This window comes from Salmo salar, chromosome 27 (assembly GCF_965601325.2).
Source record: "Salmo salar chromosome 27, fSalSal1, whole genome shotgun sequence".
NCBI classification, from domain to species: Eukaryota; Metazoa; Chordata; class Actinopteri; order Salmoniformes; family Salmonidae; genus Salmo; species Salmo salar.
In genome coordinates, this window is record NC_138317.1 from 6,548,226 (window position 1) to 6,681,598 (window position 133,373).

At 41.7% G+C, this 133,373-nt stretch overlaps 2 protein-coding genes across 4 annotated transcripts; both read left to right on the top strand.

Annotated features, from left to right (window-relative positions):
* The first annotated feature begins 18,950 nt into the window (after positions 1 to 18,950).
* LOC106588242 (putative ATP-dependent RNA helicase ddx6) lies at positions 18,951 to 96,198 on the top strand. Its single transcript, XM_014177060.3, has 14 exons — positions 18,951 to 19,365; positions 20,323 to 21,283; positions 21,465 to 21,528; positions 21,644 to 21,748; positions 22,142 to 22,271; positions 25,392 to 25,538; positions 29,770 to 29,864; positions 30,193 to 30,315; positions 38,581 to 38,709; positions 71,065 to 71,181; positions 84,113 to 84,176; positions 86,518 to 86,619; positions 86,761 to 86,988; positions 87,349 to 96,198. Exons 2-13 carry the CDS (start codon positions 21,096 to 21,098, stop codon positions 86,973 to 86,975), a joined length of 1,479 nt encoding a protein of 492 aa, XP_014032535.1. The 5' UTR covers positions 18,951 to 19,365; positions 20,323 to 21,095; the 3' UTR covers positions 86,976 to 86,988; positions 87,349 to 96,198.
* A 1,020-nt stretch (positions 96,199 to 97,218) lies between these two features.
* On the top strand, positions 97,219 to 109,517 carry tomm40l (translocase of outer mitochondrial membrane 40 homolog, like). Of its 3 annotated transcripts, none has more exons than XM_045709792.1 (10): positions 97,219 to 97,328; positions 98,239 to 98,432; positions 101,709 to 101,776; positions 102,520 to 102,612; positions 103,113 to 103,214; positions 103,424 to 103,529; positions 103,630 to 103,752; positions 106,205 to 106,281; positions 106,375 to 106,477; positions 108,096 to 109,517. In XM_045709792.1, the coding sequence occupies exons 1-10, from the start codon at positions 97,234 to 97,236 to the stop codon at positions 108,233 to 108,235; spliced, it is 1,101 nt and encodes a 366-aa protein (XP_045565748.1). In that variant the 5' UTR covers positions 97,219 to 97,233; the 3' UTR covers positions 108,236 to 109,517. The 3 variants fall into 3 exon arrangements, with proteins under 3 accessions (XP_045565748.1, XP_014032536.2, XP_045565749.1); XM_014177061.2 differs by having other exon boundaries at positions 97,281 to 97,416; XM_045709793.2 differs by lacking the exon at positions 97,219 to 97,328 and adding an exon at positions 97,423 to 97,571.
* The last annotated feature ends 23,856 nt before the right edge of the window (positions 109,518 to 133,373 follow it).

Below are 133,373 nucleotides of genomic sequence, written 5' to 3' on the forward strand. Positions count from 1 at the left end.
TTGTTATATGTGTCGAACTGCTGTGCTTTATCTTGGCCAGGTCGCAATTGTAAATGAGAACTTGTTCTCAACTTGCCTACCTGGTTAAATATAGGTGAAATAAATAAAATACAAAAATATGAGATAGTAAGTCATAATATGAGATAATAAGTCATGAGATATGTACGTCATAATTATAAGACAGTAAGCCATTATTATGAGATCCGTTTAGGTGATCAGTATCACATGAATCCAATGTGCACCTTGCATTAGGCCATCCTCAACTTTCAAGGATAACCTTATGTATATCCTATTGTCAGTCACACAGTGTGTGTCAGAGAGCGAGAGAGAGAGTTTGTGGTGATATCGTTCCATATTAATGGATTGGAGAGTTGTTGATGTGAGCTTGTGGCTGTCTGATGTATTCATTAATTCAATTCAATCCACTAAAGGGGAGATATGGGATTGGTACATCAATTTTTGGAGTTTTAAATTATAAATACAGTTGAAGTCGGAAGTTTACATACACTTAGGTTGGAGTCATTAAAACTCGTTTTTCAACCACTCCACAAATTTCTTGTTAACAAACTATAGTTTTGGCAAGTCGGTTAGAACATCTACTTTGTGCATGACACAAGTCATTTTTCCAATAATTGTATACAGACAGATTATTTCACTTAGAATTGCAAATGAGAACTTGTTCTCAACTTGCCTACCTGGTTAAATAAAGGTGAAATAAAATCAAAAATAAAACAATTCACTGTATCACAATTCCAGTGGATTATCACAATCAATCCCAGAACAACAGCAAAGGACCTTGTGAAGATGCTGGAGGAAACAGGTACAAAAGTATCTATATCCACAGTAAAACGAGTCCTATATAGACATAACCTGAAAGGCCACTCAGCAAAGAAGAAGCCACTGCTCCAAAACCGCCATAAAAAAGCCAGACTACGGTTTGCAAATGCACATGGGGACAAAGATCGTACTTTTTGGAGAAATATCTTCTGGTCTGATGAAACAAAAATAGAACTGTTTGGCCATAATGACCATCGTTATGTTTGGAGGAAAAAGGGGGAGGCTTGCAAGCCGACGAACACCATCCCAACCGTGAAGCACGGGGGTGGCAGCATGATGTTGTGGGGGTGCTTTGCTGCGGTAGGGACTGGTGCACTTCACAGAATAGATGGCATCATGAGGTGGGAAAATTATGTGGATATATTGAAGCAACATCTCAATACATCAGTCAGGAAGTTAAAGCTTGATCACAAATGGGTCTTCCAAATGGACAATGACCCCAAGCATACCTCCAAAGTTGTGGCAAAATGGCTTAAGGACAACAAAGTCAAGGTATTGGAGTGGCCATCACAAAGTCCTGACCTCAATCCTATAGAAATTTTGTGGGCAGATCTGAAAAACAAGAAGGCCTACAAACCTGACTCAGTTACACCAGCTCTGTCAGAAGGAATGGGTCATAATTCACCCAACAAATTGTGGGAGGTTTATGGAAGGCTACCCAAAACGTTTGACCCAAGTTAAACATATAAAAGGCAATGCTACCAAATACTCTCCTCTTGTAAGCTCTCCTCTTGTCCTCTCTTGTCCTCTCTTCTCTCCAGCCCTCTCTCTTCCTCTCCTCTGGTCCTATATTCTCCTCTCCTCTCCAGTCATTTCTTCTCCTCTCATCTCCCCTGTTCTCCAGTCATCTCTTCTCCTTTCCTCTGTTCTCCTCTCCTATCCTCTCATCTCCTCTCCAGGCAATGACATGTGCTTTGACTTGCCATTCTTAAAACAAAGGATCCAAAGGCCTTTTTTATCTTAACGTTGACACCGATAAAAGACTGGCATATTCCTTCAAGGTCCAGTCTGTCCAGTTTCTTCTAGTGCACGTGCCACATGGCCACATTATTCAGCCTTGTTTGACTCATTGATGATCTAAGCCATGTCATAAGCCTCCTCAAGGCACTAAAACTCCTTTCAGCCTCTACAGAGGAGGCAGGGACGACCAGCAGAAGCCTTACTAAAGCTTCCACCTGACTGAAGAGACCTCTCACATCTGGCAACATCTCCCGAATAATGCTAGCAACATCTGAGCTCGTTTGATATGTGTAATTAGTCCCAAACATGGCCAGCTGCACCTGCAGAAGTCTTGAATTCAATTCAGGATACTCATCTACCACCTTGTCCATGTCTCTGCGTAGCAGCACATTTTCAAGCTGCTGCAGGTTGTGGAATCCAGCTTGATCAAACCTCTCTATGAATTGAGTATTCACTGTGTCCAAGGCATTGTAGAATTGGGCTCTGTACAAAGACTGGGCATCCGGATGGATGAGGGCTGCAGCCTGACCCGACGGGAGTTGGCCTGCAGGGATGCCACCATCACTTTTGACCAACTCGTGGATCTGTCCATCCGGTTGGATAACCTGCTGGTCACCCGCGGACGTCCAGAGAGGACTCTGTCGGTTCCATCTTCCAGCACCCCCGCTCTGGTGCCCATGGAGCTGGGAGGGGCTGCGCTTAGGCTGGAGGAGGGGCCTTCACGTGCACCATCTGTGGCCACAGAGGGCACACTGCCTGTTGGTGCCGGGTTGGTCCCCCTGGGAGTCGAGGCAGCAGGCAGGGCACTCTGGCGTCACCCCAGGTGAGTCTGCACCACTCTCATCCAGAGTCCTCTGTTGTCCACCTGTTTGTACCTGTTTGTTTTCCTGAGTTTTCCCCACATTCCCAGCATAAGGCGCACGTCGATTCAGGCGTGGCTGTGAATTTCATCGACAGAGCGTTCGCCCTTAGTTTAGGGATCCCCATTATTCCTGTGGTTAGACCTTTCTCGGTACATGCTCTGGATAGTCGACCATTAGGGTCCGGGCTAATCAGGGAAGCCACCATTTCCCTGGCCATGGTGACGCACGGGGGTCACGAGGAGAGAATCAGTCTCTTTCTCATTGACTCTCCTGCGTTTCCCTTGGTTGTAGGCCTTCCCTGGTTAGCTCGTCATGACCCCACCATTTCCTGGCAACAGAGGGCTCTCACGGGGTGGTCGCGAGAGTGCTCGGGGAGGTGTGTAGGGGTTTCCGTTGCTGCTACCACGGTGGAAAGTCCAGGCCAGGTCTCCACCGTGCGCATCCCCTTCTATAAAATTAAGGCGACCCCATTAACGGGGGGATAGTGCGATAAATCTCCTGGTAGACGCTGCACTTCCCAGGAGTCACGTGTATCCCCTGTCGCAAGCGGATACGGCGGCTGTGGAGACATATGTCTCTGAATCCCTGAGTCAGGGGTACATTCGGTTCTCCACTTCACCCGCCTGCACGAGTTTCTTTTTTGTGAAGAAGAAGGAGGGAGGTCTGCGCCCGTGCATTAACTATCAAGGTCTCAATCAAATCACGGTGTGGTATAGTTACCCGCTACCTCTCATCGCCGCTTTTGGGCACCTAAGAGCTCTGTTTACCTCGGCTCCCGTGCTGGCCCATCCGGATCCCTCTTTGGCGTTCATAGTGGAGGTGGACGCGTCCGAGGCTGGGATAGGAGCCGTGCCCTCTCAGCGCTCGGTTACGCCACCAAAGCTCCGCCCCTGTGCTTTCTTTTCGAAGAAGCTCTGCCCGGCGGAGCGAAACTATGATGTGGGGGACCGGGAGCTGATGGCTGTTGTCAAGGCTCTGAAGGCGTGGAGACATTGGCTGGAGGGGGCTAAACACCATTTTCTCATCTGGACTGACCACCGCAATCTGGAGTAGATCCAGGCAGCGAGGAGACTGAACCCTCGCCAGGCAAGGTGGGCCATGTTCTTTACCCATTTTGTTTTCACCCTGTCCTACAGACCAGGTTCCCAGAACGCTAAGGCAGACGCACTGTCCCGGATGTATGACACAGAGGAGCAGTCCATGGATCACACTCCCATACATCTGTTCTCTTGCCTGGTGGCACCGGTGGTGTTGGAGCTGTGAACATCTGCCAATGAACATCTGAATGACTCAGAGGACAACTGGTGAAAGTGTTGTGGTCAGATGAGACCAAAATGAAGCTCTTTGAGATCAACTCAACTCGCCGTGTTTGGAGGAGGAGGAATGCTGCCTATGATCCCAAGAACACCATCTCCACCGTCAAACATGGAGGTGGAAACATTATGCTTTGGGGGTGTTTTTCTGCTAAGGGGACAGGACAACTTCACCGCATCAAAGGGACGATGGATGGGGCCATGTACCATCAAATCTTGGGTGAGAACCTCCTTCCCTCAGCCAGGGCATTGAAAATGGGTTGTGGATGGGTATTCCAGCATGACAATGACCCAAAACACACGGCCAAGGCAACAAAGGAGTGGCTCAAGAAGAAGCACATTAAGGTCCTGGAGTGGCCTAGCCAGTCTCCAGACCTTAATTCCATACAAAATCTGTGGAGGGAGCTGAAGGTTCGAGTTGCCAAATGTCAGCCTCGAAACCTTAATGACTTGGAGAAGATCTGCAAAGAGGAGTAGGACAAAATCCCTCCTGAGATGTGTGCAAACCTGGTGGCCAACTACAAGAAACGTCTGACCTCTGTGATTGCCAACAAGGGTTTTGCCACCAAGTACTAAGTCATGTTTTGCAGAGGGGTCGAATACTTATTTCCCTCATTAAAATGCAAATAAAAAAATAAACATTTTTGACATGCATTTTTCTGGATTATTTTGTTGTTATTCTGTTTCTCACTGTTCAAATAAACCTACTATTAAAATTATAGACTGATCATTTCTTTGTCAGTGGGCAAACGTACAAAATCAGCAGGGGATCAAATACTTTTTTCCCCCACTGTATATATTATAATTACGGCCCTGCTTTTAAATACAACAAAACAAACAGAGTAAAGAAGCTTCTGAACTGAGGGTTGAACAGGTCCACATTCGCACGACGATCAGAACACACTTTTGCGCAGGTGATGATGGCTATTTAATAGGGAATTAAAGGGGAAGCAGCAGGAGAAGCACTGAGACGGTTCAGACAAATTCAAGGCAGTCACAACTGTCAAGTCATTATTAACAAAGAGCAACAAGCCATGATGAAAATGTGACTCTCCCCTAGGAGAGCTGTGTTCGAATAATCATTCTAATCGCACTAACCATACTATTTGTGATGTGAATTGAGTATATAGCATGCTTATGGGCAGTGGTGACTCGTCATTCAGGGCAGGTGAGCCCCACGTTTTTTGCCCCAAAAATAATAACAAATAAAAAATATATATTTAGGGGGGGGCTTGCCTGTTTTGAGTGTTATTTTGGCGTTAATACGTGTCACATATCAGTTTGCAAACAATATAAAAAATATATATCAATCATTCAGTTAATAAAGCTGCATACACACATGGTCTCTTTTTTGTTTTCTTGAGTAAGGCAGCCCCAAAATGCAGGTGTTTCAGCCAAGCTCAGTGCTTTCTGTGGTGGTGGGGCGAGCCAGCAGAAAATAGGAGCATTGCGCCATAATTGGCTAGGTGTTCTGTCACTCATGGGGACAGTACGTCATCGCCAAGTTTAAGTCCTTTGTAAGGGTAGACATTCAAAATGTCAGCCTTTTGGGTCCTGCCATAGAGTTATATTACAAGTGCTCTTCCAAGAAGGCTCAAGGACATTGGCCACTGATAAAATGCCGTCAAATCACGTTATATGTACTGTCGCTTTGATTGGACTGATCAAGTCAACATCTTACTTTCAAAGTCTTAGCTAGCAGTCATCATCATGAATCAAGTCGACAATATACTTGCAAATCCTTTTAAATCCTTGTCATATGAAGAGAAATAATAGATTAAACGTATCGGTGCTCATTAGCCTGCTATTCAATGGAGTGGCAGTGTTTTTTTTCTCCGAGTTCCCACCATAAATCCAGAGAATGCCAGACGTTGATGACAAAGTTTGATGACAAAATGTACCCACAAAGGACTGCCACGCCAAAAATGTATTGTATGCTGCCGCATAAATGATGTAATATGCCAGGGAGATATGTATACTGTAGCTAAGAAAGTGTATGTTGTGTAGTAAGCTGTTAGTAGCCCATGTGACTCACCCTAATAATTTTGTCTATTTTCACCAACGTGGTATTGTAAACACATCGTTCGTGGCCGGTGTGTGCTTGTTTGCCAACTTTTTTTGTACAGCTTTGACAGTGCCACTGATAGAAGTAATGGCGCTTGGCTTGCATGTGCAAATTCAGCACACACAACATTCTATTATAGAATTGTATTATTTGAAGTGTCAAATTTAAAGCTTATTTAACGCGTCAAATAGTGTTATATGTGCTGAACAAATAGTTATATTGACTACGTCAGTCGTCGCTCGCTCATTCTTCTCCGCTTGTCGTCCCTTTATGCCATAGTTTTGTACATCTCAATTGTCAGTAGAAGCCACATTTTTTTAAGCAAGTCAGCCATTGCAGCTGTTTTTTTTAAAAGGCAGTACATTTATTTAACTAGGCAAGTCAGTTAAGAACACTTTTTTTTTACAATGACAGCCTAGGAACAGTGGGTTAACTGCCTTATTCAGCGGCAGAACAACAGATTTTTAACCTTGTCAGCTCAGGGATTCAATCTAGCAACCTTACGGTTACTGGCCCAACACTCTAACCACTAGGCTACCTGCCACCCCAAATATCCCTTACACAGCCTGTTGCCAGCAGCACAGTTACAGTCACCAACGCTCTACATAACATGAAAACTGCCTAACCAGCTCTGCTAGGGCAAGTAAAATGGTCAGAGTGAGGTGTTCTCTCAGTCTCATTTATGTCTGAAAGTAGCTAGCCAACGTTAGGCAGTTAGCTTGGGTGCTTGACTGCCGAACCCTACTCCTCGGTCAGAGCATCCAGTGTGCGCTCTGAACACTCCAAATTTATGAACAGACAATCTGACAACGCTCTGGATTTCTGGATTTACGAATGCTCAGAGCACAGTCTGGCATTCCAGATTGAATTTACAAACACAACCAAAATCGTAAAATGTTTAGCTAGTCATTTGTTATGCTAACAAGCTAGTAAGAGGTTGCATAGCAACAGCATCAACTTCCGGTAGACAGGCAAAGCTCTAGTACGCTCAACTGAAACGATACCATTGGTTTACAGTATACTAAAATGAACTAATAGTATATAGTATGTAGTATATACTCATTAATAATGTAGTATATAGTATGTTAAAGACTTAAACATCTCTCAGACAAAATAAATCTATTGGTATCTTCCTCATTCCTATGTCCCTGGAGGCAAAGAGGCTTTTTAGAGGTGTGTCAATATAAGCCCCAAAATATGCCAATTATAATTGTTTACATTGCCAACATGTCCTATACAGAATTGCTGAAACTCTAAACTTAGCTTTCATAAGTAATGTTTTGATTTTTGTACACCATCATTGTAACATAAGGTGAGCAGATTTAAGAAATGAAAACCAGGGACATTTCCAGTTCGGCGGTCAATTTATCATTAAAATATCTAATGTTATTATCTATGAAATAAAAAAGGGGGACAATTCCGGATTAATGTATTTAGTCTAACAGGCTCACTGTGATAGAGAAAACAACTATATTACAGAAACACTACAGACAAGACAGAACTGTCCCATCTGAACAGCCATTCAGTGGTCCTGGTAGTCTGGGTAGAATAAGAGCAGAAGAGAACATGAGCAAAATTGAAAAAACAGAGACAATAGTATATGTGAAATACTTAACAACATAAAGAAATAAGATGATGATGAGATTGGTAACTACATAATATACTTATACCAACCTAATCTGTATATTTCTCAGAAGAATGTATTTTCTTCAGGATTTCTCTGTCTTTGGCCAGCTTCTCCGTGAACTCCTGGCAGGGGAGGTTGAAGTTTGTCTTCACAATAAGCATGGCCTTGATGGTAGGAACAGTGAACCTATTTCTTGCTGCTGTCCATATATCATTCAATTGGGAGAACACTCTCTCGACTGGTGCATTACTTCCAGGTAAGCACATGACAACAGACGCTAATCTAGCCAGGTTAGTGTGTGGGATGTCGTTCTCTTTGAAGTGGGTAACCACCGTGCTCCATCTCTGACTGAGCGGTGTCTCAGATGTTTTCCATTCTTCAAGCGATCCCCCTTTAGGAACTCTAACCAATACACATTTTAGTGCTGTTTTATTTCTTCATTCGGTGCTGCGACTCTTGCTGTATTTTTTTTTTTTTTTTTTTATGTTTAATGTTTAATGACCATCAACGCATCCTTATTGATGGTCACATTGGGGCATATTTCCTGCAGTGTGCCTGCTGCCTTCTGGATCTCTTCACGCTGAGGTTTCCTTTTCAAAAGGAGACAATGTAAATCTTTTAGATTATCTGTGTGCTTTCCCCATGCTTGCAAGTAGTTCGCAGCCGTAGAGAAGAAAGATTGGGATGTTTTGAGAAAGCCCTCTTTAGTTATTGCTCCATTTTCCTCTAGCTCTCTCAGAAGTCCTCTGACCAAAACTGGAATGAAGTTGTCATCACGTCTTGCAGTCAATTTTGACTCAATGTTTCTCAGAATTGCAGCTGACTCCACAGCACAGCGGTCCTGGACTTCAAGCATCTTGATCATGTCACTGAATACAATCAAGTTTCCATGGACAAAGGCCAGCCAAAGTTCAGTCAGTGGATCTTCGAACATTGTTCGCAGGACAACAGGGCATTTGTCTTCAGAAAGAAAAAAGGATTTCAATGGCACATACATTTCGCTGGACAGCCAGCAAACATTGCTGTGTCCTAAAATGTTATTGTACTCCTGGCCAACAAACTTTCAAAAGCTCTTCAGTCTTTCTACTCTGATGGTGAAAATATCCAAAGATCAAGGGGAATCATAACCAAAGCTGTTCTGGCTGTGTTATGAATGATGTGGCTAGGACAACCTAAGCCGATCACCTCCCGCTGCAGAGCATTTTTAACTTTGGTATGGACATTGACTCTCCCCAGCCTATTCAGTCCTCCAAAGTTGGTATTTGTTGTCGGCAGAGAATGCCACGACTTTGTTTTCCTGGTTACATTTTTGGATGACCACCAGGAACTCAGCTGCAATTTCCTCTGCTGTTTCTCCTTTCAATTCAACAAAATCAAGCAGTTTTGTTTCCACAGATGTGTTGCCATCATATATCTTACAATATCTGACTACTATTGGCAGCAGCTTTATATGTCCATGATTGGACGTATCAATGGACAGGGACACAAATTCAACCTGGTCTAGGTCCTGTGTTACCAAAGTAGATGCCCATGGTGCTAACACGTTACTCACTATGGCTTCACATTTTGTCCTAGCACATGTAAACTTTGGCTCATAAAGCTTCTGTGTCAGTTGTGCTGTGCAGTCCATAGATCAGTAACTATGATTGTGTCACATAGTGTGGTATGCAAAGACACTCTCCTGCACAGCTAAGTCATATTCTTCTTGGGAAGGCTCTACCTTCTTGAAGAATGTGGTGACAGAGGGGATACCAACACGGGCAATCAGAGAGGCTTTATGCTTTTTCGTCTGTTGATGTTCTACCACTGCCGTTCTTCCCCAGCTGCCAATTGAAAAAGAGGAATTACAAAGGGTGCAGTTAACCATTCTATTGTCTTGACCTGAGCATATAAATGGAAATTCTCTCATCATGTTGTCATTAAAATGGCATTTCCGTTTCTTGGAAAGAGCCATTGTACCTCCTCTGTCTGCTCTTCTTCACTCTTCTTACTCTCTTAACTTGTTCTTCTCCTCCAATCTTTCTCCTCCTCTTTTCTTCACTCGTCTTCCTGCTCTTTCTTCCTTCCTTCTCTTTACCTTTCCACCTCAGTCTTCCACACTATCCTCGCTTCTACTGTAAGAGATGTGTAACTGGCTGCAGGGAAGTCAGGCGCAGGAGAGCAAAACTGGGTAACAACCGGTGCTGCTCAATGAAGCAACACAAACTGCACACAGAACAACAAAATACGGATTGAAAATAACCGTGGCAAACCAGTCTGAAGTGCCAATACACTTACAACAAACAATTCCACACACAGACATGGGGGGGTACAGAGCGTTATATGCATGTCAAGTAATGAGGGGATGTAAACCAGGTGTGCGGGAAAACAAGACAAAACAAATGGAAAATGAAAGGTGGATCGGCGATGGCTAGAGGACCGGTGGCGTTGACCGCCGAATGCCGCCCGAACAAGGCGGCAGAAGTCGTGACAGTACCCCCCCCTTGACGCGTGGCTCCAGCAGCATGCCGACACCGGCCATGTGGACGACCCGGAGGGCGAGGTGCAGGGTGATCTTGATGGAGACGGTGGAACTCCCGCAGCATTGAAGGGTCCAACACGTCCTCCACCGGAACCCAGCATCTCTTCTCCGGACCGTACCCATCCTACTCCACAAGGTACTGAAGGCCCTCCCGCCAGATTCCTCGAATCCAGTATGGAGCGAACGGGGTACGCCGTGGCCCCCTCGATGTCCAGAGGGGGCGGAGGAACCTCCCGCACGTCAGACTCCTGGAGCGGACCAGCCACCACTGGCCTGAGGAGAGACATATGGAACGAGGGGTTAATACGGTAATCGGGGGGAGCTGTAACCTGTAACACACCTCGTTCAGTCTCGTTAGGACTTTAAACGGCCCCACAATCCGCGGACCCAGCTTCCGACAGGGCAGGCAGAGGGGCAAGTTTCGGGTCGAGTGCCAGACCCGGTCCTCACTGCGGTGACGGTCTGCGCTGGCTTTCTGGCGCAGCACAGCGTGCTGAAGGTGAACATGGGCTGCGTCCCATGTCTCCTCCGCGCGCCGGAACCAGTCGTCCTCTGCAGGAGCCTCGGTCTGACTCTGGTGCCAAGGAGCCAGAACCGGCTGATACCCCCGCACTGGAAAGGGGAGAGGTTAGTAGAGGAGTGGCGAAGCGAGTTCTGGGCCATCTCTGCCCAGGGCACGAACGCCGCCCACTCCCACAGCCGGTCCTGGCAATAAGACCGCAGAAACCTACCCACATCCTGGTTAACTCTCTCCACCTGCCCGTTACTCTCAGGGTGAAAACCTGAGGTAAGGCTGATCGAGACCCCCAGACGCTCCATGAATGCTCTCCAGACCCTCGACGTGAACTGGGGACCTCGGTCAGACACTATATCCTCAGGCACCCCGTAGTGCTGGAAGACGTGAGTGAACAAGGCCTCCGCAGTCTGTAGGGTCGTAGGGAGACCGGGCAAAGGAAGGAGACGGCAGGACTTGGAGAAACGGTCCACAACGACCAGGATTGTGGTGTTACCCTGTGAGGGGGGAGATCTGTGAGAAAATCTATCGACAGGTGAGACCATGGCCATTGTGGAATGGGTAAGGGGTGTAACTTACCTCTGTGCAGGTGCCTAGGAGCCTTACACTGAGTGCACACCGAGCAGGGGGAAACATAAACCCTCACGTCCTTGGCCAAGGTGGGCTACCAGTACTTCCCACTCAAACAGCGCACTGTCCGACCAATACTGGATGACCAGAGGAGGGTGACGTGTGAGCCCAATAGATCAGCCGGTCACGGACAGCAGACGGAACGTACAGACGCCCAGCGGGACACTGGAGGGGAGCGGGCTCTGCAAATAACTCCCATACTACCGGTGCCACCAGGCAGGAGGCCGGGAGTATGGGGGTGGGATCCATGGGCCGCTCCTCTGTGTTATACAGCTGGGACAGTGCGTCTGCCTTGACATTCTGGGAACCTGGTCTGTATGAAAGGGTGAAAACAAAACGGGCCTTGACAACAGCCAACAGCTCCCAGTCCCCCACATCATAGTTTCGCTCCACCGGGCTGAGCTTCTTCGAGAAGAAGGCACAGGGGCGGAGCTTCATTGGCGTACCCGAGCGCTGAGAGAGCACGGCTCCTATCCCAGCCAGGGCTCTCACAGGGTGGTTGCGAGAGTGCTCGGGGAGGTGTTTAGGGGTTTCCGTTGGTGCTACTATGGTGGAAGGTCCAGATCAGGTCTCCACTGTACGCATTCCCCCCGAATATTCCGATTTGGCTCTCGCCTTCTCCAAAAAGAAGGTGAGCAAACTGCAGCGATAGTGGTTGATCAGGGCCCTGTCGTTCCATCCCGCGCCGGCGGCCAGGGTCCGAAAGTCCATCGCGAACTCCTCGGCGCTCCTCGTCCTCTGCCTCAGATGGAAGAGACGTTCACCCGCCGCTCTACCCTCTGGCGGGAGGTCGAAGACTGAAATCCTGGAAATGGTCCAGCGCTACATCTCCTTCTCCCCACACGGCGTTGGCCCACTCCAGGGCTTCTCCGAGAGGCACGAGACGAGGGCGGACACCCTCTCTCATGACCCGAAGGAGCCAGGTGGATGGTTGCCAGGTATAGATCCAGCTGCAGCGTGCAGCCGTTCCATCGTACTCCCGGGGAAGGGCGAGACGAATCCCACTGGGACCGGGTGCAGGGGGGCGAGTAGTGGAGACCCCAGTTGTGCTGGTGGGGGAATGTAAACCAGGTGTGCGGGAAAACAAGACAAAAGAAATGGAAAATGAAAGGTGGATCGGCGATGGCTAGAAGACCGGTGAGGTCGACCGCTGAACGCCGCCCGAACAAGGAGAGGAACCAACTTCGGCAGGAGTCGTGACAGCTTCACGCTTTTTACTCCCTTAATTTTTCCTTCTCCGTCTTCTCCAATCTTTAATAATAAATAGTACACTACTAGATAAAATACTTTGGTTAACAGATTCCCATTGCTTGCCTCATTTTTGTATTTTATCTCAAAAACATTGTTTAGAATAAGAAATTGGCAGGCTCTGTAATCATATCTTTACCTTTCCTCCTCTCTTTCTTTCACTCTTCTTCCTATCCAGTCTTCCTCCTCTCCATTCTCTAACAGAAAACATGATGCTAATTTTATCCATGAAATTTCAAAATATATTTTAAAACTAATTATTATAATGCCAAACCATTAAAATTGTAATCTTCAAATAAATATTCTCATAATTAATTGTGTATTAATATTTTCAAAAGAGCCCGTCCACTGCATGTTAATGTTTTTTTAACTTACAGTCGTGGCCAAAAGTTTTGAGAATGACACAAATATACATTTTCAATAAGTCTGCTGCCTCAGTTTGTATGATGATAATTTGCATATACTCAAGAATGTTATGAAGAGTGATCGGATTAATTGCAATTATTTGCAAACTCCTTCTTTGCCATGCAAATGAAAAGAATCCCCCAAAAACATTTCCACTGCATTTCAGCCCTGCCACAAAAGGACCAGCCGACATCATGTCAGTAAAAAAAAAAGAAAAAAATGTGATTCTCTCGTCAATACAGGTGTGAGTGTTGACGAGGACAAGGCTGGAGATCACTCTGTCATGCTGATTGAGTTCGAATAACAGACTGGAAGCTTCAAAAGGAGGGTGGTGCTTGGAATCATTTTTCTTCCTCTGTCAATCATGGTTACCTGCAAGGAAACACGTGGCGTCATCATTGCTTTGCACAAAAAGGGCTTCACAGGCAAGGATATTGCTGCCAGTAAGATTGCACCTAAATCAACCATTTATCGGATCATCAAGAACTTCAAGGAGAGTGGTTCAATTATTGTGAAGAAGGCTTCAGGGCGCCCAAAAAAGTCCAACAAGTGCCAGGACCGTCTCCTAAAGTTGATTCAGCTGTGGGATCGGGGCATCACCAGTACAGAGCTTGCTCAGGAATGGCAGCAGGCAGGTGTGAGTGCATCTGCATGCACAGTGAGGCAAACACTTTTGGAGGATGGCCTGGTGTCAAGAAGGGCAGCAAAGAATCCACTTCTCTCCAAGAAAAACATCAGGGACAGACTGATATTCTGCAAAAGGTACAGGGATTGGACTGCTGAGGACTGGGGTAAAGTCATTTTCTCTGATGAATCCCCTTTCCGATTGTTTGGGGCATTCGGAAAAAAAAACTTGTCCGGAGAAGACAAGGTGAGTACCACCATCAGTCCTGTGTCATGCCAACAGTAAAGCATCCTGAGACCATTCATGTTTGGGGTTGCTTCTCAGCCAAGGGAGTGGTCTCACTCACAATTTTGCCTAAGAACACAGCCATGAATAAAGAATGGTACCAACACATCCTCCGAGAGCAACTTCTCCCAACCATCCAGGAACAGTTTGGTGACGAACAATGCCTTTTCCAGCATGATGGAGCACCTTGTCATAAGGCAAAAGTGATAACTAAGTGACTTGGGGAACAAAACATCAATATTTTGGGTCCATGGCCAGGAAACTTTCCAGACCTTAATCCCATTAATTATTGCTGGTTTTTGGATAGACTACTAATGCCATGTTTTAGTCCGCTGGTGAAAGCGAGTCATGCTCATTGGTCTATATCGGGCTGTGAGGGACGCAGTGGGACATTTGCAGTAGTCTGAATAGTTGAATCGGAAACAATCTTTGATAATATCTGATTACTGTTGCTGGGTTTTATAGTTTAGGTAACACCAGTGAATTTGAGCAGGAAGTTAATGTATTCTAACATTATAATCTGTTTCCATTACGTGGAACAGTGTCCGGTCATTAAAGTGGATTGCAGTTAGTTTTGATTATTACACTGATGAGGCAACACCAACTTTTTGAAGTTTCTAGGTTTGTTAAACAAAAGGTTTATATTTTTACTAAATGAATGCAACAGGCTGAAATTATTAGATTACCGGAAAGGGTTTATGGGTTTGTTTATTGTTTATTTTATACGGTGTCGTTTCAACTTAATGGAACACTGTATTATCTGATGTGTCTTGAGTTGTATTCTTTCTTCCAAGACTGATGGAAGTCCACTACAGAATGTATGTTAAGGGAGACGTAGGAGACCACGTCTCAAACAACTTTTTAATAGATGCCTAGGATCAAATATCACTGATTCCTTACTCTGAGAAATTGACTACATTTGTGACAGAAAAAAGTATTACATTTCGAGGGGTAACAGGAACAATCTAATGTGAAACAGCTATTAAATATGTCGTTGGACATTGGTCTAGTAACGATACCAGGATAATTTTACATGGTTATGGAAAAGAGAGACCAGTCATATAATATGATATGGTAGTGAATTGTTAGACTCAGTGGCGAGATACAGTTGAAGTCGGGAAGTTTACATACACCTTAGCCAAATACATTTAAACTCTGTTTTTCACAATTCCTGACATTTAATCCCAGTAAAAATTCCCTGTCTTAGGGTAGTTAGGATCACCACTTTATTTTAAGAATGTGAAATGTCAGAATAACAGTAGAGAGAATGATTTATGTCAGCTTTTAATTCTTTCATCACATCCCCAGTGGGCCAGAAGTTTACATACACTCAATTAGTATTTGGTAGCATTGCCTTTAAATTGTTTAACTTGGGTCAAACGTTTTGGGTAGCCTTCCACAAGCTTCCCACAACAAGTTGGGTGAATTTTGGCCCATTCCTCCTGACAGAGCTGGTGTAACTGAGACAGGTTTGTAGGCCTCCTTGCTCGCACACGCTTTTTCAGTTCTGCCCACAAATGTTCTATAGGATTGAGGTCAGGGCTTTGTGATGGCCACTCCAGTATCTTGACTTGGTTGTCCTTAAGCCATTTTGTCATAACTTTGGAAGAATGCTTGGGGTCATTGTCCATTCGGAAGACCCATTTGCGACCAAGCTTTAACTTCCTGACTGATGTCTTGAGATGTTGTTTCAGTATATCAACATTCTTTTCCTGCCTCATGATGCCATCTATTTTGTGAAGTGCACCAGTCCCTCCTGCTGCAAAGCACCCCCACAACAGGATGCTGCCACCCCCGTGCTTCACGGTTGAGAGGGTGTTCTTCAGCTTGCAAGCTTCCCCCTTTTTCCTCCAAACATAATGACGGTCATTATGGCCAAACAGTTCTATTTTTGTTTCGTCAGACCAGAAGATATTTCTCCAAAAAGTATGATCTTTGTCCCCATGTGCAGATACAAACCGTAGTCTGGCTTTTTTATGGAGGTTTTGGAGCAGTGGCATCTTCTTTGCTGAGCGGCCTTTCAGGTTATGTCGATATAGGACTCGTTTTACTGTGGATATAGATACTTTGTACCTGTTTCCTCCAGCATCTTCACAAGGTCCTTTGCTGTTGTTCTGTGATTGATTTGCATTTTTCGCACCAAAGTACGTTCATCTCTAGGAGACATAACGCGTCTCCTTCCTGAGCGGTGTGACGGCTGCGTGGTCCCATGGTGTTTATACTTGCGTACTATTGTTTGTACAGATGAACGTGGTACCTTCAGGCATTTGGAAATCGTTCCCAAGGATGCACCAGACTTGTGGAGGTCTACAACTTTTTTTCTGAGGTCTTGGCTGATTTCTTTAGATTTTCCCATGATGTCAAGCAAAGAGGCACTGAGTTTGAAGGTAGGCCTTGAAATACATCCACAGGTACACCTCCAATTGACTCAAATGATGTCAATTAGCCTATCAGGAGCTTCTAAAGCCATGACATCATTTTCTTGAATTTTCCAAGCTGTTTAAAGGCACAGTCAACTTAGTTTATGTAAACTTCTGACCCACAGGAATTGTGATACAGTGAATTATAAGTGAAATAATCTGTCTGTAAACAATTGTTGTAAAAATGACTTGTGTCACGCACAAAGTAGATGTCTTAACTGACTTGCCAAAACTAGAGTTTGTTAACAAGAAATTTGTGGAGTGGTTGAAAAACGAGTTTTAATGACTCCAACCTAAGTGTATGTAAACTTCGACTTCAACTGTACATGTTGCCGTGTCAAAGGGTAGCGCATGCTAAATTAAGCACACATAACGTTGGGGTATATTAAAACAAACGATTTGAGGGAGTACAGTGGTCTTATTATTATTGTGTTTTGTTTGTAGTTTAAAACCTTTGGCTTGCTGATTATGATATTAGTATATTGAATGCTAAAGAAATGTACAGTTTCTGTAACAATCGTCGTATTGAGTGGACCAAAATGCAGCGGGTATGTGAATGCTCATCTTCTTATATATTAAGAGGATACAAAACACAAACAAAACATCGACGAAAAACAGTCCTGTAAGGTACTATGACTATACATGGAAACAACCACACACAAAACACAAGCTGAAAACCCCTACTTAAATATGGTCTCCAATTAGAGGCAACGAAGAACAGCTGCCTCCAATTGAAGGCCAAACCAAAACCCTGAACATAGAAATAGAACTAGAAATACAAACATAGAAATACATGACATAGAACAGTACCCAAAAATCCCAACAACACAAAACAAACACACCCCTGCCACGTCCTGACCATACTACAATAACAAAATGACCCCTTTACTGGTCAGGACTTGACAGTTTCTTTTCCTGTAGAATGGGGTATTCATTTGTTCTCTCTTTGGGAGAGCAGTGAGTGAAATTCTGCAGTGTAGTTAGTGTAAAGGTATCCAGATTAGGCCATAAACTACCAAATTAAATAAGGCCTGGACATTTTTGTTTGTTTTTGCCATATTGTTTGCAGGCACCCACACACAACACACTTGTTATGAATATTTGTATGTGTTTTTTAAATACTATGTCTGATTTATTGTGACTGTTCTATTTCATTTGGTTTAGTGGGTTTCCCATTTGTCAAGGTATCCTAAAGGGTACACACACACACACACACACACACACACACACACACACACACACACACACACACACACACACACACACACACACACACACACACACACACACACACACACACACACACACACACACACACACACAGAATTAATCTCCCACAAAACCCAGGTGGAAAAACCCCTACTTAAGTATGATCTCCAATTAGAGACAACAAGGACCAGCTGCCTGTAATTGGAGATCATACCAAACAAAACCAACATAGAAATGCAAAACTAGAAAATGAACATAGAAATAGAAAACATAGAAAAACACCCCCTGTCACGCCCTGACATACTCTACCATAGAAAATAACATCTTACTATGGTCAGGACGTTACACATGGTAGGAGTTGTGGTGGGGTTCAGGTGAGACATTGAAATTGGGACATTGTCATGGGCCATACACTTTGAACTGTGAAGCTATCTGAAGAAGAAAAATGAAGAAATGCCAGAAGATTACCGGGAAAGGGAGGGGGTTGGTCAATAGTGCCCGTAATTGATTTAGACTGAAATTGTTAGTTGGGGTATCAGGTTGATTGAGGAGGTTTACACACTGCTACATTTATAGTAATTTAGGCTAATAATGCATTGAGATAGTGATCTGTATTTATAACCCTGATGAGATAGTTAATTGGGTTAATTATAAGGTGAATATATTGTATGTTAATATAAATGTACATTCGCCCAGTGTTGATGTGTGTTACGTTGAGGGTGTTTATTTTGAGTGATAGATCCAATGTGAATCACTGAGCAATGTCATTCTACATTTTGGTAGGATAATTCGTTGGGTTTTAATTATGATTTGGAAGCTGAATGATTTTTAAGACTGACTGATTGATTTGAGTAAGTTTTAGTATGCTAATCGGAACAATTCATGTTTTATGAATTGATTGTTTTGATTGTTATTATGCTAATAGGGACATGGGTAAAGAAGTTGTGCACTATCAATGCAGTGCAGATGTAGAAGCATGGTGAGCTGTACTGCAGGGATGTAAGTCGTAGAAAATTGAGGTTGTGGTGGCAGCTGCAGAGAATTATTTGGGTGTGCGAGTCTTGGCATCAGAAGAGTTACAGGGTGTGTTAAGTGGTGATGTTCCATCCTTTCAGGTTATTGGCATGAGGTAGGACTAAATAGATTTAAATAGTGGAATAAGGTGGTGTTATTTTTATATTATTTTTTATTTTATTTTACGTTAAAAAAAAATTGTGTGTGAGTGTAGTGTTAGATGGTAGGGTATTTGTTTCTTTATTTTTCAAGCAAAGTACAAGGGTGTTGTACTCCAGTCTAGTAGGTGGCGGTAACGCAACATATTGGATGCCAACTGCCGTTAAACCTCATATAAGAAGAAGAAGAAGAAGAAGAAGAAGAAGATCAACAAGAACAACAACAACAACAACAGGGTAGGAGAGCCCTGGGATAGAGTCATGTCTTAAGTAGGATGTCGGAAATCGTGGCGAGTAGTGCGGATGTCAGATCATCTGATGACATGGAGTGGGAGGATGAGGTTCAAGGACCGGAATGAATGTAGAAGCAATGTGAAGGTTAAGTGCTGTAATTGGTGGTGTTAGGGATTTATTTGGTTTAGAATGTTATTTTCCTGGTAGTACATAATTGGGCAGATCATGATTGATCGACATTCCAGCACAGTAGGTGGCGGCATGCACTTTAAACGTTTGTTTGTGGACCGCCATGATATCATAGAAGAAGAAGGCGACGATGAAGAAGAGACCATGTTGAATTAGCGTTTTATTTGGAGTGAATTTAATCTAATAGTAACATAAGTAATTGATTTGCCGCAAACATTTATGATATATAACATCAAAGTAAGAGGAAGGTGAGTGCTTCGTGGAGTTATATTCAATTTGCATTATACAGATTTGATAAAGTCGACGTTAGCTTGTCAGCTAGATAATTTAGCCAGCCAGCTAACATTCAGACATGGAAAACGACAACCCAATGCACAAGCCATCCAAGTTAACTAATCTGACTAGCTAGTTTATAATAACCCTTTTCATCAGTGATGTAACGATACCTAGATAGCTTACTAAATGAGTATTTAAATTATTCAGATAGCTAGCTAACGTAACTTACTAGCCGACTTGCATGTTTATGTCAAAGCTATAAGTGGCTAACGTCATTAGATAGCTAGTAATATAAGTTAACTGGCTTACTAAATATCTTCCTCTCGAGTTGGCAAGATGAATGGCCTTTTGTAGCATCAAATCGCTATTAGTTAGGTTTGAATCACTTTTTGCAGTTGGCACAATTGAGGTAAGTTAGCTAACAACTGACTGAAAACATTAGCTGGCTTTTTACCTTTATTTGGCCGATAAGGACATCCGTGTTGTTAGTTAATGTTAGCTAGCTAAAGACAGTGGCGTGTTTGTTGTCCATATATTTGCAATTAACTTTCATTTAAGTTCAGGTGCTTCTAGCTAACGTTTGCTAATTTCCTCAAAGTAACTTCAAACTGTGAACGTGATTACGACTATAAAGTAACTGAGTCCCACATTGTTGACATTATAGCCTAACGTTACTCTCCTGTTGCCTGGTCTCATACTGCATGCGCTTGTTGGAATATACTACAGACTGATCCACCAAGCCAACACTTGAAAAGCAATTTAACCTTGTGCCTGTTAGCCAAGTACATTTTTGACATGATGTAGTTGGGGATTTGAATAGAACATTTGGGCATCTATTCTACATTGTATTATATGGTTTTAAAGCAAGACTAGGGCTTATGTAGTATTCACTCTGACTTCTAAAATCAAATTCTCCTTCTTCCTGTCAGGTGGCACAGGTTTGAGTTGCTGCATATGAAATGAGCTGAATACACCCCCACTCTCACACACACAGCTACACACTTTGACAGAAGAGCTGAGAGAGGGGGGAGACTCACCTGGAGCAGAGGGGACAGACTGAAAGGAGCCCAAGGGGAGCTTAAAGCTGCGTTGCTTTTGGACTACAGTTACCCTTGTTTGATTTTCAACATCAGGAAACTACTTCAACACGTGGATGGACATATACAGACAGAGTGGAAAACAAATGTTGAACAATAAGGACCATATTATTTTGAAGAAATATTTGTACAAAGGACATCGATGTTGAGCAATTCAAATGGACTTGACGCAAAACAAGGAAATAAAAACATATAAATGTAACGTTTGAACAAAGATTATATTACAGATGCTATTCCCCCGCTTCAAATTGTCTTAGCAATTCTATTGCAGGAATTAAACGCCTTGATTCTTGTTCAAATATGTTCTATATTGTGTGCAGGTGCAGTATATTTATGCATTTGAATGCATATATCTCTTCATTTGGGAGAGCTCTTGTATAAATACTATTTTTTTTCACACGGCAGTAAACTCTGTTGAAGGGGACCGAACTGCACGTATATGTAAAAACTACAAATAGACTTCTGTTGAAAAAGCTTTAGACAAAAAACTAGATATTTGTTAATGCTTTATTAGACTCATCTACTTTTGAAGAGGCTTTTTAAGGGGGCAAAAAAACAGGGGTAGAAAATATTAATATTTTGAGAATAAAAACAAGAAAGCGAAAATGGCAGCTGCCAGAACAGAGAACCTTGGTCCTGTCGTCATGGGACTGAACAAGCAGAACGGGCAGCTTAGGGGGCCGCCTAAACTGGCTTCTCCCCAATCAGGACCCCTCGTCCTGGGCTCTCTGTCAGACGAGGCCACAGGTGCATCCCAGAAAGCGGGTGCTGCCCAGGAGGGAACTGGGATTAGGTACACATTTCTCTCTCACACCCCTGTTTCACCCAGTGACTGAAACAATTGTGTTCTGCTCATATAGTTTATTATACCTTCATACCAGGTTTTAGAAGTGATGACCCAGTAGATTTTGTTTTAGAAATCAGTAGTGACTGTGTGCAAGTGTTCTTTTAATTGCTCTCTTCTGCTCTGTCAGGTTTGGAGATGACTGGAAAAAGAGCCTACAGCTCCCTCCCAAAGACACCAGGGTCAGAACCTCTGTAAGTCATGGTACATTGCAGCATGCTTTTTCAAGAGCTCAAATGGATTTTCCTGGTGTCATTTTAATCAAGTCTGTTACTTCTGTTGTCTAACCTCTTTCTCGCTGTCTCCCAGGATGTAACGTCCACTAAGGGGAATGAGTTTGAGGACTACTGTCTGAAACGGGAGCTCCTGATGGGCATCTTTGAGATGGGCTGGGAGAAGCCCTCCCCTATCCAGGTACGACACTCACTGGGAGCGGAGCATCTCTGCCCAAAGATCACCTGTTGAAACTGGGGGATTCCCTTGCTGTAAATTGGCTCCTGATTCTGATGCCTATAACCTATAAAGATGCTCCAGAACTTTAGTATAATTTCAATCAGTAGTTTTGAAAGTGGTGCTCGAGCCAAAATGGGTCCCTTTTTTTTTTGTGTTTACTATGTCATCCATTTCGTGTGATATGTTACCTCCCAAAAAAATGTGTACAATATGTTGCAAATTTGTTGAGCTTAAGATCCCGGACTGCGTCTGAGTTATAACTGAAGTCTTTGGACTTAGCTTTTGTAGTTTGTCATAGTTATAGTTAGATCTTTTTTGATAAAATTCCATAAAACCAGAGTTTGTCACTTTCAGGAGGAGAGCATTCCCATAGCCCTGTCAGGACGAGACATCCTGGCCCGAGCCAAGAATGGAACAGGGAAGAGTGGGGCCTACCTCATCCCCATGCTGGAGAGAATAGACCTGAAGAAGGACTATATACAGGGTGAGTCAAGGCTCTTCACATTACTCTTTCTCTCCTTTTATACTCGACTGGTCTCTACTACAACAATAGGAAACGTTTGTAATGGTCTTATGTCATTCACAGTGCTTTATTAAAGTGTTTATTAAAAAGTGACTACTGAAAAGGTATTCAAGTTATGTTTCATCTAATATGTTTAAGCAGGAATGCGTGATTCAAGATATTTTGATGTAGAACCTAATCCAATTATTGTCATGCATTTTGGGTTGACAATTAGGCTATTGTTACATTTTACTGTTAAAATATAGATGAATTTGTGTGCACTAATTATAGGCATGTTTTATTTGGGTCCAATTCACCACATGAGTAAGTGTAAACTCAAAACACATTAGCTAGATAGCTAACTTAATATAATACCTGGTAGTATAATAATATAATATACTGGTAGTAGCCATATTAAGCTTAACAGTACATTTTAATGTCCTAAAAATAACTTTGCAGTCGTAGCCTACTACCCAATCAGGCCCATGCTCTCGTAATGGCCAATGTGCATTTCGCACACACCATATCCCAAAGCTATATCAAATATCTTGGTGGTAAAATAGTTATTATAGAGCTAAAAATTGAGAGTTGAAAAATAAAAAATATACCTACAGAAATCGGAAAACCTCCTCTCTTCAACTGTTACAAGTATATTTTCCTGCAATTGTAGTTTTAAATGTTATACAATCAAAATGTATTTTTTTCCCCTAGAGCAAAGTGGGAGAGGTAGGGAGAGTGGGTTGATCATCACAGCAGCGGGCCCCAGGGAAACAGGCAGAGCGTCAGGGCAGACACTGTCATTACAGGAATCATGAGCATAATGCACTTACTGCTTGACCTGTTTGAAAGAGGTGACCTTGTAGAATGGGCAGCTCTCACCGACCAATAAGACATTTACAGTAACTGTCTAGTGAACCTAACTTCAAAAGTTCGTATTCTGTTAAGTCATACCCAGATAGTGTTGTTGACTCATCCTGTATTCATATTTGTGGCCAAAGCATACATTGGAGAGAAACAAATACTTATACAAGTTTGAGGAGATTTTATTTTTTATTAAACAGACAGTTTCAAAAATGCTTGCTATTTCTTCATGGAGTATCATGGCTCCCAAGTGGCTCAGCGGTCTAAGACACTGCATCTCAGTGCTAGAGGCAGGTTCGATTCCAGGCTGAACTGCCCGTGATTGGGAGTACCATAGAGTGGCGCACAATTGGCCCAGTGTCGTCCGGGGTAGGCCGTCATTGTAAATGATCATTTGTTCTTAACTGACTTGCCTAGTTAAATAAAATAAATAAATGTCATACTCCTGAGGAGGATGAGCTGGCCAATCAGCAGGATACTTGTATTATTACTTTTTTATGACTTGGGGTATGATCAAATCAAATTTATTTATATAGGCCTTCTTACATCAGCTGATATCTCAAAGTGCTGTACAGAAACCCAGCCTAAAACCCCAAACAGCAAGCAATGCAGGTGTAGAAACACGGTGGCTAGGAAAAACTCCCTAGAAAGGCCAAAACCTAGGAAGAAACCTAGAGAGGAACCAGGCTATGAGGGGTGGCCAGTCCTCTTCTGGCTGTGCCGGGTGGAGATTATAACAGCACATGGCCTAGATGTTCAAATGTTCATAAATGACCAGCATGGTCAAATAATAATAATCACAGTAGTTGTCGAGGGTGCAACTGACACAAGAGTAAGTGTCAGTTGGATTTTCATAGCCGATCTTTGAGAGTATCTCTACCGCTCCTGCTGTCTCTAGAGAGTTGAAAACAGCAGGTCTGGGACAGGTCGCACGTCCGGTGAATAGGTCAGGGTTCCAGCAGGTCTGGGACCATTCCAACACAGAAAATATTCTTTTCAACATACCTAATTACCATTGTAAGTAATTCTAGGTCATATTTCAATGAAATATGGGAGCACTGGACACAATGTTCCCTCAAAAGAATTTCAGCACTGAGCAAATTTCAGGTCTGCTGAGTGCAAACTTGTAACATTGCGAAAATTCTGTTCAACTTCAGCACGTGTTTACTGTGAACATTGAGGCTGGCCAAGTAGGCTACTTTGTGTTTTTGATCATAATTTAGGCCTACCAGAATGGTCTACCATCAAAAACAATGGAGAAAATGCATCCCATAACATTTTAACATGGAAATAACTGTTCTATCATTCAGCCTACATTAGCAGCAAATGTGTGGTGTTCAATGTTGGCCTACATTCTATGAGACTTTGGTTAAAAAAAATAAAAAATGCCACGGCTTGACATTAACCTGTTTTTCCACTTGTCCTTCAGACAATGTGACTGAAAATGTTGTTTGATTCAGGAAACCACTTTACAAAATGAAATGCATTATTTTTCCCATACCATTATTACAGAGAATCAGACAAATTATGCTACCATCTGCCTATTGGCTACTTACCTTATTCAAGCCTGTCTGAAAATACAGCACTGCCCCTTTAAGACAAAAAAGCTCTTTACCTGCCTCACTTTTCAAAGATGTCTAGAAATGTACATGTTTTGTGCTCTTGTAGGAAGCCATCACTCCCCTATTGTTGACTACAAATATCTGTAACTGGGCTAATAACTAACTAATAGATAATATTAACAAAATGTGTACACGTGGCCACATCTCAAAACAAGCACATCCATTCACGACTGCTCATGCTGTAAACAGTTCAAGGTAAATGGCAGAGATCCATATATGGCAATGGTCTATTTGCATATAGGCCTAGTGCAGCTCTGATGGTTATACCGCACCGGTCTGTGTAGAGTACAGCCTGAGTCTGTCAATGCAATAAAATCATACTCCGATGCGTTCTGCCTACATCAAAATGTCTTGCCTAGTTAGTTTTGCATGTTTGGTATTGCATAGTTCATTTTGTTTTGGTATGTTGATAGTGTTAATGGGGAAAAGTCTAGAAAGTTGAGTGAAGTTCAGTCTGGTGCTTAGAGGGAACATTGACTGGACAGTTTAACTCACACAGTCAAGTCAAAGGGTTGCAGAATGTGACTAAATGGTCGCTGTCTGAAGCCATACTCCTACTACTCTGTCAAACCACATTGTCTTACACTTGACCTATCTATACCTCTCCCCCTCTCCCAAGCCATTGTGATGGTGCCCACTCGTGAGCTGGCCCTGCAGGTTAGCCAGATCAGTATCCAGATCAGTAAGCACCTGGGCGGCGTGAAGGTCATGGCCACCACGGGCGGCACCAACCTGCGAGATGACATCATGCGCCTGGACGAGACTGGTAATTACCCAACAGCAGCATCACATTCAGTTACTAATGCCAACAATGGAACCTTGCGATAAATACAGTGCATTTGGAAAGTATTCAGACCCCTTGACATTTTCCACGTTTTGTTACGTTACAGCGTTAATCTACACACAGTACTCCACAATGACAAAGCCAAAATAGGTTTTTAGAAATGTTTGTGTGTGTGTGTGTATACTACCTTTCAAAAGTTGAGGTCACTTAGAAATGTCCTTGTTTTTGAAAGAGAAGTAAAAAAAATCCATTAAAATAACATTAAATTGATCAGAAGTACAGTGTAGACACTTAATGTTGTAAATGACTAATGTAAATTGAAACAATTTTTTTTTGTTTTTTTTTTAATATATATTTTTTTTAATGGAATATCTAAACTCAGCAAAAAAAGAAAAGTCATTTCTGTCAACTGTGTTTATTTTCAGCAAACTTAACATGTGTAAATATTTGTATGAACTTAAGATTCAACAACTGAGACAAAGACTGAACAAGTTCCACAGACGTGTGACTAACAAATGGAATAATGTTGTTCTGAATAATGTGGGGTCAAAATCAAAAGTAACAGCCAGTATCTTAGTGTGGCCACCAGCTGCATTAAGTACTGCAGTGCATCTCCTCCTCATGGACTGCACCAGATTTGCCAGGTCTTGCTGTGAGATGTTGCCCCACTCTTCCACCAAGGCACCTGCAAGTTCCCGGACATTTCTGGGGGCAATGGCCCTAGCCCTCACCCTCCGACGATGCAATGACGACAAGCTCAGTCCGATGATGCTGTGACACACCGCCCCAGACCATGACGGACCCTCCACCTCCAAATCGATCCCGCTCCAGAGTACAGGCCTTGGTGTAGTGCTCATTCCTTCGACGATAAACGCAAATCTGACCATCACCCCTGGTGAGACAAAACCGCGACTCGTCAGTGAAGAGCACTTTTTGCCAGTCCTGTCTGGTCCGGCGACGGTGGGTTTGTGCCAATAGGCGACGTTGTTGCCGGTGATGTCTGGACCAGCCTTACAACAGGCCAGCAAGCCATCAGTCCAGCCTCTCTCAGCCTATTGCGGACAGTCTGAGTACTGATGGACGGATTGTGCGTTCCTGGTGTAACTCGGGCAGTTGTTGTTGCCATCCTGTACCTGTCTCGCAAGTGTGATGTTCGGATGTACCGATCCTGTACAGGTGTTACACGTGGTCTGCCACTGCAAGGATGATCAGCTGTCCATCCTGTCTCCCTGTAGCGCTGTCTTAGGCGTCTCATAGTACGGACCTTGTCATTTTTTGCCCTGGCCACATCTGCAGTCCTCATGCCTCCTTGCAGCATGGCTAAGGCACGTTCACGCAGATGAGCAGGGACCCTGGGCATCTTTCTTTTGGTGTTATTCAGAGTCAGTAGAAAGGCCTCTTTAGTGTCCTAAGTTCATAACTGAACACAGGAGTGGTGGTTGCCAATGTAGATATTCCATTAAAAATCACCCTTTTCCAGCTACTATAGTCCTTTACAACATTAACAATGTCTACACTGTATTTCTGATCAATTTGCTATTATTTTAATGGACAAAAAATTTGCTTTTCTTTAAAAAAAAACAAGGACATTTCTAAGTGACCCCAAACAATTGAACAGTTGTTTGTGTAAGATAAGTGTTCAGACCCTTTGCTATGAGGCTAAAAATTGAGCTCACGTGCATCCTCTTTCCATTGATCATCCTTGATGTTTCTACCACTTGATAGGAGTCCACCTGTGGTAAAATCATTTTATTGGACATTATTTGAAAAGACACACACCTGTCTATAGAAGGTCCCACAGTTGACCGTGCATGTCAGCAAAAACTTATCCATAAGGTTGAAGGAATTATCCGTAGAGCTCCGAGGCATTGATCTGGGTAAAGGTACCAAAACATTTTGAATGGAGCATAGTACAGAGATCCTTGCTGAAAAGCTGCTCCAGAGCACTCAGGGCCTCGGACTGGGGCGAAGGTTCACCTTCCAACAGGACAACGACCCTAAGCACAAAGCCAAGACAACGCACGAGTGCCTTCGGGACAAGTCTCAATGTCCTTGAGTGGCCCAGCCAGAGCCCGTACTTGGACCAGATCGAACATCTCTGGAGAGACCTAAAAATAGCTGTGCAGCGACGTTCCTTTTCCAACCTAACAGAGCTTGAGAGGATTTGCAGAGAAAAATGGGAGAAATTCCCCAAATACAGGTGTGCTAAGCTTGTAGCATCATACCCAAGAAGACTCAACGCTGTAATCGCTGGCAAAGGTGCTTCAACAAAGTACTGAGTAAAAGGTCTGAATACTTATGTAAATGGAATATTTCATTATTTTAATTTTTTTTATACATTTGCAAACATTTCTTCACCTGTTTTTGCTTTGTCATTATGGGATATTGTGTAGAGGTTGATTGGGGGGGGAAATGGAATCAATTTTAGAATAAGGCTGTAACACAATTTGGGAAAAGTGTCTGAGTACTTACGAATGCGCTGTGTGTACAGTTGAAATCGGAAGTTAACATGCACTTAGGTTGGAGTCATTAAATCTAGTTTTTCAACCACTCCACAAATTTCTTGTTAACAAACTATAGTTTTGGCAAGTCGGTTAGGACATCTTCTTTGTGCATGACACAAGTAATTTTTCCAACAATTGTTTACCGACAGATTATTACTTATAATTCACTGTATCACAATTCCAGTGGGTCAGAAGTTTACATACACTAAGTTGGCTGTGCCTTTTAAACAGCTTGGAAAATTCCAGAAAATAATGTCATGGCTTCAGAAGCTTGGAGGTGTACCTGTGGAGGTATTTCAAGGCCTACCTACAAACTCAGTGCCTCTTTGCTTGATATCATGGGAAAATCAAAAGAAATCAGCCAAGACCTCAAATCTTTTTTTTACACCTCCACAAGTCTGGTTCATCCTTGGGAGCAATTTCCAAATGCCTGAAGGTACCACGTTCATCTGTACAAACAATAGTACGCAAGTATAAACACCATGGGACCACGCAGCCGTCATACCGCTCAGGAAGGAGACGCTTTCTGTCTCCTCGAGATGAACGTACTTTGGTGCGAAAAGTGCAAATCAATCCCAGAACAACAGCAAAGGACTTTGTGTAGATGCTGGAGGAAACGGGTAACAAAGTATCTAGATCCACAGTAAAACAAGTCCTATATCAACATAACCTGAAAGGTCGCTCAGCAAGGAAGAAGCCACTGCTCCAAAGCCTCCATTTAAAAAAGCCAGACTACGGTTTGCAACTACATGGGGACAAAGATCGTACTTTTTGGAGAAATGTCCTCTGGTCGGATGAATCAAAAATAGAACTGTTTGGCCATAATGACCATCATTATGTTTGATGGAAAAATGGGACCCTTGAAGGAAAAAGGGGGAGGCTTGCAAGCTGAAGAACACCATCCCAACCGTGAAGCACAGGGGTGGCAGCATCATGTTGTGGGGGTGCTTTGTTGCAGGAGGGACTGGTGTACTTCACAAAATAGCATCATGAGGAGGAAAATGATGTGGACATATTGAAGTAACATCTCAAGACATCAGTCAGGAAGTTAAAGCTTCGTCGTAAATGAGTCTTCCAAAGTTGTGGCTTAAGGACAACAAAGTCAAGGTATTGGAGTGGCCATCATAAAGCCCTGACATCAATCCTATAGAGAATCTGTGTGCAGAACTGAAACAGCATGTGCAAGCAAGGAGGCCTACAAACCTGACTCAGTTACACCAGCTCTGTCAGGAGGAATGGGCCAAAATTCACCCAACTTATTGTGGGAAACTTGTGGAAGGCTCCCCAAAATGTTTGACCCATGTTAAACAATTTGAAGGCAATGCTACCAAATACAAATTGAATGTATGTAAACTTCTGACCCACTGGGAATGTGATGAAAGAAATAAAAGTTGAAAGAAATAATTCTCTACTATTATGCTGACATTTCACATTCCTAAAATAAAGTGGTGATCCTAACTGACCTAAGAAGGGGAATTTTTACTAGGATTAAATGTCAGGAATTGTGAAAAATGTATTTAAACTTCCAACTTCAACTGTATATAGCGTAGGTGCGTATTTGAATGATTTATTTGATTCTCATTTTTGCTCGTCTTCATCAAGGGTGTGAATCATTTCGGACCACACTGTACACTACAAACAATTCACAAAACCTCAAGGCTGTACACAATGCCACATCTGTAATGGTGGTGTTTCTGATTCTTTCTCAGTGCATGTGGTCATAGCCACACCCGGCAGGATCCTAGACTTGATAAAGAAGGGCGTGGCCAAAGTGGATAGAGTCCAAATGATGGTGATGGATGAGGTTAGTGTGTAAATACATGTGGTACTTGAGTCCATCAACCCCTGACTGTAATCAACTACTGTAGATGACTCTAGCGAATCAGTCCTCTTGATCTATTTTGTTACGAGCCACTCACTATTCTTCATCAGGGCCTTCAAATCTCGTCTGGTTCATCAACCTACCAAAGAGGTTAAAGGCGCTACATGTAGCATTTCCCCGGCAACCAGCACCAAATGTCAATTTCATACCAGTAGTAGCAAATTTAATAGAAATACACGATTAAAACACTTTTTTTTTTGAGTATTGTGTGACTCTGCTAATGCTCCATTTGAATGTTTTCTCTTCTCAGGCGGACAAGCTGCTGTCTCAGGACTTTGTAGTGCTTATCGAGGATATCATCAGCTTCCTGGCCAAGGGCCGTCAGATCCTACTCTACTCTGCCACCTTCCCCATCAGCGTGCAGAAGTTCATGGTGAGTAGTGCCACATGTTGGCAGCCATGTGGTATCACCAACAGGCCGTTCTGTTCTGCTATTCCGTAACGATAAAATATACGTTATTGTCCATTTGCATGAAAAATGCTGCTATTCTTGCTGAACAGTGTTACCCTTGATCTCCTTCCGGAGAGCAGCAGCTCAAAACATTGGGCAAGATTGTGTGTGGGGTCATCTGATGCGCTTGGCCTTCTCCCTTGCCCATTTATCAGAGGCCCTGAAGCTCCCTGCACTGCAGCCCACAGAACTTCGACCCCAGGTTCACAGTCTGCTTGAGGTTACCCTTATTAGCCACTGACAGCCCACCGTACCAGGCCAGGAAACTGAAAGTCAGCACACTCTCTAAATGGCAGGTGTAGTACATTAAACACAAACATAAATGCCAAATCCATTCGAAGAGTTAGTCAGTCACATTTGTTTTTTTTTTGTCCTCCAGCCACTCTAAAATAACACCAAGAAAAAGGATGATTCTTTAAAGTTCCTAAAACAATAAATGTATTACTAGTAAGAAGTAGTATATTGTTTAATTTAATTTATTGTGACCCGAGTCTTTAAATCAAAATATGACAGATGAGACAAATGTTCACCTGCCCCTTTAAATACGGGAGGTTCGCGATTCAAGTCATGTTTGTGCCTGTGAGATTGATCCTGACAAGTAGAAGCGTTGTCATCTCTTCCCCAGCAGTTGAAACTCAAGCATAGAAAACAACCTAGCTTGTGAACAAAATAGTGCTTTGATTTAATTTACCAGTTATGAAACAAAATGGTGGAAATACTTTAAACTGCTACTGTAGCATTTACAGTACCAGTCAAAAGTTTGGACACCTACTCAGTTTCTTTATTTTTTACTATTTTCTGCATTGTGAATAATAGTGAAGACATAACAACTATGAAATAACACACATGGAATCATGTAGTAACCAAAAAAGTGTTAACTTGTTATCGATAGGGGGCAGTATTTTCACGTCCGAAAAAATAAATAAAATAAATAAAAAGGTACCCGATTTAATCTAATTATTACTCCTGCCCAGAAACTAGAATATGCATATAATTATTAGCTTTGGATAGAAAACACTCCAAAGTTTCTAAAACTGTTTGAATGGTGTCTGTGAGTATAACAGAACTCATTTGGCAGGCAAAAACCTGAGAAGATTCCAAACAGGAAGTGCCCTATGACCATTTCTTGGCCTTCTACACTCTCTTTATTGAAAACTGAGGATCTCTGCTGTAACGTGACACTTCCTACGGCTCCCATAGGCTCTCAGAAGGCGCCAGAACGTTGAATGATGACTTTGCAGGCCATGGCTGAAAAACAGGAGCGCATTTGGATAGTGGTCGATCTGAGAACAATGAGACTGGGGGCGCGTGCACGAGACGACTCCATGTTTTTATTTTTTCGTCTTTGAACGAAAACAGGGTTTCCCGGTCGGAATATTATCGCTTTTTTACGAGAAAAATCGCATAAAAATTGATTTTAAACAGCGTTTGACATGCTTCGAAGTACGGTAATGGAATATTTTGAAATGTTTTGTCACGAAACGCGCCGGGCGCTTCACCCTTCTTTACCCTTCGGATAGTGTCTTGAACGCACGGACAAAACGCCGCTATTTGGATATAACTATGGATTATTTGGAACCAAACCAACATTTGTTATTGAAGTAGAAGTCCTGGGAGTGCATTCTGATGAAGAACAGCAAAGGTAATCCAATTTTTCTTATAGTAAATCTGAGTTTGGTGAGTACCAAACTTGGTGGGTGTCAAAATAGCTAGCCATGATGGCCAGGCTATCTACTCAGAATATTGCAAAATGTGCTTTCACCGAAAAGCTATTTTAAAAATCGGACATAGCGATTGCATAAAGGAGTTCTGTATCTATAATTCTTAAAATAATTATTTTTTGTGAACGTTTATCGTGAGTAATTTAGTAAATTCACCGGCAGTGTTCGGTGGGAATGCTAGTCACATGCTAGTCACATGCTAATGTAAAAAGCTGGTTTTTGATATAAATATGAACTTGATTGAACAAAACATGCATGTATTGTATAACATAATGTCCTAGGGTTGTCATCTGATGAAGATCATCAAAGGTTAGTGCTGCATTTAGCTGTGGTTTGGGTTTTTGTGACATTATATGCTAGCTTGAAAACTGGGTGTCTGATTATTTCTGGCTGGGTACTCTGCTGACATAATCTAATGTTTTGCTTTCGTTGTAAAGCCTTTTTGAAATCGGACAATGTGGTTAGATAAAGGAGAGTCTTGTCTTTAAAATGGTGTTAAATAGTCTTCACGCGCGCCCCCGTCTCATTGTTCTCTGATCGACCACTTACCAAATGCGCTACTGTTTTTCAGCCATGGCCTGCAAAGTCATCATTCAACGTTCTGCCACCTTCTGAGAGCCTATGGGAGCCGTAGGAAGTGTCACGTTACAGCAGAGATCCTCAGTTTTCAATAAAGAGAGTGTAGAAGGCCAAGAAATGGTCATAGGGCACTTCCTGTTTGGAATCTTCTCAGGTTTTTGCCTGCCAAATGAGTTCTGTTATACTCACAGACACCATTCAAACAGTTTTAGAAACTTTAGGGTGTTTTCTATCCAAATCAAACAATTATATGCATATTCTAGTTTCTGGGCAGGAGTAATAACCAGATTAAATCGGGTACGTTTTTTATCCGGCCGTGCAAATACTGCCCCCTACCCTAGAGAGGTTAACTTCTGACTTCAACTGTATCTCCCGCTAATTCCACGATCTACCCGCAGGTGGCGGGTGTTAATTTCAGGACCTGGTTTCAGTTCACATTTAAATAAATTCATTAGGTCATAATCTATGGACTAAACATGACTGGGAATACAGATATGCATCTGTTGGTCACAAATACTTTTAAGATTTTTTTTTTATGTAGGGGCGTGGATCAGAACCAATGGCTGTGCAAAATTGCAGGACATTGGCGTGAACTGGAACACTCTGTCATACACGTCGATCCAGAGCATCCCAAACATACTCAATGGGTGACATGTCTGGTGAGTATGCTGGCCATGGAAGAACTGGGACATTTTCAGTTTACAGCCATACAAGCCATGTACACAATTCCTGGAAGTCTGACTTGTGACATGCGCAAACATGAGGTGATGGTGGCGGATGAATGGCACAATGGGCCTCAGGATCCCGTCACGGTATCTCTGCGTTAAAATTGCCATCGATAAAATGCAATTGTGTTTGTTGTCCGTAGCTTATGCCTGCCCATACCATAACCCCACCGCCACCATGGGGCACTCTGTTCACAACGTTGACACCAGCAAACTGCTCACCCACACAACACCATACATGCTATCTGCCAACCGCCATGTACAATTGATACCGGGACTTATCTGTGAAGAGCACACTACTCCAGCTGCCAGTGGTCATCGAAGGTGAACATTTGCCCTCTGAAGTTGGTTAAGATTCCGAACTGCAGTCAGGTCAAGACCCTGGTGAGGACAACGAGCATGCAGTTGAGCTTCCCTGAGATCGTTTCTGACAGTTTGTCCAGAAATTCTTTGGTTGTGCAAACACACAGTTTCATCAACTGAGATCAGCCACCCAGACAGAGTACCTTGCAAGTAAAGAAGCCAGATGTGGAGGTCCTGGGCTGGTGTGGTTGCACATAGTCAGAGGTTGTGAGGCCGGTTGGACGTACTGCGACATTCTCTAAAATGACGTTTGAGTCGCTTATGGTAGAGAAATTAACATTCAATTCTCTGGCCACAGCTTTTTTGGACTTTCTTGCAGTCATCCTGCCAAGTGCACGCTCCCTTAACTTGAGACATCTGTGACATGGTGTTGTGTGACAACTGTACATTGTAGAGTGGCCTTTTATTGTACCCAGCACAAGGTGCACCTATGGAATGCTCATGCTGTTTAATCAGCTTCTTGATATGCCACACCTGTCAGGTGGATTGATTTATCTTGGCAATGGAGAAATGCTCACTAACAGGATTGTAAACAAATTTGTGAACAACATTTGAATGAAATAAGCTGTTGGTGCATATGGAACATTTCTGGTATCTAATTTCAGCTTCTGAAATGTATATATTTTTTTACCTTTTATTTAACTAGGCAAGTCAGTTAAGAACAAATTGTTATTTACAATGACTGCCTACACTGGCCAAACCCGGACGACGCTGGGTCAATTGTGCGCCGCCCTATGGGACTCCCAATCACGGCCGGTTGTGATACAGCCTGGAATCGAACCAGGGTGGGTAGTGACTCCTCTACCATTGAGATGCAGTGCCTTACCCCGCTGTGCCACTCGAGAGCCCAAAACATGGGACCAACACTTGACATGTTGCGTTTTATATTTTTGTTCAGTGTACATTTACATACATTTACATTTTAGCAGACGCTCTTATCCAGAGCGACTTACAGTAGTGAATACATACATTTCATTTTTTTTTTTTTGTACTGGCCCCCCGTGGGAATCGAACCCACAACCCTGGCGTTGCACATACCATGCTCGCATTGCAAACACCACGCTCTACCAATTGAGCCACAGGGAGTTGGAGAGTATTGTGGTGTTGACATTCAGTTATTGGTATTCTTTTATTGATGTTCTGAGTGTTTGCATTAAGAGTGTGTTGTCCATGTAGTCCAACGTCAGGACTGCATCCTCCACTGTTCTTCCTGTATGCAAACTGCATTGGGCCAAGAGCTCCATCCACATGAGACCTGAAACTTGAATATCAAGCGCTCAAGGCACTTCACAACGACTGACTTTGACACCACAGGATGATAGTCATTCAGCTCTGCTGGATTGTTCATTGGAACTGGTCGGATTTCAGGTCTTCCAATGAGGGAACCATGTGTTCTGAGAAGGCGCTGTTAACACTAGAACCGGCATAGGCCAACAGCCACTGTTAGATTTTGTAAAAAAAAATAGATACAAACATTTTAGGAAAAGTTTGTTTATTTTACACTACTCATTTGTCAGAATTTTTAAATCACAAACATAAGTGTTTAGAGCCTTTTTACCTTTAAAAAAAATAAAAGTTGCTTTTTTTTGAAAACCTATTCCCAACTTAACCTGCCAAAACAATGTGCTGTAGGATGTTGGTACCCAGCCAGGCGCTAATATGTCTCTCTCTTCACTGAATGAATGATGAATGGGCAACAATTGTGTACCTTACTTCACAATTGAACTTTGACTATGCAGGTTGATGCCATTGTCATTTACGTTTTACTTTGTAAAAATAAGCTATTACAGAATGTTTTATTTACTGTAAACAAAAACATGTTAGGTGTTGCAGTAGGCTTTTAGAATAATGCAAAACATATCCTTGACTATACAATTTTGTGAGTTGGAAACAAATGATGCCATTCAACCTGCAAAGCTGGCCCATCAACTACACCTAAACTCATTTCACACTCGAGTTAGACAAGATTGACAATTTAATCTGACAATATTAGGCCTATCAGTTGTCAAATTGTACATGAAGAGATGGGCGCAGCTTGTAATTTACAGATGCAGTGAAAGGAGTATCACTTCAGAGTCATATGCAGGTAAAATATTTTGACTTCTATATAATGAGTCGGAGGATCGGATATTGAGCTTGAAATCGACGTTGCTGATGAAGTGTTCATCTGACTCTGATGTTGACTTCGAGCCTCCACCTCTGATGCCTGAGCTTTGCTGCAGAAAAACCAGAACAGAGCCATATAAGGTCTATATACGGTCCCACAGTTGACAGTGCATGTCAGTTCAAAAACCAAGCCATGAGGTCGAAAAAAATGTCCGTAGAGCTCCGAGACAGGATTGTGTCAAGGCACAGATCTGGGGAAAGGTACCAAAACATTTCTGCAGCATTAAAGGTCCCCAAGAACACAGTGGCCTCCATCATTCTTAAATGGAAGAAGTTTGGAACCACCAAGACTCTTCCTAGAACTGGCCGCCTGGCCAAACTGAGCAATCGGGAGAGAAGGGCCTTGGTCAGGCAGGTGACCATGAACCTTATGGTCACTCTGGCATAGCTCCAGAGTTCCTCTCTGGAGATGGCAGAACCTTCCAGAAGGACAACTTTAGCATTCCAGCAATCAGGCCTTCATGGTAGTGGCCAGATGGAAGCCACTCCCCATTTTAAAAGGCACATGACAGCCTGCTTGGAGTTTGCCAAAAGGCACCTAAAGGACTCAGACCATGAGAAACAAGATTTTCTGGTCTGATGAAACTGAGATTAAACTCCTTGGTCTGAATGCCAGAAGTCACGTCTGGAGGAATCCAGGCACTGCTCATCACATGGCCAATACCGTCACTACGGTTAAGCACGGTGGTGGCATCATGCTGTGGGGATGCTTTTCAGCGGCAGGGACTGGGAAACTAGTCCGGATCGAGTTAAAGATGAACAGAGAAAAGCACAGAGGTGAAAACCTGCTCCAGACTGGGGCAATGGTTCACCTTCCAACAGGACAATGACCCTATGTACATAGCCAAAACAACGCAGGAGTGGCTTTGTGACAAGTCTCAATGTCCTTGAGTGACCCGGACTTGAACCCGATCGAACATCTCTGGAGAGACCTGAAAATAGCTGTGCAGCGACGCTCCCCATCCAACCTAACAGAGCTTGAGAAGATCTGCGGGGAAGAATGGGAGAAGCTCCCCAAATATAGGTGTGCCAAGCTTGTATTGTCCTACCCAATTAGACTCGGCTGTATTCACTGCCAAAGTTGCTTCAACAAAATGAATACTTAATTAAATGTAATTTCAGTTTTAATACATTTGCAAAAAATTCTTGTCCTGTTTTTGTTTGATTATGTGGTATTGTGTGTAGATTGATAGAATAAAACACAAATTAATACATTTTAAAATAAGGCTGTAACGTAGCACAATGTGGGGGGAAAAAATCAAGGGGTCTGAATACTTTCCGAATGCGCTGTATGGGGTGGACTTTTTCCGAGAGACCATGCCACTCAAACGCTTCAGAGAGATTCTGCCACACCTGCGGCAGCTGCTCACGAAATGAGGCCCGTGAAAACTGCAGTGCAACAGATTTTGTTTGTGGGACTTGCTCACACAGCCACGAAGCGGTGTGCTGACTGTGGGCCAGAAGCATAAAGAGAAGACATCGTTTCATGCTAAATGCATGCATATAAGGACACAAGACAGTTTCCAATACAATCAACAAATCATTGTTTTGTCATGAATATATTTCCACAAATGTATTTATGCAATTCATCCTTTACAATTGTTCATGCACTGGGGGTTTCGTTTAGGAATACGGCAAATCATTTCAACCGTGCATCTGGCTGGTTATATTATTAATCTTTTTAGTTTCAACTTTGTCGAAAGAAGCTATAACTGGACTTTTTATTAATTACTATAACTAATTACTACAAATAAAGTTGGTCAAATGGATTGCACTAATGTTTTCATTGCAAGGGAAATGAAAAATCAGCTATAGGCCTATGTTTTGTCAAGGATATGTTTTGCATAATTATACAATCTAAACAAATACATTACATTTTTGTTTATTTCCTCATTTATTCATGCAATTTATCCTTGACAATAGTTTACGCACTATTTATCAAGCGTTGGTGTTCATGTTTGCGCACCTTGCGAGTTGATATGTGTCTGATATATATGCTGAAGGGGACACATGGCAACGTTCTCTAGCAAGTACTTAAAGGCTGGAAGACCACGCGGTTGTAGTGTTAAAGAGAGCCCAGAAGATGTCTGCCAGCTCGTCTACGCATTCCTTCAGTAGCTGTCCTTTTGATTTTTGTCTGCTCCGGGTCGCTTTATTGGATATGATTCTCTTGAAGACTCGTCTCACCACCACCTCGGCGGTTTGCTCCATCCAAAGCCTGGTTGTTCCCTCAGGCTTTCTGTTACAGTGGAGAAGTCGTGATTATCAAAACGACAGTAAAAAGTTTTGAGTTCATTGACAAACTATTCCTCGTCCTTTTGTTTTTCCCTTGGGTTTTCTTCTTGACTTGCCCAATAAGGTTTGCCAGGCCTGCCTGAGATTCCCTGTGTGGAACATATTTTCCACTCTCTTTTTGTAGTTGTCCTTAGCTTGGGCTATGTGGTGTTTTACTGTCCGTTTCATCTTAAGTTGCTGCAAGGGTCTAGCCGTGTGTGTGCGCCCATGCACACGTGTAGTTATCCTAGCATTGATTTACTCAGGCACTTCAATAACCTTCTCTCCTCCTTTTTTCTCTTTTCTTGTCCCCCTTTCTGTCATCATTCTCTCCTCCCTTTCTGTTCCTTCTCCACCAGGCCAAGCACCTGCAGAAGCCCTATGAGATCAACCTGATGGAGGAGCTGACTCTGAAGGGCATCACCCAGTACTACGCCTACGTCACTGAGAGACAAAAAGTCCACTGTCTCAACACGCTCTTCTCGCGGGTAAGCCTTGAAAACGTTGAACACATACACACTCTTTTTTTATTTTTTATGTGAATGTACATGTAGTCTGGTATGTGGGCACAGATTAGTGTACCACAAAGCCTTTACAGGCAGCCTTTATTACCATCGGTAGTAATGAGTTCGACAAACATCTAAGGCCGTGGCTGCAGATCCGGACTTTTCCCATACCTTTTTTCCCCAGGACTAAAGGTCCCGAAGCTTCTGCATGTGTTCGGATCACATGCATTTTCTTTACCTCTACTTTACCCACACATTTTATGGTCTCCTTCACATTTCTCACTGTCAATCGTGAATGATAATTCTTCAAGTTTAACCAGTGAAAAGTCGTAGCATCTACATACCAACTAGGGCTGTAATGGTGACCGTATTACTGCCACGCCAGTGGACACGAGTCATGACCACAGTCAAATCCCATGTGACCCGTTTAGTCACGGTAACTAGGCTTCTCCAAAACTGCGCTCTCATGCCACTGATGGTCCTTAGTAGCCTACCGAACTTGCTATAACTGCCAGTCGCTAATGGCTTGTATGCAGCGCTCTATTGTCCATATAATCACTGAGACAATCAATTGCAATCCAAAGTCAAAGAAAACACTTAATGAGTGCTCATGTTGCGCAACATTTCTATAGGCTAGGCCTGCTATATTTATTTCTCAAATGTCCTAATATTAAGTGCTTTGCTTTATCACAGGGGTAGCCTACCTGCCTGGCATGAAAGTTACCCGTAGGAAAAGCATCCTTGATTCGCTATTTAAGTCCATATGGATGACGTGCTATTGTTCACCTGCCCCTGTTCCACCAGGTGCCTGATAATGGTCCATTCTAAATCAAAACTAATTTCACAGTTGTGGCCAAAAGTTTTGAGAAGGACACAAATATTAATTTTCAAAGTTTGCTGCTTCAGTGTCTTTAGATATTTTTGTCAGATGTTACTATGGAATATTGAAGTTTAATTACAAGCATTTCATAAGTGTCAAAGGCTTTTATTGACAATTACATGAAGTTGAAGCAAAGAGTCAATATCTGCAGTGTTGACCCTTCTTTTTCAAGACCTCTGCAATCTGCCCTGGCATGCTGTCAATTAACTTCTGGGCCACATCCTGACTGATGGCAGCCCATTCTTGCATAATCAATGCTTGGAGTTTGTCAGAATTAATGAGTTTTTGTTTGACCACCCACCTCTTGAGGATTGACCACAAGTTATCAATGGGATTAAGGTCTGGAGTTTCCTGGCCATGGACCCAAAATATCGATGTTTTGTTCCCTGAGCCACTTAGTTATCACTTTTTCCTTATGGTAAGGTGCTCCATCATGCTGGAAAAGGCATTGTTTGTCACCAAACTGTTCCTGGATGGTTGGGAGAAGTTGCTCTCGGAGGATGTGTTGGTACCGTTCTTTATTCATGGTTGTGTTCTTAGGCAAAATTGTGAGTGAGCCCACTCCTTTGGCTGAGAAGCAACCCCACGCATGAATGGTCTCAGGATGCTTTACTGTTGGCATGACACAGGACTGATGGTAGCGCTCACCTTGTCTTCTCCGGACAAGCTTTTTTCCGAATGCCCCAAACAATCGGAAAGGGGATTCATCAGAGAAAATGACTTTACCCCAGTCCTCAGGAGTCCAATCCCTGTACCTTTTGCAGAATATCAGTCTGTCCCTGATGTTTTTCTTGGAGAGAAGTGGCTTCTTTGCTGCCCTTCTTGACACCAGGCCATCCTCCAAAAGTCTTCGCCTCACTGTGTGCAGATGCACTCACACCTGCCTGCTGCCATTCCTGAGCACGCTCTGTACTGGTGGTTCCCCGATCCCGCAGCTGAATCAACTTTAGGAGACGGTCCTGGCGCTTGCTGGACTTTCTTGGGCGCCCTGAAGCCGCCTTCACAACAATGGAACCACTCTCCTTGAAGTTCTTGATGATCCGATAAATGGTTGATTTAGGTGCAATCTTACTGGCAGCAATATCCTTGTCTGTGAAGCCCTTTTTATGCAAAGCAATGATGACGGCACGTGTTTTCTTGCAGGTAACCATGGTTGACAGAGGAAGAACAATGATCCCAAGCACCACCCTCCTTTTGAAGCTTCCAGTCTGTTATTCGAACTCAATCAGCATGACAGAGTGAACACTCAAACCTGTGTTAACGAGAGAATCACTGACATGTCAGCTGGTCCTTTTGTGGCAGGGCTGAAATGCAGTGGAAATGTTTTTGGGCGATTCAGTTCATTTGCATGGCAAAGAGGGACTTTGCTATTAATTGCAATTCATCTGATCACTCTTCATAACATTATGGAGTATATGCAAATTGCCATCATACAAACTGAGGCAGCAGACTTTGATAATTCATATTTGTGTCATTCTCAACTTTTGGCCACGACGGTATATTTAAAGACAAGATTAAATTGACAATAGTGTGATGGGTGACAATGTTATCACTAGTGAATTATTTAATTTCATTTGTGAATGATTCCCAGTGTGCAGCCTCCTATGGCAAGAAACGGCACATACCTTTTTTTTTTTTTTTTACTTTTTCAAATCATAGTCGCACACATCATATAGCCTAGCCCATAGGCCTGTATGTTTTAATAAGGTTTATATCGCAACTAGAGTGGCAAAATGACTCCAAACAGCCTATAGATCTAGGACCCCTGGAACACGGTTGGAGAGCACATAGTGAAACTCAAACCTACTGACGACACAACTACTGACCACGTCCATAATGTAGGGCCCAAAGAACCTGCAACACTACTACTGACTAAAATTACTAAACCACTATTGATAACGACCACAAATATAACTATTGATAACGAGCACTGCTGACCAGAACTACACGACTACTGACCACATCTACTGATCCACACCGCTACTGAGCACAACCTCACAACTACTGAGCACAACCACACACCTACTGACCACCACACAACTACTGAACCACACAACTAATGACCACAACCACACAACTGACCACAGCTACTGAACACACAATCACTCAACTACTGACCACAATTACTACGGACCGACAACCACGCAACTACTGAACCAAAATCACTCAACTAATTGACCACAACCACACAACTACTGAATAAAACGAATGACTACAAGCACACAAGTACTGAACTACACAACTGCTGACCACTACTGACCAAAAATACTGACCACAAGACTACAACACTACTGACCACAGAACTATTGACCACAACTAACTGCTGACCACAACTAACTGCTGACCACAACTAACTGCTGACCACAACTAACTGCTGACCACAACTATTGACCACATAACTGCTGACCACTTAAATCAAATCAAATGTATTTATATAGCCCTTCTTACATCAGCTGATATCTCAAAGTGCTGTACAGAAACCCAGCCTAAAACCACAAACAGCAAGTAATGCAGGTGTAGAAGCACGGTGGCTAGGAAAAACTCCCTAGAAAGGCCAAAACCTAGGAAGAAACCTAGTGGAACCAGGCTATGAGGGGGGTGGCCAGTCCTCTTCTGGCTGTGCCGGGTGGAGATTATAACAGAACATGGCCAAGATGTTCAAATGTTCATAAATGACCAGCATGGTATAATAATAATAATAATAATAATAATAATAATAATAATAATAATCACAGTAGTTGTCGAGGGTGCAACAAGTCAGCACCTCAAGAGTAAATGTCAGTTGGCTTTTCATAGCTGCTCATTGAGAGTATCTCTACCGCTCCTGCTGTCTCTAGAGAGTTGAAAACAGCAGGTCTGGGACGGGTAGCACGTCCAGTGAACAGGTTAGGGTTCCATAGCCGCAGGCAGAACAGTTAAAACTGGAGCAGCAGCATGGCCAGGTGGACTGGGGACAGCAAGGAGTCATCATGCCAGGTTGTCCTGAGGCATGGTCCTAGGGCTCAGGTCCTCTGAGAGAGAGAGAGAAAGAAAGAGCGAATTAGAGAGAGCACAACTAATTGACCGCACAACTGCTGACCACAACTAATTGACCGCACAACTGCTGACCACAACTAATTGACCGCACAACTGCTGACCACAACTAATTGACCGCACAACTGCTGACCACAACTAATTGACCGCACAACTGCTGACCACAACTAATTGACCGCACAACTAATTGACCGCACAACTAATTGACCGCACAACTAATTGACCACACAACTAATTGACCGCACAACTAATTGACCACACAACTGCTGACCGCACAACTAATTGACCACACAACTGCTGACCGCACAACTAATTGACCACACAACTGCTGACCACACAACTGCTGACCACAACTAATTGACCACAAGAACACAACTACTGACCACAACTATTAACCACACAACTGGTGATACCACAGCTGAGCAGCTTACCGATCGGTGTAGCTGTACACAGCCCATCTGTAAATAGCCCATCCAACTACCTACCTCATCCCATATTGTTTTTATTTACTTTTTTGCTCTTTTGCACACCAGTATTTCTACTTGCATATCATCATCATCTGCACATCTATCACTCCAGTGTTCATTTTCTAAATTGTAATTACTTTGCTACTATGGCCAGTTTATTGCCTTGCCTTACTCCATTTGCACACACTGTATATAGATTTTTGTATTGTGTTATTGACTGTACTTTTGTTTATCCCATGTGTAATTCTGTTTTTTTTCTCGCGCTGCTTTGCTTTATCTTGGCCAGGTCGCAATTGTAAATGAGAACTTGTTCTCAACTGGCCTACCTGGTTAAATAAAGGTGAAATTAAAAATACATTAAAAAAAGCTCCTGACGCCACAGCTCCTGACCAACACAGCTCCTGACCATAACCACAACTACTGAACACACAATTACTGACCACGTCCATGCTGTAGGGCTAAAGAATCTGCAACACAATCACACAACTACTGATCACTACTAACTAAAGCTACTAAACCACAACAAAAATACTGACCACAGCTAATAACCAAATAACTACCAAAACTACTGAATACAACTACTGACCTTAACCACACATCTACTGACCAGAACCACACAACTACTGAAATGTACAACTACTAACCACACAACTACTGAAACGCACAACTATGACACGACTACTGACCACAACCACCCAACTACTGACCACAACTACTGACCACAATTACTGACCACAACTACTGAAACGCACAACTACGACACAACCACTAACCACAATTACTGACCACAACTACCGAATGACCCAATTACTGAACTCCACAACTACTGACCACAAATAATGACCCACAGAACTACTGACCATAACACAACTGACTACCATTACTGACCACAACCACACAACTCCTGAACCACAATCACACAAATAGTTGAACACATTTTTTATATAACCTTTATTTAACTAGGCAGGTCAGTTAAGAACAAATTCTTATTTACAATGATGGTCTAGGAACAGTGGGTTAGTTGCCTTGTTCAGGGGCAGAACGATAGATTTTTGTCAGCTTGGGGATTCGATCTAGCAACCTTTCGGTTACTGGCCCAACACTCTAACCATTAGGCTACCTACCGCCCCATGCACACAACTGCTGACCACTACTGACTTCAACTACTGAACACAACCCCACAGTTACTGAACACAGCTACTGACCACAACCACACAGCTACTGACCACAACCACACAGCTACTGACCACAACCACACAACTGCTGGCCCACGCGCGCAACTACTGACCCACAACTAATGAACCACACAACTACTGACCACGTCCATGCTGTAGTAGCGTTTGCTCTCATTAAATGTGAAGACTGTTATATTATCAGATCAATTCTCTGTGTAACTATTCCGTGATTAAATGAATCACGGAATAGTAATTAACCTCTTGGGGCTAGGTGGGACGCTAGCGTGCCACCCGTGGTGCACTCCATCAACAGCAGGTGCATTTCAAGAGCGGCAAATTTGAATCCAAATAAATGTCAAAATTCAAATTTTTCAAAAATACAACTATGTTACACCATTTGAAAGATAAACATCTCCTTAATCTAACCACGTTTTACGATTTCAAAAAGGTTTTACGGCGAAAGCATAAATTTAGAGTATGTTAGGACAGTACATTTACAAGAGTTGTGTGTAATGTTTTGTCAAGTCAAAGACAGGGTCACCAAAACCATAAAACCAGCTAAAATGATACACTAACCTTTTACAATCTCCATCAGATGACACTCCTAGGACATTATGTTAGACAATGCATGCATTTTTAGTTCTATCAAGTTCATATTTATATACAAAAACAGCGTTTTACTATGGCATTGATGTTGAGGAAATCGTTTCCCTCCAATAACCGGCAGTCAAGTCAGCGTCACAAATTAAATAATTAAAATTAGAAAACATTGGTAAAATATTATATTGTCATTTAAAGAATTATAGATTTACATCTTTTGAACGCAATCAACTTGCCAGAGTTAAAAATAACCTTACTGGGAAATCACACTTTGCAATAATCTGAGCACTGTGCCCAGAAAAATACGCGTTGCGATACAGACTAGACGTCATGTTGGGGAGATCTAAAATCGAAAATACTATGTAAATAATCCATTACCTTTGATTCTCTTCATCAGATGTCACTTCCAGGTATCACAGGTCCATAACGAATGTAGTTTTGTTCAAAAAAGCTCATCATTTATGTCCAAAAATCTCCGTCTCGTTAGCACATGATGTAAGCCAGCCGGACTTCTCGTCATGAACGAGGGGAAAAAATATATTTCCGTTCGTTCAAACATGTCAAACGTTGTATAGCATAAATCATTAGGGCCTTTTTTAACCAGAACATGAATAATATTCAAGGTGGACGAATGCATAGCCTTTTATAACGTATTGGAACGAGGGTACCCAACATGAAGTAGCGCGCCAGGTGTCTAATGGGACATCACCGTTCCATGGCTCTTGTTCGGTCAGATCTCCCTCCAGAAGACTCAAAACACTTTGTAAAGGCTGGTGACATCTAGTGGAAGCAATAGGAAGTGCCAAAATATTCCTAAACCCCTGTGTTTTTCAATGGGATAGGTTTAAACTCAATACAACACATCAGGTATCCACTTCCTGTCAGAAAATGTCTCAGGGTTTTGCCTGCCAAATGAGTTCTGTTATACTCAGACACCATTCAAACAGTTTTGGAAACTTTAGAGTGTTTTCTATCCATATATAATAAGTATATGCATATTCTAGTTACTGGGTAGGATTAGTAACCAGATTAAATCGGGTACATTTTTTTTATCCAGACGTGCAAATGCTGCCCCCTAGACCCAACAGGTTAACTAGGAAGTCGGGGCACCACAGGAAAATGTTTATAGAGTTGCAATTTCCCGACTATAACTATTTTATCTTATCAGTTAGTCTATTAATGTATTATTACCTCATCAGTCTCATTCCTGAACGTCGCAAACCCTTGGATATCTACACAAACCCTAACATAAATCATGAATCAGCGATAAACCAATTTGTATAATTATTTACTAACTAACTAATCAAATCACAGAATTACATAAACACACACACAGTAGGCCATACATTGACTAACATGATACAAAGAAAAAGTCCCTAGTGGACGAAACTGAAATGACGTCTTGGTAGACAAAGTAAAGGGGTGGGGACCGATAAGAAAGAGCGGGAGAACAGAATGAACCCACTACATACATACAGTTGAATACGTTCATCGTAAATATGGAAATTTAGCACCCTAACAACCGCTCATTTGGATTTTAGAAATCCAATGTACAGTACATATTTTATGAGTGTGTCCCTCTGTGATCGCCGGTCCGTCTGCTGGATAGATTGTCGACAGAAAGTCTCTGGTTTGTCCACCAGAGATTAAAGTCTTTTGTAGTTGTAGCTTGTTATAATGTATACATCAGAGTACCATTCGGAAATGTTCTTGAGAATGGATCTTTCCGAGTACCATTGTTCTTAGATCAAATGCGTTTACCAGACTAAAGTATTTAAACAGCTGCAGCCTGAATAATTGGTCTTTAGTTTGTAGATGTCTTAACTATTTCAGTGTGGGGATGATCTCCACGTTCTCTGGTCTTGTCCTTTTGGTAGAGTTGCCAACCATTTCAACATGTAGCGACAGCTTCCATGTTTTCTGGTCTAATGTAAATTTAGCTGGAAGTGGTTTTTATACTGGAGTAGAAAAGGGGGCGTTCCATGATGCTGATGTAAATGTCTGTGCTCACGGGGTGTGGTCACTGACTAGTTAAACTTTATATGAAAAAACATTTTCTCATTGAGAAGGCTAACATCACGTTTCATCTTCTCACAAATAGTTTCATATTTAATCATATACGTTCCACAATATTTAGATGTAAATCTGATAACTGAGAAATATACACATTCAGAGAAACAGTTATGATGTTCTGCTGTGGTAGTTACATTACAAATTAGTAAGGAATTTGACATGATTGTTTAAGTACCCACTGACAATTTCAACTGGTTACATTATTCAACCTTTTTGAGGTTACCATACTGCAAAGTATTTCTCTGTGGTAACTAAGGGATTCTCAACTTTCATTTTGGCAGAGTGGGGAAAGGAGTTTCGGTATTTACGACCGTCATAAACCTGTGGCGGGAGAGAGAGGGGGCTATGATCCTCACCCAAAAGGGGCACATCATAACAATACTGTAAGGCCAAAAGAATCTGCAACACACACAACTACTGACACAAATGAATAAACCACAAATACTGACCACTGCTACTGAGCACTACTACCGAGCACAACCACACATCTACTGAACCACAGACCTACTTACAAACCCTACTGAACCACAGACCTACTTACAAACCCTACTGAACCACAGACCTACTTACAAACCCTACTGACCACAACACTACTTACCAACTCAACTACTGACCATAACCACACAACTACTGAACACACAATATGCCGCCAGTGGTCTCTTCACAGTCCAGAACAGACTATGGGAGGCGCACAGTACTACATAGAGCCATGACTACATGGAACTCTATTCCACATCAAGTAACTCATGCAAGCAGTAAAATGTGATTTAAAAACGGATAAAACACCTTATGGAACAGCGGGGACTGTGAAGAGAAGCATGCATACACACACAATAACATATTGTGAAATCAATCAATCAAATGTATTTATAAAGCCCTTCTCACATCAGCTGATGTCACAAAGGGCTGTACAGAAACCCAGCCTAAAACCCCAAACAGCAAGCAATGCAGGTGTAGAAGCATGGTGGCTAGGAAAAACTCCCTAGAAAGGCCAGAACCTAGGAGGAAACCTAGAGAGGAACCAGACTGAGGGGTGGCCAGTCCTCTTCTGGCTGTGCCAGGTGGAGATTATAACAGAACGTGGCCAAGATATTCAAATGTTCATAGATGACCAGCAGGGTCAAATAAAATCTGTTGTGAATGTATTGTAATGTTTTTAAAATTCTATAACTGCCTTAATTTAGCTGGACCACAGGAAGACTAGCTGCTGCCTTACAAATACACAACTACTGACCACGTCCATACTGTAGGGCCTAAAGAACCTGCAACACAACTACTGACCACAACTAATAACCACACACCTACTAACCACAAACTACTGTCCACAACCACAAAAATACTGACCACAACTACTGACTACCAGTACCAACCACATCCAGAGTACTGACCACAACTACTATACTACAATCACACAACTAATTGACCACATCACCACAACTACTGACTACCAGTAAAAATCAAATCAAATGTTATTTGTCACGTACACATGGTTAGCAGATGTTAATGCGAGTGTAGCAAAATGCTTGTGCTTCTAGTTCCGACAATGCAGTAATATCGAACGAGTAATCTAACCTAACAATTTCACAACAATTACCTTATACACACAAGTGTAAAGGAATGAATAAGAATATGTACATAAAAAAAATATATATGAACGAGTGATGGTATAGAACGGCATAGGCAAGATGCAGTGGATGGTATAGAGTACAGTATATACATATGAGATGAGTAATGTAGGATATGTAAACATTATATAAAGTGGCATTGTTTAAAGTGGCTAGTGATGCATTACATCAAGATGGCTAGATGGTGTAGAGTACAGTATATACATATGAGATGAGTAATGTAGGGTATGTAAACATTATATGAAGTGGCATTGTTTAAAGTGGCTAGTGATACAGTGGCTAGTGATGCTAGTGATAGAAGCTGTTTTATAAGCTGCGCCTTCTTCACCACGCTGTCTGTGTGGTTGGACCATTTCAGTTTGTCCGTGATGTGTACGCCGAGGAACTTAACTTTCTACCCTCTCCACTACTGTCCCGTCGATGTGGATAGGGGGCTGCTCCCTCTGCTGTTTCCTGAAGTCCACGATCATCCCCTTTTTGTTTTGTTGATGTTGAGTGTGAGGTTATTTTCCTGACACCACACTCCGAGGGCCCTTACCTCCTCCCTGTAGGCCGTCTCGTTGTTGTTGGTAATCAAGCCTACCACTGTAGTGTCATCTGCAAACTTGATTGAGTTAGAGGCGTGCATGGCCACGCAGTCATGGGTGAACAGGGAGTACAGGAGGGGGCTGAGAATGCACCCTTGCCCCCAGTGTTGAGGATCAGCGGGGTGGAGATGTTGTTACCTACCCTCACCACCTGGGGACGGCCCATCAGGAAGTCTAGGATCCAGTTGCACAGGGCGGGGTCGAGACCCAGGGTCAATCTTGAAGCGTGGAATCCGATTGGTCGGACCAGCGTTGAACAGACCTGAGTGCGGGAGCTTCCTGTTTTAGTTTCTGTCTATAGGCTGGAAGCAACAAAATGGAGTCGTGGTCAGCTTTTCCGAAAGGAGGGCGGGGGAGGGCCTTATATGCGTCTCGGAAGTTAGAGTAGCAATGATCTAGGGTTTTGCCAGCCCTGGTAGCGCAATCAATATGCTGATAGAATTTAGGGAGCCTTGTTTTCAGATTAGCCTTGTTAAAATTCCCAGCTACAATAAATGCAGCCTCAGGATATGTGGTTTCCAGTTTACATAGAGTGAAATGAAGTTCGTTCAGGGCCATCTGTGTCTGCTTGGGGGGATGTATGCGGCTGTGATTATAATCGAAGAGAATTCTCTAGGTAGATAATGCGGTCAGCATTTGATTGTGAGGAATTCTATGTCAGGTGAACAGAAGGACTTGAGTTCCTGTATGTTGTTATGATCACACCACGTCTCGTTAATCATAAGGCATACACCCCCGCCCTTCTTCTTACCAGAAAGATGCTTGTTTCTGTCGGCGCGATGCGTGAAGAAACCGGCTGGCTATACCGACTCCGATAGCGTGTCTCGAGTGAGCCATGTTTCCGTGAAACAAAGAACGTTAGTCTTTGATGTCTCTCTGGAAGGCTACGTTCTCAAGAGACTGGACATTGCGCACCGCTCCCGAGCATACTACTCGCCAATGTGCCCGTCTACAGAACCTGACCAGAAGACCGCTCCGTCTGCCCCTTCTACGGCGTCGTTGTTTTGGGTCATCGGCTGGCTGGGATCTGATCCATTGTCCTGGGTGGTGGGAAAAACAGAGGATCCGCTTCGGGAAAGTCGTATTCCTGGTCGTAATGTTGGTGAGTTGACGTTGCTCTTATATCCAACAGTTCCTCCCGACTGTATGTAATAAAACCTAATATTACCTGGGGTAACAAAGTAAGAAATAACACGTAAAAAAACGAAATACTGCCTAGTTTCCTGGGAACGCGAAGCGGCCATCTCTGTCGGCGCCGGAAGTTACCAACCAGAGTACTGACCACAACTACTATACTACAATCACACAACTAATTGACCACATGCACACACCTGCTGACCACCACAACTAACCGCAACCACACAACTGCTGACCACCACAACCACACAACTACTGACCACCACTACTAACCACAACCACACAGCTGCTGACCACCACTACTAACCACACAGATGCTGACCACCACTACTAACCACAACCACACAACTGCTGACCACGGCTGGCTGACCGCACCCACAGCTGACCACACCCACGGCTGGCCGACCAGCTGCTGCTGACCACCACTGCCAACCACACAGCTGCTGACCACTCTTAACCACAACCACACAGCTGCTGACCACCGCTACTAACCACAACCACACAGCTGCTTGCCACCGCTACTAACCACACAACTGCTGACCACCGCTACTAACCACAACCACACAACTGCTGACCACTACTAACCACACAACTGCTGACCACCACTACTAACCACACAGCTGCTGACCACCACTACTAACCACAACCACACAGCTACTGACTACAAGACACAAGTACTGACATGCCCATACTGTAGGGCCCAAATAACCTGCTACACAATTACTGAACTCTACTGACAAACTACTAAACCACAAACTACTGTTCGCAACCACAAAAATACTGAGCACAACCGCACCACGGCTGACCGCACCACGGCTGACCACCACAACCACACAGCTGCTGACCACCACAACCACACAGCTGCTGACCACCGCTACTAACCACACAACTGCTGACCACCGCTACTAACCACACAACTGCTGACATGTCCATACTGTAGGGCCCAAATAACCTGCTATACAACTACTGAACTCTACTGACAAATACTAAACCACAAACTACTGTTCGCAACCACAAAAATACTGAGCAAAACCGCACCCACGGCTGGCTGACCGCACCCACGGCTGGCTGACCGCACCCACAGCTGACCACACCCACGGCTGGCCGACCAGCTGCTGCTGACCACCACTGCCAACCACACAGCTGCTGACCACTCTTAACCACAACCACACAGCTGCTGACCACCGCTACTAACCACAACCACACAGCTGCTTGCCACCGCTACTAACCATACAACTGCTGGCCACCACTACTAACCACAACCACAGAGCTGCTGACCACCGCTACTAACCACAGAGCTGCTGACCACCGCTACTAACCACAACACAAGTACTGACATGTCCATACTGTAGGGCCCAAATAACCTGTTGCACAACTACTGAACTCTACTGACAAATACTAAACCACAAACTACTGTTCGCAACCACAAAATACTGTTCGCAACCACAAAAATACTGAGCAAAACCGCACCCACGGCTGACCGCACCCACGGCCGGCTGACCGCACCCACGGCCGGCTGACCGCACCCACGGCCGGCTGACCGCACCCACGGCCGGCCGACCGCACCCACGGCCGGCCGGCCGACCAGCTGCTGCTGACCACCACTGCTAACCACACAGCTGCTGCTGACCACCACTGCTAACCACACAGCTGCTGCTGACCACTGCTAACACACAGCTGCTGCTGACCACCACTGCTAACCACACAGCTGCTGCTGACCACCACTGCTAACCACACAGCTGCTGCTGACCACCACTGCTAACCACACAGCTGCTGCTGACCACCACTGCTAACCACACAGCTGCTGCTGACCACCACTGCTAACCACACAGCTGCTGCTGACCACACAGCTGCTGCTGACCACCACTGCTAACCACACAGCTGCTGCTGACCACCACTGCTAACCACAACCACACAGCTGCTGAACACCACTGCTAACCACAACACAAGTACTGAACCACTTAACCAGATATCTACTGAACCACACAACTGACCACAAGACACAAGTACTGACATGTCCATACTGTTGGGCCCAAATAACCTGCTACACAACTACTGAATTCTACTGACAAATACTAAACCACAAACTACTGTTCGCAACCACAAAAATACTGAGCAAAACCGCACCCACGGCTGACCGCACCCACGGCTGGCCGACCGCACCCACGGCTGGCCGCGGCTGACCAAAACTGTTGACCACAAGCACGCAACTGCCGAGCCACAACTAATTAACCACACAACTATTGACCACAACTATTGACAACAACCTCACAACTACTGACCACAGCTAATTAACCACACCACTATTGACCACAACTACTGACTACAACTATTGAACCACAGCTGCTGACCACAACTACCACGTCCATACTGTAGGGCCCGGCCCATCAAGGATATCTCCCTCGATCCTGACTAGTCCCTGCCGCTGAGTAAAATCCCCACAGCATGCTGCTGCCACCACCATTCCTCACCATAGGAATGGTGCCATGTTACCTCCAGACGTGATGCTTGACATTCAGGCCAAATAGTTTAATCTTGGTTCCATCAGACCAGAGAATCTTGTTTCTCGTGGTCAGAGTCCTTTAGGTGCCTTTTGGCAAACTCCAAGTGGGCTGTTGTGCCTTTTACTGAGGAGTATCTTCCCTCTGGCCATTCTACCATAAAGGCCTGATTGGTGGAGTGCTACAGAGATGGTTGTCCTTCTGGAAGGTTTTCCCATCTCCACAGAGGAACTCTGGAGCTCTGTCAGAGTGACCATCGGGTTCTTGGTCACCTCCCTGACCATGGCCCTTCTCTCCCGATTTGCTTAGTTTGGCCGTGCGGCCAGCTCTAGGAAGATTCTTGGTGGTTCCAAACTTGTTGCATTTAAGAATGATGGAGGCCACTGTGTTCTTGGGGACCTTGAATGCTGCAGAATTGTTTCTGTGCCTTGACACAGTCTCATCTCAGAGCTCTTCGGACAATTCCTTCGACCGCAAGGCTTGTTTTTTGCTCTGACATGCACTGTCAACTGTGGGACCCTATATAGACAGGTGTGTGTGTGCTTTTCCACATGTCCAATCATTTGAATTTACCACAGGTGGACTCCAAGTTGTCTCAACTTCTCAAGGATGATAATTGGAAACAGGATGCACCTGAGTTCAATTTAGTCTCATAGCAAAGGGTCTGAATACTTATGTAAATAAGGTATTTACATTTTTATAAATTAGCAAAAATGTCTAAACCTGTTTTCGCTTTGTCATTATGGGGTATTGTGTGTTGATTTGAGTTTTTGTTATTTGATCCGTTTTAGAATAAGGCTGTAACGTAACAATGTGGGAAAAGTCAAGGGGTCTGAATACTTTCCGACTGCACTGTATTTATGAAATAAGGGGTTAAATACATGTCAAAATTGTAATCGTTTTCTGATCTTACATTCCTCAGATATAGGACAGACACTACTGATCTTTTATTCCTCAGATATAGGACAGACACTACTGATCTTATATTCCTCAGATATAGGACAGACACTACTGATCTTATATTCCTCAGATATAGGACAGACACTACTGATCTTATATTCCTCAGATATAGGACAGACACTATAGAACAAACTTCCTTCAGATTTTTTTGGTGGGACTGTTTATTCATGTATGAAGCTGTTATTCAATGTGTTTTTATGGGCTAATAGCAGTAAGGCCAAAATCACTGTTTAAAGAAAATATATACATGCATACATACAGTACCAGTCTAAAGTTTGTACACCTACTCATTCAAGGGTTTTTCTTTATTTTTAGATTTTCTACATTGTGGAATAATAGTGAAGACATCAAAACTATGAAATAACACACATGGAATCATGTAGTAACCAAGAAAGTGTTAAACAAATCAAAATATATTTTCGATTTGAGATTATTTTGCCTTGACAGCTTTTCACACTCTTGGCATTCTTTCAACCAGCTTCATGAGGTAGTTACCTGGAATGCATTTCAATTAACAGATGTGCCTTGTTAAAAGTAGATTTTTGGAATTGCATTCCTCCTTAATGCGTTAGGTAGGGGTGGTATACAGAGGGTAGCCCTATTTGGTAAAAGACCAAGTCCATATTCTGGCAAGAACAGCTCAAATAAGCAAAGAGAAATTAACTTATTCTCTGCAGCAGAGGTAACTCTGGGTCATCCTTTTCTTGTGGTGGCCCTCATAAGAGCCAGTTTCATCATAGCGCTTAATGGTTTTTGCGACTGCACTTGAAGAAACTTTCGAAGTTCTTGAAATTTTCCGATTGACTGACCTTCATGTCTTAAAGTAATGATGGACTATATGGACTTGGTCTTTTACCAAATAGGGCTACCCTCTGTATACCACCCCTACCTTGTCACAACACAACTGATCAGAGCAAACGCATTAAGTAGGAAATAAATTTGACAAATTAACTTTTAACAAGGCACACCTGTTCATTGAAATGCATTCCAGGTGACTACCTCATGAAGCTGGTTGAGAGAATGCCAAGTGTGTACAAAGCTGTCAAGGCAAAGGGTGGCTACTTTGAAGAATCTCAAATAAAAAATACATTTTGATTGAACACTTTTTTGGGGGTTTCTACATAATTCTTTGCGTGTTATTTCATAGTTTTGATGTATTCACTATTATTCTACAATGTATAAAAAAAATCTAGAAAAACCCTTGAATGAGTAGTTGTGTCCAAACTTTTGACTGGTACTGTATATGTTTTCTTACCTTAACACTAGAACTGCCTTTCAGTATATAAGTACCCGCTAGAGAATGTCCAACTTAATCAATCCACAAGGTGCGCAAACATAAGCACCAACACTTAGATATCTATCGAGTGCCTAAACTATTGTAAAGGATTAATTGCAGAAAGATATTTGTGACAAAGAAAAATCAAGGATATGTTTTCTATAATTCTGTATATCCAATATTCTATTTTCTTTTCTGTTTACAATAAAACATTGTAGTCCATTTCATCAACTTTATTTGTAGATTCCATTAATTATAGTCATAGTAATTAAAAAAGCGCTGTTACAGCTTCTTTTGACAGAGTAGAAATGAAAAATGTAATAATATAAATAGCAAGGTGCTTAGGTGAAATGATTTGCCGTTTTCCTTAACAAAAGCATCAGTGCATGAACAATTGTAAAGGAATTGCGTAAAGAAATATTTGTCGAAATATATTTGACAAGATAAAAACAGTAATTTGTTGATTGTATCAGACACTGTATTGTGCCCAAATACCCATGCCTTTACGCATGAAACAATTTTGTCTTCTCTTTACGCTTCGGAGCTTTGTGTGAGCAATCCCCACAAACAAATGGCTTGCACTGCACACAGTTTTCATTGGCGGAGCCTCAAAGTCAATATCAGAATCAGATGACGACTCTTCATCAGCATCGTCGATTTCAAGCTCAATATCCGATTGTCCAACTCAACTAAATTCTGCAACATGTGCAATGCTGTCAGTGAGTCCATTCATTTTTGTTATTTTGGGTATTTTATTAGGAACTCTTTAGCTGTTGCAAAAGAAGCAGCTACTCTTCCTGGGGTCCACACAATACATGACATAATACAGAACATTAATAGATGAACAGCTTAAGGACAGAACTACATAATAAAAAAATAAAAAAAGGCACACTTAGCCTACATATCAATGCATACACACAAGCTAAGTCAAATAGGGGAGAGGGAGTTTTGCCGTGAGGTGTTGCTTTATCTGTTTTAAACCTTTTTTTTTTCATCTTTTTTTTTTAACCAGGTTTGCTGTTTATTTGCACAATATGAGATGGAACGGAGTTCCATGCAATAATGGCTCTATATAATACTGTACACTTTCTTGAATTTGTTCTGGATTTGGGGACTGAAAAGACCCCTGGTGGTGTGTGTGTGTGTGTGTGTGTGTGTGTGTGTGTGTGTGTGTGTGTGTGTGTGTGTGTGTGTGTGTGTGTGTGTGTGTGTGTGTGTGTGTGTGTGTGTGTGTGTGTGTGTGTGTCAGAGCTGTGTAAGTTGACTATGCAAACAATTTGGGAGTTTCAACACAATGTTTCTTATAAAAAGAAGTGACGCAGTCAGTCTCTCCTCAACTCTTAGCTAAAAGAGACCGGCATGCATAGTATTTATATCAGCCCTCTGATTACAATGAAGAGCAAGACCTGCCGCTCTGTTCTGGGCCAGCTGCAGCTTAACTAGGTCTTTCCTTGCAGCACTGGACCACACGACTGGACAATAATCAAGATTAGACAAAACTAGAGCCTGCAGAACTTGCTTTTTGGAGTGTGGTGTTAAACAGAGCATCGCTTTATTACGGACAGACCTCTCCCCATCTTTACAACCGTTGAGTCTATATGTTTTGACCATGACAGTTTACAATCTAAGGTAACGTTAAGTAATTTATTCTCTTGAACTTGTTCAACAGCCACACCATTCATTACCAGATTCAGCTGAGGTCTACAACTTAGGGAATGATTTGTACCAAATACAATGCGCTTAGTTCTAGAGATGTTCAGGACCAGTTTATTCCTGGCCACCCATTCCAAAACAGACTGCAACTCTTTAAGGGTTTCAGTGACTTCATTTTCTGTGGTTGCTGATGTTTTTGGTTGAATCATCAGCATACATGGACACATGTTTTGTTTAATGCTAGTGGCAGATCATTGGTAAAAATAGAAAACGGTAGAGGGCCTAGAGAGCTGCCCTGCAATACAGCACACTTTACATGTTTGACATTAGAGAAGCTTCCATTAAAGAAAAACCTTTTTTATTAGATTGCCATATCGTGGATTCAGAGCTGAGGTTGAAAAGCCATAACAGATACAGTTGAAGTCAGAAGTTGACATACACTTAGGTTGGAGTCAATAAAACTTGTTTTTCATTCACTCCATGTATTTCTTGTTAACAAAGTATAGTTTTGGCAAGTCGGTTAGGACATCTACTTTGTGCATGACACAAGTCATATTTCCAACAATTGTTTACAGACAGATTATTTCACTTATAATTCAATGTATCACAATTCCAGTGAGTCAGAAGTTTACATACACTAAGTTGACTGTGCCTTTTAAACAGCTTGAAAAATTCCAGAAAAGGATGTCATGGCTTTAGAAGCTTCTGATAGGCTAATTGACATAATTTGAGTCAATTGGAGGTGTACCTGTGGATGTATTTCAAGGCCTACCTTCAAACACAGTGCCTCATGGGAAAATCAAAAGAAATCAGCCAAGACCTCAGAAAACAATTGTACACCTCCGTAAGTCTGGTTCATTCTTGGGAGCAATTTCCAAACGCCTGAAGGTACCACGTTCATCTGTACAAGTAATAGTACGCAAGTATAAACACCATGGGACCACGCAGCCGTCATACCGCTCAGGAAGGAGACGAGTTCTGTCTCCTAGAGATGAACGTACTTTGGTGCGAAAAGTGCAAATCAATCCCAGAACAACAGCAATGGACCTTGTGAAGATGCTGGAGGAAACCGGTACAAAAGTATCTATATCCACAGTAAAACAAGTCCTATATCGACATAACCTGAAAGGCCACTCAGCAAGGAAGAAGCCACTGCTCCAAAACCGCGATAAAAAAGCCAGACTACGGTTTGCAACTGCACATGGGGACAAAGATTGCATTTTTTTGAGAAATGTCCTCTGGTCTGATGAAACAAAAATAGAACTGTTTGGCCATAGTGACCATCATTATGCTTGGAGGAAAAAGGGGAGGCTTGCAAGCTGAAGAACACTATCCCAACCTTGAAGCACGGGGGTGGCAGCATCATGTGGTGGGGGTGCTTTGCTGTAGTAGGGACCTGTGCACTTCACAAAATAGATGGCATCATGAGGTAGGAAAATTATGTGGATATATTGAGCAACATCTCAAGACATCAGTCAGGAAGTTAAAGCTTGGTCGAAAAATGGGTATTCCAAATGGACAATGACCCCAAGCATACTTCCAATGTTGTAGCAAAATGGCTTAAGGACAACAAAGTCAAGGTATTGGAGTGGCCATCACAAAGCCCTGACCTCAATCCTGTAGAAAATGTGTGGGCTGAACTGAAACGGCGTGTGCAAGCAAGGAGGCCTACAAACCTGGCTCAGTATCACCAGCTCTGTCAGGAGGAATGGGCCAAAATTCACCCAACTTATTGTGGGAAGGTTGTAGAAGGCTACCCAAAACGTTTGACCCAAGTAAATTGAAAGGCAATGCTACCAGTACTAATTCAGTGTATGTAATCTTCTGACCCACTGGGAATGTGATGAAAGAAATAAAAGCTGAAATAAATCATTCTCTACTATTTTTCTGACATTTCACATTCTTAAAATAAAGTGGTGATCCTAACTGACCTAAGACGGCACATTTTTACTAGGATTAAATGTGAGGAATTGTGAAAAACGGAGGTTAAATGTATTTGGCTAAGGTGTATGTAAACTGTATTTTATTTCAACAAACGCTTATGGTCAATAATATCAAGGGCTGCACTGAAATCTAACAGTATAGCTCCCACAATCTTCTCATCAATTTCTTTCAACCAATCGTCATGCATTTGTGTCAGTGCAGTACATGTTGAGTGCCCTTCTTTTTTATGATGTCTTATATACTATTTTAGGCACTGCTGTTAGAATTTTGGCTTTCCTGCATATAGCCACTATATTGTGAAAACTGCACATATTGTGAACAATGTTTACGAATACAGCTTTAGCACAAAGTTCTACAGTATCTGTAAACATGTTGATGGTCTTGTTTCTGAAGTGTTTGTAAACACTGGTTACAGTAAAAAGCATCCTGTTGAGCGGACATCTTGATGAAAACCAGTCAATATTCAGGTCCCCAAGAAAGTAGACCTCTCTGTTTGCATCACATATGCTGTGAAGCATTTCACACACATTATTTAGATACTGACTGTTACCACTTGGTGGCGTATAGCAACTCCCCAAAAGAAAAGTCTTTAGATGTGCCACGTAAACCTTCAACCACAACACTTCAATAACACTTGATATAAGATCTTCTCTAAGCATTACAGGAATATGGCTCTGTTTATATATATATATATATATATATATACACACACACATAAGCATTTGTCTTCTATAGATGTTACAGCAGTAGCAATACAAGGATATATCATCAAATGAGTCACAGAAATGGCTAATATATGTATGTTGTCTGATGTTAGCTAGTTATTGATTTCATGAACCTTATTTCTAAGGCTACTTGTATTAATATGGGCTATTTTCAGCCCTTTCCTGGGTAGCTTATCAGAGATAGACATAATACTGAAAAGAGCAAACAAAGCAAGAGAAAAAAATATTAATTCAACAGTCCATTAATCATTTGGTGTGTGTGTGTGTGTGTGTGTGTGTGTGTGCTGCGGGGTTGAAGCTACAAACCCATAGGCTTTCCTCTCATCCCCTCCAGGCTACTGGGAGGGAGGGAGGGTGGACAATGAGCCTTGTTGTCAGGAACTTGACCACTATCAGCCTGGTCATGTCACCTGGGCCGGTGGTGGGTTTTCCAGTCCTGGTGGCGTGGTCCACCTCAATCTTCCTGTGGTCCATCTTCAATTTATCAGAGATCATTTTCCTCACTTTGTCCTCAGACTCTGTCTAGGTCTCGCGGAGATTCTGCAATTCCGTCCACAACCATGTTGTTCCGCCTTGATTGTCCATCGTTTTTATCATTGATTTCACACACAGGACTGATGTCCTCTCTCAATGACTTACAGATTCCTGTCATCTTGCCGTTCTCCTGTTTCAACTCATCAAGCTGACCCTGGGAGAACTGCAAACTGTTCTTCAGGTCCTGGACCTCTCTGGTCAGGTTGTCCATTCTTTTATTAGTTGATTCCACCGGTATTTTGACAAAACACTTGAAGCTATTTTCTTGTTTTAACCTCTATGGGCAAGCGTCCCACCTACTCAACAGCCAGTGTAATCCCGTGGCGCGATATTCAAATACCTTAGAAATGCTATTACTTCAATTTCTCAAACATATGACTATTTTACAGCATTTTAAAGACAAGACTCTCGTTAATCTAACCACACTGTCCGATTTCAAAAAGGCTTTACAACGAAAGCAAAACATTAGATTATGTCAGCAGAGTACCCAGCCAGAAATAATCAGACACCCATTTTTCAAGCTAGCATATAATGTCAAATAAACCCAAACCACAGCTAAATGCAGCACTAACCTTTGATGATCTTCATCAGATGACAATCTTAGGACATTATGTTATACAATACATGCATGTCAGTTCAATCAAGTTCATATTTATATCAAAAACCAGCTTTTTACATTAGCAGGTGACTAGCATGTGACTAGCATTCCCACCGAACACTTCCGGTGAATTTACTAAATTACTCACGATAAACGTTCACAAAAAACATAACAATTATTTTAAGAATTATAGATACAGAACTCCTCTATGCACTCGATATGTCCGATTTTAAAATAGCTTTTCGGTGAAAGCACATTTTGCAACATTCTAAGTAGATAGCCCGGCATCACAGGGCTAGCTATTTAGACACCCAGCAAGTTTAGCATTCACCAAAGTCAGATTTACTATAAGAAAAATGTTATTACCTTTGCTGTCTTCGTCAGAATGCACTCCCAGGACTTCTACTTCAATAACAAATGTTGGTTTGGTCCCAAATAATCCTTTGTTATATCCACATAGCAGCGTTTTGTTCGTGCGTTCAAGACACTATCCGAAAGGGTAAATAAGGGTTACGAGCATGGCGCAATTCGTGACAAAAAAATTCTAAATATTCCATTACCCTACTTCGAAGCATGTCAACCGCTGTTTAAAATCAATTTTTATGCCACTTTTCTCATAAAAAAGCGATAATATTCCGACCGGCAAAGCCTGTTTACATTCAACGAGAGAGAAAGTAAAAGCATGCTATCCCCTCATGCACGAGCCTCAGTCTAAAGGCCCTCTGATAGAGCACTTGCCAAATGCGCTAGTGTGTTTCAGCCTGGGCCTTGAATTACGTCATTCAGCTTTTTCCCGGGTTCTGAGAGCCTATGGGAGCCGTAGGAAGTGTCACGTTACAGCAAAGATCCTCAGTCTTCAATAAAAAGAGCCAAGATGAACAACAACTTGTCAGACAGGCCACTTCCTGGTCAGAATCTTCTCAGGTTTTTGCCTGCCATATGAGTTCTGTTATACTCACAGACACCATTCAAACAGTTTTAGAGACTTTAGGGTGTTTTCTATCCAAAGCCAATAATTATATGCATATTCTAGTTACTGGGCAGGAGTAGTAACCAGATTAAATCGGGTACGTTTTTTTATCCGGCCGTGTAAATACTGCCCCCTATCCCCAACAGGTTAACAACTACTTGTAGAAGTATTTTTGTTCGTTTAAAAATGACCTTCAGGTGTGATAGACACCACTGTTCTCAACGGTACTCCCGCCGGCTTTGGTCTTTGTCATGGTAGCTAGCAACGTAGGTTACGCTGTTACTCCTCGCCGTTCCAGACAGGGCAGGTCACAGGGAAGATTGAAACAACAACCAACAGGGATCTAGACAGGCACAAAGCCGGGACAATCTGCAGTCCCAGCCACAATGGCTAACCTCGTCGCTGGCTGCGTTCAAGCCCTCAAGAAAACCCCGCTAGCTTGATATGCGGCTAGCTGCAATGCCAAATAGCTCCTCAGACCTGTCCTTGGTCTGCAGGATCACTGGACAGAGGCTAGCAGTCCCAGAAACTGATGCCAAGTGCATCGAGGGATCCAAACAAAAAAGTTTGCTAGCTACTAAGAACTTTCCAATACACTTTCAAAACAACAAACTTTTCAAAACGTCAAAACTGAGCTCTTCTGCGTTGTGTGGCACTGTTTTAGTTTGGCTTGCCATTGTGAACTACACAAGTTGTATGTTGTACTCTGTGTCTGATTTGACTCTCTTATAGGGAGATTATATACCATTTCCAGCCTTTCATAATAAAATAAATAGACCCATTCTTCATCACACTATTCTTCTAAATTCAATCTTCACCCTCGCCATTCAGATCAATCAAATTCAATCACTCTCTTCACCCTCACCATTCAGTTAATTGAAGTCAAATGCACTATTGTCAATTTCTATCGGCCATTCAGCCATTGATGAACATATTTTTATTTTGTTACTGGTTTTTGCTTAGTTGCCAGAGCAATACTGCTGCACTGAATGCATGGACAGCATGGATATTCTTGGGAAAAGTTACATTTGGAAATAGATCTTGAATGTTGAGTTATTTGACAAAGGTGATTGTTATAGACACTGCAGAATGTGCTCTTTCTGATAATGTAACGAAATAAAAATGTTTACCTGCATGTGACTGAAGGAGGATTTCATAAAGTGATGCTCCTTTCCCTGTATCTCTCAATGTTCAATTTGACAGCTAATACTATTGTCACTCATCAGATTGTCAATTTAATCTTGTCTATAGGCTAACTCTTATGTGTGAAATTAGTTTCGGTATAAATTCGGTGTAGTTTCGATGGGCAGGCTGACTCAAGGATATGTTTTGCAATATTCTAAAGGCCTAACTAATCCAGTTTATTGTAAAGGAAACTAAAACATGCTACGTGGAAGCAAAATCACAATTTTGTAACATCTGTCAATTTTCAGATTTTGGGATATTTGCAACTATAACTTCCATACTTTCATAAGATGTACACATAAATCGGCATAATGTATACTCCAACTCAGTCAACTATACCTACCATACATTTCTTTCTTGGTAGCATGTTTTATGTAGAACTATTTTTAAAACTGTCCATGTTGAATCATATGTGGCCGACTGGCTCAAATCGGTCTTAAGTATCAAAATTTGAAAATTGTGTTTTTTACAATGGATAAAAGTAGAGACTCAGAGCTACAAAATGGTATATCATACACTACAGTTGAGGAACAATGGGAAAGTAAGTCATTCTGCTTTTAAACAATGACGCGGCTAATATATGGACTTTTCCCGCTTTCAATTTTTTTTTCTCCAAAAAACACATTCTGTGACGTGCTCAGTTTTTTGGCGGCATGAAGCTTTCCTTAACCAATGAAATTGCCGAACGGGTTACGGTCAAACAACTTTTTTGTTTACTGTTTAGATTAAATCGAGCGCTCTCAAACTTCCCATCATTCTGATTACGGTAGTCATTTTGTCACCCTCATCATGGCAAAGACACGGAGAAATGCATATGATGCAGCTTTCAAGTTGAAGGCGATTGATCTGGCTGTTGGAAAAGGAAATAGAGCTGCTGCACGGGAGCTTGGTCTTAATGAGTTGATGATAAGACGTTGGAAACAGCAGCGTGAGGAATTGACTCTAAAGCTTACAGCTAATTTTTTATTTTTTGTTACAAGCCGTGTTTCGTTAAAGCCTATTTATTTTTGTTACAAGCCATGTTTCGTTAAAGCCTATTTATTTTTGTTACAAGCCGTGTTTCGTTAACCTCTTACATCTAGACGTTCCGCTAGCGGAACACCTGCTCCAATATCCAATGAAAGGCGTGGCGCGAATTACAAATTCCTCAAAAATACAAAAACTTCAATTTTTCAAACATATGCCTATTTTACAGCATTTTAAAGACAAGACTCTCCTTTATCTAACCACACTGTCCGATTTCAAAAAGGCTTTACAGTGAAAGCAAAACATTAGATTATGTCAGCAGAGTACCCAGCCAGAAATAATCAGACACCCATTTTTCAAGCTAGCATATAATGTCACAAAAAACAAAACCACAGCTAAATGCAGCACTAACCTTTGATGATCTTCATCAGATGACACGCCTAGGACATTGTTATACAATACATGCATGTTTTATTCAATGAAGTTCATATTTATATCAAAAACCAGCTTTTTACATTAGCATGTGACGTTCAGAACTAGCATTCCCACCGAACACTTCCGGTGAATTTACTAAATTACTCACGATAAACGTTCACAAAAAACATAACAATTATTTTAAGAATTATAGATACAGAACTCCTTTGTGCAATCGAGGTGTCCGATTTTAAAATAGCTTTTCGGTGAAAGCACATTTTGCAATATTCTGAGTAGATAGCCCAGCCATCACGGCTAGCTATTTTGACACCCACCAAGTTTAGCCCTGACCAAACTCCGATTTACTATTAGAAAAGTTTTATTACCTTTGGTGTTCTTCGTCAGAATGCACTCCCAGGACTGCTACTTCAATAACAAATGTTGGTTTGGTTCAAAATAATCCATACTTATATCCAAATAACGGCGTTTTGTTCGTGCGTTCAAGACACTATCCGAAGTGTAAATAAGGGTCACGCGCACGACGCATTTCGTGACAAAAAAATTCTAAATATTCCATTACCGTACTTAGAAGCATGTCAACCGCTGTTTAAAATCAATTTTTATGCAATTTTTCTCGTAAAAAAGCGATAATATTCTGACCGGGAAGCGTGTATACGTACAAAGAGAGAGAAAATAAAAGCATGGGATCCCCTCGTGCACGAGCCTGAGTTTCATAGTACTGTGACCGGCCACTATCCAAACGCGCTACTTTTTTTCAGCCAGAGCCTGCAAAGCCACGATTCAGCTTTTTGCCGCCTTCTGAGAGCCCATGGGAGCCGTAGGAAGTGTCACGTAACAGCAGAGATCCCCTGTATTGGATAGAGATAATCAAGAAGGCCAAGAAATAGTCAGACAGGGTACTTCCTGTACAGAATCTTCTCAGGTTTTGGCCTGCCAAATGAGTTATGTTATACTCACAGACACCATTCAAACAGTTTTAGAAACTTTGGAGTGTTTTCTATCCAAAGCTAATAATTATATGCATATTCTAGTTTCTGGGCAGGAGTAATAATCAGATTAAATCGGGTACGTTTTTTATCCGGCCGTGAAAATACTGCCCCTAGCCATAACAGGTTAAAGCCTGTGTAATTTGTTTCAATGTACCAGTAGGCACCTGCGGCTTATAGACATGTGCGGCTTATTTATGTTCAAAATGTAAAAAAAAAAATTAATTCAGTGGGTGCGGCTTATATTCAGGTGCGCTTAATAGTCCGGAAATTACAGTAGATGGCCAGACTGAATTTACAAACGCACCTGAAGTGGTTACTTGAATAGTGGAGTCTTTTCTTCAGACATGTAGCTAGCTAGCTAGGTAAACAATGATCCGTAATCCCAACTCATGAAGTTACTACCCTGCATGAATCTGCATGTAGCTAAACAACCAGGTTCAATGTTAGCTAGCTACATTAGGCTATAACTCGCCAAGCAAATGGCTCTGAGATACGAATAATAAGATCATACACGTAACGTTAGCTAGCGAGCCAGCCAGCTAACAGCACATTTTAACTTGAAATTGAACCACCTTCTGTCACAATTAGAAACGTGTAATATTTGAAAATGTAGCTGGCTCGACTATCTTACCTGTATACATTATTCATGGGTGGACGCGTTTCCTGTCGGATGCCATGGTTGCCCTTAGTTTGAAGATGTTATCCGGAGACTGTTTTCTCCATCTCCTTAGCTATCATACTCGAATTCACTGATTTCAAAACACGGTCCTCCAGAAAGTGGTGAGCATCCGTTTTACTACACGATACATTAAAAAAAGCAGCTTTAGACAGGATTACCTACACATACTGACCAGCTCAAATAGACAGAAGCATGCTATATGGCAGACCAATCCAAACTCATCTCTCGGCATGTCTAGCCCACTCATTATCTCAGCCAATCATGGCTAGCGGGAAGGTTTTATTTTTTAATAAAATGTAACGTTTATTTAACTAGGCAAGTCAGTTAAGAACAAATTCTTATTTACAATGACGGCCTCCCGGGGAACAGTGGGTTAACTGCCTTGTTCAGGGGCAGAACAAGAGATTTTTACCTTGTCAGCTTGGGGATTCAATCCAGCAACCTTTCGGTTACTGGCCCAATGCTCTAACCACTAGGCTACCTGCCGCTGTCTTTTCTGTGGCTAAACCAACTAGGCTCGTAATTTCACAATTTTATTTGTATTTACAGATGGCATACAAGCTTGTTATTAAGGCACATGAAAGTTCACATGTTCAAGAAGGCATTTCTGTCAAACGCATTTTCCTTGTTTGAAAATATCTCCCACAAAGAATCCACGAAAGAGAGACAAAATTAGAAATTCTTGAAGAATTATACCTACAGTATGTGAATAGAAATAGTCAGCCAATGCGAAAAAAGCAGTGAATGAAAGAAAAAATGTGTCTGATCAGCCGATCGAGGCAGTGGCAGTACAAGTAGAGGAGGAAAAGGAGGTAGCCGGCAGCAGCACGTCGAGACGCAAATTAGTTGAGATTAAGATAACAACTAGCAGCGATCATCCAGACAGCAGACAGCCAACAGTGGCTTTTATTCCACGTCACAAATAAACCAATTTGTACATGATTTAATTTGCCTTAAGTGTCTCAACATTGGACTGAAAATCACCGTAGACCCCACCAACCAGTGATTCTGTAATTCTGTCATGGTAGAATTTGCAGACTGTGAAGGTGATCGTGATGAATTTAGGAGGAGTGTTTACACTTCCTCCAGGCTGCAGGAGTGCTCCAGGGGAGATGTGGCATTTGATATAAATGTGAGGATGGTTCTTCTAGCCCACAAACTTGGACTTGGTTATGCAGCTCTAAAGAAAATAAGCAAAGTCCCAGGGATTCCTGCGACATGACAGGAAAATGACAGGTAAAATAAAAAGGGAGAGTAGACCATTATTGTCAAGTGACTTGCTGTGTATAAATAATAATTATTTCCTTGCTCCAGCAAATGTATTAAAAGTGAATAGGAAAACATAACTATACTATGAGACTGTCACATAGGCCTACAGTGTCAAAGGGCTGTAGCCTAATGTGATATGTGAGAAAGTAGCTTTGCATGAAGTAAATACATGCTGATATGCTAATATTTACAAAAGGTAACATGCTGATATTTAGATATGCAGTTATGACTGTAATGTCGACAGACATAAGTACATTCCCCCCCACTTTAGTTGCAGTGATTCAGAGAGAGCTACAGTCAGTAGAGAGTGCTGCAAAGATTAGAAGAGCATACGCAGATATAGAACCAGACATCACAGAGTTACTGAAGGAGGATACAGATGTAGAAGCAGACATAACAGAGTTTACTGAAGGAGGATACAGATAAAGACCCAGACATAACAGAGTTACTGAAGGAGGATACAGATATAGACCCAGACATAACAGAGTTACTGAAGGAGGATACAGATATAGAAGCAGACATAACAGAGTTACTGAAGGAGGATACAGATATAGACCCAGACAAAACAGAGTTACTGAAGGAGAATGAGGATACAGATATAGACCCAGACATAACAGAGTTACTGAAGGAGGATGAGGATACAGATATAGACCCAGACATAACAGAGTTACTGAAGGAGGATGAGGACGCAGATATAGAACCAGACATAACAGAGTTACTGAAGGAGGATGCAGATATAGACCCAGACATAACAGAGTTACTGAAGGAGGATACAGATATAGACCCAGACATAACAGAGTTACTGAAGGAGGATACAGATATAGAAGCAGACATAACAGAGTTTACTGAAGGAGGATACAGATATAGACCCAGACATAACAGAGTTACTGAAGGAGGATGAGGATATAGACACAGACATAACAGAGTTTACTGAAGGAGGATACAGATATAGACACAGACATAACAGAGTTTCTGAAGGAGGATGAGGATACAGATATAGACCCAGACATAACAGAGTTACTGAAGGAGGATGAGGACGCAGATATAGAACCAGACATAACAGAGTTACTGAAGGAGGATGCAGATATAGACCCAGACATAACAGAGTTACTGAAGGAGGATACAGATATAGACCCAGACATAACAGAGTTACTGAAGGAGGATACAGATATAGAACCAGACCTAACAGAGTTACTGAAGGAGGATACAGATATAGACACAGACATAACAGAGTTACTGAAGGAGGATACAGATATAGACCCAGACATAACAGAGTTACTGAAGGAGGATACAGATATAGAAGCAGACATAACAGAGTTTACTGAAGGAGGATACAGATATAGACCCAGACATAACAGAGTTACTGAAGGAGGATGAGGATATAGACCCAGACATAACAGAGTTACTGAAGGAGGATGAGGATATAGACCCAGACATAACAGAGTTTACTGAAGGAGGATACAGATATAGACACAGACATAACAGAGTTACTGAAGGAGGATGAGGACGCAGATATAGAACCAGACATAACAGAGTTACTGAAGGAGGATGCAGATATAGACCCAGACATAACAGAGTTACTGAAGGAGGATACAGATATAGAACCAGACATAGCAGAGTTACTGAAGGAGGATGAGGATATAGACCCAGACATCACATAGTTACTGAAGGAGGATACAGATATAGAGCCAGACATAAGAGTTACTGAAGGAGGATACAGATATAGAACCAGACCTAACAGAGTTACTGAAGGAGGATACAGATATAGACACAGACATAACAGAGTTTACTGAAGGAGGATACAGATGTAGAACCAGACATAACAGAGTTACTGAAGGAGGATGAGGATATAGAACCAGACCTAACAGAGTTACTGAAGGAGGATACAGATATAGAACCAGACCTAACAGAGTTACTGAAGGAGGATACAGATGTAGAACCAGACATAACAGAGTTTACCGAAGGAGGATACAGATGTAGAACCAGACATAACAGAGTTACTGAAGGAGGATACAGATCTAGAACCAGACATAAGAGTTTCTGAAGGAGGATACAGATATAGAACTAGAACTAGACATAACAGAGTTACTGAAGGAGGATGAGGATACAGATACTTTTTTCCCTCACTGTATTTGATCCCCTGCTGATTTTGTACGTTTGCACACTGACAAAGATATTATCAGTCTATAATTTTAATGGTAGGTTTATTTGAACAGTGAGAGACAGAATAACAACAAAAAAATCCAGAAAAATGCATGTTAAAAATGTTATAAATTGATTTGCATTTTAATGAGGGAAATAAATATTTGACCCACACTCAATCAGAAACATTTCTGGCTCCCAGGTGTCTTTTATTCAAGTAACGAGCTGAGATTAGGAGCACACTCTTAAAGGGAGTGCTCCTAATCTTAGTTTGTTACCTGTATAAAAGACACCTGTCCACAGAAGCAATCAATCAATCAGATTCCAAACTCTCCACCATGGCCAAGACCAAAGAGCTCTCCAAGGATGTCAGGGACAAGATTGTAGACCTACACAAGGCTGGAATGGGCTACAAGACCATCGCCAAGCAGCTTGGTGAGAATGTGACAACAGTTGGTGCGATTATTCGCAAATGGAAGAAACCCAAAAGAGCTGTCAATCTCCCTCGGCCTGGGGCTCCATGCAAGATCTCACCTCGTGGAGTTGCAATGATCATGAGAATGGTGAGGAATCAGCCCAGAACTACACGGGAGAATTTTGTCAATGATCTCAAGGCAGCTGGGACCATAGTCACCAAGAAAACAATTGGTAACACACTACGCCGTGAAGGTTTGAAATCCTGCAGCGCCCGCAAGGTCCCCCTGCTCAAGAAAGCACATATACATGCCCGTCTGAAGTTTGCCAATGAACATCTGAATGTTTCAGAGGACAACTGTGTGAAAGTGTTATGGTCAGATGAGACCAAAATGGAGCTCTTTGGCATCAACTCATCTCGTCGTGTTTGGAGGAGTAGGAATGCTGCCTATGAACCCAAGAACACCATCCCCACCGTCAAACATGGAGGTGGAAACATAATGCTTTGGGGGTGTTTTTTAGCTAAGGGGACAGGACAACTTCACTGCATCAAAGGGATGATGGATGGGGCCATGTACTGTCAAATCTTGGGTGAGAACCTCCTTCCCTCAGCCAGGGCATTGAAAATGGGTCGTGGATGGGTATTCCAGCATGACAATGACCCAAAACACATGGCCAAGGCAACAAAGGAGTGGCTCATGAAGAAGCACATTAAGGTCCTGGAATGGCCCAGCCAGTCTCCAGACCTTAATCCCATAGAAAATCTGTGGAGGGAGCTGAAGGTTTCGAGTTGCCAAACGTTAGCCTCAAAACCTTAATGACTTGGAGAAGATCTGCAAAGAGGAGTGGGACAAAATCCCTCCTGAGATCTGTGCAAACCTGGTGGCCAACTACAAGAAACGTCTGACCTCTGTGATTGCCAACAAGGGTTTTGCCACCAAGTACCAAGTCATGTTTTGCAGAGGGGTCAAATACTTATTTCCCTCATTAAAATGCAAATCAATTTATAACATTTTTGACATGCGTTTTTCTGGATTTTTTGTTGTTGTTATTCTGTCTCTCACTGTTCAAATAAACCTACCATTAAAATTATAGACTGATCATTTCTTTGTCAGTGGGCAAACGTACAAAATCAGCAGGGGATCAAATACTTTTTTCCCTCACTGTAAGGACAACTCAGAATATGCTATTCTATTCCTCTGAAATAGGATACATTTTCTTCATATCATGTTTCTTTAATAATGGATTTATTGTGTTGGTTTAGGCTATATTAAATGTATTTATTAGACTTGTGACAAATGGAATGTTAGCTAAAGTGACTGGTAGTCAGACTAGTAGAGCAGAGAATGCGTGGAGAATAAACACGTGTAGAAGGTGTTCCGCACATGCGCATAAGCTTCTTTAGTCCGGGGGGGGGGGGGGGGATTCGGATCCGAGATATAAAAACCGAGATATAAAGTGCATTTGTTATTGTTTGTTAGTTTTATCATTTCCTTTCCCTTGTGGTTTGTTTTTCACAGCTGCAGATCAATCAGTCCATCATCTTCTGTAACTCCACCCAGAGAGTTGAGCTGCTAGCCAAGAAGATCACCCAGTTGGGCTACTCCTGCTTCTACATCCACGCCAAGATGATGCAGGTGAGCCATTTAGATTCACGCTTATTGTCCTACAAGAGAAAAATCTGCATCCTCCTGAAAAGAGGTTAAACATTATTATCGGGTTGGAACTAAAATTATTTTCCAATCGTTTTTGTTCTGAACAGATTTTTGTTGTTGTTCCGTTCCACTGTTCCGACCAGAAAATTAAAGTTCTGAACGGGTTCGTACAAAAAATAAATAACGGTTTATATCGTTCCTTTATGTTCCTTTTTTATACCTCTGAAATATTTTTCTTTTTTTACATTTACTGTGCCTTCAGAAAGTATTCACGCACCCACCCACAGACACATATGTATTAATTCCCACTGTTGGCAGTTGATGTTATTCTTCAATATCACAGACCCCAAAGCAAATCAGGGGGAGGAAAATAGGTTTATTCAAAGAGGACAAATCATGCTTGGAAGTAGATGGTCATTTCTTCCCTGTCCTCAGGGATTCTCTCCACAGAACAAACTGACAGGGTGTAATTTATAACTCCCAGCCCTAGCCTGTGGTTGACCAATTAGACTTTTTTGCAGTAAAATATGGCCAAATAACAAGTATCTTGCTCCAGTACAGCCGATTCAGACCAATGAAAACGTGGCACATGTAGCTAGGAGTCCAGGACTGACATTCCTACACAGATTCTAAACAGATGTTGAACTGAAAAGCAACTATTTCCATTGATAATTCCCTGTTGATCGTTAGTACTCTCTTGACCTTTAGTCCTCCTAACCTTTAGTCCTCTCATCCTTTGCATTGTGTATTTATCTTCAAAATATTCTTACACCACCCACACACACACGTGTTTCACCTAACCTCATGACCTAAAACACACATTGCTCTAAATGTCATAACCCTCTGAAGTCTTCAGTGGTGTTATGTGGACTGTGTCAATGTGCATTCCATAGGAAGTGCATCCCTATTGATAAAACTATCACAAATGTGTGGTTGTGTTGGACATGTGAAGCATGCACTTCTATGTTTCCGTTCCACTCATTGGATGATTCCGACTGTGTATCTCTCTTATTTGGGCAGGATATGAACCCTGATAACATGGTCTTTAACCAATTTCTATATTAATGAAGCAAACAATAAATATAATGATTGTGTTGATCCTGATTCAAATTTCCTGAATTTTACCAGAGATGATGATCACTTGTGATTACTATCATGTTAAAAGATGTAACAACCTGTATAACAGTCGATCTAATTCCAAGACAAGCTTATTTTCTACCTTTCATTTGAACGTTCGCGGTCTTCCTAAAAATCATGACCACTTTGTTCATTATCTGTCTTCTCTCTATCATGAATAATTGCATTGTTGCCCTTTCAGAAGCATGGTTGACTGAAGAGCCTTATGACATGTCTCCTAATGCTGTTCACCACTGTACAACATAAAGTGGGAGGAGGAGTGTCCATTTCTGTTCATAAAGTATCTTGCACTTACATCTGATTACATTGATGTTGAATCTCTTTTCATACAAATTCTCTCCTGTTCATTTTTGAGTGGTAAAGTGGTATTGCATCCATCTACCCGATTCCAATATTGGGAGTTTAATTTGTCCTTGCATCTACCTTGGATTTGATTAATAATGAAGATCCAATTGGTTTTCTATTGGATGATTACAACATAAACTTATTGAAGAGAACCACTCAATGACATCTGACTTGTTGAATACTTTATACTCCAGCTATCTGTATTCCCTCATCTGTAAGACCACAGACTGACCCGTTTATCTGTATCCCCTCATCTATAAGACCACAGAGTGACCAGTTCATCTGACTTGTTGAATACTTTATACTCCATCTATCTGTATTCACTCATCTATAAGACCACAGAGTGACCAGTTCATCTGACTTGTTGAATACTTTATACTCCATCTATCTGTGTCCCCTCATCTATAAGACCACAGAGTGACCAGTTCATCTGACTTGTTGAATACTTTATACTCCATCTATCTGTATCCCCTCATCTATAAGACCACAGAGTGACCAGTTCATCTGACTTGTTGAATACGTTATACTCCATCTATCTGTGTCCCCTCATCTATAAGACCACAGAGTGACCAGTTCGTCTGCCACCCTTATTGATCATATTTTTACAAATGATTTTAATAATGTGGCTAATACGGGTATACTTTATACTGACATTTCTGACCACTTTCCAATTTTCCACTTCTCTTTGGCCATTGGAAATGAACAGATAGTATTGATAAGTAGCAGTAGATGTAGAATATTTAACTAAATTAATTGTGAGCGCTTTAAGATCAGCAGCAGGTCATGATGAGATTGGGGCCTTTTTGGTGAAATCAGTGTCTTCCTCAATTAATGAGCCTCGCAAACTCGTAATGTTCCTAAATATTTCATATTTTACAAATGATCGCCCAATATCTGTACTACCATGTTTTTTACAGAATCCTTGAAAAATGTGTCTATGAGAATATTGAAACATTTAAATCAACACTGTATTCTATATGAGCTAAAATATGGTTTTCGTAAAAACTACTCCATACATATGGCTCTTTTGCAACTTGTGGATAAAATATTTACAGCCCTAAACAACTATGAATACTCTCTTGACATCTTTTAAGATGTATCCAAAGCGTTTGACACGGTTGATCATGAAATATTACTTTCTAGATTGCAATACTATGGTTTTCATGATTATACATATAATTGGTTATATAATTATGTTTATGATAGAGAACAATTTGTTTATGCAAACGGCTGTGCATCTACCAGGGCCAAGATATTCTGTGACATGCCACAGCGTTCAATAATTGGACCTTTGTTGTCCCCAATCTACTGTGTATCCAGAAAGTATTCAGACCCCTTGACTTTTTCCACATTTTGTTATGTTACTGCCTTATTCTAAAATTTATTAAATCTTTTTTTTCCCTCATCAATCTACACACAATACCCCATAATGATAAAACAAATACAGGTTTTAGAAATGTTTGCGAAAAATACATAAAAATGAAATATAGCATTTACATAAGTAGTCATACCGTTTACTCAGTACTTTGTTGAAGCACCTTTGGCAGCGATTACAGCCTCGAGCCTTCTTGGGTGTGACGCTACAGGTTTGGCACACCTGTATTTGGGAAGTTCCTCCCATTCTTCACGGCAGATCCTCTAAAGCTCTGTCAGGTTGGATGGGGAGCATCGCTGCACAGCTATTTTCAGGTTTCTCCACAGATGTTAGATCGGGTTCAAGTCCGGGCTCTGGCTGGGCCACTCAAGGACATTGAGACTTGTCCCGAAGCCACTGCTGTGTTGACTTGGCTTTGTGCTTAGGGTCATTATTCTGTTGGAAGGTGAACCTTCGCCTTAGTCTGAGGTCCTGAGGGCTCTGGAGCAGGTTTTCATCAAGGATCTCTCTGTACTTTGCTCCGCTCATCTTTCCCTCAAACCTTAGTCTACCAGTCCCTGCCGCTGAAAAACATCCCCACAGCATGGTTCACCGTAGGTATGGTGCCAGGTTTCTTCCAGACGTGATGCTTCTGTCTGGCCTGATTGGTGGAGTGTTGCAAAGATGGTTGTCCTTCTGGAAGGTTCCCATCTCCACAGCGGTACGATGTCAGAGTGGCCATGGGGTTCTTGGTCACCTCACTGAGCAAGGGCCTTCTCCCCCGATTGCTCAGTTTGGCCGCGTAGCCAGTTCTAGGAAGGGTATTAGTGGTTCCAAACTTCTTCCATTTAAGAATGATGGAGGTCACTGTGTTCTTGGGGACCTTAAATGCCAAATAAATATTTTGGTATCCTTCCCAAGATCTGTGCCTCAACACAGTCCTGTCTCGGAGCTCTACGGACAGACTGGGGGTCAGCCTGATGAAACAAACTGCTCAGTAATATCATCCGTATAGCCTATCTCTCACACACACGTGCACACACATTTAAACAAAACCATTTTTTTCTCGTGATTACTGATCAATTAATTTATGAATAGTAGGTTTTATCTTTTTTTTTTTTTACTTTTTTTGTACTTAATTACCTCCTACGTTTAATTATTACTCGGTTAAATTAATCATGCAACAAATTCATTAGTAATTTGGGGCATCATGGGAAAAGTTTATTTAACCTCTTACATCTAGACGTTCCGCTAGCGGAACACCTGCTCCAATATCCAATGATACGCGTGGCGCGAATTACAAATTCCTCAAAAATACCAAAACTTAAATTTTTCAAACATATGACTATTTTACAGCATTTTAAAGACAAGACTCTCCTTTATCTAACCACACTGTCCGATTTCAAAAAGGCTTTCAGCGAAAGCAAAACATTAGATTATGTCAGCAGAGTACCCAGCCAGAAATAATCAGACACCCATTTTTCAAGCTAGCATATAATGTCACAAAAAACAAAACCACGGCTAAATGCAGCACTAACCTTTGATGATCTTCATCAGATGACACACCTAGGACATTATGTTATACAATACATGCATGTTTTGTTCAATCAAGTTCATATTTATATCAAAAACCAGCTTTTTACATTAGCATGTGACGTTCAGAACTAGCATACCCCCCGCAAACCTCCTGTGAATTTACTAAATTACTCAAGATAAACGTTCACAAAAAACATAACAATTATTTTAAGAATTATAGATACAGAACTCCTTTGTGCAATCGAGGTGTCCGATTTTAAAATAGCTTTTCGGTGAAAGCACATTTTGCAATATTCTGAGTAGATAGCCCAGCCATCACGGCTAGCTATTTAGACACCCACCAAGTTTAGCCCTGACCAAACTCCGATTTACTATTAGAAAAGTTTGATTACCTTTGGTGTTCTTCGTCAGAATGCACTCCCAGGACTGCTACTTCAATAACAAATGTTGGTTTGGTCCCAAATAATCCATTGTTATATCCAAATAGCGGCGTTTTGTTCGTGCGTTCAAGACACTATCCGAAGTGTAAATAAGGGTCACGCGCACGACGCATTTTGTGACAAAAAAATTCTAAATATTCCATTACCGTACTTCGAAGCATGTCAACCGCTGTTTAAAATCAATTTTTATGCCATTTTTCTCGTAAAAAAGCGATAATATTCCGACCGGGAAAGCGTGTATACGTACAAAAGAGAGAGAAAATAAAAGCATGGGATCCCCTCGTGCACGAGCCTGAGTCTCATAGTACTGTGACTGGCCACTATCCAAACGTGCTAATGTTTTTCAGCCAGGGGCTGCCTCGATATCATTCAGCTTTTTGCCGCCTTCTGAGAGCCCATGGGAGCCGTAGGAAGTGTCACGTAACAGCAGAGATCCCCTGTATTGGATAGAGATAATCAAGAAGGCCAAGAAATGGTCAGACAGGGTACTTCCTGTACAGAATCTTCTCAGGTTTTGGCCTACCAAATGAGTTCTGTTATACTCACAGACACCATTCAAACAGTTTTAGAAACTTTGGAGTGTTTTCTATCCAAAGCTAATAATTATATGCATATTCTAGTTTCTGCGCAGGAGTAATAATCAGATTAAATTAGGTACGTTTTTTATCCGGCCGTGAAAATACTGCCCCCTAGCCATAACAGGTTAATGAGTTACAGTTTCCCAAATTAACTCAAGAATATATCGATATACCAGTTATCAATCAATCATTTCCTCATATCAGTCTCATTCCGAACTTCGCAAATATCTTAATCCACAAGAACCTTAGCCTAAGTGATGAGTCAGTGATACACACATTGGCTTAATTATTTATTTAATGGAAGCTTTTCTCATGTCAAACATGTACAGTGTGGTGTACCACAGGGCAGCTCTCTAGGCCCTCTACTCATTTCTATTTTTATCAATGACCTGCCACTGGCATTAAGCAAAGCATGTGTGTCCATGTATTCTGATGATTCAACTATATACACATCAGCAACCACAGCTAATGAAGTCACTGAAACCCCTAACAAAGATTTGCAATTCTTTTTCTGAGGTCTTGGCTGATTTCTTTTGATTTTCCCATAATGTCAAGCAAAGAGGCACTGAGTTTGAAGGTAGGCCTTGAAATACATCCACAGGTAAACCTCCAATTGACTCAAATGATGTCAATTAGCCTATCAGAAGCTTCTAAAGCCATGACATCCTTTTCTGGAATTTTCCAAGCTGTTTAAAGGCACAGTCAATTTTCCAACAATTGTTTACAGACAGATTATTTCACTTACAAAACTGAGTTTCACTTCCAAATGGACAATGACCCCAGTCATACTTCCAAAGTTGTGGCAAAATGGCTTAAGGACAACAAAGTCAAGGTATTGGAGTCGCCATCACAAAGCCCTGACCTCCATTTTATAGAACATTTGTTGGCAGAACTGAAACGGCGTGTGTGAGCAAGGAGGCCAACAAACCTGACTAAGTTACACCAGCTCTGTCAGGAGGAATGGACCAAAATTCACCCAACTTATTGTGGGAAGCTTGTGGAAGGCTACCCGAAATGTTTGACCCAAGTTAAACAATTTAAAGGCAATGCTACCAAATACTAATTGAGTGTATGTAAACTTCTGACTCACTGGGAATGTGATGAAAGAAATAAAAGCTGAAAGAAATCATTCTCTCTACTATTATAATGACATTTCACATTCTTAAAATTAAGTGGTGATCCTAACTGACCTAAGACAGGGAATTTTTACTAGGATTAAATATCAGGAATTGTGAAAAACTGAGTTTAAATGTATTTGGCTAAGATGTATGTAAACTTCCGACTTCAACTGTAAATACTATGCATGCCAGTCTCTCTTGGCTAAGACTTCTTTTTTTAAGAAACATTAATGTGTTGAAAATCCCAAATTGTTTGCATAGTCAACTTACACACAGCTCTGACACACACATGCCACCAGGGGTCTTTTCATAGTTTCCAAATCCAGAACAAATTCAAGAAAGCGTAAAGTATTATATAGAGCCATTATTGTATGGCTCTTCCTTCCATCTCATATTGCTAAAATGAACAGCAAACCTGGTTTCAAAAAACAGATAAAGCAACATGCTGCGGCACAACGCCTCTTCCCTATTTGACCTAGATAGTTTGTGTGTATGCATTGATATGTAGGCTACGTGTGCCTTTTAAAAATGTATGTAGTTCTGTCCTTGAGTTGTTCTTGTCTAATTTTATTTATTTATTTTATTTCACCTTTATTTAACAAGGTAGGCAAGTTGAGAACAAGTTCTCATTTACAATTGCGACCTGGCCAAGATAAAGCAAGCAGTTTGACACATACAACCACACAGAGTTACACATGCGAGTAAAACAAACATGCAGTCAATAATATAGTAGAAAAATAAGTCTATATACAAAGTGAGCAAATGAGGTGAGATAAGGGAGGTAAAGGCAAAAAAGGCCATGGTGGCAAAGTAAATACAATATAGCAAGTAAAACATTGGAATGGTAGATTTGCAGTGGAAGAAAGTGCAAAGTAGAATTAGAAATAATGGGGTGCAAAGGAGCAAAATAAATAAATACAGTAGGGGAAGAGGTAGTTGTTTGGGCTAAATTATAGATGGGCTATGTACAGGTGCAGTAATCCGTGAGCTGCTCTGACAGCTGGTGCTTAAAGCTAGTGAGGGAGATAAGTGTTTCCAGTTTTAGAGATTTTTGTAGTTCGTTCCAATCATTGGCAGCAGAGAACTGGAAGGAGAGGTGGCCGAAGGAGGAATTGGCTTTGGGGGTGACCAGAGAGATATACCTGCTGGAGCGCGTGCTACAGGTGGGTGCTGCTATGGTGACCAGCGAGCTGAGATAAGGGGGAACTTTACCTGGCAGGGTCTTGAAGATGACCTGGAGCCAGTGGGTTTGGCGACGAGTATGAAGCGAGGCCCAGCCAACGAGAGCGTACAGGTCGCAGTGGTGGGTAGTATATGGAGCTTTGGTGACAAAACGGATGGCACTGTGATAGACTGCATCCAGTTTATTGAGTAGGGTATTGGAGGCTATTTTGTAAATGACATCGCCGACGTCGAGGATCGGTAGAATGGTCAGTTTTACGAGGGTATGTTTGGCAGCATGAGTGAGAAATTCTTTATTGCGAAATAGGAAGCCAATTTTAGATTTAACTTTGGATTGGAGATGTTTGATGTGAGTCTGGAAGGAGAGTTTACAGTCTAACCAGACACCTAGGTATTTGTAGTTGTTCACATATTCTAAGTCAGAACCGTCTAGTAATATTCTGTATTATGTAAATATGTATTATGTTTCATGTTTTGTGTTGACCCCAGGTGGACTAACGTGATATGACGGCTTGTTACACAATGGAAAGGGGGTGGGGAAAGATAAAGAGCAGGAGAGACAAAGATAGTGGACTTATCGTACATACATGTGGAAGATATACTCATGGGAATATGAATTTATTTTAGTAGAAAAAAATACGTCTATATACAATGTGAGCAAATGAGGTGAGATAAGGGAGGTAAAGGCAAAAAAAGGCCATGGTGGCAAAGTAAATACAATATAGCAAGTAAAACACTGGAATGGTAGATTTGTAGTAGAAGAAAGTGCAAAGTAGAAATATAAATAATGGGGTGCAAAGGAGCAAAAACATTTTTTACAAATAAATACAGTAGGGGAAGAGGTAGTTGTTTGGGCTAAATTATAGATGGACTATGTACAGGTGCAGTGATCTGTGAGCTGCTCTGACAGCTGGTGCTTAAAGCTAGTGAGGGAGATAAGTGTTTCCAGTTTCAGAGATTTTTGTAGTTCGTTCCAATCATTGGCAGCAGAGAACTGGAAGGAGAGACGGCCAAAAGAGGAATTGGCTTTGGGGGTGACCAGAGAGATATCCAGTTTGTTGAGTAGGGTATTGGAGGCTATTTTGTAAATGACATCGCCGAAGTCGAGGATCGGTAGGATGGTCAGTTTTACGAGGATATGTTTAGCAGCATGAGTGAAGGATGCTTTGTTGCAAAATAGGAAGCCAATTCTAGATTTAACTTTGGATTGGAGATGTTTGATGTGAGTCTGGAAGGAGAGTTTACAGTCTAACCAGACACCTAGGTATTTGTAGTTGTCCACATATTCTAAGTCAGAACCGTCCAGAGTAGTGATGCTGGACAGGCGGGCAGCTGCAGGCAGCGATCGGTTGAAGAGCATGCATTTAGTTTTACTTGTATTTAGGAGCAGTTGAAGGCCACGGAAGGAGAGTTGTATGGCATTGAAGCTCATCTGGAGGGTTGTTAACACAGTGTCCAAAGAAGGGCCAGAGGTATACAGAATGGTGTCGTCTGCGTAGAGGTGGATCAGAGAATCACCAGCAGTGAGAGCAACATCATTGATGTATACAGAGAAAAGAGTCAGCCTGAGAATTGAACCCTGTGGCACCCCCATAGAGACTGCCAGAGGTCCGGACAACAGGCCCTTGGATTTGACACACTGAACTCTATCAGAGAAGTAGTTGGTGAACCAGGCGACGCAATCGTTTGAGAAACCAAGGCTATTGAGTCTGCCGATGAGGATGTGGTGATTGACAGAGTCGAAAGCTTTGGCCAGGTCAATGAATACGGCAGCACAGTATTGTTTCTTATCGATGGCGGTTACGATGTCGTTTAGGACCTTGAGCGTGGCTGAGGTGCACCCATGACCAGCTCTGAAACCAGATTGCATAGCGGAGAAGGTGCGGTGGGATTCGAAATGAATACTTTGCACATGAACAACCGCTCATTCTAAAATAATTGCGATGTATATATTTACGCGTGGATGTCTTTGTCATCTCTCTGTTGAATTCGATCCGTCTATGGGAAGTGTTTCGATGTAAGTCTCTGGTTGTCCTTCTTAGTTGTAGGCTTCTTTTGTTCTGGAGTGTTCGTTAGAATGGATACATCAGAGGTCCCACACAGTGGTGAGAGGCATCTGTATTTCCCTATGTTTGTTAGAATAGATACCTCATGATGGTGAGAGGAAACTGTTCTTTGCCTCTCGTCTTTGGTTGAGTTTCCTAGACTATTTTACATATACAGCTGCAGGCTGTGAATGTGTAGTCTAGTCTTCACCTTCACTCGTCGAAAGTTTCAGAGGGTTTTACCATTTTCTGGTCTGGTAGTTTTAAACCATTTTAAACCGTGTAGCCACCGTTCCACGCTGTATGGTCTATTATGTTAATTTTTCAGCGAGTCCTTTTATGCACTCTGGTCGGAAAACCGGTTCCGTCATGTTGAAACAATGTCTGTGCTCACATGGGCGTGGTTACCGACTTGGCCCAGGTTTATATGAAAAGCCATTATCTCATTTAGAAGGGTAAAATCACATTTCTATCTTTTCAAAAGTATTCTTATACTTAATCATTTATTTTAGATGCAAACCTGATCATGAGGACGTGTACACTTTCAGAGTTACAGTTATCATGTTATACAGTCTTTCTGATCATTTTAATGACATCACAAAATAGACATTAATTTCCATATTACATCTGTCATAATTCCCAACATTTGGATATTGAAACATATTGTCCCAATGTTCATTGTTTGATGTGTGAAGTTTTGGCAAAGTCTGTCTCTGTTACAACAAAGGGATTTTTAACTTCTCCATACTGCAGTGCAAGAGAGAGAAAGTCATAAAACCAGGCCAACTCCCCCGAGAGAGAGAGTTTGGCTATCTGTCAGCACCTTTGATTCTCACCAAAGAGAGAGTCATGACATATTGTATATTGCTTTTTTGTGGTGTGTTTTTCATAATTTGCCACTGGGCTTCCAACTGCACCTGCACATTTTATTTGTTATATATCTTTTTTTATCTGTTTTGTCACTTGTTTTCTTTGGTGCAAATAAATTAAACTAAACCCCTCGACATATTCCACATTTTGTTGTTACAGCCTAAATTCAAAATGGATTAAAACTGAAATTTTCCCAACCATCTACACACAAGACCCCATAATGACTAAGTGAAAATGTTTTTTAATCTTTTATTTCTGCTAATGTATGTATTGAAAATGATGATAAAATTGGTTGTTGAACAATTACTAGACAACCAGATTTAAGTCAAAACTGTAACTCGGCCACAGGAACATTCACTGTCTTCTTGGTAAGTAACTCCAGTGTAGATTTGGCCTTGTGTTTTAGGTTATTGCCCTGCTGAAATGTGAATTCATCTTCCAGTGACTGGTGAAAAGCAGACTGAGCCATCTTTTCCTTTAGGATTTTGTCTGTGTTTAGCTCCATTCCGTTTCCTTTTTATCCTGAGAAACTCCCCAGTCCTTAATGATTACAAGTATACCTATAACATGATGCAGCCACCACTATGCTTGAAAATATGGAAAGTGGTACACAGTAATGTTTGCATTTGATTTTCCCCAAACATTCAGGACAAAAAGTGAATTGCATTTCCACATTTTTTGTAGTATTACTTTAGTGCTTGTTGCAAACAGGATGCATGTTTTGGAATATTCTGTACAGACTTCCCTTTTACTCTGTCAATTAGATTCGTATTGTGGAGTAACTACAATATCTTTGATCCATTCTCAGTTTTCTCCTATCACAGCCATTAAACTGTAACTGTTTTAAAGTCACCATTGGCCTCATGGTGAAACCCCTGAGCGGTTTCCTTCCTTTCTGGCAAAGGAGTTAGGAAGGATGCCTGTATCGTTGTAGTGATTGGGTGTATTAATACAAAATCCAAAGGGAAATTAATAACTTCACCATGTTCAAAGGAATATTCAATGTCTGCTTTAAACAACAACAAAAAATGTATCTACCAATAGGTGCCTCGCTCTTTGGTTGAATCTGTATTTGACATTTACTGTTCGACTGGGGGACCTTACCAGTGGAGGCTGCTGAGGGGAGGACAGCTCATAATAATGGCTGGAATGGGGCAAATGGAATGGTATCAATCACATGTGTTTTGATGTATTTCTGTAAATTATGGTGCCACCAACCTCTTGCGGACCTTACAGATAATTGTATGTGTGGGATACAGAGGTGAGGTAGTCATTCAAAAATTATGCTAAACATTATTATTGCACACAGAGTGAGTCCATGCAACTTATTATGTGACGTGTTAAGCAGATGTTTAAACCTGAACTTATTTAGGGTTGCCATAACAAAGGGGTTGAATACTAATTGACTCAAGACATTTCAGCTTTTCATTTTTAATGAATTTGTAAAAAAAAATTAAAAAAAAATCCACTTTGATATTATGGGGTATTGTGTGTAGGCCAGTGATGAAAAAAATAACAATTTAATACATTTTAAATTCAGGCTGTAACACAACAACATTTGGAAAAAGTCGGGGGGGGGGGGGGATACTTTCTGAAGGCATTGTTGCTCGACATTAATTACTTCACCAATCAGTGCGAATAGAGCAGCTTGCTATGGAGCGGGCAAGCTATTTACATGCATTGGACAGATTAGAGATGCAACTGACATTTGGCAGGTGGGGAGAGAGCGAGAGGCGATACAGGAGAAGGCTTAGCTTGAAGCACTGTGCACCTTGTTGTTATGACAATTATCATAATTAGGCCCACAGAATTGTACCTACAGAGGATTGCCTACACACTGGCAAAGATTTTCTGTCAGGCAGACACTGGAATAAGTTTCTGAGTGACAGAGTGAGGGCTTTGCATAAGTGCTTTGTTTTTTGTTGGACTGGGAAAAAATTACCGCAACTTAAAATAATGTTGTTAACCAGTTCCCATGGTTTTAAAATAACAGTTCTGTTCCAGAACAGTATAGATTACTTTAGTTCGTGCTTCTGATTCTGTTCCTGGAAAAAAATATATTTTCCAGTTTTTGGTTCTGTTCCCTAGACCGGTTCCAACCCATTATTATTATTGACATGTTTAGTGGGTCTACAAAGCATACCAGATTTAATGATGATTCAGATTCATGTTATTTGTCCTATAAGAAAAAACCTGACCAGAGAGGAGACTATATGAGTTTGTGCTAGTCAGTGTATGGGAGCCATGAGATGCTTTTCTGAGGTTGTGTGTTCAGTGCTCTCATGCAGTGTTCTTTTAATCCTCACAGGAGTACAGAAACCGTGTGTTCCACGACTTCAGAAATGGACTCTGCAGAAATCTTGTCTGCACCGGTACGTGTCCACAGGGCTCTAAAGTGCAACCATTTTGGTCGAATGTGCTTCTAAATATTTAGCTGTGCGACCTGGAATATTAATTTGGGAGCACCAGTGCGCCTAAAAAGAAAAATCCACCAGATAATTTTTGTAAAGATTAGAGGCTTCGCTCTACCGTTTTTTCTGAGAAAAAGCAATCACATATTCATTAGTTTCATGGTCGTACCCAGGCACATAACTTGCGGGTTATGTGCCCCCTCAATAATATACCGTGATGCGTTTGATTGATTGGAAATTATTTATAAACGTAAAGCGCAGGCAGCTACTGGCTTTCTATGGCTTTAGGCCTACACCACACAGTGATACCTTATTTTATGATTGAACCCCCCTCAACTCCAATTATGTTTTTGGTTTGATCCGGTCCTCAGAGGCCGTGATTTGTGAAGAAAAAAAAGTTGCGTAAGACTTGCGTAAAAAAAAGTAGCGTAAGACTCGCTCTCTCTCCTCTTTTCTTAGCCCACATATTTGCGGGTTTGTTAACTTGGAACAAATAAAATTGTGCAGTCAAATTTAACATGGTAAATTCATTCAAGCACAAATAATAATTATATTGAAAAGGATTCTTTTTCAAATGGAGAAAGTTTCTATTGCGAAGTGACAAGATGTGCATCTCGTGTGTGAGCGCTATTTCTCAAAACCAGTGATAATTGGTAACAGTCATATTCGGCTCAATTTTGAGTAGTATAAACATTAAAATATCTGGTTTGTAGTAGGCTACAGAATTAGACATGGCTGTTTCTCTGAACCTCAGGCAGTAGGCTCAAGCAACCCTGTTTCTCTCCCCAGGCAGAGGCAGCCTGCCTCCCAGACTCTGACCAGTAGCAGCAACCTATTCTCTTTATTTAGTTTAGAAAACAAATTTGAAGGCCAAAATTGTGAGGGGAATGCACTAATCATGTTTATGCAACCTGATAATCATCATTAGAATACTTCCAGAACCAGTTTCAATTTTAGAAAATCTGCAATAAAATTTGGCCAAACCTAGTCTTCATTGATAGGGATGCATGTGACATTGCACAGCGGTAAACATGTTTATTTCTCCTTATTTTTCTTCTTCTTGATTTCAATATGAAAGGGGAACCATGTACTTGTGTTTGTATAAACTCTTTCTTGAGTAAAATGCTAAAATGAATAAAAGTCTACATTTAAATATATACCATATTTTTGGGTAACAAATCAAATTTATTGGTCACATACACATATTTAGCAGATGTTATTGCGGGTGTTGCAAAATGCTTGTGTTCCTAGCTCCAACAGTGCGGTAGTATCTAACTAAATGCTAGTGTTCCTAGCTCCAACAGTACAGTAGTATCTAACTAAATGCTTGTGTTCCTAGCTCCAACAGTGCAGTAGTATCTAACTAAATGCTTGTGTTCCTAGCTCCAACAGTGCAGTAGTATCTAACTAAATGCTTGTGTTCCTAGCTCCAACAGTGCAGTAGTATCTAACTAAATGCTTGTGTTCCTAGCTCCAACAGTACAGTAGTATCTAACTAAATGCTAGTGTTCCTAGCTCCAACAGTGCGGTAGTATCTAACTAAATGCTTGTGTTCCTAGCTCCAACAGTGCAGTAATATCTAACTAAATGCTTGTGTTCCTAGCTCCAACAGTACAGTAGTATCTAACTAAATGCTTGTGTTCCTAGCTCCAACAGTGCAGTAGTATCTAACTAAATGCTTGTGTTCCTAGCTCCAACAGTACAGTAGTATCTAACTAAATGCTAGTGTTCCTAGCTCCAACAGTACAGTAGTATCTAACTAAATGCTTGTGTTCCTAGCTCCAACAGTGCAGTAGTATCTAACTAAATGCTTGTGTTCCTAGCTCCGACAGTACGGTAGTATCTAACTAAATGCTTGTGTTCCTAGCTCCAACAGTGCAGTAGTATCTAACAATTCACAACAATACACACACATCTAAAAGTAAAAGAATGGAATGAAGAAATGTATAAATATTAGGACGACCAATGTCTGAGTGGCATTGACTAAAATAGAATACAGTATATACATATGAAATGAGTAAAGCAGGATGTAAACATTATTAAAGTCACTAGTGTTCCATTTTTAAATAGTAACAGTTCATTCAATGGGGGGGTTCAATGGATGCTCTGGTGCTCCTAAATGTTATGTTGTGCTCTTAAACTTTTATAAGTTGGGAACACCAGTGCTACCAATGACATTTCTTTATGTAAAGCACTGAGTGTCCATATGAATTGTCTGTATATTTTGTTTGGTCATATCAGATTTTACTTGGGTATGTAGTACAGTTGATTTGACTGTTTTCTGGTTTACTGTTTGAAACAGATCTGTTCACCAGAGGTATTGACATCCAAGCCGTCAATGTTGTCATCAACTTCGACTTCCCCAAGAACGCCGAGACATACCTGCATCGCATCGGAAGATCAGGTATGGAAACTTTCTTGTGTTGTTTATGTGCTTCTTGTGGTATTATGTCAATGCTTTTTATCAACTTTTAATATCTGAATGCTCTGTTTTACATCCTGGCAACATGTACATTCCATCCCTCTGTGGTATTGTCTCTCTCAGGGAGGTTTGGTCACCTGGGCCTGGCCATCAACCTGATCACCTCTGAGGACCGCTTCAACCTGAAGTCCATCGAGGACCAGCTGGTCACCGACATCAAGCCCATCCCTGGCAGTATCGACAAGAACCTGTACGTGGCCGAGTTCCACACCGCCAACCTAGACTGCGAGGTGGAGGAGGAGCTGAAGGAGACAGGCTGCCAACAGGAGGAGCCCTAGAACCCCTCAACTGGTGAGTCATTCACTCTGACATGCTACTGAGCCTTTCTAGCAATATGTAAAATTCCTCAGAAGACAAGATGGACCCAGTACTTTATTGCTTATATGGGCATATTATACATATCAGTCGGACATGCCAGTGAGAATGCCTAATATTTTAGGTCGACCCTAACTGAGATCTGAAAGGGTCGTAAGCAATTTGGTAAATTCCTTAGAAGGCAATATGGCTCATTACCATATTTCTTACGTCTATCAAATAATTGTGGATCTACACAAGGGGATAAGGGATATTTCAAATTGGGAACCCATCTTGTGATGTGAATGAAGTGTGAGACCCATCTTTTTAATCCTTGCCACCTTATCTTCCATCCAGGACAATAGGACATACCTGGCTTTTGCACAACGTTCGGCTCTTGCACACAGGCTTCAGGCACCTCTTCAACTTCTCTTATCTCAACCTTCAAAACCTGGCACATGGATGTTAAGGTCGAGTTTACTTTTTGCTGATTTGTATGTTCTGTTCTTATTCCCCCTTGTTATTTCATTAAGAGCTGCCTGCATTTCTTTATTTAAATTGGTTTAACCATGTTGTTTTGCACCAAAGGTAGCTTGCCCAATGCACACTGAATGAGATCAATCAGTCCTTTTTTGGCTTAAGACATGTAGGCTAATGTTTTTTGGATTGTATCCTGGTATTGGAAGGTAACATATCAGCTGAAAAACTTCCAAGATAGGTGAGGAACAATGTCTTTAAAAAAGTAAGATCATTGCAAAATATTGATGAAGTTGTATTGTTTCCAGCCGAATATGTCGTCCACTTTTACGGCCAGCTTTGGAGGAGGACAGGTTTGTGTCATCAATGACATGAGGCCTATTGTTAACCTTAGCAACAACCACTAAGGGTAAAGAAAGCTTCAGAATGTTGGAAAGCTCATTCACTTACATGCATTTTTGATTGGAGTTAAGATACTATATTTGTAGGTTTTAAACTTATTAATAAATTCACAAATGGTTGGATTATAAATCCTTTGGATACTAATATCCAACATCGACTTAAATAATTTATCTTCTGTACTACATACACTGAGTGTACAAAACATTAGGAACACCTTCCTAATATTACGTTGCACCCCATTTTGCCCTCAGAACAGCCTCAATTCGTCGGGTTTCGAAAGCGTTCCACAGGTATTCTGGTTCATGTTGACTCCAATGCTTCCCACAGTTGTGTCAAGTTGGCTGGTAGGTCCTTTAGGTGCTGGACCATCCTTGATACACACGGGAAACTGTTGAGTGAGACAAACCCAGCAGCGATTCAGTTCTTCACACACTCAAACCGGTGCGCCTGGCACCTACTACCATACTCTGTTCAAAGGGACTTAAATCTTTTGTCTTGCTCATTCACCCTCTGAATGACACACATACACAATTCATGTATCAATTGTCTCAAAGCTTAAAAATCATTCATTAACCGTCTCCTCCCCTTCATCAACACTGATTGAAGGTGACATCCAATAAGGGATCATACAGTACCTCTCACCTGAATTCACCTGGTCAGTCTGTCATGGAAAGAGCAGGTGTTCCTAATGTTTTGTACACTCAGTGTGTATAGTTAGCTGGGTTATCAAAATAATGCCTGTATTGGAAAATAGCTACATAGATTGATGGCTTTAGGTTGCTTGAAAGTGGTCACGTTCAAAATGAGCAGCTTGAGTCATGTACACTTTCAGAGGTGCAGTCCGTCCCAACCGTAAAATAAATGTTTACGGTACGTTATTCAAACCTGATTTGTTATCGATGACAACTAGCTGGCTCAGGTCTTTGAATTGCACACAAAGTAATGTTATTTTTTTTTCAACAATATTTCTGCTGATTAAAAGTAACACTGCTTGTGCCTTGCCTCAGGCTACTGTAGCTAGAGTTACCTCGGTATACATGCGATGCATAGACAAAATACATTTTTTGTTTATCTCAAATTACAGAGATGCAAACGCCTGTGGTAGTGTTCCCACTCACACTAGATAGAAAACCAACAAACGTATGTTTTTACAGTGGTACACGACACCATCATCCATGCAGTTGTATTGAATTACTAGTATTTCACTGCATGTGATACGTAGCTTGAAATTAGTGGGGGGGGGGGGGGGGTATTCAACATGGAGGCTCACACATCAGACATCAACTCAGTTATAGATAGAATTCATGATTATATTAAAATAAAACACTTTTAGCCATTTAACACTAAAATGAATGCATTTCAACAAGAGATTCCTTTTTCTTTACCCTTTGTGGGCGGGACCAAAGCGGTTGCCAGGGACACAAGGCCCAAACGCGTTCACACATTTAAACCGGTCTTCCTCCATTGTAGAGACAAGATGGACCCTTTTATATTGGCTCATTCACACTAGCCATCTTGCCCGCTTACATTCACATGCCTTTTGTCACTCAAGTGCCTTAATTACTCTCCCACATGCGCTCTTATCAGTTCATCCATCTGTCTTTCTCTCACACAACAGACAGAATGCAAACACAATTAAGCTGAATTGTAACATTGGTTGATTCAGAATTCCATTATGCAAGTAGAACGTTCATTGTGCACTCTCCTTCTAGGGAATCTTGTTCATGTTCTAGATGCTCAATAACCAAGGCTCAAACTCTGACTGCCATCATCTAGAATGCGAAAGTACTTTTAATGTAAACTTTGCAATAAAAAAGGGCAGCTTTTACTTAGACGCAACGTGACTGTTTCTGTCACTATGAATAATCAATCATGTGAATAATATAATATGATATAAGACTGGGCCCATTGTAAAAACTGTGGATGGTAGCCTACTATCAAGCTAATATAGCACCGGACAAAAATTCCCCTATATATAAACGATCTCAGACCAGTACAGGAGCAGTTCATGAAAACACAAGTCACAGTAGCATCCAATTACTGAGCTTGTGTAGCATTTTACTAGTAAAACTATTTTCTGAGGTTTCATACTTATGTTGCGGTGGTGATGTGATTATGTGTCAAAATATCACCCTAATCCCTGTAAAGTACACTACTTTTGACCAGGACCCATAAAGTAGTGCACTATATAGGAAATAGGCCCATATATCTGCAGCTATGGAAAGAACAGGTAGAATTTACAATCTGATCAGTCATATGCATCCAATTTCTGAAAGACGCACAAGGTGTTGTTGGAGATTAAGATCAGCATGGGATCTTTTTTTTTAACCACTGTCTCTTTCACATATGAGCCCTTCATGAACACCTCAATAAACAACAATTACACTATAAATATCTACAGTGGGGAGAACAAGTATTTGATACACTGTCGATTTGGCAGGTTTTCCTACTTACTAAGCATGTAGAGGTCAGTAATTTTTATCATAGGTACACTACAGGTAATGAGTGGAGAATAGGAGGGCTTCTTAAAGAAAAACTAACAGGTCTGTGAGAGCCGGAATTCTTACTGGTTGGTAGGTGATCAAATACTTATGTCATGCAATAAAATACAAATTAATTACTTAAAAATCATACAATGTGATTTTCTGGATTTTTGTTTTAGATTCCGTTTCTCACAGTTGAAGTGTACCTATGATAAAAATTACAGACCTCTACATGCTTTGTAAGTAGGAAAACCTGCAAAATCGGCAGTGTATCAAATACTTGTTCTCCCCACTGTATATACAAATCTATTACACAATACACGAAAAGCAAACACAAAATATGAAAAGCAAAACACAAGGAAACAAACCCATTATTCAGTAAAAAAGGCCCTCTAACATTGGCCTGAATAGCCCTAGAGGCAATCTTGACGTTTTCTTTGTACAAAACAACATGGTTCAACATATTTTTAAGACCTGCTTTTTCTTCCTCAATGTGAGGGTCCCTCAAAGTAATATAATATGTTTTTTAGAGGTAGACATTTCATGTTGGTACAGTTTTGTGGGTATGCGGTTTAGGGTCTAATTTGAATCAATCTAAATGACTCAAATGTAAAAATGTATCTCCAAAGTGTTGTGAATGTATTAATTGCCAATATGTACTGTGCAGCCCGATGGTACATGCAGCCAATTGGTACAAAATATAGTATATTTAGACTAAAAACTAAGTAACAAGAAACCAAGCTTTTATTTTAAAAACCTCAGAGCTCTTGGGTGATGTTCCTCAGCCTGGCTCCAAGGGAGAAGGGAGGGTATTTTGATATGATACATACAGAGCTGAGAACTTGGCAGAACTCTCATTTGTTATCTCTGCTATTCATTAGGTTGGGAAAACCCAGAGTTTTTTTTGGGGGGGGGTCGGTCGTACAGTTTTGTTATGATTGTGAAAAGCTGAGGGACTATTCTTGTGTGTGGGGTGGGTTGGCTCACATCAGAATTATATTTGAAAGCAAATTGTAGCATCTTCAAACTGGCAGCTGTGATCTTTTTTTTGGTCCTGCTACAAATGTTTAGCTGATGATGAAAGCAGAGAAAAATATGTGATATTTTTTTTGCTTCTCTTTGAAATTATTTTTGACAATGCTTGCTAAGCAGGGAGGGGGGCAGAGCAGGGTTTGGGGCACTGGGTTTGTGTGGGTTTGCGAGTCATCTTGAATCTTTTCTTCTCTCTGGTACTTAAGAACTCCAGCACAACAGTGGACCAACCAATATGGTTTGCAACAGATCTGAAACTCAACACATTTGTAATTTTTCTCCCAAAGTACAAAAAAAGTATTATATTTTGACCATTAGTTTGCTTATTTTAAGTACTGGAGAGAATGCTATCCGAGCACAGTCATACTGGTTATCTAGGTCAATCTTTTTACGAGGTGGTTGCTATCATTTTGAGGAAATTGGTTTGTAAATGATTCGTTGTGTTCACAATTCGTTTACAATAACAAAAAAAATATGAATTTGCTTCATGGTGGAGGTAGTTTTGAATATTAGATTTTTTTTATTTTTTTTAATTTTAAATACTGACTTTCAGGATTTATATTGAACCGAAACCAAAAAAGTGTAATGTCACGTCATGGCATTTTGTGTGCTTTGCGTGAGTGACTGTCAGTAAGTGTTGTGTGTGTGTGTGTGTGTGTGTGTGTGTGTGTGTGTGTCATAGAGAGAAACTTGGTGTGTGAGAAACAAGGTTGGTTGGTGTGTTTTAAGAGTAAGTTAGTGTCCCGTCTCATTTGTTTGTTGGTATGAATGTGATTGCCTGTGTGTCTGTATATGAATGGCTGTTCTGTAAGATTGTTTGGTAGGGTGTTCAATTGGCTGAATGTGAATTTCTGTATGCAATTGTGAATGTTTCTGTGTGCTTGTTTGTCTGTGAGTGACATACAATGTCTTAATATTCGTATGGCTGTTGTCCCTAGCCTGTTTTCTGGTCTACTTTGTGACCCATACTGTGCAAAGACAGAATAGGTCAACACTAGCCATATAGTGTAAACCCCAAACTAGCCCAAGGCAGAGTTTTTCAAATTCCTTTCACATACTGTTCTTTGCGATCAGTGGTCACAAAGGGGACTAGAAAACAGGCAATGTTCACCATCCTCAAAGGGATATTCAGATGGAATATTCAGTCTATGTCAGTGGGTAAATGTCTGTATATTCAGTTTATTAGGTACACCCATCTAGTATCTGGTCAGATCCCCCTTTGCCTCCAGAACAGCCTGAATTATTTGGGGCATGGAAACATTGCTCAATTCCTATCAAGGGACCTAATGTGTGGCAGGAAAACATTCCCCAAACCATTACACCACCACCATCAGCCTGTACCGTTGACACCAGGCAGGATGGGGCCATGGACTTGCTTACACCAAATCCTGACTCTGCCATCAGCATGACGCAACAGGAACCAGGATTCGTCGGACCAGGCAATGTTTTTCCACTCCTCAAATGTCCAGTGTTGGTGATCGTGTGCCCACTGGAGCCGCTTCTTGTTTTTAGCTGATAGGAGTGGAACCCGGTGTGGTCGTCTGCTGCAATAGCCCATCCGTGACAAGAATCGACAAGTTGTTCTTTTAGAGATGCCATTCTGCACACCACTGTTGTACTACGCCGTTATTTGCCTGCCTGTTAGCTTGCATGATTCTTGCCATTCAACATCGACCTCTCATCAACGAGCTGTTTTCGCCAACAGGACTGTCCCTGGCTGGATGTTTTTTGTTTGTCACACCATTCTTGGTAAACCCTAGACACTGTCTTGCATGAGAAGCCCAGGAAGCCGGACATTTTGAAATACTGGAACTGGCGTGCTTGGCACTGATGATCATAACACACTCAGATGCTTAGGTCACTCATTTTGCCCATTCTAACGTTCAGTTGACCAGTAACTGAATGCGTCAATGACTGTATATGCTATATTGCCTATATATGGCAAGCCACGGCCACGTGACTCGTTGTCTGTAGGAGCTAACCATTTTCGTGAGCAGTGTAGTGTACCTAATAAACTGGCCAAGTGTATGTCACTGTCTAATCCTGTGTGGATCTGTGTGTGCGTGCTCTTGGCCATTGAGTCAAGTTGTGACTGTGTGAATGATTGAGTACAAGTGGGGGAGGGAAGGTTCACTTGTCGTTAACTCCAAGATGTTTGGAAAAGGTAATCATGTTCATACCCTTAAGAACACAAGTAAGAGCTAGCCTATATGGTCTATGGTGGGGAAAGGTAGAAGGGGTTTGGGGTATAATACAATTAAGCAAACAAGAATTATGGTATTGCAACATGGGGTTTGGAGAAAATAAACTGGTACAGATCATTTTGAAACCAGAATACCCCTGATTCCCAAATTGCAATAGAGCTAATACAGCGAAGCCTCAAATGTATCTCCAGTTGAACAAATTCTGAATTGCATGCATGACTGTGTTGTGCTTCTCTAATTCAGACTCCTCTTACATGCAGAGACTCTACATTCAATAAACTGAGAGACTGAATTCTGCAAGAGCTGGAAAGAAAAGTGTGTATTCTGTTCCTGGAAACTGGATGAATGACTGGTACTAAAATTCTAATTTGCTAAATTACTTGTTTGGAATTTTTAAACATAGCCGCGGTTAAATTTGTCACATACGTGAGTAAAACATTTTCTGTGGTCATTAAGGGGGAGAAGCCATTTCAGAATTCAGTTGTCCTGTGTTTTCTGTAGTTATTGTATAGTGCCTTCAGAAAGTATTCATACCCCTTGACTTATTCCACATTTTTGTTGTTACAGCCTGAATTCAAAATGGATTAAATAGATTTCTTTCTCTCCCATCTACACACAATACCCCATAATGACAAAGTGAAAACATGTTTTTCTTTAAATGTTTTCAAATTTATTGAAAATGAAATGCATAAATATCTAATTTACATAAGTATTCACACCCCTGAATCAATACTTTGTAGAAGCACCTTTGGCAGCGAATACAACTGTGAGTCTTTCTAGGTCAGTCTAAGAGCTTTCCACACCTGGATTGTACAACATTTACCCATTTATTCTTTTCAAAATTCTTCAAGCTCTTGATCATTGCTAGACAACCATTTTCAGGTCTTGTCATAGTTATCAAGTAGATTTTAAGTCAAAACGATAACTCGGCCACTCAGGAACATTCACTTTCTTCTTGGTAAGTAACTCCAGTGTAGATTTGGCCTTGTCTTTTAGGTTATTGCCCTGCTGAAATGTGAATTCATCTTCCAGTGACTGGTGAAAAGCAGACTGAGCCAGCTTTTCCTTTAGGATTTTGTCTGTGTTTAGCTCAATTCCATTTCCTTTTTATCCTGAGAAACTCCCCAGTCCATAATGATTACAAGCTTACCTATAACATGATGCAGCCACCACTATGCTTGAAAATATGGAGAGTGGTACTCAGTAATGTTTGCGTTGGATTTTCCCCAAACATAACACTTTGTATTCAGGACAAAAAGTGAATTGCATTGCCACATTTTTTGCAGTATTATTTAGTGCTTTGTTGCAAACAGGATGCATATTTTGGAATATTATTATTCTGTACAGTCTTCCTTATCATTCTGTCAATTGCGTTAGTATTGTGGAGTAACTACAATGTTGTTGATCCATCCTCCAGTTTTCTCTTATCACAGCCATTAAACTATGTAACTGTTTTAAAGTAACCATTAGCCTCATGGTGAAATCCCTGAGCGGTTTCCTTCCTCTCTGGCAACTGAGTTAGGAAGGACGCCTGTATCTTTGTAGTGACTGGGTGTATTAATACACCATCCAAAGTGTAATTAATAACTTCACCATCCTCAAAGGGATATTCAGTGTCTGAATTGTCTTGAGTCAATAAGTATTCAAACCCCTTTGTTATGACAATCCAAAATAGAGTAAAAATGTGCTTAAGTTTCATGGACACACTGTGTGCAATAGTGTTTGACATGATTTTTTAATGACTACCTCATCTCTGTACCTCACACGTATATTTATCCCCCAGTCAAGCTGTCAATTTCAAACACAGATTCAACCACAAGTGTAATTAAAACTTCACCATCCTCAAAGGGATATTCAGTGTCTGCTTTAGGTGCCCTTCTTTGAGAGGCATTTGAAAACCTCGCCGGTTTTTGTGGTTGAATCTGTGTTTGAAATTGACAGCTTGACTGTGGGATAAATATACGTGTGAGGTACAGAGATGAGGTAGTCATTAAAAATCATGTTAAACACTGTTGCACACAGTGTGTCCATGAAACTTAAGCACCTTTTTACTCCAAAACTTATTTTGGCTTGTCATAACAAAGGGGTTTGAATACTTATTGACTCAAGACAATTCAGCTTTTCACAAAATGTGGGAAAAGTCAAGGGGTGTGAACACTTTCTGAAGGCACTGTATGTGGGAATGTACACACCTTGGTGGCTATTCCTTTTACTTTCTCATTTGTTATTTTCAAAACTGTTCAGCCCTATGTAGAGTGAGAATTACAAACGGAGGTCTTAACACTGAAACTTTGACGAGGTAGTTTGTCTTACAAATTAGACAGCCGTAGTCAGCCACTATATTGGAGCATACATGTATGCTTGATCTGATTATAGAGAAAGTCGATGGGTAAAGTTGCACCATTAATTTGCTTACAATATTTCAATTTAAAATGCAACTATGTCAATTTGGCTAATTACACCTCCCCCCTCGGTAACCCTAGAAACACAACCAATACAAGAAGCATACTTCAATTATCTACTTCTATCAGAGTCTTAAACTGTACTTTAATGACATTGGAATTAATACAGGGGGTTATAAAATGTAATAAAAATGAACTCAATTGAAAGTGTGGTGTTTTTCATTGTTCCTATCTTTGAAGGCTTGTGTACATGCCAGGTTGTGTGCTTTTGTGATGCTTTTACACATAGCTGTCTGCACTCAGGTGTTTAGGCCTACATTCTTACATTCAAATTAAGCAGATTCTCTTATCCAGAGCGATGTTTATTTTTATTTCACCTTTATTTAACCAGGTAGGCAAGTGTAAAGTTAGTGACTGCTCAGGCCATTATTCTAACTGAAAGGTAAAGCTTCCATAGATATTGACGGACGTGTGTCAGCACAAAGCACACACCCACAACATTGATGTGTTTGTTAGTGGTTGAGAATTGTTGCAAGTTAAGTCCACTCATTTCGTAATGGTGCAGAGTAAAATGTCCAGTTTTATAATGCTATTCCACACATTTTGTCATGTTTTAAAGCAAATTGTCTGCAATTCTACATTTTTTTTTATAGCACATCTTATTCTTTTGTTAACAATTTGCTATTAGGTTGAGAGAGAATTTTGCAGTTTTAAAGCAAATTTTCTGCAATTCTATACATTTTGCTATCATATGCTGTCTGACCCCCCCACCCCCACCAGAAGGGCCCCAACCTCTGGAGGTCGGGGATCCCAGAGCATGTGGTAATCCGGCCCTGTGGAAAAAGTGGTGTAGGAGCTATTCCATTAGTTTTTATGAATTTGACCCAAGACCCTCATGCTGTCACTGACCTTCACAGGCAGCACTTTTTTATTTTACATCCCTGAACTGCAACCAACCGCAATGACTCCCCTTGTCCACCAATCAGCAGCCTCCAAACAGTGATGACCCCACCTTCAGCCCTTGAGAACCTTGCTGTCTTTTCCAAATCAGAAAAATAGTCCATTTTGCAATCTATCAGCAAGCATTGGTTGGATAAGGCAGATATTGCATTTGTCCAATCTTATTGCAGTTCTCTTGTGACTGAATCGTCTAATAACCAGTTGGCTACAAGTGGAGGTGTGGTCGAAATAACAAAACCATGCCTTCGAATTATCACGCTTGAGTTTTCTTATACCTCAGTGATGCAGTGCTGGTTGTTTACGCTGAGATTGACACGTATATCTGCCACAAGTTGTTCAGAAGTGGGCTCATTTGCCCAATCCAAGTGGTACCTCAAGTAAGTAGGCGGGTCTTAGTTATGACGCATGGCATTTTGAGGTCTTACGTTACTGCCGGGTGTTGCATCGTCCTCTGGAAATCACAACGTGAGTAGCAATTTTAGCGAGGTTTCATTGAAAATAGACAGCCTAAATATTGTAGTTTTTGCGTTGCTGAGGATCTTGTGAATTAGGCTTTTAATTATTCCGATAAGGTGTTTCATCCGTGTTTTCTGTAAGAACATCAGGATATAGTAGATGTGGTGAGCTTATGCAGCTAGCTAGCTAGCGTTTCATTGCCGTCGTTTTACAACATACCTCCTACATCATTCGTTAGCTAACTACTAGTTACAGACTAGCTAACGGGTTGGCCATCTAGATGCATGTTAGCCGATTGAATTATTTAACTTGCTAGCTGTCACTAATAGCCAGAAATAATCACAATTCAGCACCATAGTACTGGGTGAGATGGTAACTACTTCAAGAAACCTTTCATTGCTGGCATGGTTTTTGAGCTTCCCATTCAATGATGACCATTTCGTAAATGTCAGCTGTGCCAACTAGCTATGTATCTAATTAACATGCTTTCTATGTAAATATATAATGATCCAACTCAATCTTTGGGGATATGTTATAAAACTCATGATCAGCATTCATGACTAGGCCACAATTGTAATTTATAGGCGTTTCCTCTGTAAATTGAACTCTACAATGTAATCTATGCTGACATGTAAACAAGTGGTGCGCTTTTGTTGTCTTTGACAAACAGCCCCATCTCTTCCGGTACCAGTTTTCTATCACCCCTACTGGTCAACTGCCCAGAGATAGCTAACCGCCCCCGAATACACCAAGCATCTTCCAACAAACCGTCACATATCTTCCCCCTTTTCTACCTCCACCCCTGTCTCATCCTATCATCTCCTCTCACAGAATGGGCAGTGTTTTGGCAGCCAGCTCCCCCAACCCGGCTCCTGCTGGTGGTAGTCCTGGTGGCCCAGGCTTCTCAATGCCCCCAGTATCACCTGTACTGCCTTCAGGCAATGCGGCACCCAGTCAGCAGGTGGAGGCAGAAGGCCCTCTGCCCAACCCTGGCACGTTTGAGGAGTGCCACCGCAAGTGCAAAGGTAAACAGATTAGTCCATGAAATATCTAGAGAAAGTCCTCCACCATGAAGATGAGATCTGTGAATTGAATAGTGCAAATGTAGGCCAACGGCCACTGACATTTATTTTATAAATAATAAAAATGTCCTGCTCCTTCCCTGACTTTTCCAAAATGTTTGTATTTGACACTGCTCATTTGTCAGAATTTTGAAATCACAGAGAAGTATTTAGAGCCTTTTTTTACCAGTTTCTTTTTTTTTCTCTCACCTATTCCCAGCTTAACCTGCCAAAACAATGTGCTGTAGGATGTTGGTATCCAGCCAGGCACTAATCTGATGTCTCTCTTTGCTCACTGAATGAATGACAAATGGATGAATGGGCGATAATTGTGCACCTTACTTCACAATTGAATTTAAATTAGGCCTAACTGAATGATAAGGAGGTTGATTTAATTTAGAAAGACAATAGTGTAATGTTTTTTTTTTTATGCGCATTTATCAGCAGCAAATAATTTCACAGCGCGCCTTGGGGGTTGATACTATTCTCATGTTTTACTTTGTAAAAATAAGCTGTTATGGGACTTTTATATACTATAACTCGATTTAATCACATTTATTGAAAGGGAAGTGAAAACATGCTACATGTTGTATTGTTCTGAAGGCCTACTGCAAAACATATCCATGACTCTATCCAGCAAAGCAAACGATACCAGCCCACTGAATTAATGACGAATGGGCGATAATTGTGCACATTACTTCACAATGAAATTTAAATGAGGCCTAACTGAATGATAAGGAAGGTGAAGAGGTTGATTTAATTTAGAACAACAATGGTGTAATGAATTTGTGTTAAGCCTATCCTTAACTCCAACCAATTTTATGAGCGGGAAACAAACAATGCAAGTGAGCATGCACAGCTGGCCCATTCAAACTATACTAAAACTAATTTCACACATAATAAGAGTTAGCCTATAGACAAGATTCAATTGACAATAACCTGATGAGTGACAATATTAGGCCTATCATTTGTCAAATTGTACATGCTTGTAATTTACAGATGCAGTGAAAGGAGCATCACTTTATCAAATCCTCCTTTAGAGTCACATGCGGGTACAACATTTGGATTACTATATTGTATCGGAGAGCATATTCTGCAGTTTCAGTTACACTTACCTTTATCAGATAACTCCTAATTCAAGAGGCGCAGCTGTATTTCCAAATGTTACTTTTTCTAGGAATATCAGCGCTGTCCATGCATTCAGCACATGACCACTCACGCTACAGCATTGCTCTGGCTGCTAAGCAAAAACTACTAACGTAATAAACGTAACATTTTAAATATGCTATTCTTTCATCAATGGGCGATAGAAACTGATAATGTTGCATGTGACTTAAAGTAACTGAATGATGAGCGTGAAGAGGATGACTGAATTTAGAACAATAGTGTAATTTTGATAAAATTATAGGAGTTGTTGGGGGTCTAATTGTTTTATAATGAAAGGCTGGAAATTGTATATAATTTCCCCTCAGAGTCAAATCAGACACTGAGTACAAAATACAATGTATGTAGTTCACAATGGCAAGCCGACTCAAATGAATGGACTCACTGACAGCATTGCAACTGTCAGATGTTACTGATTTTAAGAGTCTTCATCTGATTCTGATGTTGACTTCAAGCCTCCAATGCCTGGGCCTCGCTGCAGAAAAACCAGAACAGAGCCAGGTGAGACAGGAGTCTGGGAGGGATGGCACGGCTTGGGTAGAGATGAGTTGATGTGACATGCAGATGTTGCAGCACATCAGATTGTACTGTTGCTCATGCTCACAGAAAAGGAAATAGGTGGAACATGTCTATGGATGAACTCAAAGCATTTATTGCAGTCTTGTATGTCCGCGGCGCATACGGCTGAAAGACAATGGATGTAGAGTCATTTTGGTCTATGGGGTGTACTTTTTCCGGGAGACCATGATACAGCCCGTGATCGAACCAGGGTCTGTAGTGACGCCTCTAGCGCTGAGGTGCAGTGCCTTGGACCGCTGCGCCACTCGGGAGCAATATTCATATGTAAGGGCACAATACAGTGTATGATACAATCAACAAATTAGTTTTTATATCTTGGCATTAATATATTTCCACAAATATTTATTTATACAATTCATCCATTAAAATGAATGCACTGGTGCTTTTGTTTAGGAATACAGCAAATCATTTCACCTGGCTGGTTATGATATTATCCTTTTAGTTTCTACTATGCCAAAAGAAGCTGTACCTGGATGTTATTAATTACTATGACCCTATTACTAATGGAATCTACAAATAAAGATGGTCAAATGGATTACGCTGTTTTTATTATGAGGGAAACAAAAATAGGCCATAGGTCTTTTTTTTTTCTACGACTTGGTCAAGGATGTTTTGTATAATTCTACCATCAACTTTTTATGTATGTGTATTTCTATATGCAATGAATCCTTTATCAAGTGTTGGTGCATATGTTTGCTGCACTTTGCCGGTTGATATGCATATGCTGAAGGTGATGCCCGGCAACATTCTCTAACAGGTACTTATAGGCTGAAAGGCCAGGCAGTTCTAGTGTTAAAGGATTGGTTCACTTTTTTCTAGAACCATATCTATATTGTTGACATAAATGGCATGTGATAGAAGGGTCCAGGCACTTTTATTATCATTTTTGTGTAGCTTTTTCACTTGGTTTTGAGAAACTTAACGCACCCACAATAGACTTCCTTATTGCTCGTTCTGCAGTATGTGGGCTCTGGAAAAACACGAACGAAGGCCCCAAACACATTTTAGAAAGAGCAAAGCTGTCAGTATAGTGCTGCAGGTCTTTAGATGTTGTACACATGAAATTGTGTAATTTTGAACTTTATCTGCAACATTATTAAATATTTGTGATGGTTTCTCTTAGCAGCTGTGCTCCCTCTCCGTGTAGCCCTCGCAGCACAGCTGGTAGGGGAAAGCGCTCGAGTCACACAATATGGAACATAACGTTGCGGGTAAAGTTTGGAATTGCACAGTTTCATGTGTACAACATCTAAAGACCTGCATCACTATTGGGTGTTTTTGTTTTTCCAGCACCCCCGTAATGCAGAATGAGGAAGTGAGGTTAGTTTCTCAACCAAGTGAAATCGCAGAAACGGGTGTCTGGACCCTTTCTATAACACACAATATACATAAATAACAAAATGGTGAACCACTCCTTTTTAATGATTCTGTGTCTTGATGTCGTAGGCCTACACGTAAACTTAATCAGTTCCCCTTTCTATCTATCTGTCTTTCCAGAGGTGTTCCCCATGCAGATGGAGGGTGTAAGACTAATCGTAAACAAGGGCCTGAGTAATCACTTCCAGGTTAGTAAAGGTCACTACATCTCTATTTTCTACTGGTAAAATGATGTTGTGAATGGCCTTTGATGATCCTGAGCCTCATTTCTTCATTCCATCTAGAGATAGATCTGCCCTGGCAAATAATTTCGAGTATACAACCAAAGATGGTTTAGTTTGAAGATGTGTAGAAACTGCTTCTCCAATAGAACTCTCCCCATCACGCTTGTAGGGAATGTCATGGCGACGTTGGCTAGCTAAGTTCATGCTCAGAAACACGCTGTCGGGTCTAACGGTTGTCTCGCGCCAAACTGCGCATGTGCAGGCAGTCAAATCAAAGGCACTCCTTCGACATAGTTGTTTTTGACAAATATAAATGTCAGTTTGTCACTTTCATGAGGTTGGAGTAATAACATGTTCAGCTACTTATTAAGACATTGGTTTGAATTTAGGTTTTGCATTTAGTTTGAGAAAATTAACTAAGGAAGAATTTCTCTTCTCTCATTGACTTCTCAAACCCCGGTCTGGTCTGCCGAGTCTGCTTCGGAAGCGTTCCCTGAAGTCTTGCGATGTTGAGCCTCTGGGTTTAGGAACTTTGATAATACGGTGTTAAGATTAGTTCTGGTCTTGCGCTCGTAACCAAATAAGAGAACAACCAAGCTCGTGGGAAGCTTTTGTCTTTTCATTTTACACAACACACAGATGTTTGCTTGAGGAGCATTGCTGACAGAAACATGAAATGTTGTCCTCCCTCTGATCGACCCCATCAGGTGAATCACACAGTAATGCTCAGCACCCTAGGCGATTCCAGTTACAGGTTCGGTGCCACCTATGTGGGAACTAAGCAGATGGGTCCAGCAGAGGTGAGTCTGAGCCAATTAGCTAATACCACAACCTGAAGATTTGTTTGATACATTAGCCCTGTACACACTACAGCTATATAAAGTTGTCACCCTTCATTTGGGTGCTTAAAGGGGTGCTTCGGGATTTTGCCAATGAGGCCTTTTAACTACTTCTCTAGAGTCGGAAGAACTGGTGAATACCATTTTTATGTCGCTGTGTCCAGAATGTAGTTTCGTGAGCCAATGCTCACTAGTGTTAGCGCAATGACTGGAAGTCTATGGGCATCTACTAGCATGCTACCACAGAAATGGTGTCTGTGAGTTCATCTGACTCTGGGGAAGTAGATAAAGAGCCTCATTGCCAAAATCCCAAAGTATATATTTTTTATACAGTCAAGTTCACACACACTACCAGTCATGAATTACAACTATATTACAGTTATTGTTGCTGGTATTTGTGAAATTAGCTTATTCTGGACAAGTTTTACCTGTACTTTGTAACTATTGTTTACTGTCTGCAGTCCTTCCCAGTCATGGTGGGAGACATGGACAACAGCGGCAGCCTCAATGCCCAGGTCATTCACCAGATCTCCAACAGAGTCCGGTCCAAACTAGCCTTCCAGGTACAGATATTTGGTTTTCTATGGGAGTTTTTGTTTAGTCTGCCATTAACCTTGGCAGTTGAAATTAGGTGATAATAAACAATACTTTGAAGTAGAGCTTCAACGCCTGGACCTTACACTGTCACCAAGCCTCCGAAGTGTATAGCCCATTTGAGTTACTACATCAGACTGATTGATAACATGTTTATCAATGTGTGTCCTGCCATCAGACGCAGCAGCAAAAGTTTGTGAACTGGCAAGGAGATTGTGAGGTCCGAGGAGAGGACTTCACTGCTGCTGTTACCCTGGGCAACCCAGATGTCCTTGTAGGCTCTGGTAAGCTTTGTGAAGGGAGGTATTTTGTAATACTGAAATGTACCACCAACTGTAACTTTATCTTAAGCTTATCATTTTCTCTTACTACTTCATCTTTCAGGTATTATTGTAGCACACTACATCCAGTCCATAACCCCATCCCTGGCTTTGGGAGGGGAGCTGGTTTACCATCGCAGGCCAGGAGAGGAAGGCACAGTCATGTCTCTAGCTGGCAGATACACAGGTGAGGCATTGGCCACAGTCACACTGAAGTATGGGAACAACCCAGTCTCTGCGCCACCCTTTCGATTTCAGGAGTTAATGTGTATTCTAAACCATGTAAGGGACTGTGTACACTTATTACTATATATCAGCAAGAAACTATAAAATAGTTAACAACTTATAATTCTGAAGGCAATTAAGTTAAAATGACAAGGCAATGTATGCTTGGAGACAGTAGATATCTTTTCAAAACAAAGGACTTATTTAGAAATAGCCAGGATAAAACAAATGTACAGGATGAATGAATAGTGGAGTTGGCAACATTTGATAGATGACTAAGAAAAGTATATGGGAGTTTCTCTAACCTATTTATAGCATGTGATTCAAAGAACAGAAACAAGACACTTACTTAAAATATAAAGTAACAGATTGAAGCCTACAGATGACACGCTCACATCAAATCAGGGAGAAGGTGAGGTTGAGCTGGAAAACTCTTACACATCTGTCTGGGACAGTCTTCAGAGAACTCTCCATGCAAGCAGAGTCCAAAATTAAGAATTTCAGTAGGCCACAGAATTCCACAAGGTCCCCGCATGGGGCGTCCTTGGATTGTTTTGTGGTTCGTAAAACCGAACAGTGAGAGGTGAGCCCTTCTGGACAGGAAGAGGTGAGCCCTCCTGTCAGGAGTGCTGTGATTGGCTTAGGTGATGGAATAGTTCCTGGGGTTGGGTCAGCCCCCATTCATCGTCTGCATTGTTCTGTGACTATTCAGACCCGTTGACTTTTTCCACATTTTGTTACGTTACAGCCTTATTCTAAAATTGATTACATTGTTGTTTTTATCGTCATCAATTGACACACAATGACAAAACAAAAACACGTTTTTAGAAATGTTTGCAAATGTATTCAAAATTAAAAAAAATCCATTACATTTACATAAGTATTCAGACCCTTTACTCAATACTCTGAAGCACCTTTGGTAGCAGTTACAGCCTTGAGTCTTCTTGGGTATGACGCTACAAGCTTGGCGCACCTGTATTTGGGTAGTTTCTCCCACTTTTATCTGCAGATCCTCTCAAGCTCTGTCAGGTTGGATGGGGAGTGTCACTGCACAGCTATTTTCAGGCCTCTCCAAAGATGTTAGATCAAGTTCAAGTCCGGACTCTGGCTGGGCCAATCAAGGACATTGACACTTGTCCCGAAGCCACTCCTGCATTGTCTTGGCTGTGTGCTTTGGGTTGTTGTCCTGTTGGAAGGTGAACCTTCGCCCCCGCTCTGGAGCAGGTTTTCATCAAGGATTTCTCTGTACTTTGCTCTGTTCATCTTTGCCTCGATCCTGACTAGTCTCCCAGTCCCTGCTGCTGAAAAACATTCCACAGCATGATGCTGCCACCACCATGCTTCACAGTAGGGATGGTGCCAGGTTTCCCCCAGACGTGACGGTTAGCATTCAGGCCAAAGCCTTCAATCTTGCTTTCATCAGAACTGAGAATCTTGTTTCTCATGGTCAGAGTCCTTTAGGTGCTTTTTGGAAAACTTGAAGCGGCTGTCATGTGCCTTTTACTGAGGAGTGGCTTCCGTCTGGACACTCTACCATAAGGGCCTGATTGGTGGAGTGCTGCAGAGATGGGAGAATCTTCCAGAAGGACAACCATCTCGACAGAGATGAGCTCTGTCAGTGACCATCAGGTTCTTGGTCACCTCACTGACCAAGGCCCTTCTCCCCCATTTGCTCAGTTTGGCCGAGCAGCCAGTTCTAGGAAGAGTCTTGGTGGTTCCAAACTTCTTCCATTTAAGAATGATGGAGGCCACTGTGTTCTTTGGTGACCTTCAATGCTGCAGACATTTTTTGGTGTCCTTCCCCAGATCTGTGCCTCAACACAATCCTATCTGGTAGCTCTACGGACAATTCCTTCGACCTCGTGGCTTGGCTTTTTCTCTGACATGCACTTTCAACTGTGGGACCTTATATAGACAGGTGTGTGCCTGTTTTTTCAGTCCGTTAATGCTGTTTGCTTGAGGAAATAAGAGTTTGAGGCACTTGCGTGCGGTGTAATGTTGTCCAATGGAGAACTTCCTTGGCTGAGTCATGGTCACTCCTCGTCAGAACGCTGTTGTGTCCATGTCTCTGGCAGAAGTCTGGGTGCCCTTTTGGTTCAAACCTGCCACCCTTTTTGCTGATAGAAGCTTTGATGTAGACTAGAGGGGGGCCACTCACAGCAAACACCCAGCAGGGTGTTGTCCTTCTCCACTTTTGCTCAACTTCCTTTGTTCTCTGGCCACTGAATAGGTCCTTGTGTGTTCTTATTGTAGTTGACATCTGGCAGGGATGTGTTAATTTGACACTCTACAAACATGTATTTTTTATATAATGCAGCAATAGTCCACTAACTTATATTTTTCCATAGTGGATAGGATAGATGTGTGTGTGTTACACTATGACGTTTTAAGACCTGTGTTTCTTGCTATTTCAGGCAGTAACTTCATTGCCACATTGACACTAGGGGGAGCAGGGGCACATGCCTCCTACTACCACAAAGCCAACGACACGGTATTGCTCAATTCCATTGGTTTCCTTCTGTGTCTGTTACTTTTTACCAATGTGTTGGTTAGTGTCTTCATCACCAATATTTTTATCCCACAGTTGCAGTTGGGTGTTGAGTTTGAGGCTAGCACCCGTATGCAGGAGACCAGTGTATCATTTGGCTACCAGCTCGATGTGCCTAAAGCCAATTTGCTCTTCAAAGGTATGGCTTCTGCTTGTATGTTCACAGATTTTTAAAGTATATGTATTTTCCTGCATATTAGCCTTTTGTTACATTGTTTGCTGTTTTTGAATTTTCATATACAGTTCCTTCAAAGTATTCATACCCCTTGACTTATTCAACATTTTGTTATTTAATCCATTCTGAATTCAGGCTGTAGTTTTCTTTCTCACTCATCTACACACTACCCCATAATGACAAAGTGAAAACATGTTTTTAGAAATATCTAATTTATATAAATATTCAGACCCCTGAGTCAATACTTTGTAAGAAGAACCATTGGCTGTGATTACAGCTTTGAGTTGTCTGTATCAGCTTTGCACATCTGGATTTGGTGATTTTTCTCCCATTTCTTCCTGGCAGATTTTCTAAAGCTCTGTTAAGTTAGATGCGGAGCGGCAGTGAACAGCAATCTTCAAGTCTTCCCACAGATTTTCAATAGGATTCATGTCTGGACTTTGGCTGTGCCGTTCAAGGACTTTCACATTTTTGTTCTGAAGCCATTCCAGCATTGCTTTGGCTGTATATTTGGGGTCGTTGTCCTGTTGGAATGTAAATCTTCGCCCCAGTCGAAGGTTGTTTGAACTCTGAAGCAGGTTCTCATCAAGGATTTGCCTATATTTGGCTCTGTTCATTGTTCCCGCTATCCTTACAAGTCTCCCTGCCCCTGAAAAGCATCCCCATTGCCTGATGATACTGCCACCACCATGGTGTTAGATGGCTGATGAGCTGTGCCTGGGTTTCTCCAGTCATAGCGCTTTGCATTCAGGCCAAATAGTTAAATGTTTCTCATCAGACCACAGAGTATTTTGCTGTTTTTCATGTGCCTTTTCACAAACTCCAGTTGTGCTGTAATGTGCCTTTTTCTCAGGAGTGGCTTCCGTCTGGCCACTCTCCGATAAAGCCCAGATTGATGAAGTGCTTTAGAGACTGTCCTTCTGGCATAGTCTCCCAACTCAGCTAATGAACTCTGTAGCTCTGTCAGTGGGCATTGGGTTCTTGCTCACCTTCCTGACCAAGGTCCCTCTTGCCTGGCTGCGCAGTTTGGTTGGATGTACAGCTCTTGGCAGAGTCTGGATAGTTCCATATTTTTTCCAATTTCCCAATGATGGAGGCCACTATGCTCTTGGAAACTTTCAATACTTTAGATTTATACCCTTCCCAAGATGTATATGCCTGATCACAATTCTATCTTGGAGATCTAGGGATAGTTCCTTGGACTTCATGGTATAGTTTCTGCTTTGACATGCACTGTCAACTGTGGGACCTTATATAGACACGTATGTTTATTTCTAAATCATGTCCAAACAATTGAATTGGCCACAGGTGGACTCCAATCAAGTTATAGTGGCATCTCAAGGATGATCAAAGGAATTTGAATGCACCGGAGCTCAATTTGGAGCGTCATAGCAAAGGGGTGTTAATACTTATGTCAATTTGATTTCAGTATTTCATTTTCAATAAATGTGCAAAATGTATATATTTCATCCATTTTTAAATTTGGCCTTTAACAGAACAAAATGTGGAATAAGTTGAGGGTTATGAATATTTTCTGAAAGCACTGTTATCCAATTTTCTGTTTTTCTCCCCAATACTCCAGGCTCCATAGATAGTAATTGGGTGGTGGGGGCCACACTAGAGAAGAAGCTGCTTCCTCTGCCTCTTTCTTTGGTCCTGGGGTCCTTCCTCAACCATAAGAAGAACAAGTTCCAATGTGGTTTTGGCATCACCATCGGTTAGACTTACCAGAGTGGGGGAAAGCCTATAGGCAATCTTCACAGAAAGGACAGACAAAGCCTAGACTCACCACTGAGTCTCACATCACTTCAATTTTTCCCCATCTGACTACTAAGAAGTTCATTGTTGGTTCCAAATGTTCATTTTTCCTAAATAATGTATTAAAATATACACTATATATACAGAAGTATGTGGACACCCCTTGAAATTAGTGGATTCGGTTATTTCAGCCATTCCCGTTGCTGACAGGTGTATAAAATCGAGCACACAGACATGCAATCTCCATAGACAAACATTGGCAGTAGAATGGCCTTACTGAAGAGCCCAGTGACTTTTTCAACGTGGCACTGTCATAGGATACTACATTTACAACAAGTCAGTTTGTCACCTTTCTGTCCTGCTAGAGCTGTTATTGTGAAGTGGAAATGTCTAGGAGCAACAATGGCTCAGCCATGAAGTGGTAGACCACACAAGCTCACAGAACAGAACCGCCGAGTGCTGAAGCGCGTGAAAATCGTCTGTCCTCGATTGCAACACTCTGGAAGCAAATTCAGCACAATAACTGTTTGTCGGGAGCTTCATGAACACCTTTGGGATGAATTGGAACGCCGACTGCGAGCCAGGCCTAATTGCCCAACATCAGTGCCCAACCTCACCTAAGGCTGTTGTGGCTGAATGCTCTGGGGACTTGCTTCCAATGTTCCAACATCTAGAACAGTGGAGGCTGTTATAGCAGCAAAGGGGGGACAAACTCCATATTAATGCCCATGATTTTGGAATGGGATGTTCGACGAGCAGGTGTCCGCATACTTTTGACCATGTAGTATATAATCATTGAAAGGTTAAACAAAGATATGTAAATAAGGTGCATCTTTAGGACTAAAATAATCAATCGAATGATCAAAATTGAGGTAAAAATGTATGGGCCAGAGATTGAGGACAATGTGGTGATGAGATTGGACAATGGCCATATACTTCAGAGACTAACGTACTGAGACCAACATAGCAGACAGCAGTAAAAGAGGACTCTGTAAAACACTTGCTGTTAGGAAACTATCAAATTATAGTACTTTTGTTTTTAGGTCAGTGCCTGTCCAGTTTTGTTTTGGTCGGTTTGTTTTTATTTATTTTGTGCTGTATGGTCTATCTGCTTCTTTTCACTTATTTTTTGTTGGTTTTTTTTTTAGGTTGGGGAGGCAGAGGGCAGGAAAATCTTTTTCATAATCGTATATATTACCTGTATATATCTATTGGGAAAAGGATAAATGCCATTTCTTACAAAATATGGAGAGAATTGGTTTTGTTTCTTATTGCTTCAAATTCTCTGCTCATCGTTGACAGCCTGAATTGTTTCAATTGATGAGGATAAGCTGAATGCTGTTCATGAGTTTCATTTTATTTAAATCACACATAATACTGACAAATATGCTGATATGCAAGAAAGTTTGCTTGAAGAAATTGAGACCCTTTTCAAGAGGGCAACAGTAGAAGTGATTATTCTATTGATGATAGAATCCTGCACAGCTTGTGTAATATAGTCCTGAGTCACAGGTAGATATTGGTCAGGAGATGGAGAGTCCGGTAACTGATTATGTGAAACAACAATAGTGGTACATACATTTACACTGAACAAAAATACAGGCGCAACATGGAAAGTGTTGGTCCCATATTTCATGAGCTGAAATAAAAGATCCCAGAAATGTTCCATACGCACAAAAAGCGTATTTCTCTCAATTTGTGCACAAATGTGTTTACATCCCTGTTAGTGAGCATTTCTTCTTTACCAAAATAATCCAGCCACCTGACTGGTGTGGCATATCAACAAGCTGATTAAACATGATCATTACACAGGCACACCTTGTGCTGGGGACACTAAAAGGCCACTCTAAAATGTGCAGTTTTGTCACAACACAATGCCACAGATGTCTCAAGTATTGAGTAGGTGTGCAATTGGCATGCTGACTGCAGGAATGTCCACTAGAACATTTCCTGTTTATCTCTACCATAAGCCGCCTCCAATGTCGTTTTAGAGAATTTTGCTGTACGTCCAACCGCCTTCACAACTGCAGACCACATGTATGTAGTTGAGCGGTTTGCTGATGTCAATATTGTGAACAGAGTACCCCGGGATGGCAGTGGGGCAGGCATAAGCTACGGACAACGAACACAATTGCATTTTATCGCTGCCAGTTTGAATGCACAGAGATACCGTGACGAGATCCTGAGGCCCATTGCTGTGCCGTTCATCTGCCGCCAACACCACGTTTCAGCATGATAATGCACAGCCCCATGTTGCAAGGATCTGTACACAATTCCGGGAAGCTGAAAATGTCCCAGTTCTTGCATGGCATGAATAGTCAGCAGACGTCACCCATTGAGCATGTGTACGACAGCGTGTTACAGTTCCCGCCAATATCCAGAAAATTCGCAAAGCCACTGAGAAAAAGTGGGACATCATTCCACAGGGAAATGGTCACACCAGATACTGACTGGATTTCTGACCCACGCCCCTACTTTTTTTATTTAAGTTATCTGTGACCAACAGATTCATATCTGTATTCCCAGTCATGTGAAATCTATAGATTACAGCCTAATGAATTTATTTCAATTGACTGATTTCCTTATATGAACTGTAACTCAATAAAATCTTAGAAATTGTTGTGTTCATTTTTTTTTTGTTCAGTGTTATAAATTTGATATAACAGATATGATACTATTTTTAAGTTGATTATGTTATTGCATTAGGCTTAGTATTTAACTGTTGAAACAGAGATCTGTGTGTTTGTTTATTATGTATGAGACAAACAATACTTGGTCAGTATACTGTACATATTGCCCCTTTTGGACTTTGATGGAAAATTATTAATCAGTACGCAGTTCTAATAGAACAAGTAAAATCAGTCTGATTACTGGCTCTTCTTGGTGACAGTTGGGTCTTCAGGTCCTCTCCATATGGGGCCAGATTCTGCTGGAGCTCCTGCGTTCTCTGAGTCAGCTCAGTCTTGGAGCTCTGGGTCAGGGAAATCATGGTATTCTGGAACTCCTCCAGGTTCTACTCACTTCAGCTAGGGGCCCAGCTCAGCCTGCTGCTGCTACATACTCTTCTCCAGGCTTCCCTTCAGCTCTTCACTCTTCTGGAGAAGAGTGGCCTTCAGCCAGTGCTCAGTTCCTTCTCCAGGTGATCCTTCAGTTGTTTGGCCTCCTGGGAAAGCTTTGCCAGCAGGTCCTGAGTCACCTGGCCACAGTGTACTGGTTCACAGCATAGGTACTCAGAGACCGAGAGAAAGGTAAGTATAGAAGCCAAGTCACAAGGTTAACAAACAAGTAGATTGTTACTCAACAGTTATCAAACTCCATTATATTGTGTTATTTTCTACATATTGAGACTAACTTGACTGTGTGGCACCACTGTCTTATCCGCTTAGACTGGTCCTGCCACAGAACATAATTTTTGCACCCTGTAGGAGAGACCGAAGATTATAAAATGTTCAGTCTAGACTTGAGGGTATTTGAGATACATTTACTCCTTTCATTGATATTACATTACTGTTACATTAGTATTATCGATTTGCTTCATTTTAAAAATACAAATACCAGTCACATGTTGAAGAATGAAAACATATTTTTCACTCACCAGTGAAAACAGCAAGCGCAAGCAGCACTAAGACCTTCATGACTGGCTGTTAATGGAGAAAAAGACAATTGGTGAATAAAACATTCAACTCTGTTTCTCATCCCAGATATTGTAGCCAGTGTGATTAAAAAAAAAAGATACCTGGAAGCAGCTAGTGTCTTCCCAGCTAACAGTTCTAGGGAGAGAACGTTTTTGTAATGTTACCCGTAATGTTCCCCTAATGTTTTGAGTGTCCAGTTTTCTGTTAATTAGGGGAACATTCTATCTATGTAACAAAAACCTTATGAGAACATTGTTGGTGTTAAAGTTAGAACATTCCCTTAATGTCAAGCAGAACATACAATATTCTCAGAATATACAACAATGTTCTAGACACTTTTTATGGGACGTTCGAAGAACATTCATGTGTCCAGTTTTCGGAGACTTAAGAGAATATTCCATCAACATTCCACCAAACATACACAGAACATGATTGTTGTGTTCTCAGAATATAAGATTCATTTTCTAGACACGTTTCATGAGAACTTTGCAAGAACATTTCTGTGGGTTAGGAGAATATTCCATCAACGTTCCACCAAACATACACTGAACATGATTGTTATGTTCTCAGAACATAAGATATTAATGTTCTAGACACGTTGGGAACGTTGCAAGAACATTTATGTGTCCAAAGAAAAATGTATTACACATCACTTCTTGTTACTGTTGCCTAGCCAATCAAGACCCTGATTGGTGAACCACTGACCCATTCATAGCTCTTTGTCTTTTGGCAAGGTTAGGGATACTCACACATACAGTGCTTTTATCTTAACACATGATAACGTTGTTCAAGTTAATTTATACAGTAATTGTTATTCAACATGTCCTCACAACCTCTTGGTTCACAGTACTCTGGTATTCCTGCTAAGCCACCATGTCAGTGTCAGGTATCAATTGTACTATTCTCATCATTGATTTTATTTACTAATTTTCTATAGGCTAGGCGCACTATATTTATTTCTCTACTTTTCTAATATGAAGCACATTGCTCATACAGTTGAAGTCGGAAGTTTACACATACCTTAGCCAAATACGTTTAAACTCAGTTTTCACAATTCCTGACATTTAATCCTAGTAAAAATTCTCTGTCTTAACTCAGTTAGGTTCACCACTTTATTTTAAGAATGTGAAATGTCAGAATAATAGTAGAGAGAATGATTTATTTCAGCTTTTATTTCTTTCATCACATTCCCAGTGGGTCAGAAGTTTACATACACTCGATTAGTAGTTGGTAGCGTTGGGTGAATTTTGGCCCATTCCTCCTGACAGAGCTGGTGTAACTGAGTCAGAGAGGCACTCGAGGCGGCCTGCTGGTTAGACTTAGGAGGCGCACACACCACCCACCACTTCCAAGTATATTACTCGCTAATGTTCAGTCTTTGGATAACAAAGTTGATGAGCTTAGAGCAAGGATTTCTTTCCAGAGAGACATCGGGGCCTGTAAGTAACATACTTTGTTTCAGTGAAACATGGCTCCCTCTGGATACTCTGTCAGAATTGGTAAAGCCAGCAGGATTCTCAGTACATCGCGCAGACAGGAATAAATATTTCTCCGGGAAGCAGAAGAGCGGAGGGGTGTGTTTCATGATTAACGATTCATGGTGTAATTCTAGGACCATACAGGAAGTCAAGTCCCTTTGTTCACCTGACCTTGAATATCTCACAATCAAATGCCAACCACATTATCTCCAAAGAGAATTCTCCTCCATCATTGCCACGGCCATTTACATCCCCCCTCAAGTCGATACTACGACGGCCCTCAAAGAACTTCACTGGACTTTATGCAAACTGGAAACCACATATCCTGATGTTCATTTATTGTAGCTGGGAATTTTAACAAAGCAAATCTGAGGATTAGGCTGCCGAAGTTCTGTCAACATATTGACTGTACTACTCGCGCTGCTAAGACTCTCAACCATTGCTATTCAAACTTCCAGAATGCTTACAAGGGCCTCCCCCGCCCTCCGCTCGGCAAATCTGACCACGACTCCATCTTGCTCCTCCCGTCCTATAGGCAGAAACTCAAACAGGAATCCATGCTTCAGGATTGTTTTGATCACGTGGACTGGGATATGTTCCTGGTAGCTTGCGAAAATAATGTAGACGAATACATGGATATGGTGACTGAGTTTATTAGGAAGTGTATAGGAGATGTAGTACCCACTGTGACTATTAAAACCTACCCTAACCAGAAACCGTGGATAGATGGTAGCATTCGCACAAAACTGAAAGCGTGAACCACAGCAATTAACCATGGCAAGATGACTGGGAATATGGCAGAATATAAACAGTGTAGTTATTCACTCCGCAAGGCAATCAAACAAGCTAAAAGTCAGTATAGAGATGAAGTGGAGTCGCAATTCAAGGGCTCAGACACGAGACATATGTGGCAAGCACTACAGACAATCACGGACTACAAAAGGAAAACCAGCCACGCCCCCGAGACCGATGTCTTGCTTCCGGACAGGCTAAACACATTCTTCACACACTTTGAGGATAACACAGTGCCACCAACGTGGCCCGCTACCAAGGATTATGGGCTCTCCTTCTCCGTGGCTGACGTGAGTAAAACATTTATAACGTGTTAACAGAAACTTCCGGTTTGGAGCGAGCAGTCGCACTACGCTTCGCTCCACAGGTAATATTACACTTCATTACATTACAACGGTTTGATTTGTTTGATCTGAGCAATTTTTCTTAGCTAGCTACATAGCCGTCTTTGTATCAAAGATAATTGTGTAGTTTAGAGTAATTAGAGTAATTATCGAGGTTAGCTATCTTCGTCCTCCTAACGTAGTCATCACTGCTAGCTAGCTAGTCAACACTGCTAGCTAGCCAACCAGCCAACTTCTACCGACTAGCAGCACTGTAGAAACTATTACATTACAACGGAACGACTTGATTAGTGTAGTGTTAGTGTTAGTTAGCCAGCTACATAGTTGTCTTTGCATCTAAGATAATTGTGTAGTTTAGAGTAATTATCGAGGCTAGCTAGCCAGCCGCGACGCCAGACTTAGTCAACACACCTAGTCATCATTAACCCACTGCTAGCTAGCCAACCGTTACCGACTAGCAGCGCTGTAGATACTAATACTTTACAACGGAACGATTTGACTAGTGCAGTGTTAGCTAGCTAGCTACATAGTTGTCTTTGTCATAGCTTGATAATTGTGTAGTTTAGTAATTATCGAGGTTAGCTAGCCAGCTATTTCCGTCCCCCGCGACGCCATTTTTCCAAACCCAGCCAACTATTACCGACGAGCAGCATTGTAGAAACTAAATACACTACAAAGGAACGTCTTGTTTAGTGTTATGTTAGCTAGCTACAAAGTTGCTTTTGTATCATGACAAGGTGTAGTACTGAAACTATCGAGGTTACCTAGCCAGCTACACGTTCAAAGTCAACAACGCAGCCACTGCTAGCTAGCCTACTCCACCAGCCAGCAGTACTGTATCATTTTCGTCATTTTAGTCAATAAGATTTTTGCAACGTAAGCTTAACTTTCTGAACATTCGAGACGTGTAGTCCACTTGTCATTCCAATCTCCTTTGCATTAGCGTAGCCTCTTCTGTAGCTTGTCAACTATGTGTCTGTCTATCCCTGTTCTCTCCCCTCTGCACAGGCCATACAAACGCTCCACACCGCGTGGCCGCTGCCACTCTAACCTGGTGGTCCCAGCGCGCACGACCCACGTGGAGTTCCAGGTCTCCGGCAGCCTCTGGAACTCCCGGCTTGCGGCCAACAAGGCTGAGTTCATCTCAGCCTATGCTACCCTCCAGTCCCTAGACTTCCTGGCGCTGACGGAAACATGGATTACCACAGATAACTGCTACTTCTACTGCTCTCTCCTCGTCTGCCCACGTGTTCTCGCATACCCCTAGAGCATCGAGCCAGCGGGGTGGTGGCACTGGAATCCTCATCTCTCCCAAGTGGACATTCTCTCTTTCTCCCCTGACCCATCTGTCTATCTCCTCATTTGAATTCCATGCTGTCACAGTTACCAGCCCTTTCAAGCTTAACATCCTTATCATTTATCGCCCTCCAGGTTCCCTTGGAGAGTTCATCAATGAGCTTGACGCCTTGATAAGTTCCTTTCCTGAGGATGGCTCACCTCTCACAGTTCTGGGTGACTTTAACCTCCCCACGTCTACCTTTGACTCATTCCTCTCTGCCTCCTTCTTTCCACTCCTCTCCTCTTTTGACCTCACCCTCTCACCTTCCCCCCCTACTCACAAGGCAGGCAATACGCTTGACCTCATCTTTACTAGATGCTGTTCTTCCACTAATCTCATTGCAACTCCCCTCCAAGTCTCTGACCACTACCTTGTATCCTTTTCCCTCTCGCTCTCATCCAACACTTCTCACTCTGCCCCTACTCGAATGGTATTGCGCCGTCCCAACCTTCGCTCTCTCTCTCCCGCTACTCTCTCCTCTTCCATCCTATCATCTCTTCCCTCTGCTCAAACCTTCTCCAACCTATCTCCTGATTCTGCCTCCTCAACCCTCCTCTCCTCCCTCTCTGCATCCTTTGATTTTCTCTGTCCCCTATCCTCCAGGCCGGCTCGGTCCTCCCCTCCTGCTCCGTGGCTCGACGACTCACTGCGAAGCACAGTTCCCGCTCAGCCCAGTCAAAACTGTTCGCTGCTCTGGCACCCCAATGGTGGAACAAGCTCCCTCACGACGCCAGGACAGCGGAGTCAATCACCACCTTCCGGAGACACCTGAAACCCCACCTCTTTAAGGAATACCTGGGATAGGATAAAGTAATCCTTCTAACCCCCTCCCCCCCTTAAAAGATTTAGATGCACTATTGTAAAGTGGTTGTTCCACTGGATATTATAAGGTGAATGCACCAATTTGTAAGTCGCTCTGGATAAGAGCGTCTGCTAAATGACTTAAATGTAATGTAAATGTTAACCCTTGCAAGGCTTCCGGCCCAGACGGCATCCCTAGCCGCATCATCAGAGCATGCACAGACCAGCTGGCTGGCTTGTTCACGGCATATTCAATCTCTCCCTATCCCAGTCTGCTGTCACCACATGCTTCAAAATGGCCACCATTGTTCCTGGACCCAAGAATGCACAGGTAACTGAACTTAATGACTATCGCCCCGTAGCACTCACCTCTGTCATCATGAAGTGCTTTGAGAGACTAGTCAATGATCATATCACCTCTACCTTACCTGACAACCTAGACCCACTTCAATTTGCTTACCACCCCAATAGATCCACAGACAATGGAATCATCATCATGCACACTGCCCTATCCTATCTGGACACGAGGAATACCTATGTAACAATGCTGTTTATTGACTATAGTTCAGCATTCAACACCATAGTACCCTCCAAGCTCATCATTAAGCTCAAGGCCCTGGGTCTGAACCCCGCCCTGTGAAACTGGGTTCCTGACGTGCCACCCCCAGGTGGTGAAGGTAGGAAACATCCCCTCCACTCCGCTGATCCTCAACACTGGGGACCCACAAGGGTGCGTGCTCAGCCCGCTCCTGTACTCACTGTTCACCCATGACTGCATGGCCAAGCACGCTTCCAACTCAATCATTAAGTTTGCAGACCACACAACAGTAGTAGGCTTGATTACCAACGATGACGAGACAGCCTATAGGGAGGAGGTGAGGGCTCTCGGAGTAGTGGTGCCTGGAAAACAACCTCTCACTCAATGTCAACAAACAAAGGAGATGATTGTGGACTTCAGGAAACAGCAGAGGGTGCACCCCCTATCTGCATCGACGGGACCACATTGGAGAAGTTAGTCAGAATCACTGACAAACTGAAATGGACCACCCACACAGGCAGTGTGGTGAAGAAGGCGCAACAGGGCCTTCTCCTTCAACCTCAGGAAGCTAAAGAAATTTGGTTTGTCACCTAAAACCCTCACAAACCGGGGGCAAACTACCCGCCCTCCAGGACACCTACAGCACCCGATGTCACAGGAAGGCCAAAAAGATCATCAAGGACATCAACCACCCGAGCCACTGCCTGTTCACTCCGCTACCATCCAGAAGGCGAGGTCAGTACAGGTGCATCAAAGCTGGGACCGAGAGACTGAAAAACAGCTTCTATCTCAAGGCCATCAGACTGTTAAACAGCCATCACTAGCACATTAGAGGCTGCTGCCTATAGGCTTAGACTAAGAATCACTGGCCACTTTAAGGAATGGAACACTAGCCACATTAAAAATGTTTACATATCTGTCATTACTCATCTCATATGTATATACTGTATTCTATACTACTCTACAGTATCTTAGTCACTTAATAATGTTTACATATCTTGTGTTACTCATCTCATATGTACAGTCGTGGCCCAAAATATTGGCACCCTTGCACTTTTTTCAAATAAAGCACCAATTCTTCCAGAAAACTGTTGAAATTAAAACATATTTTGGTATCCACATATGTATGGCTTCGGTGTGCAATTGAATTTTTTTTTTTTTAAATTGGAATAATTTACTACATTTTAGATAATTCCCAAAGAAATCCTAAAATGGCCATGACAATATTACTGGCACCTTCTAGAAGTAGTTAGAAATAATTAGATTTCAAGCAGGTGATTCTCATTTACTTTGGAATTGAACTCAACTGTGGTGAGTTGAAGGTGCCTGCAGTATAAAAATCACGTATTCAATAGAGAAAAGGACTCATTCTCCTGTTTTGTATCACTGTGTGTACCGCAATGAGCATGGACAAAAGAAAGAAAACCAGAGAATTATCTGAGGTCAGACACAAGATTATAGCCAAGCATGGACAATCTCAAGGCTACAAGTCCACCTCCAGAGACCTTGATGTTCCTGTTTCCACCGTACGTAATGTTATCAAGAAGTTAAAGGCCCATGCCACTGTAGCCAACCTCACTGGACGTGGCCGCAAGAGAGAACTTGATGGTAGATTGCAGCGAAGGATTGTTTGAATGGTGGAGAGAGCACCTCGGTCAACTGCCACACAGATTCAAGCTGACCTTCAGACACAAGGTACTACAGTTTCAACTCGCACCATCCATCGCCAACTCAATGAAAGGGGATTATGTGGTAGGAGACCCAGGAGAGAAAGACATAAGAGAAAAACATAAGAATGCCTGACTGCAATTTGCCAAAACACACCTGAACATGCCAAAATACTTCTGGGAGAATGTTTTGTGGACAGATGAGACCAAATTAGAGGTTTTTGGTAAAGCACACCATCTCTATGTTTACGGAAAACAAAATGAAGCTTTCAAAGAAAATAACACCTTCCCTACAGTCAAACATGGAGGTTGAGTGATGTTTTGGGGTTGTGCCTGGAACGTGTGCATGGCATCATGAAGTCAGGTGAATATCAAGGTATTTTGGAGCGCAATGTCAGACCCAGGTCATGGTTCTTCCAGCAGGACAATGACCCCAAACACACTTCAAAAAGGACCCAGGAATGATTCAAGACAAAACGTTGGACTGTTCTGAAGTGGTCATCAATGAGTCCAGATCTAAATCCCATTGAAAACTTGTGGAGAGATCTGAAAACAGCAGTTAGGAGAAGGCACCCTTCTAATCTGGTAGAACTGGAGCAGTTTGCACAAGAGGAGTGGGCCAAACTGACTGTACAGAGGTGCAGGAAGCTCATTGATGGTTATAGGATGCGCTTGATTGCAGTTATTTTGACCAAAGGTTGTGCTACCAAATATTAAGTATAGGGTGTCAATAATTTTGTCAATTTAAATTGATATATTAAGTTCTGAATCAAAAACAGAGGTTCTGTAATATTAACAGTGAAATAAAGATTTGTGGAGACCAAATACTTAGTTCAATTTCAACGTATTTTTAGGAAAAATAGTGAGTTACTTGAAAAAAAGAGCAAGGGTGCCAATATTTTTGGCCACGACTGTATATACTGTATTCTATACTATTCTACGGTATCTTAGTCCATTTCGCTCTGACATCACTTGTCCATATGTATAGTCTTAATTCATTCCTACTTGTGTGTATTGGGTATATGTTGTGTAATTTGTTAGATATTATTTGTTACATATTACTGTCGGAGCTAGAAGCACAAGCATTTCGCTACACCAGTAATAACATCTGCTAATCACGTATGTGACCGATTTGATCTTCTGAAATAGACTACATTTTCTTCATATCGTGCATCTTTAGACGTGTCTAAAATAAATGGATTTATTGTGAAGGTGTAGGCTATATACATGGATTTATTAAACTTTTTAAAATGTAGATGTTTGGAAGCCAGGAGATGCTAAATGTGTTTATTTTAATTTACAATCAATTACTGTGAGGCCGACAGTTATTTGCTTGACAATCGGCTGACAAAATTTCATGACCGCCACAGCCCTAGCTGTGATCCCTTATTGATGTTACTTGTTAAATCCACTTCAATTAGTGTAGACATGGAATGTGTATGTGTGCCAGTCGGAGGTGAATGGACAAGACAAAAGATTTAAGTGCCTTTGAATGGGGTATGGTAGCAGGTTCTACAAATACCAGAATGGTCCACCACCCAAAGGACTTCCAGCCAACTTGACACAACTGTGGGAAGCATTGGAATCAACATGACCCAAGTGCAGACAGTGTTGAAGAAACAAAAGTTTATTCTTTGAACAGAGGCAGGCAAACGACAGGTCAAGGCTGGTAGGGGTCAATAATCCAGAGAGGGTGTAAGGCAGCTGAACAGCAGGCAGGGTCAGGCAGGAGCAGGCAGGGTCAGGCAGGGTCAGGCAGAGGTCGGTAAGCAAGGGAAACCAGGAGCAAGGGAAACTGCTGGTAGGTTTGAACAAACAAAACAAACTGGCACAGACAGACAGAAAACACAGGTATAAGTACCCAGGGGATAATGGAGAACATGAGCGACACCTGGAGGGGGGTGGAGACAAGCACAAGGACAGGTGAAACAGATCAGGGTGTGACAGGGCCAGTATCCTTGTGGAACGCTTTCAACACCTTGTAGATTCCATTCCCGCCAAATTGAGGCTGTTCTGAAGGCAAATGGGGGAGGTTTAACTCAATATTAGGAAGGTGTTCTTAATGTTATGTTCACTGTGTATATTGCGAAGAACGTGAGAGTAGGGTTACTCCCCTAGCAGGTCTCAAACCCAGGCCACCAGCACCAATGACAAACACCCTAACGACTGTGTCAATAAGGGATCTCTCAAGGGCATGTCCTTATTGGGCCAGTATAGTTAGGCCCTGTCCAAAAGAAACCCTAAAACCCCTGAAAACAGCTTTATGGTGTAAGCTTTATTCACATAATGCACTTTGAAGTAAATTTCAGCTCTGTTACAAGTACACTCAATAAATTGTTTTAGTGATCATAGTGATTCAGGAGTACCATTAAGACAACATTAGACAACTATACAGAAAGTCTTTAAATTGTTGAAATAAATCAGTCTAATCAGGTAGAATTAACTGAAAGCTGACACAGACATGGTGGTATAGCAGGAAGCTCTGAATTGTTGTGAGTTCAAATCCTTGGTGAAGACATGTTCATTAATAATTACTGTATAAATGAATATGCACAATGTAATCATGTGTGTCAAATATGCAAGTTAAAAGCACTGCGTGTGAGAGTATCCCTAACCTTGCCAACAGACAAAAAGAGCTGTGAATGGATTAGTGATTTACCAATCAGGGGCTTGGTAACGAGGCGTGATGTGTTATGATTTTTTTTTTTGGGGGGGGGGCGTTTCTTTGAGACCATCAGGCTGACAACTGATAACTGATACACAGAAAACTGGACAAATGAATGTTCTTGCAATGTTCCCATGAAATGTGTCTAGAAAATATATATACAGTTTACATACACTTAGGTTGGAGTCAACCACTCCACACATTTCTTGTTAGCAAACTATAGTTTTGGCAAGTCGGTTTGGACATTACTTTGTGCATGACACAAGTAATTTTTAAAAACAATTGTTTACAGACAGATTATTTCACTTATAATTCACTGTATCACAATTCCAGTGGGTCAGAAGTTTACATACACTAAGTTGACTGTGCCTTTAAACAGGTTGGAAAATTCCAGAAAAGGATGTCATGGCTTAAGAAGCTTCTGATAGGCTAATTGACATCATTTGAGTCAATTGGAGGTGTACCTGTGGATGTATTTCAAGGCCTACCTTCAAACTCAGTGCCTCTTTGCTTGACATCATGGGAAAATGAAATAGAAATCAGCCAAGACCTCAGAAAAATAATTGTTGACCTCCACTAGTCTGGTTCATACTTGGGAGCAATATCCAAACGCCTGAAGGTACCAAGTTCATCTGTACAAACAATAGTACGCAAGTATAAACACCATGGGACCACGCAGCTGTCATACCGCTCAGGAAGGAGACGCATTCTGTCTCCTAGAGATGAATGTACTTTGGTGCGAAAAGTGCAAATCAATCCCAGAACAACAGCAAAGGACCTTGTGAAGATGCTGGAGGAAACAGGTACAAAAGTATCTATATCCACAGTAAAACGAGTCCTATATCAACATAACCTGAAAGGCCGCTCAGCAAGGAAGAAGCCACTGCTCCAAAACCGCCATAAAAAAAGACAGACTACGGTTTGCAACTGTACATGGGGACAACGATTGTACTTTTTGGAGAAATGTCCTCTGGTCTGATGAAGCAAAAATAGAACTGTTTGGCCAAAATGACCGTCGTTATGTTTGGAGGAAAAAGGGGGAGGCTTGCAAGCCGAAGACACCATCCCAACCGTGAAGCACGGAGGTGGCAGCACCATGTTGTGGGGGTGCTTTGCTGCAGGAGGGACTGGTGCACTTCACAAAATAGATGGAATCATGAGGCAGGAAAAGTATGTGGATATATTGAAGCAACATCTCAAGACAGAAAAGCAGAAAAGCTAATCCATGCTTTTGTCACTTCTAGATTAGACTACTGCAATGCTCTACTCTACGGCTAACCGGATAAAGCACAAAATAAACTTCAGTTAGTGCTAAACATGGCTGCTAGACTCCTGACCAGAACCCCAAAATTTGATCATATTACTCTCTACACTGGCTAGGGCTGATTTCAAGGATTTACTGCTAACCTACAAAGCATCACATGGGCTTATATCTCTCCGATACCTACACATATGCTATGATCACAAGATGCAGGTCTCCTTATTGTCCATAGAATTTATAAGCAAAAAGCTGGAGGCAGGGCTTTCTCCTGTAGAGCTCCATTTTTATAGAATGGTCTGCCTATCCATGTGAGAGACGTAGACTCAGTCTCGACCTTTAAGTCTTTACTGAAGACTCATCTCTTCAGTAGGTCCTAAGATTGAGTGTAGTCTGGCCCAGGGGTGCGAATGTGAACGGCAAGGCACTGGGGCAACGAACCGCCCTTGTTGTCTCTGCCTGGCCGGCTCCCCTCTCTCCACTGGGATTCTCTGCTTCTGACTATATTATGTGGGCTGAGTCACTGGCGTACTAGTGCTCTTCCATGCCGTCCCTCGGTGCGTCACTTGAGTGGGTTAAGTCACAGACGTGATCTTCCTGTCCGGTTTTGCGCCCCCCTCAGGCTTGTGTGGTGGAGATCTTTATGGGCTATACTCAGCCTTGTCTCAAGGTATTAAGTTGGTCTGTTGATATCCCTCTCGTGGTGTGGGGGCTGTGCTTTAGCAAAGTGGGTGGGGATATATCTTGCCTGGTTGGCCCTGTTCGGGGTTATCGTCAGACGGGGTCACAGTGTCCCCCGACCCACCCTTGTCTCAGCCTCCAGTATCTATGCTGCAATAGTCTATGTGCCGGGGTGGTAGGGACAGTCTGTTATATCTGATGTAATTCTCCTGTCTTATCTGGTGTCCTGTGTGAATTTGAGTATTCTCCCTCTAATTCTCTCTTCCTCCCCTCCCGGAGGACCTGAGCCCTAGGATCATGCCTCAGGACTACCTGGCCTGATTATTCCTGGCTGTCCCCAGTCCAACTGGTCGTGCTGCTGCTCCAGTTTCAACTGTTCTGCCTGCGGCTATGGAACCTTAACCTGTTCACCGGACATGCTACCTTGTCCCGGACCTGCTGTTTTCGACTCTCTCTCTCTCTCTCTCTCTCTCTCTCTCTCTCTCTCTCTCTCTCTCTCTCTCTCTCTCCCGCACCTGCTGTCTCGACCTCTGAATGCTCAGCTATGAAAAGCCAACTGACATTTACTTTTGCGGTACTGACCTGTCGCACCCTCTACAATCACTGTGAATATTATTTGACCCTGCTGGTCATCTATGAACGTTTGAACATCTTGAAGAACAATCTGGCCTTAATGGCCATGACTTTTTATAAACTCCACCCGGCACAGCCAGAAGAGAACTGGCCACCCCTCAGAGCCTTGTTCCTCTCAAGGTTTCTTCCTAGGTTCCTACCTTTCTAGGGAGTTTTTACTAGCCACCGTGCTTATACAACTGCATTGCTTGCTGTTTGTGGTTATAGGCCGGGTTTCTGTATAACACTTTGTGCTATACAGTATATGTCTATTTGTGCTATACAGTATATCTGCTGATGTAAAAAGTGCTTTATAAATACATTTTATTGATTGATTGACTTCTGCCGCATTCAAAACAACTGGAAACTCGGAAATGGGAAATCTCAGATATTAGTGACAACTGGGAACACGGGGAAAAAAACAAGCTAAGACTGGGAAAATACGTTTTTAACGGTCATCCAACTCGGAATTCCAAGTCGGGAACTCGGTTCTCTTTCTAGAGCTCCGACCTGAAAATCACTGACATCATGATTCGACCTTATTTTTTTTTCTCGAGTTCCCTGTCACGTCCTGACCAGTATAGGGGTTATTTGTTATTGTAGTTTGGTCAGGACGTGGCAGAGGGTATTTGTTTATGTGGTTCGGGGTGGTGGTTTGTTTAGTAGGGTATTTGATTTATGTATTCCGGGGGTTTTTGGGCACTGTTCTATGTTCTGTCTAGTCTTTTGTATTTCTATGTTTTGTTAATTGGGGTTGGACACTCAATTGGAGGCAGGTGTTTTCTAGTTGCCTCTGATTGAGAGTCCTATATATACACACACACACGTATGTGTTTGTTGAGTACTTTGTGGGAGATTGTTCTGTGTATAGTCTTGTGCCTTACCAGCCTGTGATTAGTCGTTGTGTTTGTTTTGGTAGTCCTTCTTGTCTGTTTATAATAAAGAAAATGAGTGCACATTTCCCTCCTGCATTTTGGTCTAAATCTGATGTCAACTGTTACATTCCCAGTTGTCTTAAAAGCACCATAAATCCAGAGAATGCCAGACTTTGATGACAAAATTTGCCCACAAGAAGGACCGGTGTGCCACCTTCCTGTTCAATTGAGCACAACAAGGTGAGTCCAAAAATGTATTGTATGTTGCTGCATAAAATATGTAATATGCCAGGGAGATATGTATACTGTAGCTAAGATAGTAAAACTGAGTGTATGTTGTGTAGTACGCTGCTAGTAGCTTATGTACCACACCCTTATAATTTGGTCCCTTTCCCCCTCATAACTTTGCCTACTGTTATGACTTTGTGGTGTACATGTATCCTATAGCCTGTTTTAGAGAAATGTCATCATTAAATATTGTAAGAGCTTTCATTGTCTGCTTATATGCCCCTTTTATTTTTCCTACGGTTCTGACTTGGTGTACAGGGAGAATACTGTAAGAACGGCCCATCTTCTGAATAATGTCGCTGTTCATTTCAAAAGTGCTGAACAAATAGTTATATTGACTATGTCCGTCTTAGTTCGCTCATTCACCTCTATGGGATCGTTGTCCCTATACCGGGACTTTTGTTGCTAACGTGCGCTAATGTAACTAGAATGACATAAGTTACAGCAAACATTCCAAGACATACACATTTCTTACATGGGCAGAAAGCTTACATTCTTGTTAATCTAACTGCACTGTCCAATTTACAGTAGTTATTACAGTGAAAAATATATATATTTTATTTATTTTATTTTACCTTTTATTTAACCAGGTAGGCTAGTTGAGAACAAGTTCTCATTTGCAACTGCAACCTGGCCAAGATAAAGCATAGCAGTTAGACACATACAACACAGAGTTACACATGGAATGAACAAAACATACAGTAGAAAAAAAATAGTCTATATACAGTGAGTGCAAATTAGGTAAAATAAGGGAATTAAGGCAATAAATAGGCCATGGTGGCAAAGTAATTACAATATGGCAATTAAACACTGGAATGGTAGATGTGCAAAAGATGGATGTGCAAGTAGAGATACTGGGGTGCAAAAGGAGCAGAATGAATGAATAAATAAATACAGTATGGGGATGAGGTAGATAGATGGCTATGAACAGGTGCAGTGATCGGTGAGCTGCTTTGACAGCTGGTGCTTAACCTGTTATGGATAGGGGGCAGGATTTTCACAGCCGGATAAAAAAACGTACCCGATTTAATCTGATTATTACTCCTGCCCAGAAACTAGAATATGCATATAATTATTAGCTTTGGATAGAAAACACTCCAAAGTTTCTAAAACTGTTTGAATGGTGTCTGTGAGTATAACAGAACTCATTTGGCAGGCCAAAACCTGAGAAGATTCTGTACAGGAAGTACCCTGTCTGACCATTTCTTGGCCTTCTTTGCCATCTCTATCCATTACAGAGGATCTCTGCTGTTACGTGACACTTCCTACGGCTCCAATGGGCTCTCAGAAGGCGGCAAAAAGCTGAATCGTGGCTTTGCAGGCTCTGGCTGAAAAAAAGTAGCGCGTTTGGGTAGTGGCTGGTTACAGTACTGTGAGACTCAGGCGCGTGCCCGCGTCGACAGAATGCTTTGTTTTCTTTCGTCTGTTTACCTAAACGCAGATTCCCGGTCGGAATATTATCGCTTTTTTACGAGAAAAATGGCATAAAAATTGATTTTAAACAGCGGTTGACATGCTTCGAAGTACGGTAATGGAATATTTAGAAATATTTTGTCACGAATTGCGCCATGCTCGTCACCCTTATTTACACTTCGGATAGTGTCTAGAACGCACGAACAAAACGCCGCTATTTGGATATAACGATGGATTATTTTGGACCAAACCAACATTTGTTATTGAACTAGCAGTCCTGGGAGTGCATTCTGACGAAGACAACAAAGGTAATCAAACTTTTGTAATAGTAAATCGGAGTTTGGTCAGGGCTAAACTTGGTCGGTGTCTAAATGGCTAGCCGTGATGGCTGGGCTATCTACTGAGAATATTGCAAAATGTGCTTTCACCGAAAAGCTATTTTAAAATCGAACATATCGAGTGCATAGAGGAGTTCTGTATCTATTATTCTTAAAATAATTACGTTTTTTGTGAACGTTTATCGTGAGTAATTTAGTAAATTCACCGGATGTTTGCGGGGGGTATGCTAGTTCTGAACGTCACATGCTAATGTAAAAAGCTGGTTTTTGATATAAATATGAACTTGATTGAACAAAACATGCATGCATTGTATAACATAATGTCCTAGGGTTGTCATCTGATGAAGATCATCAAAGGTGAGTGCTGCATTTAGCTAGCTTGAAAAATGCTAGTTCTGAACGTCACATGCTAATGTAAAAAGCTGGTTTTTGATATAAATATGAACTTGATTGAACAAAACATGCATGTATTGTATAACATAATGTCCTAGGGTTGTCATCTGATGAAGATCATCAAAGGTTAGTGCTGCATTTAGCTGTCTTCTGGGTTTTTGTGACATTATATGCCAGCTTGAAAAATGGGTGTCTGATTATTTCTGGCTTGGTACTCTGCTGACATAATCTAATGTTTTGCTTTCGTTGTAAAGCCTTTTTGAAATCGGACAGTGTGGTTAGATAACTGAGAGTCTTATCTTTAAAATGCTGTGAAATAGTCATATGTTTGAAAAATTGAAGTAATAGCATTTCTAAGGTATTTGAATAACGCGCCACGGGATTCCACTGGCTGTTACGTAGGTGGGACGAAATCGTCCCACTGGCCCTAGAGAAGTTAAAATATTTTGTATTTTTGAGGAATTTGTAATTCGCCCCACGCCTATCATTGGATATTGGAGCAGGTGTTCCGCTAGCGGAACGTCTAGATGTAAGAGGTTAATGACTATTGCCCCATAGCACTCACTTCTGTCATCATGAAGTGCTTTGCGAGACTAGTCAAGGATCATATCATCTCTACCTTACCTGCCACCCTAGAACCACTTCAATTTGCTTATCGCCCCAATAGGTCCACAGATTTTACATTTACATTTTAGTCATTTAGCAGACGCTCTTATCCAGAGCGACTTACAGTAGTGAATGCATACATTTCATACAATTTCATACATTTTTTTTTTTTTTGCTTGCCCCCCATGGGAATCGAACCCACAACCCTGGTGTTGCAAACACCATGCTCTACCAACTGAGCTACAGGGAAGGCACAGATGATGCAATCGCATCACACTACCCTATCCCATCTGGACAAGAGGAATACCTATGTAAGAATGCTGTTCATTGACTATAGCTCAGCATTCAACACCATAGTACCCTCCAAGCTCATCATTAGGCTTGAGGCCCTGGGTCTCAACCCCGCCCTTTGCAATTGTGTCCTGGACTTCCTGATGGGCCACCTCCAGATGGCGAGGGTAGGAAACAACATCTCCATTTCACTGATCCTCAACACTGGGGCCCCACAAGGGTGCATGCTCAGCCCCCTCCTGTACTCCCTGTTCACCCATGACTGCATGGTCATGCACGCCTCCAACTCAATCATCAAGTTTGCAGACGACACCACAGTGGTGTGGTAGGCCTGATTACCAACAACGACGAGACAGCCTACAGGGAGGAGGTGAGGGCTCTCGGAGTGTGGTGTCAGGAAAATAACCTCTCACTCAAGCTCAACAAAACAAAGGAGATGATCGTGGACTTTAGGAAACCACAGAGGGAGCACCCCCCTATCCACATCAACAGGAAAGTAGTGGAGAAGGTGGAAAGTCTTAAGTTCCTCTGAAATTTGGCTTGTCACCTAAAACCCTTGCAAAACTTTACAGATGCACATTTGAGAGCATCCTGTCGTGCTGTATCACCGCCTGGTACTGGCAACTGCACCGCCCACAACTGCAGTGCTCTCCAGTGGGTGCACAACACATCACCGGGGGCAAACTCCCTGCCCTCCAGGACACCTACAGCACCCGATGTCACAGGAAGGCCAAAAAGATCATGAAGGACAACAACCACCCGAGCCACTGCCTGTTCACCCCGCTACCATCCAGAAGGTAAGGTCAGTACAGGTGCATCAAAGCTGGTACCGAGAGATTGAGAAACAGCTTCTATCTCAAGGCCATCAGACTGCTAAACAGCAATCAATAACTCAGAGAGGCTGCTGCCCACATTGAGACCCAATCACTGGCCACTTTAAAGCAAGGCCCCTGAACTCTTGTATATTTTCTGCATTATGCAATGATATGGGCAGCGACCATGTAACGCTTTTACAACATACAGAAGTGCGCTGGGGCAAAGAATTGGCACGTTTTTTTTTTAAATTGAGAGACGCAAGTTTTCTTTACTGACCATAATTTTCACTTGTCTGACCGCTTCCATGATGACGAGTTTCTCACACGACTGGCCGATCTGGGTCATGTTTTTTCTCACCTGAATGATCTGAATCTAGGATTACCGGGACTCTTCGCAACAATATTCAATGTGCGGGACAAAATTGAGGCTATGATTAAGAAGTTGGAGCTCTTTTCTGTCTGCATTAACAAGGACAACACACAGGTCTTTCCATCATTGTATGATTTTGTGTGCAAATGAACTCAAGCTTACGGACAATGTCAAATGTGATATAGCGACGCACCTGAGTGAGCTGGGTGCGCAATTACGCAGGTACTTTCCCGAAACGGATGACACAAACAACTGGATTTGTTATCCCTTTCATGCCCTGCCTCCAGTCCACTTACCGACATCTGAACAAGAGAGCCTCATCGAAATTGCAACAAGTGGTTCTGTAAAAATTTAATTTAATCAGAAGCCACTGCCAGATTTCTGGATAGGGCTGTGCTCAGTTTCTTGCCTTGGCAAATCTGTTAAGACACTGATGCCCTTTGCAACCACGTACCTATGTGAGAGTGGATTCTCGGTCCTCACTAGCATGAAAACTAAATACAGGCACAGACTGTGTGTGGAAAACTATTTAAGACTGAGACTCTCTCCAATACAACCCAACATTTCAGAGTTGTGCATCCTTTCAAGCACACCCTTCTCATTAACCTGTGGTGAGTTATTCAACATTTTTGATGAACAAATAAGGTTTTATATGTAAGATGACTAAATAAAGAGCAAAATTATTGATTATTATTGTATTATTATTTGTGCCCTGGTCCAATAAGAGCTCTCTGTCACTTCCCACGAGCCGGGTTGTGACAAACTCACACAAATTATTTTGTTTAATAAATGTATCATATAGTGTGTGTGTGTGTGTGTGTGTGTGTGTGTGTGTGTGTGTGTGTGTGTGTGTGTGGCAGGCTTACAAAAAAAACATTTGAGTGCGCTGACCCTGGCGCTAGAGGGGGTACGCAGCTGAAGGTTGAATGTTTTGAAGGAGTACAGGACTATAAAAGTTTGGGAACCACTGGTCTAGGAGAACGAGGACAGGGGCATAGCCTTGGTCGGATGCCATTAAAAGGTAAGTTACCACCTTCACGAGTGCAGTCTTAGTGTTATGATGGGGTCTAAAACCAGACTGAAGCATTTTGTATACATTTTGGCTTCAGGAAGGCAGTGAGTTTCTGCGCCACAGCTTTTTCGAACATTTTTGAGAGGAATGAGAGATTCGATATAGGCCGATGGTTTTATTTAAGCAACAAGATTATGTACAAATTAGCACAACGTTTTTATATACTAATAGCTCAAACTCCAATGCCACGCCCTTTCTGAATCCCTTAACTCAATGCTCTTGGAGTTTGTGCTATTAGTACAAATAAACAAAACTGCTTATTTGGACATAGCTAGCTATTTTACAGTGAAAGCGAGGTAAGTTATCGGATAAGAAATGACCAATCTAATGTTTTCTGTATTTCAGCCCGCATAATTCTAGACTATTTTAATCAGTTATGTGTATTGCGTTATCATCTTGTATACTGGAAGTGATCTTTATTCGCCCTGGCCAACATTGTTGTTGGTTCCTGGAAGCATGTTTTAGCTAGCTGTTGAACCTGTTAGGGCTAGGGGGCAGTATTTACACGGCCGGATAAAAAACGTACCCGATTTAATCTGGTTATTACTACTGCCCAGAAACTAGAATATGCATATAATTATTGGCTTTGGATAGAAAACACCCTAAAGTTTCTAAAACTGTTTGAATGGTGTCTGTGAGTATAACAGAACTCATATGGCAGGCAAAAACCTGAGAAGATTCTGTACAGGAAGTGCCCTCTCTGACCATTCCTTGGGCTTCTTGGCTCTGTTTATTGAAAACTTAGGATCTTTGCTGTAATGTGACACTTCCTACGGCTCTCATAGGCTCTCAGAACCCGGGAAAAAGCTGAATGATGTAATTCCAGCCGCTGGCTGAAAAACTTTAGCGCCTTTGGGAAGTGGTCTATCAGAGGACCATCAGACTGAGGCGTGTGCACGGGGCGACACCATGTTTTTATTTTCTCTCTCTTTGTACTAAAACACGATTTCCCAGGCGGAATATTATCGCTATTTTACGAGAGAAATGGCATAAAAATGGATTTTAAACAGCGGTTGACATGCTTCGAAGTACGGTAATGGAATATTTAGAATTTTTTTGTCACGAAACGCGTCGGGCGCGTCACCCTTCTTTACCCTTTCGGATAGTGTCTTGAACGCACGAACAAAACGCCGCTATTTGGAAATAACTATGGATTATTTTGAACCAAACCAACATTTGTTATTGAAGTAGAAGTCCTGGGAGTGCATTCTGACAAAGAACAGCAAAGGTAATAACATTTTTCTTATAGTAAATCTGACTTTGGTGAGGGCTAAACTTGCTGGGTGTCTAAATAGCTAGCCCTGTGATGCCGGGCTATCTACTGAGAATATTGCAAAATGTGCTTTCACCGAAAAGCTATTTTAAAATCGGACATATCGTGTGCATAGAGGAGTTCTGTATCTATAATTCTTAAAATTATTGTTATGCTTTTTGTGAACGTTTATCGTGAGTAATTTAGTAAATTCACCGGCAGTGTTCGGTGGGAATGCTAGTCACATGCTAATGTAAAAAGCTGGTTTTTGATATAAATATGAAATTGATTGAACAAAACATGCATGTATTGTATAACTAGGGTTGTCATCTGATGAAGATCATCAAAGGTTAGTGCTACATTTAGCTGTGGTTTGGGTTTATGTGACATTATATGCTAGCTTGAAAAATGGGTGTCTGATTATTTCTGGCTGGGTACTCTGCTGACATAATCTAATGTTTTGCTTTCGTTGTAAAGCCTTTTTGAAATCGGACAGTGTGGTTAGATTAATGAGAGTCTTGTCTTTAAAATGGTGTAAAATAGTCATATGTTTGAGAAATTGAAGTAATAGCATTTCTAAGGTATTTGAATAACGTGCCACAGGATTCCACTGGCTGTTACGTAGGTGGGACGATTTTGTGCCACCTACCCTAGAGAGGATAACATAATGTCCTAAGATTGTCATCTGATGAAGATCATCAAAGGTTAGTGCTGCATTTAGCTGTGATTTGGGTTTATGTGACATTCTATGCTAGCTTGAAAAATGGGTGTCTGATTATTTCTGGCTGGGTACTCTGCTGACATAATCTAATGTTTTGCTTTCGTTGTAAAGCCTTTTTGAAATCGGACAGTGTGGTTAGATTAACAAGAGTCTTGTCTTTAAAATGGTGTAAAATAGTCATATGTTTGAGAAATTGAAGTAATAGCATTTCTAAGGTATTTGAATAACGCGCCACGGGATTCCACTGGCTGTTACGTAGGTGGGACGAAATCGTCCCACTGGCCCTAGAGAAGTTAAAATATCTACTCGCTGTTGTTATCATTTATGTAAAACGATAATCAATAATATCAATCGTGTAAGCACATGGACATACTTTTTAGCTAATTATTTATTTAAGTGGTGGGATGAGTGACAGACTGTGAAACTCAATCGGCCATGATTCCGTTGTACCAGAACTGACCATGTTGTCATTTGTAATATAATGAATCAACTTAATTATGTTGAATTGGATATGCGGGTTCCCGCGAGCACGCTGTTTTTTCTTTTCCTCATTGAATGAATACACTATTGTCCGGTTGGAATATTATCGCAATTTTACGTAAAAAATACCATAAAAATTGATTTTAAACAGCGTTTGACATGCTTCTAAGTACGTTAATGTAACATTTTTGACTTTTTGTGTCTCGAATTGCGCTCGCGCGTTACCCTTTGGATAGTGACCTGAACGCACGAACAAAACGGAGGTATTTGGACATAACTATGGATTATTTCAAACAACAACATTTCTTGTGGAAGTAGCAGTCATGGGAGTGCATTCTGACGAAGATCAGCAAAGGTAATACAATATTTCTAATACTA

Excerpts from the sequence above, each read along its gene's own strand:
- LOC106588242 (XM_014177060.3), top strand. The coding sequence starts at position 21,096 with ATGGCAGCTGCCAGAACAGAGAACCTTGGTCCTGTCGTCATGGGACTG. Across the intron at positions 22,272-25,391 it reads GAAGAAGGACTATATACAGG|CCATTGTGATGGTGCCCACT; the intron begins GTGAGTCAAGGC and ends CCCTCTCCCAAG. Across the intron at positions 30,316-38,580 it reads TCAGCGTGCAGAAGTTCATG|GCCAAGCACCTGCAGAAGCC; the intron begins GTGAGTAGTGCC and ends CTTCTCCACCAG.
- tomm40l (XM_045709792.1), top strand. The coding sequence starts at position 97,234 with ATGCAGTGCTGGTTGTTTACGCTGAGATTGACACGTATATCTGCCACA. Across the intron at positions 103,530-103,629 it reads AGATGTCCTTGTAGGCTCTG|GTATTATTGTAGCACACTAC; the intron begins GTAAGCTTTGTG and ends TTCATCTTTCAG. Across the intron at positions 106,282-106,374 it reads ACCACAAAGCCAACGACACG|TTGCAGTTGGGTGTTGAGTT; the intron begins GTATTGCTCAAT and ends TTTATCCCACAG.